This window comes from Pogona vitticeps, chromosome 3 (genome assembly GCF_051106095.1).
Source record: "Pogona vitticeps strain Pit_001003342236 chromosome 3, PviZW2.1, whole genome shotgun sequence".
NCBI classification, from domain to species: domain Eukaryota; kingdom Metazoa; phylum Chordata; class Lepidosauria; order Squamata; family Agamidae; genus Pogona; species Pogona vitticeps.
In genome coordinates this window covers 265,946,949-266,052,999 of record NC_135785.1, presented here as the reverse complement: position 1 = coordinate 266,052,999, position 106,051 = coordinate 265,946,949, and the positions used below count along the sequence as shown (strand labels likewise).

At 55.2% G+C, this 106,051-nt stretch overlaps 7 protein-coding genes across 13 annotated transcripts; 4 read left to right on the top strand and 3 right to left on the bottom strand.

Moving 5' to 3' along the window:
• Window positions 1–3,903: 3,903 nt before the first annotated feature.
• TAF10 (TATA-box binding protein associated factor 10) lies at window positions 3,904–5,833 on the top strand. Its single transcript, XM_072993301.2, has 5 exons — window positions 3,904–4,469; window positions 4,589–4,935; window positions 5,071–5,135; window positions 5,355–5,469; window positions 5,595–5,833. Exons 1-5 carry the CDS (start codon window positions 4,205–4,207, stop codon window positions 5,682–5,684), a joined length of 882 nt encoding a protein of 293 aa, XP_072849402.2. The 5' UTR covers window positions 3,904–4,204; the 3' UTR covers window positions 5,685–5,833.
• Window positions 5,834–7,477: 1,644 nt separating this feature from the next.
• On the bottom strand, window positions 7,478–15,152 carry ILK (integrin linked kinase). The gene is made up of 13 exons (XM_072993299.2): window positions 14,998–15,152; window positions 13,957–14,057; window positions 12,649–12,814; window positions 12,370–12,465; window positions 10,949–11,045; window positions 9,921–10,004; window positions 9,675–9,760; window positions 9,420–9,529; window positions 9,039–9,166; window positions 8,606–8,727; window positions 8,420–8,519; window positions 8,080–8,210; window positions 7,478–7,990 (listed from the first exon to the last, which is right to left on the bottom strand). The coding sequence occupies exons 2-13, from the start codon at window positions 14,043–14,045 to the stop codon at window positions 7,841–7,843; spliced, it is 1,359 nt and encodes a 452-aa protein (XP_072849400.1). The 5' UTR covers window positions 14,046–14,057; window positions 14,998–15,152; the 3' UTR covers window positions 7,478–7,840.
• A 168-nt stretch (window positions 15,153–15,320) lies between these two features.
• RRP8 (ribosomal RNA processing 8) lies at window positions 15,321–20,788 on the top strand. Its single transcript, XM_072993298.2, has 6 exons — window positions 15,321–16,113; window positions 17,665–18,151; window positions 18,381–18,510; window positions 18,658–18,764; window positions 20,368–20,464; window positions 20,586–20,788. The coding sequence occupies exons 1-6, from the start codon at window positions 15,444–15,446 to the stop codon at window positions 20,715–20,717; spliced, it is 1,623 nt and encodes a 540-aa protein (XP_072849399.2). The 5' UTR covers window positions 15,321–15,443; the 3' UTR covers window positions 20,718–20,788.
• Window positions 20,789–20,914: 126 nt separating this feature from the next.
• LOC110078117 (F-box/WD repeat-containing protein 7) lies at window positions 20,915–29,587 on the top strand. Its single transcript, XM_072993296.2, has 13 exons — window positions 20,915–21,064; window positions 21,445–21,597; window positions 21,793–22,131; window positions 23,631–23,713; window positions 23,925–24,063; window positions 25,387–25,521; window positions 26,548–26,671; window positions 26,774–26,910; window positions 27,437–27,550; window positions 27,650–27,831; window positions 27,946–28,171; window positions 28,288–28,498; window positions 29,129–29,587. The coding sequence occupies exons 1-13, from the start codon at window positions 20,915–20,917 to the stop codon at window positions 29,395–29,397; spliced, it is 2,262 nt and encodes a 753-aa protein (XP_072849397.2). The 3' UTR covers window positions 29,398–29,587.
• On the bottom strand, window positions 29,550–76,778 carry DNHD1 (dynein heavy chain domain 1). Its single transcript, XM_072993290.2, is given in 44 exon segments — window positions 29,550–30,072; window positions 30,169–30,902; window positions 31,014–31,166; window positions 31,288–31,379; window positions 35,676–35,877; window positions 36,209–36,295; window positions 36,438–36,612; window positions 36,709–37,707; window positions 38,087–38,265; window positions 39,835–40,029; window positions 40,185–40,325; window positions 40,414–40,855; window positions 40,951–41,382; window positions 42,275–42,457; window positions 42,583–42,732; window positions 44,019–44,121; window positions 47,637–47,847; window positions 48,234–48,430; window positions 48,566–49,225; window positions 49,227–50,328; window positions 50,476–50,779; window positions 50,911–51,103; window positions 51,311–51,443; window positions 51,643–54,679; window positions 54,853–54,950; window positions 55,178–55,303; window positions 55,800–56,016; window positions 56,185–56,276; window positions 56,594–56,792; window positions 57,068–57,195; window positions 57,327–57,603; window positions 58,839–58,964; window positions 65,657–65,814; window positions 65,903–66,146; window positions 69,736–70,007; window positions 70,624–70,747; window positions 70,886–71,029; window positions 71,257–71,508; window positions 73,787–73,943; window positions 74,049–74,159; window positions 74,332–74,535; window positions 74,835–75,038; window positions 75,126–75,798; window positions 76,525–76,778. Coding segments are annotated over 44 exon segments (14,292 nt in total). The 5' UTR covers window positions 76,562–76,778; the 3' UTR covers window positions 29,550–29,727.
• Window positions 76,779–83,347: 6,569 nt separating this feature from the next.
• TIMM10B (translocase of inner mitochondrial membrane 10B) lies at window positions 83,348–84,662 on the bottom strand. Its single transcript, XM_072993310.2, has 3 exons — window positions 84,621–84,662; window positions 84,362–84,457; window positions 83,348–84,157 (listed from the first exon to the last, which is right to left on the bottom strand). The coding sequence occupies exons 1-3, from the start codon at window positions 84,660–84,662 to the stop codon at window positions 83,897–83,899; spliced, it is 399 nt and encodes a 132-aa protein (XP_072849411.2). The 3' UTR covers window positions 83,348–83,896.
• A 30-nt stretch (window positions 84,663–84,692) lies between these two features.
• ARFIP2 (ARF interacting protein 2) lies at window positions 84,693–99,537 on the top strand. 7 transcript variants are annotated; one of them, XM_072993304.2, is made up of 9 exons: window positions 84,693–84,847; window positions 88,266–88,373; window positions 88,761–88,869; window positions 89,345–89,440; window positions 89,675–89,802; window positions 95,571–95,792; window positions 96,743–96,900; window positions 97,081–97,255; window positions 97,626–99,537. In XM_072993304.2, exons 2-9 carry the CDS (start codon window positions 88,275–88,277, stop codon window positions 97,779–97,781), a joined length of 1,143 nt encoding a protein of 380 aa, XP_072849405.2. In that variant the 5' UTR covers window positions 84,693–84,847; window positions 88,266–88,274; the 3' UTR covers window positions 97,782–99,537. The 7 variants fall into 7 exon arrangements, with proteins under 7 accessions (XP_072849405.2, XP_072849404.2, XP_072849407.2 ...); XM_072993303.2 differs by having other exon boundaries at window positions 84,712–84,851; XM_072993306.2 differs by having other exon boundaries at window positions 84,716–84,855.
• The last annotated feature ends 6,514 nt before the right edge of the window (window positions 99,538–106,051 follow it).

Below are 106,051 nucleotides of genomic sequence, written 5' to 3'. Positions count from 1 at the left end.
AAGATATGGAGGCAGTGACAGATTTTACTTTCTTGGGCTCCATGATCACTGCATATGGTGACAGCAGCCCTGAAATTAAAAGACACCTGCTTCTTGGGAGGAAAGTGGTGATAAACCTAGATAGCATCTTAAAAAACAGAGACCTCACCTTGCCGACAAAGGTCCACATAGTCAAAGCAATGCATGGAAGTGAGAGCTGGACCATAAAGAAGGCTGACCGCCAAAGAATTGATGCTTTTGAACTGTGGTGCTGGAGGAGACTCTTGAGAATCCCCTGGACTGCAAGGAGATCCAACCTATCCGTTCTGAAAGAAATCAACCCTGAGTGTTCACTGGAAGGACAGATCCTGAAGTTGAGGCTCCAATACTTTGACCATCTCATGAGAAGAGAAGACTCCCTGGATAAGACCCTGATGTTAGGAAAGTATGAAGGCAAGAGGAGAAGGGGATGATAGAGGACGAGATGGTTGAACAGGGTCATCGAAGCAACCAACATGAATTTGACCCAACTCCGGGAGGCAGTGGAAGACAGGAGGGCCTGGCGTGCTCTGGTCCATGGGGTCACGAAGAGTCGGACACGGCTTAATGACTAAACAACAACAAAGAAATTCAGTCCACCTGTCTTACCTTTGCAACAATTAGTGGAGGTTTAGAGTTTCCCCCAAATTCTAAAAATTAAAGAAGTATTAATTGAGAAAGGGTTAAATACAATAAGGAGATGGATGAAAAAGATTAAAGATGAAAATACTATAAAGGAAATTTTAGGGGAAGAAGGAGGAATATCATGGTTAAATATAGTGTAGCCATCCTTCAGTCTCAAGAAACTATGGTAACATGTTCTGAACAGAGGTCTTGGAACAGCATCTAGTGTGGCTGAGAAGGCCAATTTGAGAGTGACAATCCCTTCCACACTTAAGACAAACACAATCTGTCCCCTGTCCAGCTCCCTGATTTGGCTGGTTTCGGGAATGCCTCTTGGCCTTGGCCTGCTGGACAAGGGTCTCTTCAAATTGGGAGAGGCCATGATGTCTCCAGGCTGAACGCTCAGATATCAGGGTTACCCATCTACTGAGGTCCATTCCCAAGGACTTCACATCCTGCTTGTAGATCGCAGCTATGGTCTCCCTCTGGGGCGCTTTCCCTGCACTCATTCTCCATACAGGAGATCTTTTGGAATCTGACCATCAGCCATTCTCACAACATGCCCAAGCCAACATAGACGTCGCTGTTTCTGTAATTATATATGCAAAAAATTCTAGCTCGTTCTAGGACTACTGTGTTTGGAACTTTGTCCTGCCAGGTGATACCAACAATGCGTCTAAAACAACACATATGGAATATGTTCAGCTTCCTCTCCTGCCATGCTCAAAGGGTCCAGGACTCACTGCATTCCAGGAGTGTATTCAGGACACAGGTTCTAGAGACCTGGATCTTGGTCTATGCCATCAGCTTCTTCTTAAGCCGTACTCTCTTTGTGAGTCTAGAGAACACGGTAGCCGCTTTGCCAATGCATTTATGCAGCTCAACATCTAGAGAGCCAAGGTCAACGAAATCATGAACAACCTCAAATTCTTGTGTAGAGATGGTAATGGAGGTGAGTCCACGCCCTGGCCCATGACTTGTCTTTTCTTCAGGCTGATTGTTAGTCCAAAATCTTCGCAGGCCTTACTAAAATGATTCATAAGTTGTTGGATCTCTTCAGCAGAATGGGCAACAACAGCTATTTCATTGGCGAAGAGGAAGTCCCGCATGCATTTCTGCTGGACTTTGGTCTTCGCTATCCATTAAATCAGTGGTCCCCAACCTTGGGCCTCCAGATGTTCTTGGACTACAACTCCCAGAAGCCTTCACCACCACCTCTGCTGGCTAGGATTTCTGGGAGTTGAAGTCCAAGAACATCTGGAGGCCCAAGGTTGGGGGCCACTGCATTAAATAGCTTTTCATCTGATCTCGTCTTAGATAAGACACCTTTTGTTGCAGTTCCAAGTGTGACAGCGAAGAAGATTCCAAAAAGGGTCGGTGGGAGGACACAGCCCTATTTCACTCCGCTTTGGATGTCAAAGGGATCTGATGTTGAGCCATCAAAAACTACAGTGCCCTTCATTTCCTCATGAAAGGAGGATGTTAAGGATGTTAAGGATCTGAGTTGGACATCCAATCTTGGGAAGTACAGTGGTGCCCCGCATAGCGACGTTAATCCGTTCCAGGATTAACGTCGCTATACAGAAACATCGTAAAGTGAAATAAAAAAGCCCATTGAAACGCATTAAAACCCGGTTAATGCGTTCCAATGGACTGAAAACTCACCGTTCAGCGAAGATCCTCCATAGGGACGGCCATTTTCTGTGCCTCTTAAGCGAGGCAAAACAGCGGGTGGCCATTTTGAAACCGCCGATCAGCTGTTAAGCATTGCTTTGTCAGGATCGGTTCCCCAAGCAGGGAACCGATCATGGCAAAGCACTGCCAGCTAGCCAGCCCAGCTTCCCCCCTCCTTTAGCCCAGCTCGGGTGGATGGGGGGGGAATCCCTCCTCCCCCCATCCACCCAAAGCCGCCATTTTAGCCCGGCTGGGGTGGATGAAGGGAGAATCCCTCCTCCCCCCCCCCATCCACCCCAAGCCAGCATTTTCGCGTGGCTGGGGTGGATGAAGGGAGAATCCCTCCTCCCCTATCCACCCCAAGCCGGCATTTTCGCGTGGCTGGGGTGGATGAAGGGAGAATCCCTCCTCCCCCCCATCCACCCGAAGCCGGCATTTTAGCCCGGCTGGGGTGGATGAAGGGAGAATCCCTCCTCCCCCCCATCCACCCGAAGCCAGCATTTTCACGCGGCTGGGGTGGATGAAGGGGGAATCCCTCCTCCCCCCCCATCCACTCGAAGCCGACATTTTAGCCCTGCTCAGATGGATGGGGGGGAATTTTCCCCCAGCTGAGTGGCGGTGGCTTCTGAAGGACTGCGGGGGAGCCCTCCCCGTGGTCCTTCGGAAGCCGCTGCCAGCATTTCCCCCCAGCTGGGCGGCACTGGCTTCAGAGCGGCCGCGGGAGAGGTCTCCCCCGCGATCGCTCCGAAGTGCCCGCTGGTCAGCTGGGGGGAAATGGTGCCTATGGGGAAACATTGCAAAGCGATGTTTCCCCATAGGAAACATCGTAATGCGATCGCTTTTGCGATTGCAAAATCTGCATCGTTATGCGGATTCGTCGTTACACGGGGCGCTCGTTATACGAGGCACCACTGTATTTTAAAAAGTCTGTACCTGCTAACCATATCAAAGGCCTTTTAAAGCTCTATGAAGGCCACAAAGAGTGGCTGTTGTTGTTCCCTACATTTCTCCTGCAGCTGTCTGAGGGAAAATACCATGTCACTGGTGGATCTCTGAGCTTGAAATCCATGCTGTGGTTCTCGATAGACTCTGTCTGCAAGCACCTGGAGCCTCTTCAGCACGACACGGGCAAGCAGCTTCTCCACAATGCTGAGAGGAGAGTTCCTCTGGTTCTGTTGGTCTCCATCTTTGTGTGCGAACTCTCTCTCTCTGGTTCTTCACCTGATCCAGGCCAAACGTGCACACACCTGACAATGCCACGGTAGTTATTGCAGTTGCCCTGATCGCCTTTGGTTCAATATACTCCAAATGGAAAGCTGGACAAGAGAGTGGCACAGTGTCATTTCTTAGTACATTCTGGATTCCAACAAGCAGTGATGAGAAGCCAGTGGCGAGCAGGGTCAGCAGCCCCTGCCCTTACCCACGTCCGCAGAGGAGGCAGGAGAGCACCCCAGAGAGGAGGTGCCCAGCTGGGATCCACGGGGCCTCAAACAGCACCTGAGGGAGGGAGGGCAGGAAAAGGTGGGCGGGCGGGCGGCTGCCCTCGAGCCGGTTCCCCGGTCTGAACGAAGGGGTGGTGGTGGTGGGTGGTGGTGAGCGCCCATCTGCTGGTGCCGGCTGTCGGGGCTGGCACTGCCACTGCCAGGTGGAGCCTCGTGTCCCGCGAAGACGGACGCCGCCGCAAGGGGGCGACCGCTGCCACTCCGTCTGCCGGGGCCGCGCCTTCCGAGGGCGAGAGGGCGCGGCTGCCCCCTGCTGTCCAGACGGGGTGTTGCAGGGTGGCGGAGCTGGGCTCGGGGGCGGCGGGGCGGAGCCTTGTTTTCCCGCCCCTCCCCTTCTGGGGCCGAGCCGCGCGTGCGCAGAAGCCGCTGCCTCTCGCCAGGACCCCATGAGCGCCAGCGGGCCGGGAAGTGGCGCCGGCGGGAGCAGCGGCAGCGGCAGCAGCGGCACCGGAGGCGGAACCGGAGGCGGCGTCGTGGAGCCCGAGCCCGGCCCAGCGGCCCCCGCGCCGCCCCCCGCGCCCCCGCTCCCCGCCACGGAGGGGGCCAAGGGCAGCGGCAGCCCCGGGGTGGTCGTGGCGGCGGCGGCGGCGTCGGGGTCGTCGGGCGGCGTCGGTGGTGGTGGTGGAGGGGGGTCGGGCGGAGGAGGAGCCGGTGAGCGGGGGGGGCGAGTGGGGGGGGCGGCCCAGGGGGGGCGGTAGTTCATCGGGCAGGCGGGCGGGCCTCCTCTCAGCCCGGGGGGGGATCTCAGCCCTCGCTCTCTCCCTCCGCAGGTCCCGCCGCCGCCTCTTCCTCCTCCTCGGCGTCGCTCTTGACCGCGGCCCCGGCAGCGGTGGAAGGCCCGGCCCCCGCCGCTGCCTCCTCCTCCTCCGCCTCTTCCTCCTCCTCCTCGTCCTCCTCCTCCTCGTCGTCGTCGTCGGTGCCCAACGGGCTCTTCGGCGGCCCCGGAGGAGCCTCCAACGGGGAGGCCAAGCCCGCGGCCCTCGCCGCCGCCGCCGCCGCCGCTTCCTCCTCCTCCCCGGCCGCCCCGTCGTCGTCGTCGTCGTCGTCGGCCTCCCCGTCGGGCTCCAGCGCGCCGCTGGTGGACTTCCTGCTGCAGCTGGAGGACTACACGCCGACGGTGGGCGAGCGAGCGAGCGAGCGAGCCCGGGAGGGAGGGAGGGAGGGAGGGGGGTGCCGGGGGGGGGCAGGAAGGAAGGGTCCCGGGCGAGGGTCGGGCCGCCCCCTCACCGCTTCCCCCCCCTCTGCCTTCCAGATCCCGGACGCCGTCACCGGCTATTACCTGAACCGCGCCGGCTTCGAAGCTTCCGACCCGCGCATGTAAGTGGGCGGAGGGAGGGAGGGAGGGGGGGCCCACTCCCGGTCGGGGGGCGCCTGGCCTGCCTCCCTGCAGGGAGGAGGGCCCGCTGCGCCTGGCAGATTGGGGGCGCTGGAGACCCTGGCCAGCCCCTCCCCTCCGCCAGGTCTGGTCCGAAAGGGGGGAGAAGAGGCTTCTCCCGTGGCCCCACCTGATTCCCCCCACCCTCACCCCTTTTGCAGCATCCGCCTGATTTCTTTGGCCGCCCAGAAGTTCATCTCGGACATTGCCAACGACGCCCTCCAGCACTGCAAGATGAAAGGCTCGGCTTCGGGCAGCTCTCGCAACAAAAGCAAGGTGAGACACCTCCCCCCCCCCAAAGCAAGGCCTGCTCCTCCCCCCCTGCCACATCCCTGGATCTGAGGGGGGGGGAGAAAGGGGGTCCCCACCGCCCTCTCCTTCACGGGCTTCCTTTCTTGCAGGACAAGAAGTACACGCTCACCATGGAGGACCTGGCGCCGGCCTTGGCCGAGTATGGCATCAACGTCAAGAAGCCCCACTACTTCACCTGACTGGGCTCCTGCCCTTCCGCTTCCTGGGTCCCGGGGTGCGGGTGGGGGGCTGGCGTTGGACTGCTTTCCTCACGGACAGGGGGGCGCGCCCTCTGCTCCTCAAAGATATGTGGGCTGTTCCACCATTAAAATGCTCCACTTCCTCCCCCCCACCCCGTGTCCCCTGGACCATCTGTTCTGGGTTGGAACCCCACACGGGCCGGGCCGGGCTCGCGTCTGCTGATGGAGCAGGCCAACGCGAGGAGAGAAAGAGTTCTTTGGGGAAACTCGGTTCTTTGTTTCTGTTTATATCGCAAACCAAGGAATAGCTAGGGAACTGTGGGGCTTTCCCCACCCTGAGGCAACCGTTAAAAATAATGGAACGAGGAGCCTGCTCATTGCCCGCCCGCCAGTGCTTTTAAGGGAGCCTTTTATGTCCATACCTTTTGGACTCGGGGGGGGGGGATTGTAACATAGGGCTGCATCCTGCGTTTAGCTAGCAGTAGGTATTGTGGCAAAAGGAGTAAGTTTTCCTCATGCTCAGTTAAGCCAATTCCAGTTTATGGGAATCCTTTTCCAGGGATTTCTGCGTGTAGAAAGCTTGGATGTGATTTTTCGTTCCCTTGTCTTGGTGGCTATCTAGGGCTGTGCAGCTTGCCCGCAGTGGCTAACCAGGCTAGATCTTCTGGCTTCTGAGCTAGCTAGCGGAAGGAAGGAGAGTGAGCTGTGTATCCCACGCCAGCAACATGTAAAATTCAGGTGGTGTGTTAGATTTTGTACAGTGAGTACAGTTAGATTTTGCAAAGACAGTGATCTGTTAATTTGATAACTAAGTAATTATACTTTAAACAGAGCTTCCCAAGTTTTGGGACTTTGAAGAGTGGCCAAGTTGATTTCCATGTGACATTGGTCACTTTGAACTTGATTTCCATCACGGGGTCTCTTTAGGGAGGTGCGGAGATGGTTTCATCAAGAGGGAGCATGCTGTTGTGAAAGAGCAGCTGCTTTGTGTCAAGTCCCGGAAAGCCCTTCTGTGAAACCCTGCAGCAGTTCCAGCCATACTCGCTCTCCCCACTATGGAAGGCCCTTTTGACACATGCCTCCCCCTCTCCCCAGAAGGGGAACTGGGCAGGCGCTCTACAGGCCCATCCAGTTTATGCGAAGTTTCTCTAAGTGGAGCGATGGGGGCATTACAGCTGCTGCAGGAGTTGCTGCCCACAGTGGCTCGTCAACAAGGCAAGGACTTAGAACTGGCTGCTGGGGCAGAAAAGGAAAAGGGAGGCGAATGGTAAGGGAATGCCATATGCAGGCAACAACCGGGACCGCTTTTCACGCAACTCTAAGTCTGTTCTTCGGGATGAGAGGTTTTCTATCATGGGAACAACCCAGAAATTGGATTGTTGGACATGGTAGCAGGACGCCCATTTACAGGGCTATATATTTGTGAAGATTCTCAAGTCATCCAAATGAGGTTATCTGGAAGTTGAGTCATGGCAACTGGACTTCCTTCTTACTACCTTGAAACGTTTCACTACTCATCCAAGTAGCTTCTTCAGTCTGAAGCCCAGTTGCCGTGACTCAACTTCCAGAGTTACAGGGCTGTGGAGAAACTGTAACACTGCCCTAGCCATGAAAAGTGACAATCAAGGAAAAGGAAAACGAAGAAACATCTAGACAAGGATGGGTTGGCAGTACGTATCGGGTAGAAGGCTGCAGCTCTGTGGACCCTCTCCAGCTTCCTCTCAGCTTTGTGCCCGTTAAGAGTTGGTCCTGCCACCCACCCACCCGTCCCGCAAAGGCTGCGGCAATGGTACTGCCTGTAATAGCAAGTTTATTATTATTTCAACCCCCATGGCTTTGCTCAGGGATTGCACTGAAAAGATATGACCCAAGTGGCACAGAGGCTGGCACGTGCTGGAGTGTAAGGAGACTGTAAAATGAGGTTGGGGGGTGCAGACGGGCGAGGGTGGCATTGGTTACACAGAGCAGTTCTAAAGGCAGCAGAGGTGGCATGGAAGGAGCTGAATGGGCTAAGGCAGCTGGGCACCCCCTCCTCTGCCCGATGGGGTTGAGGTTGAGGCAGCGCTTCCACCTGTGTACCGTACGTCCCATGAATAGCGCCTCCCAAAGGCACTTGGGGCAGCTGGAGGGGGGGCTGCAGTCCTGCGCCAGCCCCTTTATTTCTCCTGCATCTTCTCGAGGATGGGGACAATCATGTCAAATTTAGGGCGCTTGGCTGGGTCCTCATTCATGCAGATCTTCATTAGTTTGCAGATGTGGGGAGAGATGCCTGGAGGGATGGTGGGTCGCAATCCCTCCAGGGCCACCTATGGAAAGACATAGTGAGCACATGTCGGGTGCATGTGTCCGAGCTGTGCATGTGCACGCCCACTGCTACCCCTTTCCAATGACTTGCCTTCATGCCGATTTCCATGTTTGAAAGGTCAGCAAAGGGCACCTCCCGGGTCACCAGTTCCCACAGCAGCACTGCAAAGCTCCACATGTCGGCCGAGCGCCGGTTGATCTCCTCTGCCTTCTTCTGCAGAGCTGCAAGGAGGAAGAAGAAGCAGCAGCAGAGAAAGGGGAAGTGCTGGCACAGGGAGGCAGGTCCAGGGAGGGCCCAAGAAGCCGCCTCTCCGGCAGTGGGCAGGCCAGGGAATGGCCTGGTGGGGGGTGGGGCTGCAGCCCTCCTGGGAAGAGGAGCACATGGGCCTACCCCCCTCCCCAGTCTCAGTAGCGGGGAAGGCCTTGCTCACCCTCGGGTGCCACCCATGCTGGTGCATACATCCTGCCTGGGCACTGGAAGGAGAACTTCACATCCGCCATGCTGATCCGGGCCGTCATATCCTCATCTATCTATTGCAGAACAAATAACTCCTCAGAGGTTATGAGCTGCGCAAGGTCCCGCTCCACCCGCCAAAAACATTTCCAGGCCTGCTCACCATGATGCTGCGGCTGTTGAGATAGTGGCGTGGGATGAGAGGCTCCAGGGTGTGCAGGAAGGCCATGCCACGGGCCACGTCCAGCGCAAACTTCACTGCCTGGGCCTGATCCACCACAAAGTCTGCAGAGGGAGGGAGGGAGGGAGGGAGGAAGTGACTCCGGGGAGGTCAGCAAGACCGGGACCCCAACCAGGTTGTTTCGGTTTAGCCTTTTCCCCAGAGACTGATTGGGGAGCAGGCAGGCCCTACCCCGAAGCATCTGTTTCTGGCCCAGAGGACTAGGTCTTCCACCAACAGTTGGCAACAGCTTTGCAAATCACGTATTTTCCCTCTGGAGCCAAAAAAGCTGCGCTGAAGGCTCTGCCTCCCCAGTGGCAGGGAGAGAGAGAGAGTCCGAGAGAGAGAGAGCAGCCCCCCCCCCGACCTGACTTACTGGTGCCTTCGTGGAGGACGTTGTAGAGGGAACCGTAAGGCATCCAGTGGGTGATGATGATGGGGTGGGGCGCTGGCGGCGACTGGCAGGCACCAAGCACTGGCAGGACGTTGGGGTGGGAGAATATCCTGCACAGACAAAAGGGCCTAATAAGGGACTGCCCTCCCCCACCCCCACCCCCCACCCAGCCAAGTCTTTTTTTCATGGCCAGGTGGAGGCTCAGGAGGGGGGCTGCCCATTTGGCAAGTGCCAGGGGCTGCCCAATTAATTAGGAGAACCGCTGCTGGCCGGGGGAGGCAAGCAATACCAAGGGCCGGGCCTGAGCCGAATCCAGGCCTCGGCCCTCCCTCTCCCCCCGACAGACAACCGGCCCTCCCTCACCTGAGCTTTGGATACTCCTCGTTGAAGTCTCGGCTCTTCCGGGTGGTCCAGTCACGGATTTTGAGCACCTTGATGACAATGTCGTTGCCCTGCCAACGCCCTTTCCAGAGCTGAGGGAAAGACACGGGTCAGCGGGAGATGCTGGAAGCCAGGAGTGGCAGAGACCAGGCCCCGGGGGGGGGGGAGGGGGGGAACAGTAGAAGGGAGAGAATCCCCTAATGCTCTGGGCTGAAAAAGAGAAAAGGGGGTCCCAACCTCTCCCGACTGGTTCTCGTTGAGTTTGTGGCCCAGACTCAGCTGCCTGAAGTCAATGCCAGCCAGCTTGTTCAAAGTCCCGTTGCCTGAAAAAGAAGACCATGGGTGTGTGTGTGTGTGTGTGTGTGTGTGTGTGCAATCGGTGCCTCCGAGCAGAACAGTCCCCACGGCCCAGACTTGCCCCCAGCCCCCGCCCCCAACCAGACCCCGATCTGTGCTCTTCCACACGGAGCAGAGAACACTTACGGGGTCGGGTTCGTGTGGTGCCCTTCCAGAAGGTGTCCTTGTAAGGAATGCGGGTGAGGCTTTGGCCCAACTTTTCCGCACGCTCTAGAGAAAGGGGAGACAGCGGGAAGGGCCGGGTTCAGGTTTTGGGAGCCAGAAGCCACGAAGCACTTCCAGGCCCATCGGTGCTTCCCCCTCTTCAGCTCCATCCACTACACCACACGGGATACACACGAACAAAGAGGCTCCTTAGGGAGGGGTGCGGCGCAAAGGCTCTTGAGCACATCTGGCAAACACTGGGCTGCAAAGCTGCTTATATACCGCCCCCCCATAGCGCTTCAAGCACTCTCTGGGCGGTTTACAAGTTAATCATGAAGGCTGCACATTGCCCGCCCACCCCAGCGAGCTGGGTGCTCATTTGACCGACCTCGGAAGGAGAGAAGGCTGAGTCAACCTTGAGCCGGCTCCCTGGGATTGAACCCCAGGTCGTGAGCACAGTTTTGGCTGCAGGACAGCGTTTTTAAGCACTGTGCCATGAGGCTCTTCACTCTGGGGGTGTTCCTTTTGCTCCTTCCCCCCCACCCCCAACCCCATTGATAAAAGACAGGAGGAAGCAAAGCCCCAACTTGGAGAAGCACAGGGCAGGGGAAGGGATCCCAGCGTCCAACCCTTGAGAGGAATCAAGGAATCCACCGCCAAAGCACCCCGAGAGGCGCCTCTCTCCCGCGCTCTGTTGAAAAACGTCCAACGATGGACACCCCACCCCACCCCACTCATGGTCTTGCCGAGCAGCTCTTGTTGTCATCAAGGGCTTGCACGCGTTTCATCACATGACTTGAATCCATAAGTTTGGGTCCCGCTCTCTGGCGCTGCAGAACACAAAGCTGCCCCCCGCGTTCCAACCTTCCACAGGCCAGGCCTTTTTGAGTACAGTACTGAACGCTGCCTTACAAGGAGGAATTTCTGCGGGGCAGGGCCAGGGGCAGAGGCCCTCTTGCCTCGCAGGCAGACCGAGGCCATCTTGACCACTGGGCGGAGGCCCAACTCACCTCTCAGCAGTTCCTGCAGCGGGGGCTTGGCCTTGTCCAGCGGAGTCTCCCCATACTTGTTGCAGATGCTGACAAGGGCTCCGGCCATCACCAGATCCTGGCCAGAGGCAGGAAAGGCATGCATGAGGGGGCTGACCGACACCCCCACCCAAACCCCTCTGCAGGGGATCAGAGCTCCCTCCTCCTCCTCAACGGCTACTTTGCCACATTTACTGTTGGCCATTTTGCACTGTGTTGTGTTTGCTTTCTTTTAGCTTTGTAAATTTCTGGAAAAGTTGGTATAACCATTAGAAACATACATATTCCAAATGGAAGGTTGACTAGAAAATTGGACAAGAAAAAAAAGCAGAGATGAGAAAATTGACAAAATTATCAAACAAAAACAAGGTCAAGAAGTAAAAGAACATTCAGGATACGATCAAACAACGATGAAAAATCAGTGGCAGGAGGATTTTGAAGAAGAGATTAAAGGAGAGGACTGGAATAAGATATGGTCACAAAGGATTAGGTGCCTATAAGGGTACAAGAAACATTTAATAAGGTAGCATGGAGATGATATTTAACTCCAGCAAGATTGAATATAATAGATAAAAATGTACCATCCCAATGTTGGAGATGCAAAAAGGAAAAGGGGACTTCTATGCACATGCGGTGGGAGACGCGTGAAATAAGGAAGAAAGAATGGGCACGGGTTTTTAAACCAATTAGAAACATTCTTGGATGCAATGTTCACGTATTGTTGAGTATTGCTCTCCTGAATATAATTAAAATGATCATTTGAAGAAAGATCAGAAAGAGTTAGCAGTTATAATGGTTACTGCACCAAGATTAATACTTGCAAAGAACTGGAAAAGTGATAAACAAATTAATCTTGAAGATTGGTATAAAATTGGTATAGAGAGCTTAGCAATTGATGATAAGTTAACACATAGAATGAAAATAAGGGGAATGGTAAAGGCTAATGGTTTCAAAGATATACAGAATTTATACTGTACTTGAAGTATGTCTTTTCCGTGGGGAAAAGTTATAGGCCAGGAAAAGAATCCATGTATTTTTTGAGAGGAATAGGGTGAAAAGTTGTAAAATTATATTATTGGTTACCTAGTCTGGACGGTGAAGGTGGAACAGGTGGGGAAAGTTTAATTTGTATTGCATATACTTTCTACTGATTTTAAGTTAGTGTTGTTATTTGTTATATTCCTTTAACAATAAAAAAAAAACGGACAAAAGATCATATGTGTGTGTGTGTGTGTGTGTGTGTGTCTGTGTGTATACACACACATATATATATATGCACACGCACAGAGAGAGAGGGAGAGAGAGAGAGAGAGAAAGAGCTCCCCCTCCCCGGGTTCTCCCCGACCCCCCGTTCCCTGGGCACCTGCCTCCTTCGGAGGTTCACAGAGGGGAGGTCTCCTTACCTCAGCCACCTGCTGGTGGGCCCAGAAGCAGGCGTAATGGAGGGGGCTGTTTCCATGCTCATTCACTGCGTTGATATCAGCCTTGAACTGGATTAACTGGGCAGGGTTGAGAAGGGAGGAGAGGGTCGGCCAAGGCAGGACACGTCCCCCTCCCCAAAGAGACGCACCCTCAGCCAGGCCCCAAGAAGGAGCAGGTGGCTAGTCTCCCTTTTCCTCTCCAGCATGCCAGATGGGCCACCGGTGGGTGGGGGGCATATCCCTCCCTCCCCCGCGCCATACCTTCTGGGCAATGTCACGGTGGCCGTGGCTGGCCGCCAGGTGCAGGGGCGTGTCGTCCCCCCGGTTCATGACATTGATGCGCGCACCTCTCATGACGAGCATGTCCACCACGCTGGAGCGGCCCTCCCGGCAGGCCCAGTGCAGAGGACTGAAGCCGTGGTCATCCCTGGGTTGTGGGGGGGGGGGAAGAGAGGAAGGGGAAAGCGCCGTCTCAGTAGGGCCCAGCGCCAAGGGAAGGGCCCGGCAGAGCTGCCAGGGAAGCTGACTCGCTCTGGGGCCGGCCAGACACGTGGCCACGGTAGGCCGGACACAGGAATCTCTCCCTCTCCCCCCCCCCCCCTTTTCCTCCCTCTATGCTCTCACTTCACAGCCAAATGTGGGAGGAGAGAGCGAGAGAAGGAGGCCAGGCCTTAAAAGGAGAGCTGAGCCAGGAAGCAGCTCCCCCCGCACCACCACATCCTCCAACTCTCTCCCCCAGAAGGAAGGAAGGAGCAGCAATGCCCAAGCCCCTTCCTGGTCTGGGAGCATGGCTATGGAGGGAGCCCAAGGGCCGGCTGGCCGGGCTGTCCAGCTGGCTGGCCGACCAGAGAGGGAGGGATGCTCCTCAGGTGGTGATGTCCTCCCAGCGGGTGGGGCTTGCCCAGCAGGGCTGTCCCTCCCAAAGCCCCAGGGCCGGCTCCCCACCTCCATGGTGGAGGGCAGGGGGTCCGGATGCCCAGCTCAGGGCCACCCCCACCCACCCCCCAGCCTGATGGCCCACTCCAGAGGGACCCTCTCCGCCTCCCTGGGATGGAGGTTCCCCCCCCCCCCCGAAATTTAGCCAAAGGCAGACTTGGCCTCAGCTCCTTGCTGAGGTCCTGCAGGGCCGCTCAACAGCCCCCCACTCCCAACCCCCCCCCGCTCTCCCCTTACCCCTCTTGGCCTCCAGGCCCTTCCAGAGGCCCGCTCCTCTCAGCAGGTGTGGTCCACCTGCCTGCCCCCCCCCTGCTCTTCTCGAGGCCGTAGGGCACAACCCAAAACTGGACCGGCAGAAGAGCAAAAGCGCCCACGGTGGTGGTGGGGAGGGGACAGGCACTTGTTGACCCCCCCCCCCCCGCAGACTTGCAGCTTCAACAGGACGGGCTCCTTCCTTTGGCGGCCCCTTGGGGAGGGATGGCCACGGGGGGGGGGGAGACGCTCGCCCGCCCCCCACGACCCGTCATTCCCCAGGTCTCCCGCCCGCCCGCCCGTCCGGGTTGCCTTCGGGGGCGCCGCTGTCACGGCTCAGGCACGCGCCCCCCCCCCCAACCAACCAACCAACCAACCTACCCCTGGTTGAGGTCGTTCTCCGTGTTGTCCAGCCAGAGACGGACGGCCACCGCGTTGCCGTCCCGGCACTGCGTGAAGATGTCGTCCATGCTGCTGGTCCTCTAGGGACGGGGCGGGGGGGGGAGAGAGCGAGAGCGAGCGGGAGCGCTTAGCGCCGGTGGGCGACCCCGCGGCCGTGCCCAGGCCAGGCCAGGCCAGCGACCGGAGCCTCCGGCAGCCCGGCGGCTGTCCCCGGCCTTATCTCGGCGCGCCAGCCAGCCAGCCGCCGGCCCTTCCGCCCGCCGCCGCCGCCGCCGAGCAAACCCACTTCCCCGCGGAAACCCGGGGCGACGCCCGCCTCGACCGCCCGCAGGATGGAGGGCAGCTGCGCGAGCCCCCTCGGCGCCAGGACGGCAGCCTCCGCCTGGCCCGGGGCAGGACGTGGGCGGGGGGGGGCTGGGGGGGCTGGGGGCGGGGGGGCGCGCTTAGGGGCGCCTCTTTGGTCCAAGGGAAGCCGCCGCCCCCCCCCACCGCCCGGCCCACTCTGAACCCTCCGCCTCCCCCCCGGCGCCCGGACCTGCTTAAGGCGCGGTGGTGGAAGCGCGGGAGGCGAGCAGCGGCGGCGGCGGCGGGGGGGGGGCGATGGCGCGCTCCGGAGGGCACCGCTGTTTCCCCCCCCCCCCAGGCGGCCACCCGAGGCCCGCCGCCCGCCGCCGCCCGGTGGAACGGAGGGCACCTCCCTGGGCCTCCCAGTCCACGCAGTCAGGGGGCGCCGCGCCCCCGACCACCTCCTGGGACTCCCCCCCACTCGACGGACGCCGGACTTTCCAGCGGGAGGGGGCTCGTGCGGGCAGCTCAGCCAGCGCCTCCCCGACGAGGGCCTCCGGGAGGGGCGCCGCGCGAGCCGCTGCCGGGGCGCCAGGAAAAGCCCGCCCGCCTCCGCCCCGAAGGGCGCCCCTTCTTGCTGCGGGCGCTGCGCCGAGCCGCCGGGGCGATGGGGCCTCGGACGCTGTGACTCCCGCCGCGGCCACCCCCCCGCGCCCCCCCCCCCGGGGCTCTCACCGTCCGGGCCCGGGTCTCGTCCTCGGCGTCGTCGGTGTCTCCCTCCTCTGGCTGAGCGCTCGGGCGGCTCCCCTCGGAGGGCACCCCCTCCCGCCTCCCGCCTCCCTCCGCCCGGCAGCGGCCACTGGCGCCCGGCCGCGGAGCTGCAAGGGGGCTGACGTCGAGCCTCTCGCCCGCCCCGACGCTCCCGGGGACAGGAGGCCGGCGCCGCGGGAGGGGCCCTTCCGTCCCCCGCGCAGATCCTGCCCCCCGGGCCCACGCGCACGGCGCCCCGGAATCGCCCCCGGGGTATCGCGTGGGGGGGGGAATGTGTGTGCGTGTGTGGGTGGGGGGAGCCCTGCTCCTGCCCGAGGGAGCGCCCCCGCCCCGGCGAGGACTGCCCGGCGCTGGCGGCCTCCGAGCGACAGGGGGCGCGCGCGCGAGCCGCTCTAGGCAAGGGGAACTCGATGGTGCGGGTAGGAAACGGGACTTCCGGCAGCGTGGGGGGCTCCCTTAGCGGCAGGATTGCAGCCGGAACCGTCGCCGCCGCCACCGTCCTCCCTCCGTCCCTCCTCTCGACCGTCTGGGCTCCGCGGTGCCTCCGGACGGGCCCTCCCTTGCGGGGCGGCGGTGGGCGGGCGATGTTCGAGGAGGGCGAGTGGGCGCCCGAGGCCGGCCCGGGAGGTCCCTTCGTGGCCCCGCGCCCTCCGTCGAGTCCCTCCCGTCTCTTCCCCGAGGGGGCGCCGCCGCCGCCCGGCTTCCCTCTCCCCTCCCGGCCGGGTCCCGCGGAAGGCAGTCGCGAGCAGCAGCAGCCGCAGCGCCGACGCCTCCTCCGGGCCACCCTGCGCCGCCTGCAGGAGGACTGGGCTCCCCGACGCCCGCCCGGACCCGGCCCGGACCCGGACCCGGAGGGGGGAGGCGGCGGCGGCGGCGGCGCTTCGGACTCGGGGCCCGAGGAGTGCGAGGGGAGCCGGCGGCATAAGCGGAGGCGGAAGCGGCGGCAGAAGAAGCGGGGCCTTCAGGAGCGAGGGCAGGCGGAGCCTTCGGGTCCTCCGGCCCCCGGGCAGAAGGCGGCGGCGGCGGCGGCAACGACGGGGACCCCCAGCGGAGGCGGCGGCGGAGGAGGAGGAGGCCAAGGTGCGGCGGGCTGGCTCCCCTTCGACCCACCTGCCCGCCCCCGGGAGGCAAGGGGGTCGGGGCCCCGAGGAAAAAGGGGGCTGGAAGGAAGGGCCAGCCGTTCCCTCGGGGGGGGGGAGAGAGAGGCTCTCCTTGAGAAGCCAAGGAGCCGAAGGGTTTTCCGTGGGGCGGGGAGGGCCCCTTTCCCTCCCACTTTCAACGTTGCCATGTGGGAAGGAGCCCGGTCCTGGAGAGAGGCCTGATCCTGCCTGGGCTGGGCGACTGGAACACCCTCTGCCTGGGGCTGCCGCTGGAAGGTGCCAGGGAATGCCAGGGGGTCCAAACGAAGGCAGGTGGGGTGGCGGGCTGGGGCTGCGGGTCGCAGGGATCGCACACCCCCCACCGCCCGCCCCTGAGGGCAGCTCCCCCCCCCGGTCCCCCCCCCCCCCCCGGTCCCCAGGTGCAAGTCAAAAAGTGCTGGTTTAACCTGCCCTGTTTCCCCGGAAATAAAGACCTAACCTGAAAGTAAGCCCTAGTGGGATTTTTCAGGATGCTCCTAATATGTAAGCCCCAAAATAAGCCCCAGTTCAGTGAAACCCCGCCCTCCACCCTTGTGCAGCCACCAGAAGAAGAGGACAGGACTGTATCTGAGTAAATGTAGATTGTTGTACATGAAAAAAAAAACATCCCCTGAAAATAAGCCCCAATGTGTTTTTTTGAAGCAAAAATTAATATAAGACCCTGTCTTATTTTGGGGGAAACACGGTATAAAACCCTAAATGGCTTGGACCAAAGCTACCTCGGGGAAGGTATACCCCCTTTATGAGCCTGCTTGGGTCTCAAGATCATTAGGACAAGCCCTTTCTGCTTTGGATCTTGCCCACTTTCACAGGTGTATCTTATGGGGCCATGGAGGCAGGCCTTCTCTGTCCCTGCAGGCAGACTCTGGAACTCCCTCCCACTGGAGGCCAGGCTGGGCCCATCTTTGCTCTCCTTCCCCAAACAAAGCCCTTTCTCTTCAAGAAAGCTTTTCCTTAAGGACTGGTGGTCTGAGAGGGGTTTTTAATGGATTGTTGTGCTCTCTTTGGTTTTACATGTGTTTTTAGTATTGATTTTAATTACTGCTTTGAATGCATTTTTGGAGGTGCTTTCATTTACAGATGTTTAGTGTAGTATTTGTTTGAGCCTTTTTAGCATTAGCACACTTACTGTTTTTAGCTTTAAATATTGTCTTTTAATGTTGTAAGGCACCTTGTGTGCTCTTTAAGGAGAAAAGGGTAAAAAATTTGTGTAGTTTCACAAAATTTGTAAAGCAGACAATGCAAAACAGATTTATTGATAAAGAACAAAAGGAGTTAGCTTAATTAATCCTAGAAATTGTTTGCAACAGCTTAATTCTTCTCTGGGCTCCCAGCCTTTGCACTGTGCGCTACTAGGATGATCCGTGGGGGTGAAGGAGCCAGGGGGCAGAAGCTCAGTCCGTGTTGCAACCCACAACAAGATTGTCACCTTGCTGTCTCCGGAGGGGATGCGGAGGTCTGTGCTCACTCCTCCTTTTGTGTTTGCACTCAGTTGAAGCAGCAGCCCAAAGCAGTGGTGGCCTCACAGCTGGAAGCCAGCTGAGGGCCCCAGAGACCCGTCTGACCAGGAAGCAGTGGAGGAACCGCCAAACCAACAAGCGCCGGCAGAAGAACAAGTTTCGGGCTGGAGCGGGGATTGGTCCAGAGGCCAAGGGAGTAGGTCTGGACCAGCCTTGTGTGGGAGCCCCAAGCGAGGAGCCTGCTGGTGATCAGGGAGAACAGGACCCCTCGGCATCCATGGCCACGGAGCTCCCCACCAGTCGGGCCGCCTCCCTACGGCAGCGCCTGGAGGAGCGCCTGGATTCTGCCCGCTTCCGGTACATCAACCAGCAGCTCTACACCTGCTCCAGTCAAGAGGCAGCCCAACTTTTTCAGGAGGACCCCGAGGCCTTGGCCGTGTATCACCGGGGCTTTGCCCGGCAAGTGGCCCGCTGGCCAGAGAAGCCGGTGCAGCACTTTGTGCGCTACCTGCGTAACAGGTAAGGTGGGAAGACTGGGCCCCGTCTCTCCTGTGGCGCTTCATGCACTGCACTGCAAAGACACACACTCATGGAATCTGTACATCAACAGGCATTGTGATTGTGTGTGTGTGTGTGTGTGTGTGTGTGTGTGTATCAAGGGGGGGCGGGGGGGAGAATGTAGACGGAGTGTGTGCCAATTCAGAGGACTGTCTTGGGCTTTTGCTTCTCCTTCTCCTGCCTTCCCCAGGCCAGCATCCCTGGTGGTAGCAGACTTTGGCTGTGGGGATTGCACTCTGGCACGCAGCCTACGGAACAAGGTGCATTGCTTTGACCTGGTTGCTCTGGACCCACAAGTCACCGTATGTGACATGGCTCAGGTATGTCCACCCTGTGTTTGGCCAGCCCCGCCTCTTGGACTTTGAGGTCAGGCACAGCCACTGTCCGAGATTCCCTGAGGGGGGGGGGCTTCATGCTGTGTGGCTCCCTGACCTTCCGGTTTTCCCTGCCTGCTTCTTTTGACCCAGGTCCCCTTGGAAGCAGAATCAGTGGACGTGGCTGTCTTCTGCCTGGCCCTCATGGGTACCAATCTGTGTGAGATCCTGGAGGAGGCCAACCGTGTGCTGCGTGTTGGGTAACTCACTGCTGGGGAGACGGGGGACATTGGAGAGGGTGCTTTGGCTGGACTTTTGGTCAGTGAGCTGTGGGTTCAGTTAAGTACAGTGGAGCCTCGCTTAACAACGATAATCCATTCCAGGAAAATTGCCGTTAAGCAAAAACATCATAAGACGAAATTAAAAACCCAATTGAAACACATTGAAACCCGTTCAATGTGTTCCAATGGGGTAAGAACTCACAGTCCAGCGAAGATCCTTCATACGGCGGCCATTTTTGCTGCCTGTATAGCGAGGAATCCGTCCCTAAACACAGCGGGGAGCCATTTTAAGCACCTGGGGGCCACTTTGAAAACCCGACGATCAGCTGTTTTGATCGTTGTAATGCAAAGAAGTGGTTCCCAAAGTCTAAAAACCCCATTTAGACCATCTTTGTGATCGCAATTGTGATAGCAAAAAGATCATCATACAGCGATTTCGTTGTAATGCGGGGCAATCGTTAAGCGAGGCAGCACTGTATTTGGCATCAGTTAATTGACATATTTAATTCGCAAACTCAGAAACAAATTTGGGTTAGTGGTTTAATGGAAAGTAGTGTACAATACATTAACAGAGAGACTTAAAGCCTTACCAGTAGTATTTTCTCTTATAAGTAACATACAGGGAGGGAAACACAGGCTCAGAGGTAGACAGATGAATGGTTTACGCTTAATAAGAACTGACCAAGCAGCTTAAAAATATTAATACAAAAAATAAATTACAAATAATAGGAATAAGACTAAAATAGAAACTCAGTAATAACTACACACAATACACAACAAACATTTCCCACTCATGTCACCTTCACCCTTGATACTAGGTAACCAATATCAGTTTGTACCCCTTTTCACCCCATTTCTCTCCAAAAATACACTGATTCTTCAGCTGGCATATAGCCAGCAAATCTTTGAACTCATTAGACTTTATCATTCTTCTTCTTATTTTCATTTCACATGTTAACTTACCATTAATTGCTAAACTTCACATTTTTTACACCAATCTTCAAGATTCATTTATCACTTTTCCAATTCTTTGCAAATATTACTCTTGCTACTGTAACCATTATAAAACTCTTTTTTCAAATGGTCCTTAATTATATTTAGGAGAGCAACAATTGGTGATATCTGGATATTGTATATTTTTTCTAATTTGTTTAAAAACCAGTGCCCATTCTTTCTTTCTTATGGAAGAATTTGAGGTGGTGGCGGTGGCGGCGCGGGGGTGGGGTGGGGGGTGGGGGTGGGGAGTCCAAGGAGCAGTTGCTTTGATGTGGGAGAGGGCAGAACCCACAAACCCACTGCAGGGATGGGGGCAGGAACAATCCAGGCCCTGCCTCTGCGGGGGACGGGCTTTGTCAGGGCGATGATGATGATGATGATGATGATGATGATGACGATCGGGTGCTTTCCGAAGGGGCGGGGGATGGGGCCACTGGCTACCAGCCATGTGATGGGGGGATGGAGTAGGACGCTGTTGCCCACCTTAAGGGGCGGGGTCCAGCCTGCTTGGTCTTTGGGGAGAGGGCTGGCTTCCCTGCTGCCCGCCGACGACCCAGGCTCTCCTTCCCTCCTTCCTTGCCCGCAGGGGGACCCTGCTGGTGGCCGAGGTGGCCAGTCGCTTCCCGGACGTGCGAGCCTTCGTGGGGGCGCTGGCCCAGCTGGGCTTCAGGCTCCTCTCCAAGGTAAGGGGCGGGGGGGGGGAGGCGGGGGAGCCCCTCCCCTCGCTCAGCCCTCAGCCCCCCCTCCCCCGCTCATTCTCTCTTTCTCTCTTCTCCCCCCCCCAAAAAAAAACCCTGCCCACAGGACGTCTCCTCCGGCGGCCGCTTCTTCTACACCTTCGAGTTCCGCAAGGCGGCTCCGGGTCCCGTCGGGGGCTCGGCCGGGAAGGCGCTGCGGGGCCTGGCGCTCCGGCCCTGCCTCTACAAGCGCCGCTGAACCGGGGCTCGGGCCCGACGGCGTTCCCCTTCCCCTCCTCTGTACCGGCAATAAACAAAGTTCCTCCCAAAGGCCTGAAGGGGCGTCTCTGGTTCCCGCGGTGCTTCCTGGGAAAAGGGGAGGGAGGGAGGGAAGGGCGGGCGGCGGCGGCGAGACCCGCCGGCGCAGGCGCATTCCGGCGGGCGGCGGCGGCGGCGATGATGAGGATGATGTCGGCAGCGGCGGCGGGGGGTGCGCCGGGCCCCGACGGAAAGCTCGACCTCAACCGGGCGGGGGCGGCGGAGCTGGAGCGGGCGCTGGTCGGCATCGGGCGCCGACGGGCGCGGGGCATCGTCCGCAAGAGGGAGGTGAGCGAGCGGGGGGGGGGGCAGGGCGGGGAGGGGGCCGCGCCGGGGACCCAGGCGTCCGGGACCGGGAGGGGGGGTCGCTCCTCCGCTGGCGGCGTGTGTGAATGCGTGTGCGCGGGGGGGGGCGCTTCCTCGGCGCTCTCGACGGACGCGCCGCCGCCCCGGCCGAGGCTGCTTCCTCCTGGCGGCCGGGAAGGGGAGACACCGTCCTCGGGGGGGGGGAGGTGGGTGGGAAGGGAGAAGGGGGAAGGGGCTCTTCCGGAGCGGCTCGTGGTGCGTGTCTGTGTGTGTGTGTGTGTGTGTGTTGGGGGGGTCGCCTCGCCGCCCCCTCCCTCACTTCGCATCCTTCCCGCGCGCCCCCCCCCCGTCGGTCCTGCCAGGAGCTGAAGGGTTTCGCCTCGCTGGAGGACCTGCTGCGCGTCAAGGGCGTCACGGCCCGGATCCTGGAGCTCAACCGCCCGCGGGTCACCGTCTCGCCTCCACCCGAGCAGCCGCCCCTCGTGCCTCCCGTCGCGGCGGCCGTCGCCACAGAGGTGGGCTATAGGGCGGCGGGGTCTGCCCATCTCCCTTCGGGGGTCCCTTCGCGGGAGGGCGGGCGGGGAGGGGTTGCTCTGGAGGCTCGGGGGGGGGTCCGGGAAAGGGCGCTCGGCGGGTCTCTTCGCCCCCCCCCGTCGCCGCCGTGGGAACCCGGCACGACCGCTGCGCAGTGACGGCTTTCCTCTCGGCAGGCTCCGGTCGAGGAGGCGGGACGGCTCCGGCCCGTCCAGGCAGCGCCCCGGACGAGAGCCCGGGAGCCGCCGACGCCCGTGGACGAGCGGGAGGCGGCGGCGGCGGAGGAAGAGGAAGAGGAGCGGGCGCCTCGAGGGTCCAGCCCCGGGTTCCCCTCGCGGGGCTCCGCGGACTCGGAGGAGGATGGCGAGAGCAGCGACGGGGACAGCGAGGAGGCGTCCGGCGGCGACGTCTACTTCTACTACACGGTGGACGAGCGCTGGATCGACTACCTGGAGCGCACCGAGGGCGGCGGCAGCGGCGGCGGGGGCTTCGTCCGCCACCACGCCCGGCCCAAGGTGAGCGCCTCGGCGGCGGAGGTGGGGGGAGGGAGGCGGCCCCTCCCCTCCTCTCCCCTCCAGGGATGATCCCGCTGCAAGGTGCCTGGGCCCGATCTGGGTTCCTTAGAGAGGTGGACCAAGACAGCTCCCTGGTCAGTGATGGAGAGCAGCCCGTTTCCACCTCGCTTGCGCCGCTTGGCCACAAACCCAATAGAGGAGGAGGAGGAGGAGAGGCCAAACCTGCCTTGTGAAAGGTGCCTAAAGCAGCCTGGGAAGGTGGTGGGCGAAGGGGGTTTCCAGCCTGTGACCCCTTCCGAGGTGCCAGGGCCCCGGGGGTGGGGGTATATGGTGCCCTTCGGGTGGGGAGAGGCTGCTGTCCCCTGGAGGAGGCGCTCAGCCCTACCTTGTCTGGGATGCAGCCCCCCCCCCAATTTGAGGGACCCTCCAGGAAAAGGTGCTCTTGACCCTCTTGTCCAGAAGTGATGGACCAGAGGCAGGACTTCCCCTCCCTGGACGGTTGCCCTGGGCCTTCGAGCCTCTGCCCGCCTTCAGCCACTCGGGGCCAGCAGGGCAACCGGCTGCTCCCTCTTCGGGTGGAGCATCCCTATGGAATGGGTTTTACAGGCGGCAATCTCTAGCAGGGCAACAGCGTCTTCCTCAGTGGCTCTCCATGTATGGCACGTGGACAAGAAATGTTTTCTGCATTAATTTGGCTCTTTGTAGTGATCATTTTTGTAGGATTGAGAGCAGCCTGTGGTGCAGATGAGTTGCCACAGATGCATGCACTTGAGGTCTGCGCATTACTGGGGTCTCTGTGTGTGGCAGCATAAACTGTTGAGTGGGGATGTGGGATTTGTGCCCCAGAGTTACATCCTGCGCCCTTCTTTGCCTCCCAGTGTTTGAAACTTCTGGGGAAGGTGGCAGAGGTTAGGAGAAATGTGCATATGAGAAATGCAATTTAATGTTAGTGGATATAGTTTCGTGTAATGTAGAAGTGTTTTTTCAATAAAAATGCAAAAAAAGAGTAAGTAGCTTAAGAGACTGGAAGTTCACCTTCTCCTCTCCCTCTCTCAGAGCAAATGGGGCGGGGGTACCAGGCTCTGCTGGTGGAGAGTGTCTCTGGTTACCCAGAGAATACCCAAGGGGGTGGCTGCTTCTGAAAGCCAGGTTTGCTTCGGGGGGGGGGGGAGGCTGAGACACACCCTGGCAAGTGCATTTGACTCTGTCAGGAGAGGGAAGCAGGACGGCAGCACCCCAATTCGAAACTCTGGGCTTTCCAGCTGGATCTTTTGGTGTAACCCCCCCTCCCCCGGCTGCTGGTCTCTCCTCCGTAGCTTGTTGTGGGCAAGAGCAGTATGGAAGACAGTAAGGTAGGGAAAGCCCCTCGCGCTAAAAGGGTCATTGTGATGGGGGTTGTTGTTGTTGTTGTTGGGGGATCCGGCCAGCCGCTTGGTTTGGCTGCTTGCCGTTATCAGGCGTCATGAGCCACCCACCATCACTACCCGTTTACCTTACAGATGAAGCGCAAATCGGAAAATGGCCTGGACAGCCGAGCCCAGTCCCCGGGGAAGAAGCTATGCAAGAGCGTGGAGAGAGGCAGGTATGGATGAGCGCCTCTGCGTGGGGTTGTGCACGCACCGGGCTCCTTACGAGGCGTCATACACAAGTCTTCCTCTGACCTGGCCCCTGGCCTCGTATTTTTCTTTGAGCAGCGGAAGGGGGGGGCCCATCTTTGAGCAGCGGAAGGGGGGGGGCATCCCTGCTCTCTCTCTTTGCCTTCGGCTCTCCTCATGTGCAGATTTCCTTCTCAGGGTGCTGGGTCCCTGTGTTGCTAGTCCTACCGCCACTTTTGGGGACCTGCGGAGTGCCAAGGCAGGGCAGGCCCGTTGCCGGCATGTTGCCACCATGAATCCACCCCCTGAACTACAGGACTGGCTTCGCATTTTTCAGGTGAGTCTAAGGGGGAGAAGCAAGCAAGGAGGCCCCTCATGGACGTTTTCCTGGGGTGACCGGGGTGGTGGAATTCAGTCCCATCTCATGCTTGTCAGTGCATTTCCCCCCAGAATTGTACTGCTGGTTTTATACTTGCTGGGGGTGGGCATTTGTAAGGATTTCTGCAGATTGGGGTTTTGTTTTTATGAGGGTTCGGGATTTTTTGGAGTTTTATTAAAAGAAATTAAAAATAACAAAACTAACTTAAAATAGAAATTCACCTTCCAGACTGGGTAACCAATAATATCATTTTACAAGTTTTCACCCCATATCTCTCAAAAGTACATGGATTCTTTCCCTGGCTTATGAACTTTCTGCTTTGAAAAAACATGTTCTAGATATAAATTCCATACGTCTTTGAAATCATTAGCCTTTACCATTCCCCTTATTTTCATTATGCGTGTTAACTTATCATCAATTGCTAAGCTCTATATCTCTTTATACCAATTTTCAAGACTAATTTGTTTGTCACTCTTCCAATTCTTTGCAAATATTAATCTTGCTGGGGTAACCATTATAACTACTAACTCTTTCTGATCTTTTTTCACATGGTCATTCTTAATTATATTCAGGAGGGCAATACTTGGCAATACCTACACATTGCATCCAATAATTTCTCTGATTTCTTTAAAAACCAGTGCCTGTTCTTTCTTATTTCACACGTCCACCGCGTGTGCATAGAGGTCCCCTTTTCCTTTTTGCGTCTCCAGCATTGAGATGGTAAATTTTTACTTAGTATATTTAATCTTGCTGGAGTTAAATACCCTCCATGCTACCTTATAATAATTTGCTTTTACATTGTTCTTTGTGACCCTGTCTTATTCTAATCTTCTCTTTCATTATTGTTATTAATTTTATTTATTTTACTTTATCTCTTATTTAAGATCCTCCTGCCACTGATTTTTCATCGTTGTTTGATCAGATTCTGAATGCACTATCGTTTTATAACTTATACTAACTGTTCTCTTTCTTTTACTTCCTTCTTCTTGACCTTGTTTTTGTTCAATACTTTTGTCAATTTTTCCGCCTCTCCATTTTCACTTGTCCATTCTCTAGTCCGATTTTCCATTTGGAATATGTATGTTTAGCTAGGATATTCTTTTTTTCTTCCCCCAGAGATTGGGGTTTTGGAAGGCTGTTGTGCTTTGGCCAGGCCAGTTCCTGAGTCTGTCCTAGTTGGTCAAAAGATGGAGTCTGTGTATATGACGAGCAGATAGGACACGCGGCGTGCCCTCGCTAGCTTTTCTAGTGTCTTCTTCTTCTTCTTCTTTTTTCTCTCAGCGGTGGAGCGGACCAGAGAAGCTGCTGGCTCTGGATGAGCTGATTGACCGGTGTGAGCCCCCGCAAATCAAGCACATGATGCAAGTGATTGAGCCACAGTTCCAGCGAGATTTTATTTCACTTTTGCCCAAAGAGGTGAATTTCTCTGAGGTTGGGCTGTTTGGTGGGGGCAGGATCTCCAGCAGGAAACACTGAGAGGGGAGGGACAGAAATCAGTTTTCTTAGGTTAAGCGGAGATCTGAGCAGGGATGAATTGGAGGCCAACATTTGGGTCCTGAGGAAAGGGAGAAGCATGTGAGCCAACGGAAAGAGCCAGGGCGGCCATGGCAGGGCCACAAGGCATTGTGGGAAAGCACTGTCTGAATAACGTTTGGTGCCATGGAGAAAGAGAGCTCATATTCTGGCCAGTGGAGTCCAGTCGGGCGAAGGAAGCCTGCCCCTTTTGGAGGGCAAGATTGGCAAAAGTCAGAGGCTAGGAAGGGAAAAGAGAGTTCTGGTTGCACCCCAGGCAGAACGCAGCGGGCAAGGGGGCGAGGGTGGTGGCTACAGGGCCGCAGAGGAGTCATGCGGGGGGGGGGCCGGGGGAGGCAGGCCTGTGCCTTCTGCTTGCCCGAAGGGAAAGTGGGAACGAAGAGGCAGCTGGTGCGGGAATCCAGGGCGCAGGCATTCACTCACCTGTGCCCTTTCCACGGTGCACAGCGTGTCCTGCTCTGATGGCCATGGCCAGCCTGGTCTTCCTGAGGGTGGGTGGGTTGGATGGGTGGAGCGAGCTCTTGGGTCCTGCTCAGATCGCCAGTCTCCGTCAGGAGGGGGCTGAAGCCGTTCTACATTTACTTTTGGAGAGGGTTCTTCCCCAGCCCCCCCACCACAGAAGGTTGCCCCAGCTGGCAAAAGCCGCAGGAATCCACAAGCAGAGCAGCCGCTCTTCCCGGTCTCATGGCCCCTGCTCCAGGTCTCGTGAGGGGCTGCCAGCCTGGAAGGGTCTCCTCCCGGCTGAAGCCCTCCTAGGGACGACCTGCCCTAGGCCGCGTCACACGCCCTTTCTGCCGTGGCCTCTGTGGCGCAGCAGGTTCCCCCGTGGCAGCTGGCTGGTAAGCAACGGCACACCATGCCTGTCCTATGCACAGTGCGGCCACGGTGTGCCTCCTGCTCTCTTTCCAGCTGGCGCTCTACGTGCTGTCCTTCCTGGAGCCTCGGGACCTGCTCCGTGCTGCTCAGACATGCCGCTATTGGCGCATCTTGGCCGAGGACAACCTGCTATGGCGAGAGAAGTGTCGTGATGTAGGTGAGGACTAGTTTCTGGAGGTGAGGTCTAGCCCAGTTTTGTTCCCGAGCCCCCACGCCTTCCTGGTGCATCTCCTCCATCCTGCTCCCTTTTGTCCGGCAGGCATTGAGGAGCCCCTGAGCCTGCGCAAGCGCCGCCTCTTGAGCCCCGGGTTCATGTACAGCCCTTGGAAACTGGCCTTCCTGCGGCAGCACCGCATTGATATGAACTGGCGTGGCGGGGACGCCCGGCCTCCCAAGGTAGGGGCGCGCCGGCTGCCAAAACTTTGGGGGGGGGTGTCTTTCGTTAACAGAAGGGGTGTTGGAAAGCCAGGTGAAGCTGGGAGGAGCTGCCGGCCTCTGGGCTTGCCCTGCCGGGGTGATTCCTGGGGGATGGCTTGGCAAAGCCTCGGGGGCCTGATTCAGTCCCAGAGGCAACCGCATGGAATCACTCTTGTAGCTGTCGGTCCCTTGCTCACAACGGAGGAAGTGAGGGTGCTCTGGGGAGGTCTTGGTAGTACTTCCCCCATGGTGGGGGGAGGTGGAGAGGGAGGCCTTGGTTGGGGGGGGGGGAACGGGCCGAGCCACATTCTGGCTGGTAACACAAAACGGGGCCTCGGTTCCCTATGGCAGTTACTGAGCTGGCGGTGAGCTGTCCTTTAGTGGGCTTTCTGCTCAGCTCCTGGAAAGCTCAGAGGCTCAGAGGTTGTTCTGCTCCCTTGAGGTTCAGTCTTCCAGTCTGGGTGGGACTGTGGTGTGTTTGTGACCTGCTCTTTGCCCGGCACAGGTCCTGAAAGGCCACGATGACCACGTCATCACTTGTCTCCAGTTCTGCGGCAACCGCATTGTCAGCGGCTCAGATGACAACACACTCAAAGTTTGGTCAGCCATCACAGGAGAGGTAACGCTAGGGTTAGCCCCTGCATGTGGCCCTGAGTGGCCTGGTTCCGGCCACAGGTGCTGGTCCCCAGCATCTGAGCATCTGGTCTTCTTTCCACAGTGTGTGCAGACGCTTGTGGGACATACTGGTGGGGTCTGGTCCTCCCAGATGAGGGATAACATTGTGATCAGTGGGTCCACAGACCGGACCTTGAAGGTTTGGAATGCTGACACGGGGGTCTGCGTGCACACACTCTATGGCCACACGTCCACGGTGCGCTGCATGCACCTCCACGGCACCAGGTAGGTTTGGTTCGGGCAGGTGGGCAGACCGTAGCCCGAGGGGGAGACGCCTCCGTTCCCTCACTTCTCCGTGCACGGGGGCTCTGAATCTGTGCCATGGTCTTCTCTTGCCAGAGTCGTGAGTGGGTCGCGGGATGCCACCCTGCGCCTCTGGGACATTGAGACCGGGCAGTGCCTCCACGTTCTCATGGGCCACGTGGCCGCCGTGCGCTGCGTCCAGTACGATGGGCGCAAGGTGGTGAGCGGCGCTTACGACTATACTGTGAAGGTCTGGGATCCAGAAACGGAGAGCTGCATCCACACCTTACAAGGCCACACCAACCGGGTCTACTCCTTGCAGGTGAGACCCTTCTGGCCGGCCTCCACGTGTCCCTCTCCCGCTCTGCGTTCCTTCTCGCACCTTCTAGGTGGAACCTGTCCCTGATAGTGCCCCCACCCACCCCGCTTGTTTTCCAGTTTGATGGGACCCACATTGTGAGCGGCTCTTTGGACACCTCAATCCGGGTGTGGGACGCCGAGAGCGGCAGCTGCCTCCACACCCTGATGGGCCACCAGTCCCTGACCAGCGGCATGGAGCTGCGGGACAACATCCTGGTCTCTGGCAATGCCGACTCCACCGTCAAGATCTGGGATATTAAGACAGGCCAGTGCCTGCAGACGCTGCAAGGTGAGGCGCCGGGGACTGGCCATCCCCTTTGGGCCGTGAGCGAGACCCGTGGCTCTTTTCCCCTTGGCCTGGGGTGGAGGTGGGCGGGAGGGAAGGGAGAGAGCCGTGGCGTGGCTTTCCTCTGCCAGGATGGGGCAGAACAGCAGCCGGCCGGTCAGAGCCATTAGCTTCTTGTTCCAGGCCTCCCACGTGCATGGATCGGGGCAGCTACAGCAACGGGGGAGCGGGGGGGGGCAGAGGCGGCGGGTTCTGGAGCAGATTTTCTCCAGGCTGCTGCAACCTGGAGGCAAAGCAGGCAATTCTGGAATTTTATGGCTGGAGAAGGGATGTGATTCAGTCACAGGGACGCTTCTTTTTTTGCTGCCACAGTAGCCAAAAGGGCCGACGGCTTAGCTGGTTTCCTGTCGCAGTGAAGAAGTGGGCCATCGGCACTTGATTGCCACGGCCATGACCGCGAGGGGGGAGGGGGTGGCCCACCTCTCCCCTCCCCTCCCCTCCTGGCTTTGGCGGGCAGCCCTTCCAAGGCCCATGGGCTCTCTCTGCACTGTGAGCAGCGTTTTGAGGGTGTGTGTGCCTCTCTCGGTCTCTCTCTCTTCCCCGGGCGGCCCCCATCCCCCCCCCCGCCTGCAGGTCCCAGTAAGCACCAGAGTGCCGTCACATGCCTTCAGTTCAGTTCCAAGTTTGTGGTGACCAGCTCGGATGACGGCACGGTCAAGTTGTGGGACTTGAAGACCGGAGAGTTTGTGCGCAACCTGGTGGCTCTGGAGAGCGGGGGCAGTGGAGGGGTGGTCTGGCGCATCCGCGCGTCCAACACTAAGCTGGTGTGCGCTGTGGGCAGCCGCAATGGGACTGAGGAGACAAAGCTGCTGGTTCTGGACTTTGATGTGGATCTGAAGTGAGGGAGGGGGGCAGTGCAAAGGGAGGCTGTTTGGGGACCCTGCAGGCAGGCGTCTCCGCAGTGGGATGGGGTGCGCCTGCTGGAGCACCTTATTGATTGCTGGACATGGGGGGCCCGGAGTGCCTGGCAGAGAAGCAAAGCACCGGGGGCTGCTTTTGTACACACTCATAATATATCACTTTATTTCTGTACTTGCTTTTGGCTCTGGTTGCACACGCGCGCGCGTGCACACACACTTGGCCCAACGCAGCCAGGGTGCGCACAGGCCATGGCCCAGTCTCCTCACCCGGCCCCAGGGCGACCGGGGCCCCGGCTTTACACCCTGGAGGCCTCACTGCAGAAGGCTGACGGCATAAACCCTCCGCTGGGCACACAGGTCTGGGGACAGCTTGGACGGGAGGGCCAAGGACATGATGGCCAGGCGGCTGCTGAGAGGCACCGACACTTCAGGCGCCCCCAAGTACACTGGACACTGGTAGCCAGGCTGGGCAGGCGTTGTGGCCCACGGCTGCCGGCTGGCTTGGGCCCAAATGGTGGGCAGTGGGCACGGCTGCGTGGAAGGCGTCTCCTGGAGCTGTCCGGTGCGGGGGTTCCACAGGCCATGGTGGAGCTCCAAGCCGCTCAGGTACACCCCCTTCTCCGGTGCACTGCTGGGGGGCAGCACGCTCGGCAGGACCTGGGGAAACCGAGGGGTCCATTGTGGGCAAAGGCCTGGCTGGGCCCGCCCGCCCGCCCGTCCCCATTCCAAAGGGCACTGCCTTTTCCCTCTCACCAGCTGATCCAGGTGGTAGGTGTCCACGTCTTGCTTCTCGGCCCGTGCCGTCTCTTGAAGCAGCGCGAGGAAGAGGCGACGGGGGTGGAGGAAGGCAGCCAGCTGGAAGTGGGCCACTGGCTGTCCCCCGAGGGAGCCCAGGTATGCGCACAGAAGCTGGCAGCGGCGCTGAAGGGTCTGGAGCCAGGCGGGCAGAGGCTGGGCCCCCGTGGGCGCATAGGGCAGCCAAGGCCGTGGCATTTGGCCTCGCTGCAGGTCCTGAAGGATGGCGTGGCAGCGGGGGGAGGAGCAGCCGCCCCCCCCTTGAAGGCGCTCCTGGGTGCAGCAGAGATCCCTGCCCACTTGCTCCAGCAAGGCAAGGAAGCTGCCCGCCTCCTCCAGGAGGAATCGCTGCAGGGGGCGGACCTTGCCCCGGGGATGCCCGCGGAGGGCCTGGCCCCGCACGCCCACCTCCTGGCCGCAGCGGACAAGGTTCTCCTGCAGCTCCCGGGTGAGCCCCAGCGCTTGCCGCACCAGCTGCGCCAGGGCTTCCTCCTGCTGGTGCTGGCAGGGGAGGCTCGGGGGTTTCCAGTGGCCTTGGGACACCTGCAGGGCCGAAAGCAGAGCCCGGCTCCGTTCGGCCATCAGCTCCTGCTGCAGACCGCTGCACAGACCCACCCACGCTGGATCTATAGGGCGGGGCAGCTGCTCGATCCGGCCCTGGGTGGCCGCCGCGGCCTCCTCTTCCGAGAGCCCTGAGCAGGAGGAAGACGAGGGAGGAGCCAAGAGGGGGTGCCTCCTTCAGCCGCTTTGCCGTGGCATCGGGGCCCACTGCCTCCCCCTCCCATGCCATCCTCCGTGCTCACCTGAGCTGGGACGGCCAAGGACTGCAGCCAGAAGGCTTTGGAGGCCGGAGCCAGGCTGCAAGTGGGCGGCCGAGGCCAGACATTGCCGGCAAAGGCTCTGCACGGCCTGAGCATCTCCACTGTCCAGGACGTGGCCTCCATAGAGGAGGGTCCCTGTAGAGGGTGGAAGCGCAGGCAGACATGGGTCCTCCCGCTTCTTCAGTGCCCAGTCGGGGTTGCTGGAGGGCGGGGCAGGCTCCCTCCTCCTCCTCCTCCATTCCCCTCTCTTGCCTACCGGCTAGCTCCTGCAAGGCTTCTTCGGGGCAGTCCGTCCATCGGCTCAGCTTCTCTTGGGCCCTGACTCCTGCTAAGACTTCCCCCTGGCTCCTGGTGGGGCGTGCACACAACATGAGGCCAGGCAGTATCAGTCTTGTGGGGTGGGTCGGTGGGTGGGTGGAGAAAGAGACGGCAAGAGGAAGGGGGGACAGAAGGGAGCAGCCCTGGCAGACCCCACCTGTCATCGTCCCCCCGCGGTCTGGCCCCAAAGAGCAGCCAGAGCCCATTCTTGTTGAATTTGGTCCTACCAAGAAGGCTGCCTCCTAATTCTTAGATCTGCGGCGCATGCCTGGATCAGCACCAATAACTCTGTGAGTTTTCTCCAAGGCTTTCATGGCCGGGATCAGAGGGTGGTTGTAGGTATTTTGGGCTGTTTGGCCATGTTCTGGAAGTTTTTCTTCCTACAATCTCTGTGGGCGGCCTCTTCAGAGGACAGAACTCCTTTCTGTGTTCTATGCCGGCCACAGAGACTGGCGAAAAGGACGCGGCCAAATAGCCCGAAAACCCCACCGCCACCACCCACCATCTGCAGAAAGGCTGTGTTCCAGGCCTTTGCTGGCAGGACAGGGAAAGGCTTGGCCTGCCTGAAGCAGAGAGCTGGGGTGCAAGGCAGCTGGTCGGGGAAGGCGCTTACTTGCCCTCTTTGCAGGCAGACAAACACGGCTGGGACGAGTCTCTGGAACAAAGGGTGCCCCGCCTCCCCTGCACATGGACCCTATCCTCCCCCAACCGGTCCGCGGTGTCAAAAACATTGGGGACCACTGCACTAATGGTGCTACTGTTCGGTGGATTGGTAACTGGTTGACTGACCGAACCCAAAGGGTGCTCACAAACGGCTCCCTTTCGTCCTGGAGAGAGGTGACTAGTGGGGTCCCTCAGGGTTCTGTTCTGGGCCCTGTGCTATTCAACATCTTTATCAATGACTTGGATGAAGGAATAGAGAGTATGTTGATTACATTTGCAGATGATACCAAATTGGGAGGGGTTGCTAATTCCCCAGAGGGCAGGATTAAAATTCAAAATGACCTTGACAGATTGGAGTCCTGGGCCAAAACTAACAAAATGAATTTCAACAGGGAGAAAGGTATGGTCCTACAGCGAGGCAGAAGAAATGAACTGCACAGATGTAGGATGGAAGACACCTGGATGGATAGACAACAGGACCTGTGATCTAGAGGTCTTGGTAGACCACAAAGAGAACATGAATCAGCAATGCGATGCGGCTGCCAAGAAAGCCAATGCGATTCTTGGTTGCATCAATAGGGGTATAGTGTCCAGGTCAAGGGAAGGGATAGTACCACTCTATTCTGCTTTGGTCAGACCTCACCTGGAGTATTCTGTCCACTTCTGGGCACCTCAATTCAAGAAGCATGTTGACGACCTGGAACGTGTCCAGAGGAGGGCGACCAAAATGGCCAAAGGTCTGGAAGCCATGTCCTACGAGGAGCGGCTGAGGGAGCTGGGAATGTTTAGCCTTACGAAAAGAAGGTCGAGAGGGGGCACGATAGCCATGTTTATTTGAAAGGATGTCATGTCGAGGAAGGAACAGGTTTGTATTCCACGGCTCCGGACACTAGGACACGGAGCAATGGCTTCATACTACAGGAAAAGAGATTCCACCTGGATCTCAGGAAGAACTTCCTGACAGTCAGAGCTGTCCGGCAGTGGAATACAAGGCTGCCTCGGAGGGTGGTGGAGTCTCCTTCTTTGGAGGTTTTTAAGCAGAGGCTGGATGGCCGTCTGTCGGGAGTGTTCTGATGGATGTTCCCACATGGCAGGGGGTTGGCCTCTATCGACGGCCCCTGAGGTGTCTTCCAACTCTGTGGTTCTATGATTCCACCGAGGAGGGAAAAGGCCACAAGGAAAGGAAGGGGCCTGGGACTCACTCACACATATACACACAAAAACACACATCCTGTTTTACAAGCTATTCCCTCAGACCTCAAGCAGTGTTTTCCTGTTTTCCTCTAGCAACTCAAAGGCTCCAAGTCTTAGACAAATATTTTTCTCGGTCCGTTCTCCTCCCTAACCATTCTCATAGTATCAGAGAGTTACTGAGTTGGAAGGGCCTTATAAAGCCGTCAAGTCCAACCCCCTGCTCAGACGCAAATCAAGATGAATCTGACCAAAGGTGGTGCAATTTTCTCTTGCCTCCCGCATTGCCAGCGCTCCCCACCTCCTGAGGTAACTGGCTCTATTGTTGTACTGCTTTAACAGTTATTCTCACCAGGTTTCAGTTATCCCTATCAAGTCGTTTCCTGGCATTGATGCCTTTGAACTGTGGTGCTGGAAGAGGCTCTTGAGAGTCCCCTGGACTGCAAGGAAATCAAACCTATCAATTCTGAAGGAAATCAACCCTGAGTGCTCACTGGAAGTACAGATCCTGAAGCTGAGGCTCCAGTACTTTGGCCATCTCATGAGAAGACTCCTTAGAAAAGACCTTGATGTTGGGAAAGTGTGAAGGCAAGAGGAGAAAGGGGACGACAGAGGACGAGATGGTTGGACAGTGTCATCGAAGCAACCAAGATGAATTTGACACAACTACGGGAGGCAGTGAAAAACAGGAGGGCCTGGCGTGCTCTGGTCCATGGGGTCACGAAGAGTCGGACACGACTAAACGACTAGACGGCGAGCAGAGATGGTGTGGAAATATCCTGCTCGGCCTCCTCTGTATAACCACCTTTCAAGTCTTTGATGAGTGCTACCCTGTCTCCTCTCAAGGCTAAACAGGCCCGGCGCCTCTGAACTCACGCCAGTTTGTCTGAATTCTTCTTAAAGTGTGGTGTCCAGAAGTGGACACAGCACTCAAGAGGAGGCCCCCCCCCTTGGGGGGGGCTCTTACCCCTTGGGATCTGGAGACTATACATCTAGAAAGCCGGTTGTGCATTTAACCTCCTGAACAAGGGTCTCCAGTTCTTCATGTTTGTTTCTCACATTCCTGGCACTCCTGTATAGATAGATACTGGAGATTTTGTGATTTGCGGCCTGCTTTCCTTCATTCTTATGAAGACTATTCCTGGGCCCCATAAGAGCTGCTGGGTCGGTTAGTCTTGTGGTGCATAAGCCTCCGTCTGAGCCTCCTCTGTTCAAGCCAAACAGAGGGGCCTCTTCCCTGATGAGCCGCAGGGCAACAAGGCAGCCTCCGGCAGCCACTGCCTCCCTTCCTATTCCACTGACCCAAGTGCTTCTCCGGCAGGACAAGGCATGCACACATATGAATGGCGTGGAGTACATGGCAGCCCTGCTGGTGCCTTCCGACGTTTCATCTTTCATCTAGGTCAGTGGGGATTGTGACGCGGCTTGCTCAGAAGGGCCAGCCTTCCAAGCGTGCCAAGGGCCCCTTGACAGACTGGCTGGCAGCCACCAGCCCCCCCCCCCCCGTCATGAGCCTGGAGGTGTGGGGAGAGAGTCCGAAGAAGTGGTCCCCGACCCATGGGAGCTCACCCTGGGGCATTTTAGTCTCTAAAATGCCTGGGGGAGGGCTTGGGCGGCTGGGGGGGAGACTGACCCTGACCCTGCCCTCCCACTGCCGGCAGCTGAAGATCTGCCTGCTTGGGGAGCCTGTTCAAGAATCTTTTCAAGTAATTGAGGTGGGCAGTTTAGTGGGTTTTATAAAACATATTTTATACTTCCAATACAGCGTGTTTCCCCGAAAATAAGACAGGGTCTTACATTAATTTTTGTTCCAAAAAACACGTTAGGGCTTATTTTCAGGGGATGTTTTTTTTCATGTACAAACATCTATATTCAAATACAGTCATCTTCTTCTGATTGTTGTACAAGGGTGGAGGTTGGGGTTTCACTTAACTGGGGCTTATTTTGGGGGGAGGATTTATATTACGAGCATCCTGAAAATACCATACTATGGATTATTTTCAGGTTAGGTCTTATTTTCGGGGAAACTAATGTTTTTAGAGATTTGTATGTCACTGTTTTAAAGCCTTAATTATTTATTCTGTTGTGAGTCACTTGCCCCCCCCCAGGAGAGGAAGAAGGCATAACAGAAAACATAGAAGTAATTTGCTACAGATTTTGCCCCCCCCCCCCAAGTATCTCCCCTTGATGCTGCATTTGTGGCTCACTTGGTCTCTTGGGTCCTTTCTTTCTCCCTATACCCCCACCAGGCATTTAGCCAGGGAAGAGGGCGTTCGTTCTGCAGGGCAAGACACCCAGCCCAGAATAATCCATGGAGGGAATGTCCTCTGAGAAGGTGGGTGCGTATGCGTGTCAATCGAAGGAGCATCAAGGGCCCCTGCTGCCCTGCACCCCACCCCTGTGCAGAGAACAAGGGTGGCCGGCCAGCCGGTCAGCCCTTCCACCCACCCACCCACCCACTCACTCACTCACCAGAGGTAGGAGCTGGCCTGGGTCCATCGGGCATAAGCCTGTCTGTACATCAGGACCGCATAGAGGACCAGCAGAGGGAGCTGCTGATAGGTGTCCAGGTTGGGGGCTTGACCCTGGAGGCGCCGGTGAGTGTGGGCAAGGATGGCCTTGGGCTCCAGGGGCATCTCGCAGAAAAGGGTGGTGGCATTGCGGTGGACAGGCCCTATGGACATGAGAGGGGTGAGCATTCATTCCTGCAGGCGCTGCTGATGGTTTATTTTGGGGGGGAGCAGCACGGTCTAGGAAGGAAGAAGGGCTTTGGGCCTAATAGGTGGGGGAAGCTTTGTTGGGTTCCCCAGGAAGAGCTGGCAGAACAGGCATCCAGAAGTGGGGCTCTTCCCCATTTGGTGCTGGAGAAGGGCCATCTCTGCTGGAAGGGGATGGTGAAGGAAGGCTGGGAGCCCCCCCCCCCCCCGCCGCCGGCCTAGGTGTGGGCAGGCGGCATCCCTGCTCCTGCCCTGAGAGACACCCTCCCTTCAAGGGCAGGGCTCTACCTGGCACGGAGTGCGGGGCATCAGCTGCCGTGATGAGCCAGAGGCGGAATTTGGGGTGGATCTCGAGGCCCCTGCCTTCAGCGTTGCCTGTGTGAGGAGGAGGAGGAGGAGAAGAGAGGATGTACTGTCGGAAGGAAGGAAGGAGGGAGGGAGGGAGATGGGGCAGGAAGGCTGTGCACGCAAGGGACAGCCACTATGCCTCACCTGGAGCCCTCCTCCTCCTCCTCACCTGTCACTGTATTCATCAGCGAATCCAGTTGCAAAAGGACATCTGGGTCCCAGCGCTCTTGGAGATGGCAGTTGCTGAGGACCAGCCACTTGCCTTTCTTGGCACAGAGGGGCAGCGTTCGCCACACGCGCCGCGCGGCATCAGGAGTGCCAAAGGAGATGACCACCACTTTCCCCTGCAGGGTACGGCCGGGGGGGGGAGGCGCAAGTCAGTCTCCAGGCAGAGCCACCTGATAGCACCAATATGCCCACCCCTCTCGTGCCCATCTCACCGCCCGGCCCCGCTGGGCCGCCATCTGCTGGATCCAGAAAAGTGGGTGCGTGAAGGAGCCGGAAGATTCCTCAAAGGCGGAAGTGAGGAAGATGATGGGTCTGTTGGTGCGGCTATAAAAGTATGGGTTGGTGGCCGCCATCTCCTCCGTGACGGACCAGCCCAGCAAGCAGGTGGTGAGGTCGGCCACCACCCTGCTCATGGTGCCGGGGCACAAGAGGCGCCACAGAATGGCACGCTGGAAGGGGCGGAGGTGGGCATGGCTGGGGCACAAGGCCGGGCCCACCACGGTGGAGGGCAGGCGGAAGTACTCCCGCCAGGCGGCGTCCCGCTCGCTCAGCGAGGCCAGCAGCCCCTGGAATCCCGGGAGGCCCTCCAGGAAGGCGCACTGCTCCCAGGCCTCCGCGCTCACCCAGCTGGGGCAAGGCGGCGGCGGCGGCAGCCCCACCCGACCCGCCGCTCCCGCCGCCTGCAGCAGGGCCCTGGCCCCGGGTTCCTGCAGGCCCCCGCAGAAGACCAGCCACTCCAAGGGGAGGACGGCGCGGTCCCCCTGCAGTGTGGCCAGGGCCCCCAGGAAGAAGAGGAGCAGCCGGTCTGCCTCCCGCAGAGAGGGCAGCGCCTGGACCAGCAGCTGCTGGAGGACGGCCTTGCTCAGCTCCAGCAGCCGGGCCTCCAGGGACTGCTGCTTGCTGGTGTCCTGCTGGCGCTTCGTGGAGACCAGGGCCTGCCGCACGCGTCCGAGGCAGGCGTCGGTGGGGAAGCGGTAGAGCGGGTGGAGGCGGCACACCTGCTGGAGCGCCCGGTGGACCGCCGCGCCTGTGTGGGCCACGGGCCGGTACTTGTCACACAGGGCCGCTTGGTCCAGGTGCTGAGAGGCCATGTGCTGGTGGGTGGCCTGCAGGGCCTGGATTTGGGCCTGCAGGAGCCGCACCATGGGCATGAAGTTCTCCTCCTCGAGCAGAGAGCGCTGGGGCTGCGAGATCAGGTCCATCAGCTCCTCCTGCAAGGGAAAGGAAAGGAAAGGCAGACCACGGGCAGGGGAGGAGAGAGGTCACAGGTTCCCCCCCCTCCTCCTCTGGGCAACGGAATGGACAGGGTATGCCCTGGCACTTCCTCAAAAGAGGGGACCTGGACTGGGTTAAGTTGCTCAATGAAGACGGGGAAAACCAGAGGGACCGTGTGTGTGCAGCACCTCTTATATGGGGATGGGGGTGGGAGGGGGTGAGTGAGATGGACCGATGCCTACAATCCCCCTTCTGCGGGGGGAGGATTTCCTTCCTTTGGGAGGGGCCTTGGGTGGGCCAGCTTCCAAGGGAGCCCATGTCTGGGAGCCGCCTAGGGAGAGGCCCAGGATGCTGGAGGATGCCGGTGCCTCTCACCTCCGTGGCCTCCAACTTGCCCTCGAGGTGCAGGACGGCCAGATGCAAGGCTTGCCGGTTCTTCAGGATCTCCCGGCGTTCGGCACGCAGCACCTCGCCCAGCAGCAGGTCCTCAATCGCCCTCTGGCTGAGGCTGAGGTCAATCACATTCAGGTTCTTCAGAATCTCATGGTCAACTTCTGCAAAGAGAAGGAAGGAAGGAGCTCATGATGAAGGGAGGGAGGGGGGAGGCAAGTGGAACCCCCTGCCCTTGGCTAGTCACCCCAATCTCCTTCCCTCCTGGTCTACTCAGGATGAGGCATGGCTGCCTGCCTTCCACCCATTGCAGACCTTTCCCCCCCCCCCCCGTCCACCCACCCCAGATCCCCAAGCAGCATCCCCCCCTCAAAATGCCTTTGCTGGAAGAACAAAGGGAAGAATGAACCTACACAGAGGGTCCTCTTCCCCCCCCCCCCCAAGAAGACCACGTGCAAGGCATGGGGGCAGAAAGGGATCGGGCTGCTGAGAGACCAGGGCTGCTCCGAAAACGGAAGTTTTTGGGCCGTTGCTCCCTCACACCCTCAACCCGACTCCTTCTCTCAACAGGAGAAGGCGCCTCTGGGGCTTTCCGGGATTCTGCCTGTGTGCCTTGAGGGCCAGAATCCTGCTGAGGCTCGACAGCGCCCAGAGTCCAACGGAGCTGGCCATGGGGGAACCTCTGGGCCAAGAGTGACCTCCGCGAAGCGTGCCTGCTCTCCCTGCCTGCACGGAGGCCTGGCCTGGGCCACCAGCAGAGGCCCGCAGGGCTCAACAGCTGAGCATTCCCCCTCGGCAGAAGCTCAATGGGGTCCAGGCTTTATCTTGAGTCTGGGGTCGCCCCACAAAACCCTAGCACCCCTTTGCTCAATTTACGCCTGCCATGGGGGCTGGCTTCCAAGTCTTGGCCCAGGATCCAGGATGGCACATGGACTCTGTCATTAACTTCTTCCCCCTCCCCCCGGCCATGCTTTCCTTCTCTCTTTTGCGTTTGGTCATCATGGCCATTCCAGGACCATCTCCCTGAACCTCCTCCCCACCCCACCCCACCCCCATTTTGGGGACAGCCTTTTGGAGACTATCACAGGCTGCTAGGGTTCCCTCTGCCTCGATTAATTTGGCTTCAATGGGTCCTCCTGGGAGGGGGGAACTCTGTGCTGCCCCGTTGCTTTTTACTGTCCCTTTATCCCTCTTGTCTAATGTCAGCGCTTGGTCGCACTGCCTACAGCCCCACCCCTCCTGAGCTCTTGGGAGGACCTTCCACTCTATCACAGCACAAATCTATTCTCCCAGTAATGCAGAAAATCTGCCAACAGGTCCCCTTCCTGCTGCTGAGGTGGCTTTCTCAGCTGCAACTTCTGCCTCCCCTGACGGACCCTGCAGAATCAATGCCGCCTTCAAGAAACCTAAGAGTCAGATCTGCAAGCTGCCCCAGCACACACGTGTTTGCCCACAAAGATGCCACCAGTGTCTCCTGAAAATCGAAACAAGAGGCAAAGAAATCAAGAGGATGAGCGAGGGAGCCAGGTAGTCCAGGACCCAGAGCCAGGAGCAGAGAGGTGGCCTGCAGGAAACCAATCCGTGTCTGGCTTCCCAGCAGGTGGGCAGCAAAAGTGGAGGCCAAGGCAAGGAGAGGGAGCTGCAGCTGGTCTCGGCCTCTGAACCCCGAGGCTCCCACTGGCAGCCGAGGGTGGCGTGCTTTGGGGACCAGGGCCTTGGGCACCCGACCTTACCTGCCACCAAAGCCTCGAGAGGCAGCTCCGTGGAAAGATACATCTGGAAAGAGGGCGGCACCGACACATCGCCCTCGGACTCGGAGCGAAGCACCGTCCCTTCGGGCTCCTCGAAGGATCCTTTTTGCATCAGCTGCTGGAGACTCGGGCACCACGGGACGTTTTTTTCAAAGTTGGTCAGCAGCACAGGGGAGTCTGCCAGGAGGCAATGCGCGGGGGGGGGCTTCTTGGGTTGGTGTCCTTGCCCAGCCCCCCAGCCCCCCGCCCCACCCCCTGGGAAGAACGACCATGGGTTTCCTGGGAGGCAGCCAGCCAGCCTCTCTCTGTGCCCGGAAAGGCGCTCTGCTCACTTTGACTGACGGCATTCCAGAGGTTCTTCTCCAGGTCAGGATCGGTCAGCGAGATGATCTCCAGGCGATCTTCGGGGATCTCATCACACACTCCTTGCTCCACCATGTCTGGCACCAGCTCAGAGAGGATACAGGATTCCTCTGCAGGGCAAAGGAACAATGGGGGGGCTGCCCGGGAGAGGGCGCGTGCGGGGCCCTCCCACGCCTCTGGCCCGCATCCCTCACTCACCCTCTTCCACGGCCGAAGCCAGGAGCAGCCAGACAAGGGCCTGCTTGTCCGGGTCCACCAGGAGAGGCCAGCGGTGAGCCCGAGCGTGAATGCCGGAACGCAGGATCATGGCCGCTAGCCTGCTTCCAGGGTCCTTGGGCTTGTGAACCCTGTCCCAGAGGCGCTGCTCGCGAGGAGAGCTGAGCAAAGAAGCGAGGCACAGGGGGCTCTGCACCGCCAGCAGCGGGGGCCCAAGAGAGGCCGAGCTGGGGCACGGCAGCACTGGCCGCAGGAGCCGGCCGATGTCGTCTGGACCCAGGGGGACCTGCGCCCCCGCACACAAGGCCTGCCACTTTTCCAAGAGCTCTTCTCGTCTCGTTGGGGGGAAGGGGCCCAAGTAGCAGAGGGCAGCTGCACAGAGCAGGGCATTGCCATACAAAGTGCTCTGCTGGTGCTCCAGATCCTGGGGAGAAAAGAGGACACGGCGGGCCATGCATCATCCTGCTGGAGAGGCACGCCCGGGTACCCTGGCCAGGGAAGCCCTCGGGTCATCCTTACCTTGGTGAGCACGGTCCAGTTGGCCAGGTGCTCAGCCACCGAGTTCTCCATGGTGGTGGCTTCCTCCTTGGCCTGAAGAGACTGTGTGAGCTGCTGAAGCAGCTTCTCCTGGCGTTCTTGCTTCACCTTCAGCTCCCGGATCCGGGCCTGGGTGGCATCTCTCAGGTGCTCAGCGTGCAGGCGCCGATCGCCCAGGTGCATTTTCTCCGTGTTGATCTGCTCGTCACAGCGCTGGAGCTGCAGCATGGTGGGCTGCCAGTCCCACAGGGCCAGGTGGTACCAGTAGATAGCCGAGATCCACTGGCTGAGGGCCGCTGCCGCATGGCTGGCGCTCCGGATGACGGCCGCGGAGAAGCCCTCGTCACGCACCGCTTCACCCAAGGCCCTGAAGACCTCCTTTGAAAGGGTGTCTTTGGGGTAGAAAACCAGGTCCTGGAGAAGAAAACAGGAGGAGGCGAGTATGGATGGGGCCTAACACTTTTATTATCAGTCCTCCTGTCCTGCTTTATATTGTTTTATATTAGTTTTTGTTGTTGTTGTTGTTGTTGTTGTTAAAATTGTGGTTGTTTATCTTGATTTTATATTATTATGTTTGTTGTTTTGAACTGTGTATCCTTAATATGTAAACTGCCCAGAGTGGTCTGGTAGCCAGATGGGCAGTATAGAAGCCAAGCCAAGCCAGGCTAAGCTTGCTTCTTTTTTTCTGATGGATTCATTAGAAAAGCTTGGTAGACAAAGGGGGATGCTGGAGCTGCAGGTGTCCCGTGAATTCAGCAAGGCTTCTAGCACTGTCCTTCATGAGCTGTAAAAGGGTGGCCTACGTGATACCACGTTCCGTGGACCTCTGATCTAAGATTCCACCTCCGACTGGAGAGGAGTGCCAAGTCCCGGGGTGTGACTCAGGTCTTATTGCTAGGGTCCAAAGGCACACTGGGGAAGAGGCTTTGTGGACATTTGGATTGGTCCTGGGGACCTTTTCAAAGAGCGAGGCTCTCATTTAAAATGTGCTGGAGGAGAGCTTTGCAGATACCTTGGACTGCCCGAAAGACAAACAAGTCATTGGTCAATCAAATCCAGAGTACATCGCGAGAAGGCAGAATTCTCTGGAAAAGACCATAATGCTGAGAAAGGTGGAAGGCAGCAGAAAAGGAGGAAGACCCAACAGGAGGTGAGTGGACTCCCTAAAGGCAGTCCCAGGCTTGAGTCTGCAAGAGCTGAGCAGGCAACAGGCCGCCCTCCGTAGCTGGCAGGCGGTGGGGGTGGTGCAGGATCACCAAGAGGCATGGATCACATCAGAACAGCAGGCAAGGAGAGCAAGCCTCACCTGGTAGAAATCTTCCCTGTGGAGCAGCACTTTGGCATTCTCCCAGCCTGGATCCTGGTGGAACATGACGCAGAGGACGTCGGTCACCCTGACCACGGGGGCCGGCGGCTGGCGGTAGCTGCGCAGCTCCTCTATGTCCTGCATGCGCAGGGACGCGAGGGCTGCCTTGTAGTCTTGGCTCACCTGAGAGGAGAGGGTCAGTTTGGCTGCAGAGCCTGCCTCTTTCTTCTCCCGCCCCCCCAGTCCGCCCCCCCCCCGTGCCCGTGGTGGTGACAGGGCAGCAGCCTCCTCGCTGCGCTCCTCTTTACCTTCTTCATGGCCTGCTCTTTCCCCTTCTCCAAGGCATCCCGTTCCTTGGTAAGGGCGTCAATGCGGGCCTCGTAGCTCTGGCACTCCTTCTCCTGTTGCTGCAGCACTTCTTGCTCCCGCTCCACCTCGCGCTGACTCTGTAACATTTGCTGCAAGGAAGGATGGAAGCCGGGTGGGTTGAGGGGAGAGAAAGAGAGAGAGAAAGAGAGAGAGACACCCATCCACAGCCACTCCCCTCCCTGATGTCCAGAGGCCAAAACTGTCTTCCCTATGGCATTCCAAGTTACTATTTATTTATTTATTTGTTTGTTTGTTTGTTTAAAATGTTTTTACCCCACCTTTCTCCTAAAAAAGGATCCAAGGCGGCTTACATCAATATTTAAGATTGAAAACAGTAAGTCTACAGATGTTTAAAAAGAATCAAATATCACACTAAAATAGTAAACAAAACCAACACCAAAAACAGATTCAAGGCTCCATTAACCCCTTAGTTAATGACCTTAGGCAGCCAGTCACTCTGGGAAAGCCTGCCAGAAGGTCTTTGCCCGCTTGTGGAAGGGCAGCAAAGATGGGGCCATCTCTGCTGTCGTTGTGGGAGAGAGTTCCAGAGTCTCTGGGAGAAGCCACAGAGAAGGCTCTCCTCTCCCATGTCCCCATTGGACCCACCTGTGAAGGTGGTGGGGACTGAGAGGGAAGCCTCCCCTGATGATCTTAACACTCGGCCAGGCTCATAAAGGGAGATGTGCTCTTTCAGATAGCTTGGACCCAGAGCATTTAGACCTTTATAGGTTAAAGGCAAAACTTTGAATTGTGCCTGGAAACAGATTGGTAGTCAGTGGAGTGGCGATAGGAGGGCTTTTTGTGATCCCAGCAACCAGCCCCAGTCATCAATCTAGCTGCTGCATTTTGGACCCACTGAATTCTCCTGGCATTTCCAGAGGCAGCCCCACATTGTGGTTTGGTAATCCAGCCGAAATGTAACTAAGGCATGTGTCACAGAGAGCAGATTAGACCTTTCCAGGAATGGGTGCAATGGGCGCACTAGTTTGAATTGTGCAAAGGCATTCCTGGCCAGTTCCTGCTGCAACCTGGGCATCCATGCTCAGAGACGAATCCAGAAGCACCCCCATACTGCGAACCTGAGTTTCCAGAGGATGTGCAACCCCCTGTTCTTTGCTCTGCCTTTCTCTGGATTAAGTGGTCAGCCCTTAAAATTACCATCACATTTTCTTTTTCTTTTAGTTGCACCTGCTCTTTAACAGGAAAGAGGATTCTGGCAAGTGAAAAGTTGTTAAAGTTGCACAGTTAGTCTTTGTTGTGTTTGTTATATTGATCTGCTAATGCAGCCGTCCCTCTGGAGAGAAAGAACTGGACGTTTCGCTAAGAAACACACAAACAGAAAGATGGCAGCCCTTGGCTTCTGGGAGACCCTCACCTCTTTAATCCGGACCAGCTTCTGCTGCAGGAGGCGCACGTCCCGCGTATGCTCTTGCTGTTTCTTGCTCACTTCCTCTATCTTGAGGACGGCCAGTTTCATCCTGCAGACCAGAAGAGGTCTTGACTGAGTCTGGCGGAACCCAGGAGTGAGATCTGTGGAGACCTGCTATCCAGGTGGCCCATGATGAGGATTCTACACCTAGCAAGGGGCCGCAGGAAGGGGGCATTTCTCACCTCTCAGACCACTGGCACCAAAAAAGGTCCACAGGCAAGAGGGAGCACATCTCACATATGGGACCAAGTTCTTGTGGTCATAACAGGCCGTCAGGGTGCCTCTGACCTACTGTGACCCTACGAATGAGCCATCTCCAGAAGGGTCCTGTGCTCCATCATCCTGTCCTGCTCAGCTCTTGCGAACTCAAAACCTGTGGCTTCCTTTTATAGGGCAAAATTACATGGTAGAATTCGCTTCTTTCCGGAAAATTTAAAAAATTTAAAGAATGCATTAAAAAGTAAAGAGATAAGTAGATTAAAAGACTGGATAGAGAAGATAAGAGGAAAGGGGGATATAAAAAAGGTACTAGGAGGAGAAGGGATTTCATGGTTAAATCTAATTCAGTTAGAAAAGTGGACAAGAGAATGGTATACTAAAGAAGGGAAAGGTAGAAAAATGACACAATTTGAAGAGATTATAGAGAAAAGATTGAAATCAGAGGAAAAGACAGAAAGAAAAGGAACTGTAAGCCAAATATATAAATTATTAATTCAAGTTGAACAGGGTATTCTAGGATTAAAAATGCAATGGCAAAATGATTTGGATAAAGAAGCAATAGGAGAAGAATGGGATAAAATATGGGATCAGAGAATTATGAAGAACATGTAAGTAAGGATAAAAGAAAATTCCTATAAAGTAATATGGAGGTGGTATTTAACGCCGGTCAAAATGAATATAATGGATAAAAGTGTGTCAGCATTATGTTGGAGCTGTAAAAAAGAGAAGGGGATGTATTTACATATGTGGTGGTTATGCAAAAAAAGAAAGAATAGAATTTAATATTTAAAGAAATATCTGAAATAACTGGATTGAATATTCAAATGTCTCCGTTAATAGCCTTATTGAATCTGATTAAGGAAGATCAATTGGTGAAAGAAAATAAGGATTTGATAATAATAATGATTACGGCAGCAAGGATAATTTTTGCAAGGAACTGGAGAAATGATAATCAATTTAACTTGGAGGAATGGTATAGAGAATTATGGGACATGGCAATTAACGATAAACTGACATGTGATATGAAAATAAGTAGAGGCCAAATGAAAAATAATGAATTTAAGAAAATATGGAATGTATTTTTGGAACATGTATTTCGGAGAGGGAGGGGGTTTACACCGAGGGAAGAAACAATGAAATTTTGGAGTGAAAATGGATGGAACGAAGTGTAATGCTAGTCCTGAAGGTGATGGATGCACATGGGTAATTGTATTTTATTGCATTGTATTGTTTTGTATTTTATATAGGTTTTTTTGTGTAGTAGTAGGTTTATTTTGTATTAATAAAAAAGTTATATATATATATAAAAAAAGAATTCGCTTCATGAAGAAGTGGTGAAAGCCATCATATTGGATGGCTTTTAAAGGTGACCGAAAAAATTCACACAGGCTATAGGAGACTTCAGGGTGTTGGGGTGCCCGGCTGCAGAAGTGGGGCTGGGGGGGGGGGTTCAACAATTTAAGAAGTGAGGATAGGAGAGGAATGTAATCTGAACAGATACGGGGCAGAAAAAGAAGTTCACAGTAGGAATACAGTATACTGAATAGTTTCTGGTGTACAGTACAAAGGTAAAGGTAAAGGTTGCCCTTGACATTTAGTCCAGTCATGTCCGACTCTAGGGGGCAGTGCTCATCCCCGTCTTCAAGCCATAGAGCAAACATTTTGTCCGAAGACAGTTTCCGTGGGCATGTGGCCAGCATGACTAGACACAGAACGCCGTGACCTTCCCACTGTGGTGGTACCTATTTATCTACTCGAATTTACATGCTTTTGACCTGCTAGGTTGGCAGGAGCTGGGACAAGTGATGGGAGCTCCCTCCCTCACATGGATTCAATCTTACGACGGCTGGTCTTCTGGCCCTGCAGCATAGAGGCTTCTGCAGTTTAACCTGCAGCGCCACCACGTTGCCTACAAAGAGGCGATTCCAAATTTAAGTTGGGATGACTGGGTGTAATACTGATAGAGAGAGACCCCTCTCACCGGAGTGCTGACCGCTGAGAAAGAATGTCAAACCCCACCTGTTCCCCCACCTAGGAAGACAAGACCTCCTGGACCTGCTCCAGGGCGCATAGAGAGAGATCTAAAAGAACTAACAGTCACAGAGACTGGGACTACCTTGGCGGGCGCGGGAGAACAAGGGCGGGAGGTGGTGGGGGTGGGATTAGGGAACATAAAAAGGGGAGAAGGAGAATTGCCAATAGTTTGGGAGTGAATTTGGGTGGAAGACCCATGGACTGGAAAGACAGATAAACTGAGAATCCCGAAGGAAGAGGCGGGTGCCCGGAGGAAAAGAGAACTTAACCCAAAGCCATCATATTGGGGTGAGAGGGAGGCCAAAGAGTGGCAAAGGAAATAGAGAGAAGAAAGAGAGAGGGTGGAAAGAGAACGCCGAGAGAGGCTAGAATGGAGGATATGGGAGATGCAACAGAGGGAATACCAGGAACTCCGTGGCAGACGCGGGAACCCACCTGGGAGTATGACTGGGTGGATGTTTGTGAGGAGGACACCCTCCCCTTGCTGGAAGGAGAGGAGGGACTATTACTGAACCCTGAAACCCCACTGGAGTGGCCGGGGCCCTGGAATGACCTGAGCGGAAACCCCTTTAAGTTATAAGAATGGAACCCCCCCCCCTTTCAGACCTGCTGTCAAAGGGGGAGAAGGTTTTGGACACATTTATAGATACTGGACTTTTGTTGAACAACCCAATAAATGTTACACCTGTTTCTAAATCAAAGAGATCTGTGGCATTATTTGAAAGGGAACAAGAGCCAACCAACGAACCCTCACTGTTGGCTGTTGGATTGGGAACCAGGGTGAGAACCCAGCCCACCCAAACCCCCCAAAAATGTGTTTGAGAGTAAACAGCACCTGAAATGATGAATTTTCAGGGGATTTGGGGGCGTATTGTGTGGGTTTAATGGTGTTGGGGAACTTCCATTGTTTTTTAAATTTGTTTGTTCATCTGGAGTTGAGGGCGAGGTGGGGGCGGGGAGGGATTTCACTAACTGGGACCAGAAGCAAGAATTCCCTTAACCTTCTACTTGATCTGTCCCGGGATCCAGCTACTATGTCAACTGAAACTTTTTCTGGCCTAGGGACTAGCATGCAGAGCTGTTCAGAGGCTTTTCTGCAACTCTCAGGCCAATGAACATGCTTTGAAAACCACCTAATGACCCCTAATGACCCAAACAGCTTTTCCAAACAGCACAGAGCCTGTGGGTCAGCCTCGGTGGGCTTTGGGGCAGCCACATCAACACAACCAGCTTTCTGAAATCCAAGGCAGGGCAGGGCGTGAGGGAGAAGGCCTGGGGGTCCCTGCCTGCCACCAAGACAGCCACACCTACCGATCCGTCAGCTTGTTATTCTGCTCCTGCAGGCTATCCAGCAGCATGACCGCCGTTTCCAGAAAATCCAGGAGACTCTTTGGGCTGACAAGAGGAACGTGGGCGCAAAGAACAGTAGCATAGGCGACCGCAGAGGAGTGGATCAGGGCCGCAGCCTTGGCAGTGCGAAGCATCAAGTCCTTGTGGGCGTGCAATGATGTTGATGTTGGCTCTAATAGACAACGGGGGGGGGCATGCTCAGGTCACAGCTGCTTGCAGCAGGGGGAGTGGGGCGGGCCTTTGCTCAGCCCCACAAAGCTCACTAAGCCCAGGCCAGGAGAGGGGGCGGAGAGAGAGGGGAGGGGTACACAGAGAAGCCTATCCACGGCATCCACGGCATGCTTCTGGGGAACCCACGCACCCCAAGATGTATGACTTGGTATGCACAGGATAAAACCTTCTCTGGATGTGGGTCAGAAGGCACTCCAGGGAGGAACGTGGAGAACCCCCCCACCCACCACCCACCACGTGTCAGTGTCTGGGAGCCCTACATGGATATCCATGAAGAGGAGGGACCCCACCACCGCCACCTGAGACCCCCATGGTGGCTTTACCTACCTCGAGTGAGCCTCACAGAGAACTTGAAGTGCTTCTGAGCCACCTCCCTCAGGGACTCCAGGCTCCAGGGCCGACAGATTTCCAGGTGGCACAGCAGCTGGGCCAGGGCTGTCGCTGTGAGAGGGGGCAGGGCTAAGGAGCCGGGTCCCCCCAGCATCAGCACCACATGCAGATTGGAGCGCACAAACTGGAAGAACCTGCAGGGAAGCCAGAAGAGAGACTGGGAGAGGAGGAGGAGGAGGAGAGGGAGGCCTATCTCAGCTCCCAGCTAAGGCCCCGGATCCTTCCCCCTCCCTCCCTCCCTCCCTCCCTCCCCTCGCTCAGCCCTCTACCTCTGCAGAATGAGGTCGTCCCGCATGGTGCGCTTGATGCCCGGGTTCTCCTGTAGCATAGCCTGGATGATGGACAGGTGGTCTTCTGCGCTGTAGAGCCCAGGGCACGTCCCATCGGCCATGAGGGCCAGCACCAGGTGCAAGCCGGCCAGGCACAACCCCGAGGGCACCACCAGCACCACCTGGCGGCCCGTCACGCCTGCCTGCCAGCTGGCCAGCCGCAACAGCGCCAGCGTCTGGGCCTCGTCCGCTTTTTCCGACAGCTCCATCAGTAAAGAAGCCGTGGCTCGTGCCACCATAGCCACCAGCGTCCGCCGCCCTGTCCAACGGTGGAAGGAGACCAGCGCGCCGTGCCGGTTGGGGCCGCAGAGCAAGCGGCTCAGGCGCACCAGATGCCGCAGACCCTCCGTGCTCAGCAGAACGTCGGGGGCCAGCGAGGCGGCCGCCTGGCGCGCCAACCCCTTCCACTGCTTCTCTTGGTAGGGGTTGTGAGCGTTGGGGCCGTAGGCCTCGGGGCCCAGCTCCTTGCCGAAGACCAGGTCGCGGGGCTCCTCGCCCGTCAGCAGCAGCAGGTGGGAGGGCAGCAGGGGGCCGCCGGAGGCCTCCCTCCTGGAGGAGGGCCGGCGCTTGAGCCGCAGGGAGGGAGGGTGGCGGGGGCTGGGTGGCGGGGGGGTCGGGCAAGGCCCCCTGGAAGGCCGGGGCGAGCTTTATCCCCATCTCGGGGTCCTCGGGTTCTGCCTCAGGGGGCTCGTGTTCTGGCTCCCCAAGGGCGGGCTCTTCGGAAGGGTCCTGGGCAGGAGGCTCCAGGGACAGAGCGGGGGCTTGCTCCACGGGGTCCCACGGACTCAGGTCATCCCTCTGGCTGCTGCAGCGGCTATGGCACCCCCACCGCCCATCGGGCTCAGCCTGCAGGGTGGGCAGGAGGTCCTCCTCTCGGGCGGACCCCTCCTCTTCCTCTGCACGGCTCCAGGAGCAGCTGCAGGGGCTGGCAAGAGGGACGGCCCCATGGAAGAGGCGGTCGGGAATAGGCGTCCTCTGGGCTCCCGGGGAGGGCACCACATGCAAGATCTTGGGCTTGGCACAGAAGGTGGCGGTGGCAATCTCCACCAGCATCTGCACACACCCCTCTCGCTGAGCCTCCCCCCTCAGCCGGTCGCAGAAGACCCGCAGGCACTCGTGGAGCCAGAGGCGCACGATCAGCCGCACGCTGAGGAGGGTGGTGGGGCCGGTCCCTACGGCCAGCCTGCCGGGGACCGACGCGCGCCGGGGGGCCACTCGGAAGCCCCCGTGCTCGTCCAGAGGGCTGGTGAGGTGGATGCCTGGGCGGGGCCGCAAGAGCAGCAAGCCCCGGATCACCTTCTGGATGTCGTGCAGGGAGAAGTGGAAAAGGCCGCAGGTGGGCGAGGGCTGGAACTGCCTCCTCACGGCCTCGTAGGCCTCCACGGTGGCCCGGATCAGGGCCGAGGCCAAGTCACTGTGGCGGGTCAGTAGCGGAAACTTCTCCAGCCAGGCCAGGATCGTCCCCGTGTACATGCTGACCAAGGAGTTCCTGGTCACGGCTGGCAACACGACTGGGCTGAACAGTCTGCCGAAGCGAGGGCAAAGGGGCCGGGCCCCGCTCACCGGCACAGAGAGCGTGCCCAAGCAGTTGAAGCCGGGGGCTGGGCAGGGTTGCAGCTCCAGGGTTTCTGGGTGGTAGAACTGCTGGTGGGTCAGAGCCTGGCGTAAGGCCTCGACCACAGGGCTGGCTTCTCGGACTGGGTCTGAAACAAGCGGGGAAGGAAAGGGGGCAGGGTGGTGAGAGCTGCCCCAGCAGCAGCACGCCCAGCCCTCTGCCCGGAGCACAGCCTGGCCGGCCCTCGAGGGCAGGACCCCGAGGGGCCACGGCATAGCTGGTGGCCTCCACTCACCCACAAAGGCCATGTGCAGATCCTCCACCAAGAACAGGCAGCGTCCTTTGCTGGCCGGGCCCCGGGCAGGCTTGCCCACAGGGAAAAGGCCCTTGTCCCGCACCCCTCCCAGGGACCGCCGGAGCAGGAGGTGCCGCAGGTGAGACGCACGGAAAGCTGGTGTGAGGAGCACCCGGTGGTAGAAGAAGTTGGGCTGCACCAGCGCCTCAGCAAAGGACGACTTTCCACAACCAGGCTCTCCAACCAGGAGAACAGGTTGATCCGAGGCCAGCAAGAGGTCCACCGTAAAAAGCACCCGCTCGTACTGCAAAGGGAAATGTCCCCGAGAGACTTGACAGGCACACAGGCAGGCATGATGCGGGGCTGGCCTGCCAGCTGCTCTCTTGCTTTGAGAGGGGAGCACACACATATCCCCGCCCCAGGGTTCAAACCTACCTGCGGCAGGACTGAGAAGCTGACAGGGATGCCCTTGACACGGCCAGGCAGATATTGCCCACGGAAGGGGACCAAAGCACCATCTTCCAATTGCGGGTAGAGGTTGAACACTGATGTCGCAGAAGGAAGCGGCACGGAGAGGGGACTGCCATGCAGGGCCCGCCGGGCAAAGCAGTCAAAGAGAGGCCAGTGCCTTCAGAGAAAAAGTGGGAGAAACAAGGGCCGGGACTGGAGGGATGGAAGGAAGGAAGGATGGACGGAAAAGAGGGAGGGAAGCCAGCCCAGGGCTTCTGAAACAGCCTGCTATATTTTGAGGTTGCCTGCCTGGTGTCTGCCTCCACGGAACGTGCTGGAGGCTGGAGGCCCACTGCCGGGCCCCCCACTGCGACTATAGCCTTACCTGGGGTGGAGATGGCTTCCAAAGCCCCCAACGTAAGCGAAGACAAAGATGCTCTGGACGAGGTGGTGGTGGTGGGCAGGGACACTGTCATCGAGGCTACGGGGGCCCGAGGCCGCGTGGGTGGCCTTGGCCTCTGGAGGAGAAAGGCCAGAGGTAGGAGCACGGAGGTGCCACCAGCACAGCAACCTCCCTGGCAGGGCCAAGGCCCGGGAAGGGAAGGAGCCCTCCATCCACAGGCACAGCCCCCACGGGAGGGTCAGCTGCAAGGCAAGGGGGGCTCTATGCCCCCAAAGGACCGGCCTTGCCCCTCCACTCCATCATCTCAGGCTCACCTGTCACCTCCTGTTGGGCAGGCAGGTGCCTGATCTTGTCCCGGCGCAGGTAGTGCTCCAGCAGCGCATGGAGTAATCGGCTGAAGGTCATGGTCTCCTGGACCCCCTGAGCCACGGGGCTCTGGGGGTGGGCGTGGGGGAGCAGCACGGAGCAGCAGCGCTCCTGCAGGAAGGCCAGCGTGGCGGGAAAGAGCGCCTCCGCCAGGTCGCGCAGCAGGGCCAGGCTCTCCTGGGTCAGGCTGTACCTGCGGTACACGGGGGCAAGGGCCGAAGACAGCAGGGCCTGCCAGAGGGCGGAGCCCCCGCAGTGCAGGATGGCACAGTGGGTGAAGACCGAGGGGGGCATCCCCGAGGGATCCGGCATCTCAAAGAGGAACTTCACGTGCTGCGGGATTGGCAGCCTCTGCCCGCTGGGCAAGCTGAGGGAGGGCCGGGGACCGAACAGGGAGGCGACGGGTTCCAGCCACTCGGCACAGGCGCTGCCATCCATCACCAGCCACTGCTGAGGGACCCCTTCGCCTGCCCCGCCTGCCAGGGCGGAGGCGGCGGCCCTCTGGAGGACCCGGGTGAGCACCCCGTCCTGCCAAACGCTGCCCTCCAGGCTGCCCATCAACTCAGTGGCACTCAAGCCGTTGGGCCACAAGCAGGTGGTGCTGATGGGCTGGAAGAGGGGGCTCCGCGGCCCACTGGGGGTCGGCGCCCCGGCGGCGGCGGCCTCGGAGGCTGCCAGCCTGCTCTGTGCCTTGGCCAGGGTGCGCCAGGTGGTGGTTTTGGCGCTGCCGGAAGGCCCCAGGAGGAGGACGCCGGGGGCACCCCTCTGCAGGAGGTGCGCCAGCAGAGCAGCCCCCCTCAGCAGCTCGAGGTCCGGGTGCAGCTTGTCTTCCTGCAGCTGGGCCACCAGGGCCCCGTGGAGCCGCGGGGGGGCCGGAGGCTCCGACGGCTGCAAGGAGGCGCTGGGGAAGACCTCTCGCAGCAGCTCCCGCACTTTCTGCAGCCGGGGGCACTCGGGGCCGCTCAGCAGGGGCGAGAACGACAGGGCCTTGGCCATGGAGGGCTCTTCCTCCAGGCCCAAGAAAAAGGCGGTCCGAGTCGACGGCTTGGCCTTGGCCGGGAGAAGGTCTCGACCCCCGGCGGCCGGGCGGGCCAGCAGAATGCCAACCGCTGTCCGGATCACCTCTCGGACCAGAGAGGGCCGGCTGAGCGGGGGGACGCGGTGGAGCTCCCCCTCCAAGCGCAGGAAGGCACACAGCTTCCCAGCCAGGCGCGTGGCCTCCCGGAAGCCCGCTGCCAGCAGGGCGACCTCGGCCAGCCTGGCGAGGTCAGGGGGCAGCAGCGCCAAGGGGCGGACAGCCAGGCGCAGGGGCTCCGGGAGGTGCCCCATGGTGACGACGCAGCCGTAGGTCTCACGCACTCGCAGCAGGCGCCCCCCAAAGAGGATGTTGCCCAGGACCCGTGGCTGGTACGGCTCGCTCTCATCCACGCCCAGCTCTGGCCAGGCCCCCACCAGCTCCCCCTCACCCCCTTCAGAGCTCTCCGAACCCACCGACTCTGGGCTGGCCGTGGAGGGCTGGGCTGAGAAGACGCCGGGGGGTGCCCCCCGGCCCCCCTGCAGGCCGAGGCACATCCGCTGCAGGTCAACCAGGCGCTGGCTGAAGGCTGAGAGCACGCCGGGCTCCAGGTGCTCGGCCGACTCCAGCAGCAGGAGGGCCCCAGCGTGCACAGCCCCGCAGAGGTGCCGGGCCAGGCAGCTCACGGGCATCTGCAGGGTGCAGTGCAGTGTCACCAGCTGGCGCCCCAGGGCGTAAGCCAGGCCCTGCACCGTGTGGGACTTGCCCGAGTCAGGGTGGCCAACCAGGCCCCCGCAGCGGAACTCGTCGAGGGCCAGCAGCAGCCCCAGGAAGGTCCGGTCCAAGGCGGGACTGCCGAGGAGGCGCAGGCCGGGCCCCAGGTACTCGTAGTCGTAGGGCAGGCGGCTGTCGAGGACCTCGGCCCAGCAGCCGGGAGGACTGCCCACCCAGGCAGAGCCCAGAGAGAGCCCCGCGGCCCGGGCCCGCTCCGGACTCAGGGCCACACGGTACTTGAGGAGCCGCGCCCACTCAAAGGCCTGCGGGGAGCTCACCTTGCACGCCAGCAGCTGGGAGAGGGTATCCCGCTGGTGGAGGGTCAGGATGATCAGCCCCCCCAGCAACAGGCCCAGCTGGTCACTCGCTGGGTCCCAGGCCTGGGTGCCACGGTAGCTGCGGAGGGAATGGGCCAGGGCCTCCAGCTTCAAGCTCAGTTTCAGCTGGAGCCGCGGCTGGCTGCCCGGGTCAGCGAGGGCCTCCTCGGCAGCCCCACGCCAGACGGCCTCCTCGGCCAGCAGGACGCACTGCGCGGGGAAGGTACTGCCCAGGGTCGCCCAGGACTCCGCGACGAGGTGAAGGGGCAGCTCCGTGGGGCCAGGGGGCCGCTCAAAGGCCTGGTCCAGCTGCGGCCGCAGGGCCAGGCGCTGGGCTACACACCCCTGCACCAGGTGGAAGAGGGACTCCTTCATGCGCTGTTCCAGGGTGAAGAGCCACTGAGTTGCCTTCCGGCTGAGGGAGACCGCCGAGCACAGCTTCAGGACCTCCCCGTGTTCTCCCACCAAGCTGGCCACTTGCGCCACTGGCAGCTGGGCTGAGAATGTGCCACGGTCCTCCGTGGCAGAGGGCACAATCATTTGGAGTTGGCGCACACCCGGGAAGCAGCGCTGGGACCAGGTGGACGCATCAGCTGGTTCTGAAGCCGTGGCCACCATGGCTACCAACTCCTCATTACTTAGGAAGAAGAGGCGGGGAAAGGCCATGCGGGTAGCCTCGAGCACGTAGTCCAGCGCACGGATGATGACCTGCAGGTCTCCAGACCCTTCCAGAAACGTAGCTTGCAAGGTGGCCCCGACAAAACGGCCATCCCGGCACGAGCCGGCCGCTGGCTTCACGCAGGAGAGCACCAGAGGGTCATTGCAAGTCACCTGCATGAATTCCCGGAAAAGGCTGTCCACTCCCTGAAAGCGTGAATCCTGCACGGAGGGGGAGATGGGACAAGAGCAGGTTGCAGGAGGGGGCTCCCCTTGGGACTCCACGTGGCCTTGACCGACCCCCCCCCCCGGAGGGGCAATCGCCCCCTCTAGGTACCTGGAGGGACACCTTCCCAGCTGCTGGGAAAGGGAAGCAGCGGTGGACGGGGACTTACCAGCTCCGCACTGGGGAGAGAAATGTCCATCTCATAGAGAACAATATTCAAGAAAACCCATTTTTTTTGGAAACTGACCCAGGCGTCCAGGAGGGAATCTGGGAAGCCATGGAAACAAAGAGGAAGGGACAAAGAGGGGAGAAGGAGCAGGGCTTGCAAAGGGACACGTTGGTTCTTTCATGGTTGCTGGTCCCCAAACCTTCTTCCTCCTCTTTGCCAAAGGAGCCCAGGTCGGTGGCCCACCCGTCCCCTCCACAGATGCGGGCGGGAGCCGCCACCCCCCATCCCTAGGCCACCGCTGCCATCGCTGCCACCGCCTTCTCACCAAAAGCACGCAGCGTGGAAGCCCAGCTCTCCGCCTCCTCCAGGATGTCAGACGAGAAAGGGGACAAGATCATGTTCTGGAGGGTTAAAATGCTGTGTTCCACAGCAGCCTTCAGTTCCGCCGTGTCTGAAGCAAGAGGAGAGAAAAGGGATGCTCAGATAAAAGGAGGACAGCATCCCAGTTCATCAGCACAGCTTGGCTACCCATCTGTCCATCAATCCGTGTGTGTGTGTGTGTAAATGCTCACTCCCCCCCCCCGAAGCCCTATGCCTGGGACTGCAAATGGCAGAGAGCGCTTACAGCATCCGCGAGTGTCTGGGGCTGAGCTGCTCTTGGACGGGCCCTGAGTGTCCAAGAGCAGCAGGCAAAACAATGCGTCGCCCTCCCACTGAATCGCTGCAGGCTGGAGCCCCAGGTCAGGAACTGCCAATCCCCAAATGAAACAGCTGCTTAAGCTTTCTGGAGGGGTGGCTGCCCCACCAAAGCAAAGCAAAGCAGAGCAGAGCAGAGCCGAGCAGAGCAGGCCCCGTGAAGCAGCCACAAGGGCTGCCTCTAGAGAGAGACTCCCCGAGGGGCTTCCCAAATAGCCCAGGCCTATTCCTGCCCTCCGTGGAGCTCTCACCGGACAAGACATAAGTGCCACTGTCTTTGGAGATGTACTCCAGCTTGGCAGGGCGCTGTCGCCCACTGCCCAGGCGCCGGAAACGCTCCGGCTGCGGTTCCTGGTAGGGCACGTTGAGGATGAAATTGACGAGGCGTAGCTGCTTCTTGGCCCAAGTCCTCTCCAGGTGGTGGAGGGTGTCCCTCGCGTAATGCCGGCTCTTCTCAGAAGCATAGACCTGTAGAGTAGCAAAAGGGATCACTGCCCTGCAGGAGGAACCAGGCCCCACACCGGGGCCCCCGACTTCCCTCTAGCCCGTCCGAGGCCCATCAGCACTGAAAGGCAGGGCATCTTTTGCCATCTCACAGCTACGAGGTTTTTACTAGTCCACCAACCACGCACTCACCCGAAAGATGGCATCGCTGTGCTCCAGCAGTGGGTAGGAAAGAAGCTGGCCCAGCGTGAACTGCATGTTCAGGGGGCACTTGACGCCCATCACTGGAAGAGAGCAGACCACCTCGGCCACCTTAGCCTCATCCAAGCCTGCCGCCTGCCAGTTCCCATTTCTTCTGTACCTGTTAGCATCCTCTTGGGGCCATTCCCCTCCTCCACCACCACTATCGTTCATACTGGGAGGCCTTGGTCCTCTGGTTTCTTCCAGCGATGATGGGAGGATCCCTGTCAGTCCCTCCCCAAGGCTTCAGGGCAAGAAATCTCTGGTCTGTGGGGGTCTCCAGCCCCCCACCCCCACCCTCGAGGGATGGGGAAAGGCCAAAGGACCACCTGAACTCCAGGATCGATCAGGGCCTCCTCACCAGCAAAGATCTCCTTCCAGCAGCTAGCCCTGAGGAATTGGCTGCCAAGTTTCAGTAGCAAGGGAAGGTACTTTTGGAAGTTGCCGATGGCACGCAAGCAAGCTTGCAGGATGGGGTGATTGCTAGGCACGGAGTGCTCAAGGCTGATCACTTCCTTCTGCCAGTCCTCTGTCTTCTCCAAGGCCAGGCTGGTGCTGAACTGCACAGAAGAGGAAGGGAGGCGAGCAGGGGGTGCCCCAGCATGAAAGGTGGAGGAGAGCCCGGGAGGGGAGCCCAGGCTTGGAAAAGCCCGGTGACGCCATGGAGGGACATGGCTGTCACCAGAGTGAAAGAGAGAGACACACGGGGCCAGGCACACTCTTGGTTGGGGACTCCCAACATGAAAGTGTGCTAGAAGGGCCTAAGAGGGGGCTCCCCTTAGGAGGAAGGGGGACGCTCAGCCCAGTCTCTCTGGGGGGGGGGGTGTCTCCTTACCTTGACAAAGGCTAGGCACTTCCACTCCGTGATCTGCTCCGAGATGACTCGGAAAAGCTGCCAGATGCGGGCCTGGATCTCAATGACCCCTTGCTGTCCAGTGATAAAGGAGATGTCCATGCACTCCCCTGAGAAGGCAGGAAAAGGGCCACGGGGTTCACGTGTGGCCTGGCGGCATGGGGAGGGCAGGTTTCCCTCATCGGTGTGGTGGCAGTGGGGACTCGGTCCCTGCTGCAGCCGGGCCGTCCCAGTTCCCCACCTGTCAGGATCCGCTGGGAGCGGCAGAAGTCGGCCGCACGCACCACTGTGGCCTGGAAGCGCTGGAAGACTGCACGCAGCTCCTCCTCTATGGCCCGGGGGTTCTGGGCCGGGTCTTGGAATCGGCCCATGGTGACCGCAGAGAGCATCTCCTGCAGGTCCCGGGCCGCCTTCTGAAGCGAGCTGCTCAGCTCCGCAATGATGCTGAGGCGCCGCGAAACGATGAAGTCTGAAACCTCCCGCTGCTGATACACGAAGGCATCCCAGGTGTCCAGGAGCTGCGGCCGGAGAGCCCGAGAGGATCAGGAGGGGAGGCCTCGTAGCCCCAGGCTCAGAGGGGCGGCGGCGGTGGCCGCACAACTGCCTGCAAGGCAGCCCTTCCTTAGCCGCTAGGATGGGGCCACCGGGGGGGGGGGCAGCCGCAGCCGCCAGGGTAGCAGAGCAAGGACCTTCTTTTGCGCTGCATGCAGAATGACATCCCCCATCCCCGCCCCCCCCCCAAGCACTGGGGCAACTTCTAATGTGTGGCAAACATGGAAAAGAGAGAAGCTGGAAGCCTGTCAAGGCCTTGCGTTGCGCTCCACTCGCCCTGAGGGGGGAAAGCGAGTAGCGCGCGCGCACACACACACACACAGAGTCAGAGTATTGATCTAAATACTAGAGAATATTGTCGCTTTAAGAAGAGTTATGACATGACTGACATGTGCAGTGGATCTCTGCTGAGTTAGCAAGACTGCATCAACCCTGTGGATATAAAAGGAGCAAAGAACTCTGCTCCTGTGGGTGGAGCTCAAGGTTCTGAACCTTATGCTGTCCATCTGCTGTCTGGAATGCTGTAAAGAAGCCACTGTAAATATATTCCTGGAACTACAACTAAAAGCCTTCGCTGCAGAAAGACAATGATTTGGCTGTGAGTGGTAGTGTTCTAATCCCTCAGAGCAAAAACTTTCACTGTGTCTTTTTCACTGCTGTCTGGAGAAGAGAAAGTGTAATTTTTCTTTCCGACTTAAAAATTATTTATTGCGCACACATCCTGACACACACACACATCCTGAGAAGAGGCAGCATCCCCTACCCAAACCCCAGCGAGCCTCAGAAAAGCCCCTGGGAGGCCGCTGTTTTCGGCCATGATGGTCCCTCCTGGCTGCAAGGTGTTCCCACTGGCCTCTGGGCACCACCACTCACCCTGGACAGGGAGAGATATTGGGGGGGGGGGTTTCCCTTCCCCAGTCCAGGGCAGAACAGCTGGAAGCAACCCCTTGCGTGCAATGGGAGCGGGTGGTGGTGGTGGTTTGTAGCTGAGATCTGTACCTGGGAAGCGACCCTTCTTCCCTTTCCTTGTCAAACGTTCCAGGGCAACCTCACGCAAAGGAGCGGGCCTGTTGCCTTGCCAGAAAGCATGCCCAGAAGAACCTTATCATTTTCTTTCTTTCCCCGAGAGGCCCCCCTCCCTCTTCCCCTCCTGACTCCAACAAGGTCCACCCGGCCCCAGAGGGCACCCTTCCCACCTCACCAGGTTCTCCAGGGCCTCTTCCTTAGGGCTCAGTGGGCGGAAGCACTGCTGGATGACCTCATTTAGGGCCCGCACATAGTCCACATACTCCTGCAGCTCCGTCATCTGCCCCTGGTACTGCTCCAGCTGTGGACAAACAAGCACACCCATCGGCTGTGCCCCGACGGCCGCTCCTCAGGGTACTGAGCCAGGGAAAACCGCTCGCGGCGTTCCCGGCAGCCGGCAGGACCTGCCCCCCCCCGCTTGCCTCCTTGCCAGTCTCTGGGGCTGGCCTGCCTTAGGGGGCCAGTGTCAGCCCTGCATAAAACCAGAATTTCCTGACACAATGTGGATGGCAGGATGATCAGGCGATTGGAAATCAGGCCCTACGAGGAAAGCCTGAGAAGAGTGGGCATGGTTAGTTTTGAGGAAAGGAGACCGAGGGGGGCGTGGGAAGAGGACAGGACTTTTCAAAGGCTTGAGAGATAGTCCTACAAAGGAGGGCCAGGAGGACCTCTTCTCAACCATCCCAGAGGGCAGGACATGTCGCCATGGATTCAAGTGACAGGAAGCCAGATTTCAGTGGAATATCAGGAAAACCTTCCTAACTGTTAGAGCAGGACGACAGTAAGGCCAGTGACCTCGAGAAATGCTGAGCACTCCAGCGCTGGAGTCATTCAAGAGAAAGGTGGACCACCATCTTTCAGATCTCCTTTGATTTGGATTCCTGCCTTGAGCAGTGGGTGGACTCAATTGCCTCAGAGGCCCCTCCCAACTCCATGATTCTAGGATTCTACTCACTAGGCTGTAGTGCCCTTCATGGCAGCACCAGGCCTGGGAGCCATGGCTACCGACACGTCAGCCTCTGCAATGGCCTGAAACGCCTGCAGCATCTCCCCCCTCCTGCTTGAGGAGGCCACTTGTGGCTCTTGCTGGAAGAGAAGGGGTGGCAGGTTGAGGCCCACCTGCCCTGGCCTCAGCTTGCACACAGGAAGACATGCCAGTCATTCTGGACAGCGCTGACCAGATCCTCCCAGAGGAGTCAGAGAGAGAGGAATGCCTCTGGGGAGGAAGACGACAATGAGGTTTTTCCCCATTACTCCTTCCTAGGAAGTGGTGGCCCAGGAAGAAAGGCAGTCCAACAAGAAGGGAGCAACTGGTTTAAGCAGAGGGTGCTTTTGGGAAGGGGCTGTTTTTTGCATAGGGGAGAGGACTTGCACCTTGCAGGGCTTGGCAAGGAGACCCTTCTTGCCAACCTGGTCCAGAAGGCTTTCAGTGGAATTCTACTGGGGGAGTGAGATGGTCTTCCAGAAGGCAGGCAGACACCAAGGACTTGGCACATAGCAGCCAGTGATACACCAGAAACTAGACTGGTGCAGGAGAACAGATCAGTGGAAGTGAAAATGATAAGGACGGAGCTGGAGGGAACGCTTCATTTTTTCATTTCATTCATTTCAAATGTCTCAAAAAAGTGGTCAAAGCACAAAAATCAAACTGAAATTAGAATACTTAAAGAAGAATACTTTGATTAAAAGCCTTCCATTTCAGAAAATGAAGTGAAGGCCACTCACCATGCAGGTGGAAGAAAGGCTGCTCACTGTGCAGGTGGAAGAAATAAATAACTTGAAACAGATGGGACATAACAGAACCATTTGAAGTTATAGCGGCTAAATCTATCAAAATCCTAACAAGAATGAATCAACACATAGACAAGGAAACAATGGCCCATAGGCTGGAAATGTTCCAGTCCCAAGGAAATGGAGAGGCAGAAGAGTGCAGTAAGCACCTTCTGGAAGTGACAGTGATCAACAAGGCAGGTAAACAGTCTGCTGGGCCATATATTCTCAGCAGAGTTCGCATTCCAACAACAACAACAACAACAACAACAACAACAACAACAACAACAACAACAACAACAACAACAACAGGGGAGCTGAAGTCTTCCCTTAGGATTGTAGCACATTCCTTCCATTGACACCTTCATTGACACCTTCCTGTCAATGTCAATGAATTGAAAGGTAAATGGATTCAAATTTATGAAAAATCATTTGGAACCTCTAAATCTCGAGGCGTGGCAATATTAATTTCAAAAAAGTGTGAATTTCAGATTGAAAAAATAGAAAAAGATACTCAAGGAAGATATTTGATAATACAAGGGAAAATGAGAGGGGAAGAGATTACGCTTGTAAATGTGTATGCACCTAATGAGCGACAAGAAGAATTTTTAGAAAATATATTGGGAAAGTTAGATAAATTGAGAAAAGGGTCAGTAATATTAGCAGGAGATTTCAATATGGTAATGGACTTGGCAAAAGATAAATCAAAGCTGCAGACTGGGGAAAGGAAATCTAAAACTACAGGTTTTAATAGATTAATAAGTAGAACTGATTTGAAAGATGTATGGAGAGAGTTAAAAGGGGATGAAAGAAGATTTTCTTTTAGCTCACAGGTGCACAACACATATTCAAGGATAGATTATATATTTGTGTCTAATGACTTGCTGCCTAGAGTAAATGAAACAGTTATTGATGTTATACAAATTTCAGACCACGCCAAAGTGAAAATGGAGTTGATGATTAAATGTGATTATAAAGCGGCAAATAGGTGGAAAATGGATACAAGTATATTTAGAAATCCAAACCTAATTGAAAAATTTCAAAAGGATCTATATGAAACATGGGAAATAAATGAGAAAGGGGGAAGTCAAACTAAGGTAATATGGGATGCAATGAAATCTGTGGCAAGAGGGTATGCATGTAAAATGTCATACATGTTAAAGAAAAATCAGGGGAAAAGAATACAGGAATTAGAAGATAATATAAAGGAATTAGAAAAGATAGTTATAAAAACTAGGGATAAAAAAGCAATAATAGAATTACAAGCAAAGAGAAAGGAACTGGAAGGAATTCATTTAGAAAAGGTACAAAGAAATTTAATATACTTAAAAAGAAATTATTTTGAATTTAGTAATAAGAATTCTAAATTATTAGCTAATGTGTCTTCTAAAAAAAGAATAAAAGTAATATAGGAGTAATACAAGATATGAAGGGGGAAAGATGTAATAAAACAAAGGAGAAGCTTGAAGCTTTTCAAATGTTTTATAAAACTTTATATAGCAGTAAAAATCCTTCCACTATAAAAATTGAAGAGTATATTAAAAACAACTTTAATAAAAAAATCTCAGATGATGATAAAAATGTCATGGAGCAGATGATTACGGAAAAGGAAATAGAGGAAATTATAAACAGTTTAAAAGTAGGAAAGACCCCTGGAACAGATGGGCTAGGCCCAGAGTATTATAAAGTATTTAAAAAGATCCTTATACCAAAATTAAAAGAGTTATTTAATAAGATATTAAAGGGAGAAGACATCCCACTTTCATGGAGAGAATCACTTATAGTTTTAATACTGAAACCAGATAAAAACCCTGCAAACATGGATGCATATAGGCCAATATCATTGATAAATCAGGATGCTAAGATATTTACGGCAATAATGGCAAAAAGATTGAATAGCTTTATGTGGAAATATATTGAAAAAGACCAAAATGGATTTATACTTGGTAGGCAAATGTCTGATTTAATGAGGAGGGTACTTAATGTAATGAACTTGGCGAAAGAAAGTAATTCTAAGGCGGGAGTAATATCACTAGATATATTTAAAGCTTTTGATTCAGTGGAATGGGAGTCATTGAAGACATTAATTAAGTATTTAGGGTTTGGATCTAATTTCAATCATATAATTCACCAACTTTATTCTCAGAATACAGCTAAGGTTATAGTGAACGATGGTATCACTGAAACAATATACTTAGGTTGGGGCACTAGACAAGGTTGCCCCCTATCTCCAGTACTTTTTACAATGATTATTGAAATTTTGGCACAGATAATTAGAGAAGATAAACAGATTAGAGGAGTAGATAATAAAGAGAATGGTAAGATAAATTTATTTGCCGATGACACATTATTAATATTTAATAATCCAGCTGAAACAATTGAAAGGTTGAAAATACATTTGAAGGAATTTGAGAGTATAACGGGATTAAGGATAAACTGGGGGAAGTCCGAATATTTATTGTTAAACCATTCAGAAGAAGAGGAAAATAAAGTGAAAATAATATTTGAAGGTAAAATAGGAAAGGTTATGAAATATTTGGGGATTAATATAACTTGGAATTTACAAGAAATAATCAAAATAAATCTGGATAGATTAAAAACAGAGATAACTGGAAGGATAAAGGAATATCAGAAATTAAAAATTTCATGGTTTGGTGGAGTCGCATTATGTAAAATGAAAATAATCCCTAAATTAAATTTTATATTTTGGATGCTCCCTATAAAGATTACAGAAAAACAATTAAAAGAATGGCAGACAATGATAAATTGTTATTGCAATGGAAACAAACAAGGGAGGATTAATAAAAAATTATGGTATGTCGCACAAAAAAAGGGGGGTCTTGGATTACCTAACATAAAATTATACTATGTAGTGAATCAGCTTAGACATATCCCAGATATAATTAAGGATAATAAAAATTTAATTTGGATGGATATTGAGACGGAAGGAATACAAGAAACTGTGGAAAGTATCTTGTTTAAAAAAAAATTGCAGAAGGGATAAAAAAGATCAAAAATCCGTTTTTAATAAATATGTTGGAAAATTGGAAGGAATTTAGAGAGGTATTGAGTCCACCGATATTTCCTTTATCTCAGGTAGATGATTTAAGGAATTTTCCAGAAAATTTAAAAAATTTAAAGAATGTATTAAAAAGCAAACAGATAAGCAGATTAAAAGAATGGACAGAGAAGATAAAAGAAAAAGGGGATATAAAAAAGATATTAGGGGGAGAAGGGTATTCATGGTTAAATCTAATTCAATTAGAAAAGTGGACAAGAGAATGGTATACTAAAGAAGGGAAAGGTAGAAAAATGACAAAATTTGAGGAAATTATAGAAAAAAGATTGAAATCAGAGGAAAAAACAGAAAGAAAAGGAACTGTAAGTCAAATATATAAATTATTAAATCAAGTAGAACAGGGTACTGTAGGGTTAAAAATGCAATGGCAAAATGATTTGGATGAAGAGGTAATAGGAGAAGAATGGGATAAAATACAGTGGTGCCTCGCACAACGGGTGCCTCACACAACGATGAATTCACACAACGATGACTTTTTCTGTTAAATTTGCCGCCTCACACAGCGATGTTTCCTATGGGGGATTTTCACACAACGATCTCCCTTTTCGCTCCTGTAAAAGTGTCTTACAATGTTTGGAAGCCGTTTTAAATGATTGCAATGGTTAGCCCACCTCCTGAAACCTACGCAAACTGATTTTGGTGTTGTTCTGACACTTCGTTAATTTATGATGATTTTTTGAATTTTCTCCATTGGAAACCATTGGATGGTCTGTCTAATGGTTTCCAATAGAGAAAACAAAAAATCATCATAAATTAACGAAGTGTCAGAACAACACCAAAATCAGTTTGCATAGGTTTCAGGAGGTGGACTAACCATTGCAATCATTTAAAACAGCTTCCAAACATTGTAAGACACTTTTACAGGAGCAAAAAAGGACTTCGCAAAGCCATTGAAATGTATTGAGTCGGCTTCAATACATTCCAATGAAGGAAACATTGTTTCACACAGCGATGTTTCCTATGGGGATTTTCACTCAGCGATGGCAATCCGTTCCAATTGGAACGGATTAACCGGTTTTCAATGCATTCCTATGGGAAATGGTGTTTCACAGAACGATGTTTCACACAACGTTGATTTTTTTGGAACCAATTAACATCGTTGTGTGAGGCACCACTGTATGGGATCAGAGAATTATGAAGTACATGTCAGTAAGGATAAAAGAAAACTGCTATAAAGTAATATGGAGGTGGTATTTAACGCCGGTCAAAATGAACATGATGGATAAAACTGTGTCATCATTATGTTGGAGTTGTAAAAAAGAGAAGGGGACGTATTTACATATGTGGTGGCTATGTGAAAAAAGAAAGAAAGAATGGAAAGTAATATTTAGGGAAATAACTGAAATTATGGGGTTGAACATTTCAATGTCCCCAATAACAGCCTTATTGAATTTGAGTAAAGATCAATTGGTGAATGAAAATAAGGATTTAATAATAATAATGATTACGGCTGCAAGGATAATTATGACAAGGAATTGGAGAAATGAAAATCAATTTAACCTTGAGGAATGGTATAGAGAATTGTGGGATATGGCTATTAATGATAAACTGACATGCGATATGAAAATAAGCAGGGGCCAAATGAAAAATAATGACTTTTTAAAAATATGGAACGTACTTTTAGAACATGTATTTCGGAGAGGGAGGGGGTATACACCGAGTGAAGAAACATTGAAATTTTGGAATGAAAATGGATGGAAAGAAGTGTAATGCTAGTCCTAAGGGTGATGGGTCCACTGTTATGTTTTGTAATTTATAGTCTCATAATTTATAGTTTGTTTTTTTTTTGTAGTAGTAGTAGGTATTTTGTATTTTTCGTATTTTTTTTGTATTTTTTGTACTTTTTAATTAAAATAAAATTTAAAAAAAAAAAGGATTGTAGCACATCTCCCCTTCAGACGTCTGACAGTCTGATCTCTAAGGGCAGCAGAAGAGTGTTCCCTTGCACAAGGAAGAGGGGAGCAAAGCTTAAGTGGTGGTCTTGTGCATGGCATGAGATTGGGCGAAACATTCCTGAAGGAGCATTTCATCCATTAAAAAGAGAAGAGTGATTCTGGCCAATGCAATTCAGCCGTGGCAAGCCGGGCCATGGCTCTCTGCCCTCCTCCGGAGAAGGTGGGGAGGGGGAGCGGACGGAGGCCTACCTTTTGGGAGCACTTGGCAATCGTGAGGATGTCCGTGCCGACGTTCAGGAAGAGCTGCAGGACTCCAGAGAGCTCAGCAATCAACAGTTCGCTGCGCTGGGTCGTTTCGCTCAGCAACAGGGACAGGATGTCCTCGCTGATGGAAGCCAGCAAGGGCACTGTGGGGAGAGGGGGAGGGAGGACTTAGCAGCAGCATGGGCTCTGTGGTGGGTGCCCTGCTCCCACCCGCCAGATCCCAGCACTTACGAATATCCTGGTGAATACCACTGCAGTCCACTAAAAGGAGATGGTTATACGTGGTAACAACCCGCGGCACATTCTGGACCTGGGTCACCCACGTGCGCAGCTTGAGGATTCGGTTCACATACTCCTCGGCCGGCCATCCCTTCATGCTCTCCAGCTGGTCTGTCCCCCAGCTATGCACAAAGTGGTAGATCTCCCCTAACCAGGAGTACTCTCGGCACAGCAGCCGGGTGTCCGTCAGTGCGGCCTGCGGGTAAGGAGGCGGTTACAGTCGGCCACAGCCTTTCTGAATGAGGTCTTGCCCTGTGACCTGAAAGCACCAAGCCTCTGCAGGCACATCCCACACCTCCCAGGGGGGTGGCCCCCGCTTCCTCTGGGAGTGCATGTCAAGGAGGATTCTCTGCCTCACAAGAGAAAGTGCCACAGCCACTGACACTTCCTCGGGACGGTCACAAAAAGGACCTTGTGCATTATCAGGATTTCAAATCAGGGAGGCTCTCTCTGTTAAACTTCCAGTTGTGCTTTTTTTAAAAAAAGTTTTTGTCTTTTTTCTTTTCCCTACTTCTCACCACAATGCTTCTGGCTTGGAGCTGCTCCTGAGATCACAGGCTCAAACAAGCGTTAAGGGGTTTCAGCAGTGACGGAGTCCAACCTCCTCTTGGTCAAGTGGGAAATCCCTACCTCAGGCCTGGTGTCTTCCATTGGAGGGCTCAGCTTCAGTCCCTGAGCACAGCTTAGCAGCTCGATATTGATTCTGAATACACTCCCCCTTCCCCTCCAACGGTGGTGCAAGCCGGAGAGAGAATGTGGGCATGCGTGTGTGTCAAAGACGGAAAAGAAACCACAAAGAAAGCAACCCATCTGGCTGTTCCCCAGAATCGAAGGAAAGGGTGTTGGAAGCACTTAGCCTAGATTCTCAGCAAAAGCCGCCTGACACCATGCACAGAGTCCTCATGTCATCCCAAAGGAACTGGCCCCAGATAAGTGAGGGGGGCCATCCCTCGAAGAAGTAGCAGACCATAGAGGGTTGGTCTTACTGGGTCAGGTCCTTGCCTACAGCAGGTGGAGGAATCTCCTCGATCCTCCTCTAACTCAAGGCAGGCAGGAAGGATGATGATGTGGAACAGACCTGGGCAGAACAAAGGTCTCTCCAAAATGCAACTCCTGGAAGAAGAGTGCTTTGGCCAGAGAAAAAAGCCTGCCTCTGGGAACTGCCCAACACACCTCCATCTAGAAAAACAGAAAAATGTGAACACCAACAGAAAAAGCAAGAAAAGGGAAAGTTGACCAACGAGATCTCTTTCCTCTAACTCCCGGGAAGACTTGCACGTCCTTCAGGAGACAGACAGGTTGCCCTACACCTAGTGCAGGGAAAAGGGACACGCTGGGGGAATATTCCAGCTTCTTCTCCTGCAGTACACATAATTATATGCTCATGAAATTGCATGGAATAGGTGGTGGTGGAAGGTGCTTTGGGTTGGGCTGGCGGGCTGGCTGGCTGGCTGGCGGTCACCGGCTGAGCTGCCCTTCAGAGAAAGCCAAGACATTCTGTGTTTAGTAGCATGCCACGGGTGGCAGGCAGCAAGGGTTCTGTCAATGCTGGGCAGCCGCTGGGTGCCGCCGAAACCCTCGGAGGACCCTCCTGGACCCAGCGGAGCCAGCTTCTTTAAGGCTGTTGGGAGATCTTCTCTAGGGGCAGCTACGTAAAAAGAAGGCCACATTGCCCACATACCATCCAGGGAGTGCCTGCTTCCTCCAAATCCAGGTTTCCCAATCTCCCACACAAATTTATTTGGCCATAAGACCCAAATAACATGTAGTAGCATTTATATCTGAGTAAGCCCGCCATGCCCCATAAAACGTAAATGTAGCACTGCTAAGTCATGTATCTTCAAGTTGGAACTGACTTAAGAGTGGCCTCAACAGGGCTTTCAAGGTAAATGGGGTATTTAAGGAGTGGTTTTACCACTTTTGCACATGTCCCGGTGAGATTGCATGGCCAGGTGGGGCCTCGAACCCAGTGCCTACTGAGTCCTAGTCCACCACTCTTTCTTCTACACCACACGAGGCATCTAAACGTAGAACTAATCCTTCTGAAAGAGCACCATCACGTTCTTGCTGTTACGCGAATGCCAAGAAGGTGATCAGACATTTCCAGAAAGCCTAAACTCCACCAGTTCCGCACTTTCCAATCCTCTTGCTCTTCCCACCCTCTCGGTTCCTCAGGCTGGCACCTGATGGATCTTGAGATTTTCTTTTCTTTCTGGAAGTCCTGTATCATCCACATCATCAGAGCCTGGGAAAACTCCTTTAGGACTGTAACTCTCAGAATCTGCCAGCCAGCACGGAACTTGCAGGCCCAGAAAGGAACTTTTGCCAGGCTCTGCATAAGATTGTCCAGCCACGCCTGCAGCAGCAAAACCCACAGGTTTCCTTGCAACTTCGACGCCAGTTCTTGTGCTGGTGTTTCTGTCTTGCTGCTTCCCCTCTTCCCCTTCACCCCTGGGGCTTCCTTGCTGTCTGTTCCGTTTGCAGGCTGCTTGGTGAAACAGGTCTCCTCTGTTGGCAAAAGAGGCAGCAGGAGCTTTTTCCCAAATTGGGAACTGGGGAAAGGAGGATTTTGCACCCTGCAAAAAGACATGCTCTTTTCTTGGATGGCAACTGAGCAAACCAGGGGCTTCCAATCTTGCCTTAAATACTGTAGTATCTCTGGTTCCAGGAGGGCTACTATAATGACAACAATGACAGTTTTTGTTTTAAATGAAAGGTAAGCATCTGGGCCAGGAGAATGGGAAGCTTGGCCAGAATCTAGACAACACCTGGCCAGCCAGGCATTACGGCAACGATTGCTATAACGGTTCACCCCTCCATGTTTCTGAGGGATGATGGATGTGTGTGTGAGGGTCTCCACAAAAGAGAAATGTGAAGCTCTGCGAGTTCCCTGCCTAGGAGTGCCCCCCTCCCCATCTCTGAGCAGGAAGAGGCCTGGCCTGGTGATCTGTTTGACTAACTGAGGTTCTTGACATACTTCACACTAGAGCAACACTTGAGGTGCTTCAGAGAAACTGACATATTTGGAAGGGATTTCCTCATAACTCCCACAGTACTCTTCCTGAGTGGATGAGCCCCATCCTTCAAAAAGCCTTGCTTGGCAGAAAAGCAGGAGAAATGGGACTTAGAGAGAGGTCACTGGGAACGTGACCGCTTCTGTTCAGCCTCACAGTGGTTTCTGTGCCGTGGCTGGGAGGGGACAACATGTCTGTGTGCTTCAGCTGACACATGTGAGTGGCAGATGGACTCAGCTGAGCCTGCCAGCGTGGGACATATGTGTGTGTATATGCCATATCTATACCAGTGCCCTGAGTGCCTAAACAGATGAATCCACTCACCCTGAGGGGGAACACACCTAGGTGAGTGGAGTGCCCACCCATCTACTCTGCATGGCAGGCACCTGCTTGCCCACTCTTCTTCCTTCAGTCGATTTGTCCTGCCAGACCCGGAAGAGGCAGATGTCCAGGTTGGCTCCTCCAATGGGAAGCAGGCAAGAAAGGCAGGCAGCATCACAGCAAAGCTACCCGACCGTCACTTCTTCCTCCGACAGGCACTGTGTTGTGGCCGGTTTGCACCAGGGCCAAGCAAAACGACGGGGTGGAGATTGTTCCACCACTCAGGAAGGCCCTTTAAGCCTAATTTGAATATTCCTGCCTCTTGGGTCAAGACAGAGGAGCAGAAAAGATCGTTCCAAATGCAGACACGGAGTAGGAAACTGTCCAGGCGGATAGCAAGAACTCTCGCAGGGGCAAAGGGGGATCAGGATATTTTGAGAAAACACTCACCGTGAGCTGAGCACGCTGCTGGGCCAGAGCCTCCTGAATGATATGGTCAGACTGCAGGTCCTTCTCCAGCTGCTGACGTGACAGCAAAGGGTACTCGCCCCTGAGCCGATGGCCAACCACCTCCAGGCCACCAAAAGCCTTCAAATCTAGCCGATGCACCAGCTGGGGCTCCTCACCACACACCATGGCTGTGGACATCTGCTGGAGCTGCTCAGTGGCCTCTGAGAAGAAGGTCTGCCTGCCACTTCTGCTTGCACCTGCCACAGCAACAGCTGCAACAAACACTCCTATTGACCCATTTATCACATACAACCCGCGATCCCCAAGACACCCCACTCACAAGTCCAACACATCATAAACATGTCCCATCCCCTTCGGACTAGGGTGCCGAATGTTCTACTCTCCCACTCAACATGGATGCCAAGGCAGCCACGGAAAATCTCCAGGGAGACCTCATCGCCTGTTCTCCAACCAGCACCTCAGAGGCAAGATTCCTCTACGGGCCCTTTTTTTCCTCAGGAGGTTCGGGACAGGTGTGTTCCACATATGCCCAAGTGAACTTCCATGGCTAAGTGGGGGATTGAACCCTGTTCTCTGGAGTCCCCGTCCATCACTCTGTCCACTATCTGGCACTATACTGGGTATTCATCAGTTTTCCATGTGCTGTGTAATTTCTAGTTTCTCTCAAGAAACACTGAAGTTTTGGTGCCGCTGTGCAAGATCCTCCCTCTCAGTTTCTGACTCACAACCTTCCAATCAATCCCCGGCACAGTTCTTGAAGTCTGTTAGGCACCGGGCCCAGTCTCAAGAAGAGATTGGACAGCTGCCCGAGGAGATGCCCATGGAGAAGGGCAGATGGGCTGGGGGGGGGGGAAGAGCCATCCTCACATTGACTTTTTCCCATGTCCCTCTTTGGCTCAACAGCAGGCTGAGCCAGACCCTGTTCAACTTCAGATGTGGACCTTGGTAGGTTCTCCTGGGTCTCTGGCTTTTCACTTCTGATTCGGGTGGTCTGAAAGGAATAGAAAGCCAGGAAATTTTCCCTGGAGCCCTGGCCCCTCAGCATACAGGGCATCAAAGCCCCTGCTCATGGGCTTGATGCTGGGGCAAGGCTCCAAAAAGGGGCCTCCTGCTGAGCAGACTGACTCACCTGCAGGACCGACTCCAGCACGGTCGTCATAGCCCCCAACAGGCAGTCCTCCAGCTCCTGGCTGGAAGGAAAGAGCATCAGTTGGCTGTCTTCACTGAACACCAGCTGTACTCGGAGGACAGCCTTCCGGACCGTCCCGTCAGCCTGCAGAGGAAAATTCCAAAAGTCCGGTGGAAATGGAAATGCTTCTGCAGGAGGTTCTGGGCCTCCTGCATGCTCTGCCAACACAGGGAAAGGCAGGCTCACCCAGCAGTAGCCTCCCTGTGTATCTGAGCTCTACCGCAGCACGCTCACTGTAAACTGAGCCTGCCAATGGCTCCCTCCTAGGGAGGTCTAGGAAGGAAAAAAAATTGCTCCCTAGGGGACCGGACCTTCATGGTACTACTGACAAAGGTGGTGAACTCCTCCTGCATCACAGAGACCAAGGTCTGGCAGATGAGGAAATTCACTAGCAGAGCCAAGAAGCCCAGCCTCTGCAGCCAAGATTCGGCCTCTTGCAAGCGGTGCTGCAGCTTCTCATACTGCCTTCGCTGGTTGTACAGGGACTCCTTGGTGATGTACAGTTTGTAGTTCTGCACCTGCATTTGCAAGCCATGGACCATCTTGTACGTGTCACCCCGCACCTGCCAGAAGAACCCACACAACCACAGTTATCATTGCTTCAACAGAGAGAGAAGCCAACCAAGCCAGTGTAGGTTAGAAAGCTTGCAATATAGGACATCCTTACACAAGCGGGCAATAGGACTCTGGCTCAGCCCGAACGAGGATAACAGGGTTCTGTATTCTCTCAAGCACCCCACAGAAAAGTACGAGAACATCTTTTATGTTAACAGTACACCATAGTCAACGTTTATGAAAGTGAACCACAAATTAGGTGGACCAGGCAGGGGCATCATTAGTTCAGATCTAGTGAAGTTCAGATCACCAAGGAATGGATATGTTTTGTGAGGCTTCTCCTTTCAACAGCCTCCCTAGGCAAAGTCAGCAATGTATAGAACTGACACAGAAAGCAAAGCGAACAGTTGACATAGGCATGTGTTTTTCAGAGGTTTTAGATCACATGAAACCAAACAGGGAAATGCAAGGATCCTCTGGACATCACGTCAGGAGGGGGGCCTCCATCCCAGGTGAGTCATCTGCCTCATCATCACTGGGCCTCCTGGAGGACCTTCCAGAGACCCTGGCTGCCTGGCTGCCCAAGAACCCAGAGAGTGGACCAAGTGAAGGGGGCAGAGAGGAGGAGGAGGAGAAGGAGCTGTTGCTGTTGCTGCTGGGATTGAGCACAGGTGGTGCAAGGTGACAAGGAAGGCCTGAGGCATGGGAAGAGCAGCCCCCAACCTTTGGACATGCTTCAAGGTCCCTGGGCTGGGAAGGAGGCCACCTTCCTCTTAGGCAGGGGCTACGGTGGCAGTGGGACCCTCTTCTTTCCTAGCAACAGTATCTGGGCCACCCTCAGAGACCTGGCCAGGGAACCCAGAAGAGGCTCTGGAGGCGACTGTAGCAGCCTCAGCACCTCACCCACCTGGCCAGGAAGCGCCAGGAACAGTTGCCCTGATGAGGGCCCTCCTGAAGGAGTGTCAGAGGGCCGGGGCTCCTGACTGGAACTCAGCCCCAGCCACAGACTTGGAACAGTGATGAGAGGTAAAGAAGAGCCAATGAACATGCCTGGCAGGAGCTCGTGGCGAGAACGAAGCCACGGCTAGGCCAAGCAGTCGGGGAAGGATGAGGGCTAGTGATTGGAATGGAACCTCTGCAGGGAGAAATGGGCTGAGGAGGACAGGGCTTGCCGGGCACATTGCTCGACCAGCAACTCCCACTTCGTGGTACGTTAAACTGGCTAAGTGGTGGGCGAACGGGGAGGGAAGGGATTCATTCTGTCTCTGTTTTAAAGGGACACAAAATTATACAGTATATATATTTCATACTGCAGTACCATCTAGTGACAATAATACAAACTGGTTGTTGTGGGTTTTTCGGGTTCTTTGGCCGTGTTCTGAAGGTTGTTCTTCCTAACGTTTTGCCAGTCTCTGTGGCCATAGGGCATCTTCAGAGGACAGCTGTTAGGAAGAACAACCTTCAGAACACGGCCAAAGAGCCTGAAAAAACCCACAACAACCATTAGATCCCAGCCATGAAAGCCTTTGTGAATACAATAATACAAACTGTTTTAATTTGGCACCCCTTGCTGATTGCATCTCTAGCCAGAGGCAGGGGCAGCTATCAGCTCCTATAATGGCCTGCTCTCATAGGGATCGGGTTTCCCTGTGAGGGAAGGAAAGTCTGAGTTTTGTGAGAACACAGAGGTATAAATAGGGGGCAGGAATGAACAGGGAAAGCAGAGTGAGACACAGACTGTGCGTGATGCTATACCCTTGTTAAAAGGAAAGCGGGGAGGTTCTGCCACTGGGGTGAGATTATTATTATGACTGATATCAAAATTGCTTCTATCATAATTAATATACAACATACATTTTTCTTATAATACTTTTCTTATATAATTTTTGTGAGTTATTTGACAGTTTGTAACTTTAAATTTAGATATTGAGATAATTATTTATAGCACATTAAATTATTGTATCCTATATTATAACGGCATACGTCAAAGTTACTTATAGTCAGGGTATCGGGTGTTTTTTTTTCAATACTAAGATTATTCAGTCATATCCAAATACAAACCTTTTATCAAAATGTTCTAGATATTGAAACATATACTCTTATAAACATTTATAGACCCATGTGGCTTTTTATATACCTGCTTGCTTGCTAAATAAATATTAGAAAAGGAGGAATTCCTTCTGGACATTCCATTTGTTGAAATACAAAGTACCAAGAGGATACTGAGATAAAAGAAAGACTTTGGTGAATGAGCCACCCTCTCTCTTTTCACTCTCCGCTGCTTACCAGCTCCAAGATAGAGGCACAGAGGGCCAGGAACCGGCTGAGCAGTCCTTGGGCGTTGCTGTTCTCCTGGTCCAGGGCTCGCTGCAGCTCCGGAAAGCTGAAGCACTTGGTGTGGTTGGTGGGCAGCCAGTGGACGGAGCGCAGCTCCTGCAGAAGCCTGCCAGGTAGAGAAAAGCAATGGCGACCCCCTGAAAGAGCGGTGGCATTGCCAAAAGGATGCAATGCCCCCCCCCCCGCCGCCCAGCAGGTCCCTCCACTCCACCTGGAAATGTGAAGAAGGGCCGCTCCAAAGTGAGGCACCGCCTGGAGTAGCTGCAGCTGCAACTTTTCACGACGCTTCAGATACTGCAGGTGTTTGACATTGAAGCACCAGCTGGGGGATAGGGAGAAAGGGAGGGAGGGAGGTTGCTGCAGTTCCTGGGGCTGAGCCACAGTGGCCAGCCCCCCCCCAGTCCCGGCACACCAAGGAGGGCACCGGGCCGTCCAGCCCTAGGCGGGCACTTCCAAGACCACTGGGCTCTCCCATTCCTCCTTCTCCTTCTCACCGGATGAAGGCTTTGCGGACCAGGAAAAGCCGAAAGGAAGGAATGGACTGCATCAGCTGCCACAGTACAGCCTCCCGGTGCCATTTGCCCAGGGAAAGCGCCTCCGTCCCCTCCTCCGGGTGCACATGCAGCACTCCATAGGGTGAAAACACATAATGCTGGGCATTGACCAGATGCTTGGGAACCGTCACCAGGTCATAAGGCCTGCAGGCACAGAAGAGGGAATCACAAGAGTAAAACCACTTCTCCCGAACCAGTGGGAAGAGGAAAGGTTCTGGGGGCCAGTTCTGGGCCAGAACCAGGAGATCCTCCTCTCCTCTTCGCTGCAGGCATTGGGCCTGGCCCCCTCTTGCCACCATCTTCCCATGCCCTCAGCACTGCCTTCCAATTTCTAGCAGGGGGACTTAGCAGACAGCTTCTCCACACGTTGCCACCCTGAGCAAGGAAAGGTTGTTAGTGGGGAGAAAGAGATGGTAGTGAAGACTAAAATGAAATCAGACTACCTGAAATGCTTGTTGGGGGCAACGTTGAGATACAGGAATTGCATTTTCCCTAATTGCCTGTTCCTTGCAAATGTTTCAGCAGCTTGGAGACCTGTCATTGGTGGTTCCTTGCTCGGTGCCACCTCCTTGCCCAGTGCTGCTGCTGTCATCTTCCTGGGCACCAGGGTTGGTCCTGGTGTCTCGCTGATTGTCTTTGAGGATAGTCTGCAGCAACACCCAAAAGAAAAAGGGCAGTGAGCAGCAGAAGATCCCAGCCAGAGGGGTGGCCCCAGTGGCTCCCTGAGGACTTACTGTGCAGCGCTGGGTGAGTCTGTGCAGAGGTATTCTGTTGGCACATCCGTGGCTAGTGTCAGAGCCATCAGGCCCAGACTGCTGGCCCAAGGCATCTCCTCTTGGGCTACCTTGCTGCCAACTGGCCCCACACACCTCTGCAGCTCCTGAAGAGACACAGGGTCTGGCTGCAGCATGCTGGAAGCTCCGGGTCCTTCCCAGCCGGTAGCAAAAGGGCAGGGCAAACCAGCAAAAACCGGCTCCTGGCTAGATGGCATCAGTTTGGCTGTGTCTGCAGAGTCTCGGGGATACATAGCTCTCGGAGGGGCCCAAGATTCTTTGGGGAACACCTGCCCGATGGCCCCCAAGACATCCAAGTCAGACACCAGAGCTTGGCCGCTTTGGAACTGATAGTAGAGGCCCTCCAGGTAGGGGGCCAGCTCTGTCCGCCCAGAGAGCAGCTGCCGAAAGGGCGCCGTCAAGTGCAGGGCCTCCACCAGACGCAGCCAGGCACGGCGGCTGCTCTTCTGCAGCACGGCATGGAAGAGGACTATCAGCTCAGCCACAAGGGCCTCCACGTGCTTGGAGTCAACGTGCCCACAGTCCTGGAGCTCGGCTGCCAGGCGCCGCCGGACGGAGCGGGCCCAGGAGTGGTCCTCTGAGGGTGAGCCGGCCAGGGCCGGTGGGTGGCCTGCTGAAAGATAGGCACATGGCACAGTGCAGCTGGAAGGGGCTGCCTCCAGTGGGCTCTGCCCCGTCCTAGGGCACCACCAAGGAGGGGTGGGGGTGGCCAGAAAGGAAGGGGTCCACCTGGCAGGGCTGGCGAGGGTGAGGAATCCCAAACAGGCCTGTCCAGAGAGAGGGCGGGAGGAAGGAGTCCCAGGACTGGGGAGGGGGGGTCCTTCCTCCTCCTCCTCCGCCTGAGATCAGGGCAGGGGGAGGTGCCTGAGGAGGGGAGAGGAAGCCCCGCCTGCACGCCCGCCTCTTGCTTTCGGCTTCTTTGGGGCGGAGCCTCCCTTCCCGCCGCGGGGGAGGCTTCTGACCAAGCAGCCTGTGCCGTGCCGTGCCGTGCCGGGAAGACCCCGGCCGCGGCGGGGGTGTCCCCTTCCTCACGGCCCCCGCCGGACCAAGAGGCCGGGGCCTGTCCGCTCGGGCGAGGAGGCCCCATCAAGGGCGAAAGGGGTCGGACCACCTCCACCCCGAAGGCCTCCTTCCCGGCGCGGGGGCGGCGGCGGCGTCTGGCGAGAGGACGTGCCAGGAGCGCCCCCCACTCCCCCCGCCCACGAGCGGCTTCGCTCCGCGGGAACTGGCGGAGCCCGGAGAGAGAGCGCGCGCGCTCTCCGCTCTCTGCACACGCTCAGAGTCCCCCTGAGCCGGGGACGCTGGAGGCATGAAGAGGGCTCTCCGTGTCGCCTCGTACCCGCCTGAGCTTCGGGAACCGCCGGGGGCGACTCCATGGCGCTCCAGGCGGGCAGAGGCCGTCGTCGCTGGGGACGCGCCAGGCGTTGCTAGGAGACGCTCCGTGGCCGTTGGAGTTCCTAGATGCGCCCCAGCAACTCACTTCCGGGGTCCTTTCCGCTTCCGTGGTTGGAGGGCTCCCTGGAGCGGAAGTGACGTCCTGCCGAGGGGCGCCCGCTGAGCGCATGCGCCGCAGTCGCCCCCTGGATCCTCCGTCGAAAGCCCCGCCCTCTCACCCAGCCGCGGGCAAAAAGGGGGGCGCCCTCTTCCCCCCTCCCGTCCCGAGAGGCAGGCTTGGGTGGGAGCCCCATTTGCCCGAAGGCAGGACAGGCCCGCTCCCCACCCACCTTACCCCCCCTCCGCTGTTCACCGGACTCTCGCGTGGGGAGGGCCTGCAAAGTCTCGCCCCTCCTAAACCTGCCATGCCCCCACCCGAAATGGGGGCGGGGGGGGGAAGAGAGAGAGAGAGAGAGAGAGAAGCCCAGGCCAGAAATGCCCAGCGGGACGGCTTGCCCGCGGGCTCCTCCTCAAACTCGGGTAGCCCAGGGCTCAGTCCTGGGGCCGGCGCTCTTCAACCTTTTTATGAATGACCTGAATGGGGGGGTGCAGGGAATGCTCATCAGATTTCCGGATCAGACAAAACTGTGTGCATTGGGACATGGTAGATTAGCTCTTGTCCCTTCCTGTGTTTTATTACTGAATGGAGCCCTTTAGCCCCCAACTCTATCCTGCTTGTAACTGCATCTCCTTAGAGTTATCACTCGTTAAATTCACATTTTCTGCCCATGTTAAGATTATAAGCACCTGAGGACCAGGACTTGCCTTTTCTAGGTTGTCACTGACACTGGAGAGCAATCTCTGGAAAGCTGCAGGAGACAAAAGGCAGCTCCTCCTATATCAGCAGCATGGGTGCTCCGCATGCAAGGATGGCTAAGAAACACTGACAAAATATAAAGCAAAAGGTCTTCGCAAGAACCTATTCTTTAAAAGCTATTGGGAACCAATGGAGGCAACACAACCAAACCCTAGGAGCCACCACATTGTGGTCTATTTCAGCCCATGTAGAATCATGACCAGGTGCCTTTAAGGCCATCTTGCTCTCCAATTCTGTTAATTTTTAACTTTTCATCCTCAGATTTCTTCAGGTAACATTCCAGCCAGTTCTATTGCCACTTTGATTATGTTTCTATGAAAATGAAATGGGTGGGGTTTGCTATTTGTTCACCACCCACAGTAATGCGAGTTCATTAACTGGGCCGTGAATTGTCTATAAATGAATAACCTAGCAGCCATTGTACTCAGTGACATATATACCTAGAAGTAACTTAATAGGTTACAGAGTGGAACTGGGAAAACCAAAGTAAACCTAGGAAAGGGTTTTTTTGCACCAATGCAGTTCTTTTTCTTCTGAAAGAGAACACAAGACTTCATACTTATGGCCAGTGTCATTTCTGCCCTCGGAATGGACTATAGAAGATTTAATGTCAGCTGCACTAAATGGTCGCAATGACAAGATAGGTGGGGTATAAATAAAATATAAATAAATAAATAAATGCTCTTACTAAAAGATAGGACACTGGAAGATGAGCCCCTCAGGTCGAAAGCCATCCAACATGCTACTGAGGAAGAGCAGAGAAAAAGTCGAAGTAGCTCCAGCGCTAATGAAGTGGTTGGGCCAAAGCTGAAAGGACGCTCAGCTGTGAACGCGCCTGGAAGTGAAAGGAAAGTCTGATGCTGCAAAGAAAAATACTGCATAGGAACCTGGAATGTAAGATCTATGAACCTTGGGAAGCTGGATGTGGTCAAACAGGAGATGGCAAGAATCAACATTGACATCCTGGGCGTCAGTGAACTAAAATGGACAGGAATGGGCAAATTCAATTCAGATGATTACCATATCTACTATTGTGGGCAAGAATCCCGTAGAAGAAATGGAGTAACCCTCACAGTCAACAAAAGAGTGGGAAAAGCTGTACTGGGATACAATCACAAAAATGATAGAATGATTTCAATATGAATCCAAGGCAGACCTTTCAACATCACAGAAATCCAAGTTTATGCACCAACCACCAATGCTGAAGAGGCAGAAACTGACCAATTCTATGAAGATTTACAACACTTTCTAGAACTGACACAAAAGAAAGATGTTCTTCTCATTATAGGGGATTGGAATGCTAAAGTAGGGAGTCAAGAGATAAAAGGAACAACAGGTAAGTTTAGCCTTGGAATTCAAAACGAAGCAGGACAAAGGCTAATAGAGTTTTGTCAAGAGAACAAGCTGGTCATCACAAACACTCTTTTCCAACAACACAAGAGGCGACTCTATACATGGAAATCACCAGATGGGCAATATGGAAATCAGATTCATTATACAATGGTGCCTCGCACAGCGGTCGCTCCATAGAGCGACGAATCCGCGCAACGATGCCGTTTTTGCGATGGCAAATGCGATCGCAAAACGTCACCTAGATAGGGGGAAAATCACAGAGCGAAGGTCGGTAAGCGGTTCGCTTACTGACCTTCGCTTTGCGACCCGCCCATCAGCTGTTCCGCGGCAACAAAATGGCCACCGCGCGCCCCAAAATGGCCGCGTGCAGCTTTTTCGCGTCCTCGTTCAGCGAGGGGAGGGCGCGAAAATGGCTGCCGGCCATCCAGGAACATCACACAACGGTGAGTATTCGGCCGAATTGGAACGCATTAAACACTGCCAATGGCTTTTTACTTTCCGTTGAGTGATGTTTCACACAGCGAGGGTTAATCCGGAACGGATTAACCTCGCTGTGCGAGGCACCACTGTATTCTCTGCAGCCAAAGATGGAGAAGCTCTATACAGTCAACAAAAACAAGGCCTGGAGCTGATTGTGGCTCTGATCATCAGCTTCTTGTAGCAAAACCCAAGCTTAAACCGAAGAAAGTAGGAAAAACCACTGAGCTAGTCAGGTACAGTGGTGCCCCGCATAGCGAGGGTTAATCCGTTCCGGATTAACCCTCGCTATGTGAAAACATCACGGAACGGAACGGGGAAAGCCACTGGAATGCATTAAACTTATTTTAATGCCAATAGGCTCCAAAACTCACTGTTCAGCGAAGTTTTCCTATGGCCGGCAGCCATTTTCGCACCCTCCCCTCGCTTACTGAGGGTGCGAAAATGCTGCGCGCGGCCATTTCATGGCTTCCGGCGGCCATTTTGGAGCCGCCGAACAGCTGATCTGCGGGTTGCAAAGCGAAGGTCGGTAAGCGAACCGCTTACCAATCATCGCAAAGCGATTTTCGGCCATAGGGGCCATCGGTATGCGATCGCATTTGCAATCGCTAAAACCCCTTCACTATGCGGATTCGTCGTTCTACGGTACACTTGTTAAGCGAGGCACCACTGTATAATCTAAACCAAATCCCTTATGACTGCACAGTGGAAGTTAAGAACAGATTTAAGGAACTAGATTTGGTGGACAGAGTGTCTGAAGAACTATGGCTGGAGGGCTGTAACATTGTACAGGAGGCAGCAACAAACACCATCCAAAAGAAAAGGAAATGCAAGAACGCAAAGTGTCCAACGAGGCCTTACAAATAGCAGAGAAGAGATGGGAAACAAAATGCAAGGGAGATAGGGAAAGTTACAGAAAATGGAATGCTCACTTCCAAAGAATAGCAAGGAGAGACAAGAGGGCCTTCTTAAATGAACAGTGCAAAGAAACAGAGGAAAATAGAAAGGGAATAACCAGAGATCTGTTCAAGAAAATTGGAGATACTAAAGGAACATTTTGTGCAAAGATGGACATGATAAAGGACAAAAATGGGAGGGACCAAGCAGAAGGCTTCAAGAAGAGGTGGCAAGAATACACAGAAGACAACCCAGATACTGTGGTTGCTGATATTGAGCCAGATATCCTGGAGAGTGATGTCAAGTGGGTCTTAGAAAGCATAGCTAACAACAAGGCCAGTGGAGGTAATGACATTCCAGTTGAACTATTTAAAATCTTAAATGATGATGCTGTTGCTACATTCAATATGCCAGTGAGTTTGGAAAACTCAGCAGTGGCCAGAGGACTGGAAAAGATCAGTCTACATCCCAATCCCAAAGAAGGGCAGTGCCAAAGCATGCTCCAACTACCGTACAATTGCATTTATTTCACACACTAGCAAGGTTATGCTCAAAATCCTCCAAGGTAGACTTCAGCAGTATGTGGACCGAGAACTCCCAGAAGTACAAGCTGGATTTCGAAGGGGCAGAGGAACTAGAGACCAAATTGCTAACATGTGCTGGACTATGGAGAAAGCCAGAGAATTCCAGAAAAACATCTACTGCTTCATTGACTACGCAAAAGCCTTTGACTGTGTGGACCAAAGCAAATTATGGCGAGTCCTTAAAGAAATGGGAGTTCCTGACCACTTTATCTCCTGAGAAATCTATAAGTGGGACAGGAAGCAACAGTTAGAACTGGATATGGAATAACTGATTGGTTCAAAATTCGGAAAGGAGTACGAAAAGGTTGTATATTGTCTCCCTGCTTATTTAACTTAGATGCAGAATACATTGTTCCAAAGGCTGGACTGGAGGAATCCCAAACTGGAATTAAGATTACCGGAAGAAATATCAACAACCTTAGATATGCAGACGATACCACCCTGGTGGCAGAAAGTGAGGAGGAATTAAAGAACCTCTTAATGAGGGTGAAAGAGGAGAGTGTAAAAAATGGTCTGAAGCTCAACATCAAAAAAACCATGATCATGGCCAGTGGTCCCATCACCTCCTGGAAAACAGAAGGGGAAGATACGGAGGCAGTGACAGATTTTACTTTCTTGGGCTCCATGATCACTGCAGATGGTGACAGCAGCCACGAAATTAAAAGACACCTGCTTCTTGGGAGGAAAGCGATGACAAACCTAGTCAGCATCTTAAAAAGCAGAGACTGTGTGGGACTCTGATAATAAAATCTTGCTTTCGGAGAAGAATAAGCTTTAGGAAGTAAGAAAACAGACTATGAACCATCACTGTGATGACATAATTGGCTAGATTGAAGAGCTGGGGAAACCAGGAGTGGAGTTTGACCAATGGGAGTTTGATAAGAGAATTCTGCTGCGTCTTAGAAGGAGGAATAAACCTTTGGAAGCAAGAAAATGGACAGTGAATCAACAGCGAGATGAACGAACGTAACTGAATAGACTGTGGAGCTAGGAAAACCAGGACTGGAGTTTTGACGGATTATAACAATATGTATTGGAGAGACTGACTTCCTGTGTCTGCTGTTTAGTCTGGACTTTTTCTTGGCTGGACTGTGTGGACTCTGATAATATTGTCACGGTTGTAATTCAAATTGTTGGGCTAACAGTTGAGCTATATATTATAATTGAGGGGAGGGCATACTCAGGGGAGGTGCATGATGATGGGTTTGGTTTGTTGATAAAATCGTGGAAACTAAAAAGTATTATTTATACAAACCATATGCACTGGAAAGATTGAAATGGCCTCTGAAAAATTTAAATATCTACTGTTGGGGATTTTGCCAGATAAAGAATGGCAGGTTACCATGCAAATGATAATAATAGGATTTCAGCAGGTAAATGAGCGTCTCAGCCAGGTGGAAGATCTGATGAAAGAGAAACCATCACATGTTAAACAACAGTTAAAGGAAACTGTACTAACTCCAGAACTGTTTTCATTGAGTGCGATGCCAGGTAACATATATGGGATTAAGAGTTACCCTGTGAGCTAGTCAGAAAATATGATGTTAAAAATCGGATTACTGTCCTGGATTCAATCCTATCTCCCCAAAACTGGAAGAAAGCAGGGTCATGGAAACAAGAGAAGTGTACTGAGAAAATATGGGAAGTGATAGAAATGGATAATTTCTTGGGCATGCTGAATGTATGTCCAAGACAGAAGGAAATTGAAAGAGGGGATGTATTTTACAATTGGTCTCGGTTCCCTGATAGTGTTGGAGTAACTTAGATTTAAACTAAAACATAAATGTAAGCTGATAGAGGATAATCAAACCGTTAAAAAAAAGTAGAATGTTGATTTTTTTAAAATTGAAAAATGAATAGATTGGATGCCTGCATACTTAATATGAATAGATTGGATGACTATATATTCTGTGCTGTCCTATCCTTAAAACCCCTTTCTCATCCCTTCCACTTCCTTTTACTTTTTGTATTCCCTACCCTATTCCTAATACAGTAGTTTAAAAATAAAATATTAAAACTGAAAAAAAAAAAGCAGAGACACCACCTTGCCGACAAAGGTCTGCATAGTCAAAGCTATGTTTTTTCCAGTAGGGATATATAGAAGTGAGAGCTGGACCACCAAGAAGGCTGCCTGCTTAAGAATTGACACTTTTGAACTGTGGTGCTGGAGGAGACTCTTGAGAGTCCCCTGGACTGCAAGGAGAACGAACCTATCCGTTCTGAAGGAAATCAACCCTGAATGCTCACTGGAAGGACAGATCCTGAAGCTGAGGCTCCAGTACTTTGGCCATCTCATGAGAAGAGAAGACTCCCTGGATAACTCTAGAAAATGATAGATTACTTAGCTTGGAGGGACATGATTTGCAATTAGGCTGGCATGCCTATTTATGGTATAAAAAGGACAAAGAACAAAAATTTTTTAATTCACATATGATAAGAAGAGCTTTACTGGGAATGTGGAGAAAAATTGTACAACAAATTTATTACAAAATACCTGTATGGGTGTCACCTTAGAGGCCTTTATCCAACCCAGTCTTATGACAAAAACAAACTTTTTAAAATATCAAGATCTATTAAAAAAGGATGGTGAACTAAAGCCAGGGAGGGCCTGGAGCAGGAGCAGGAGGGCTTCTTCCCGGGGATCCTGCTTGCCGGAAAGGCTCGTCGGAGAGGCGGCCCCACCTTCTGCGGTCAAGGCAGGGAAGGAGCGGGTGGCCGGCCGCCTCTTGGCACACACCGAAGACCTGGGCGCCCCGTTCGGCCCGTGGAGTCGACGGGAAACCCTGCGAAGAGCGGCGGGAGGAGAAGCCACGGGCCACCACCCGGAGGGCGAGCGGCTTCGGAGAGAACCGGGGCTAGGCCGGGCCGGGCCAGGCCGGGCGGGGCGGGGGGGAGCGCGGCATTTGGGGGCCAGCCGTCGGGGGCTCTTTGCTACCAAGCGGTCCCTCCCCGCCCATCAGCCTCCGAAACGAGTCCGAGCGGGAAAGGCGGCGAGGCCGGCCAGGAACAGCCGCTCCCCGCGCCCGCCGGGAGGCCCCGGCGCAGCCACTGCGTCCAGCCAGCCGGGAAGCCGCCTCCAAGGGGCCGCCGCTCCTCCGCTCCCCGGAGACCCGTCGGGCGGCGACGGTGGCGGCCCTTGCTGCTGCTCTCTAGCGTCCCGGCGAGGAGGCGCTGAGGGCGCCGGAGTCCGGGAGGGCCGCGGAAGCCGGGGCCAGCGGCGGAGGCTCCTCCGGGCCCGGTTGACCTCCTCCTCCTCCTCCTCCCGCCGCCGCCGCCGCCGCCGCCGTCGCTGCCGCCTCGTAGTCGGCGACCCTGCGCTGGACGATGGAGGGCATCAGCTGGACGTAGGCGGCCATCAGGCGGTGGTTGGAGCGCACCAGCTTCCCGGCGCAGCCGTCGAGGCACGACTCCTGCGGGAGGGGGGGTGGGAGGAGGGGGGGGAGAGAGAGAAGAGAATCAGACGGGAGGGGTGCGGGTGGGGGGTCTTCCCTCTCTGCCCCTCCCCCTCCCCGGCGCGGGCAGGCCTCGGGGCCGGTGTGTGTGTGTGTGCGTGTGTGTCGGGTGCCCTGTGTATGCCTGCCCGTCCCTCCGTCCCTCCTTCCCGCCCGGCTCACCTCCTCCCTGGCCAAGGCGCGGTAGTTGAGGTTGGAGACGCAGCGCTGGAAGCAGAGCTCCGTCATCCGGTTGTAGACCAGCAGGAAGTCGCGGAGCTGCAACGAGAGGCCGGCCTGAGGGCGCCGCCCCGCCCCGCCCCGCCCCGCAGGGCTCCGTTCCCACGCACACGTGTCGCGCCCCCCCTCCCTGCTCCCCCCTCCCCCTCCGCCCCCCTCCGCCGCCCCCCCACAGGGGGCGGGGCTACCGCCTGTCGCTCACGCTCCGCAGCTGCTCTTGGTGGGGGTCCGCCCGGCCCTCCATCGCGCGGCCGCCGCCGGTCGCTCCCGCCCGCCGAGTGACGCCACTTCCGCCCCGGCGCCCCCCCCCCCACGACCACGGCCGACGACGACGACGACCCTGGGCGCCAGGCCCGTGACGTCGCTTCCGGCCTGTCCCGGGGCCCAACGCGGATCCGTCGCCAGGCGCCTCCGGGACCGGCCCCGCAGGCAGGCAGGCAGGCGGGCGGGCGGGCGGGCGGGGAGCGCGGGGAGGGCCGGGTGGGTCGGTCCACCCTGGGGGGTGAGTGGGTCGGGGTCCGAGTGCGGCGGGGAAGGCTCTGGCGAAGGCCGCCCCCTCCTCCTCCTCCTCCTCCGGGGCCGAGGCGGGTGCAGACGTGGCCCCGGGCGCCCGGCCAGCGGGGGCTGCCTCCCTCCCTCCTTCCCTCCTTCCCTCCTTCCGGGGCTCCCTGGGCGCGACTCCCTCCCGGGGGAAGGCCGAGCGGCAGGAGCCGACGTGGCCTCCCTCCTGCCGGAGGCGGCCCCCGCCCCGCCCCGGTCGCCGCGCGGGAGCTTCGGGCGAGGTGGCCTCGGTGGTGGGGCCGAGCCGGCGGGAGACGAAGGGCGGGCAGGCGGGCGAGCGGGCCGGCGGGGCTCCGAGAGGGTCTCCGTCGGGGAACAGGTGGGCGCCAGCGGGGGGGTGGGGCGCCGAGCCGGGCGGGGGGTGGGTGGAGAGGGAGAAGCCCCCTCCGAGAAGCCCCCCCCTCCGCGAGCTTGGACGAGGAGGGCGAGGAGGAGGAGGGTCCGGGCGGCGGTCGCCCCTCCAAGAGACCCGCCGGGGGGGGGGGGGAGCGAGCGAGCCAGGGAGCGAGGCCGGGAGAACAAGGGGGCCGAGCGCCGGTTTAAGGCCACCACTGGCTCGCAGGCAGCCCAGAGGGCTCCGGTCCGAGGCCGAGGAAACCTGGGAGAGGAAAAGGCCGCGCGGCTGGGTTTCCGTGGGAGCTTTCCTGGACCGAAAGACCCGAGGAGAGGGCCGCCCTTGCTCGGCCTTTGCTTTTCATTTTGTCTTTGGCTCCCCCACGGAGTGCGGAGGGCGGAAACGTTGTGCTGCTGCTGCTGCTGCTGCTGGAGGGCATCTGCGAAGAGAAGCCCCTTCGCCCCCCCCCCACCGGCCTGCCTCTCTTCTGGATCTCCTGCTGCCAACCCTTTCCTCCACGGCAGTTCTTTGGAGATCTGTGAAAGGGTCTCCCGGGCAGGCGGGGGGGGGCAGGGTGTGTGGGGGGGCAGGGGGGGGCTTTTGGTCTGGGTTGGTATTTGACCCACTGGCCCTGCGGAGAAGGCAGAGGGAAAGGCAGCCCCCGGGGGGGGGGGGAGAGTTGGTTTCCAGCAGCCCAAGTCGTGGAGGCAAGTCGTGGAGAGCTTGAGAAAGGGCTCCCTTCTCCTGGTAGGAGCTGCTTGGCCGTGGAAGGGGCTGCCTCCTCCTCCTCCTCCTCCTCGGAGGACGGACCTCCTGGCCTTGGAGGTGTTTGGACCCAACGTGGAGGAGGAGGAGGAGGCAGTGGCGGCCATCTGTCAAGGGGGGCTTTAGGCAGGGATAGCCCTAACCCTCAGAGGGGGTGGGGGTGGGCAGGGGAGGTTTCCCCTGGGATGGCCTGGCACCAGGGGTGGGGGTGACGGCAGTGGGGCTACCTCTTCTTCTCTGCCTCTCAGACCCAACTCCTCCTCCTCTTCCTTGAACTGGTTGCCAGGTGGAGCCTCCTGGTCAGGCAGAAGTATTTCATCATCCTGGAGACACGTGTGTGTGGGGGGGGGGGGGCGGCAAGGGTAGTTAGCGGGTTTCTGGCCAACTCCAGGTTGGAGTGGCATTGGGATGCTGCCCGACTTCTGCCATTGCAGGGAAGGGCAGAGAAATCGGTGGCCCTTTCATCTGGCCGGATCACAGCAGGACCCGAAGTGTTCTGCTTGCTGGCCTACATGTTTCAGGATTTCCGGTGCCCTTGGTTGCTGTGTTTGGTCCACCAACGCTATTATCTCAGCCACTGCACTCCCCTCCTGTACTTCAGGTGCAGGCATGAGGACTGTGTGTCCCTAAGCCCACCCGTGAAGTGTAGTGTCCAGATCAAAGGAGGTAATAGCAGCACCCTGTCCTGATTTGATCCTACACCCTGTTCTGGGCATCACAGTTTTAAAAGGATTTCTAGAAGCTAAAAAGCTTCTCAAGGAGAGGTGACCAGAACGGTGAAGGCTCTGAAAATCAGACCCTTATGAAGCTTATGGAGCTGCTTATGTTTAGGCTGGAAACGAGATGTGATATTGAGAGACTCAAAGAATGGGTATCGTCTTCATCATCCGGGTGGAAGGATACATTTATTTATTACATTTGTACCCTGCCTGTCCATCAGGGTTCCCTCTAAGGTGTACGCGGGGGACTCTGTCCCCCTCCGCGCAGGCCTCCTCCTCCATGCACCCACAGCAATTGTTTTTCTCCCCTTATCGGGATTATATTTATTTATTTATTTATTTCATTTATACCCCGCCTATCTAGTCAATTGTGACCACTCTAGGCGGCTTAGATGATTACGATACTGTGCATCAGTTAGCAGGATAGCTATCATGTGTGATGCCAATTGAAGAGTCCAGACTCTCTTCAAGGGAAGCCCTTTGTAAAGCATATTGCAGTAATCAAGGAGTGATGTGTAAATAAAGGCATGGATAGCTGTTGCTCAGTTAGGTCAGCTCAGAACAAGTTATAGCTGACACACTCAGCAGACCTGTGCAAAGGCACCCCTCATCATTTCTGCCACCTAAGAATGTACTGGCAGTGCAGAGTCAAGGAACACTTCCAGACGATGAGCCGGAGCTGTCGGAGCGCTGGAGCGCAACCCTTTCTAGAAATAATGAGTGGCATGGCTCAGGGTTCTTGCCAGAGCAGGAGGACCTTGGGCAGAATGCAGAGAGGTTGCGCGTCAAGGTGGCAGGTGACCCCTTGTGGGTGGCTGCCCTCAGCTCTTTTCCCCGTTGTGTACTTTGTCGAGATAGTTGGTGGCTCGCCTTCCTCTCCAGTGGCCTGTGGACGCTCTGGAGTGGCCTTCCGCTCACTTGCACGTGTGGAAGCCCGTCAGAGGGGCTTCTCTGTTCAGGAGTAGAGTCCGTTCTTCTTTCTGTTGAGTGGATTTTCTGGAACAAGAAACAATCGGTTTTTTTCCCCATGGGTGTCACAAGTGAATCCTTGCCCTAAGTTTGTGCCCGGTGAGCGGAAGCGCAGCAGCTTCCTGCCCTTGCACCTCTGCAGCTGTCTGGTTTTGTGATTCTTCTGCAGCGCAAACAAGAGGGGCTTCCCTCTAGGGCTCGCCTTCTCCTGTCTGCCTTCTCTGGCAGCCCCAGTGAGCTTCTTTGTGGCATGGCTTTGCCACAGAGTAGGAGCCTCTGTGGGGACTCCTTGGGATGCAGGAGAGAGAGAGTGAGAGAGAGAGAGAGAGATCTGTCTGGTAAGGGAAGGAGCATCATCCTGCCTGCAACCTCTTGCCTCCTCTCTCAGTTTCCTCTCAATAGTCTAAGAGGTATAGTCAGGGCATGACCTTGGGAGTGATGAGGCCGAGGCCAGTCCTGGCTGCAGAGCAGCCTCCATTACTCTCTCCCTCTCCTGCAGATCCTGAGCATGACAGACGGGCTGATGAGCAAGGCAGCCACCATGGAGATACCCATCCATGGCAATGGAGACTCCCGGCGCCTCACAGAAGAGGATGATTTGGAGCAGGTAGGCAGGGCAGAGGGACCGGGGATCGGCTCCCCCAGGGCCAGGTCCTTCCTGTCTTGGCCTTGGCCTGTCGTGGGCAGTTGTCTTTGCAGGAGCTGCCGCATGTGCTGGACAGAAATGGACCGGCGCTGCTCTGAGGCGGGCTGGGGAGTGGCCCCATGTCCAAGAGACCTGCCGGCCATCCAGCTGCCAGAACATGTGGGGCTTTTCCCTGGCTTTGACAGGCTGGGGGGTGGGGTGGAGGCATGAGGTGGTGGGCCAGGATCCGTGGGAAATCTCAGGTCGGACCGGGGGGGGGGGGGGAAGAAGAGGCTTTGTTCCCTTCAGAAGCTCTGAGAGGGCAAGGGCTGTTCACCAATGCCGTTGCTCCCCCTTCTGCCTCTCCAGGACCTGCAGCAGGTGATGGTGTCGGGGCCCAACCTGAATGAGACCAGCATTGTGTCTGGAGGCTACGGGGGCACCGCCGAGGGCATCATACCCACCAGCGCCATCAAAGGTCAGCTTCCTAAGTGCTTCCAACGGCTTCTGTGGAGCAAAGCCTGGTCTCGATCAGCTGCCGGATTGATTCCCCAACTGCCTAGGCACAGTTCTGGCCCGGATCCCTCCTTCCCCGTGCCAGGTGGCCCTCAGCATGGCCTTGTGCTTTGGAAGCCCACTCTCTGCCTGCCTCTCCCCTGCAGGATGGGGAAGGCACAGCGTTGGAGTGCCTCTCGGCCTTGGCCCCGACATTCTCCCCCTCCCCACCGCCGAAGAGGGAGGGGAGGCCGTCTCCAGGCCCCTGGTGGGGCCACACTCTTGCTGGTTCCCACTTTGGGTCATTCGGCCACTTGCTGCTTTTGTGTCTGCTTGTCTGTGCCCATCATGGCTCATTGACTCCTCCCTCATGTTCTTCTGCATCCCTCTGTGCTCCCCACCCTCACCCCTACCCCCACCCCGGTCCATCCCATCCTGTCCTGCCTCCTCCATTTCAGGCTCTCTCACTCCATCTCACCCGCCCCAAAGACCACTCATTTCCCCCAGTCCATCAGCCGCCAGCAGGATAGCTAGCCAGGGGGATGCGGCCTCAGGTATGGCCATCGGATACCCGTCCTGACCAGGGGGTGAAAAGGAGTTCGCTGGGATCCCGGGGGGGGGGGAAGGAGAGGGGGTTGAGGATGACCAAGGGATCCCTCTCTGGTTCCATCTTCCTGTCTCCTCCTCTTCCATCAGCACTTCTCGCCACACAAGACACGTTTGTGTGTCGGGTGGTGGTGGTGGTTATTCTCCTTGGTGAGGGGCCCTCTTTGTCTTGCTACTTGCAGGTTCCAATTTGCACCAACCCCACCCCCCCATGACGGGGGAGGAGGCGGCAGCGGCAGCAGCCGCCACACGGGGGGTTGCGGTGGAGAAGTTGGACATTGTCAAGAAGTGGGGTATCAACACATACAAGGTGAGCCAGGAAGGATGGAAGGAGTGGGGACTTCCTTCCCAAAGCAGGAGGGGGGCGCGCGAGACTGCCTTTGGGGCGGGTGATGGGAGTGAATGGTCCTCTCACTTGGGTGTGTGTGCATGTGTGTGTTTCTCCAGAGGTGTTAATGGCTCTGTCTTTGCCGCTGCCAGAGAGCTCGATGTCTTTGGCATCCTTTCCCTCCCCTCCCATCAGCCCCAGCTCCCCCTCCAGCAGAATCAGCGGGCACCCTGCCTGGCAGGTGCAGGGCTGCCTTGGAAGCCTTCTTGGCCCCAAGGGAGGGCACCTGGCCTTCCTGAAGGGCTGCTCCTGCCTCTCTGGATGCAACAAAGAGCATTTTCAAGGGGAGGCGGTGATGACTTGTGTGGGAAACTTCTACTTCAAGGTTGTAGCTGCATTCACTAATGGCAGGAAGCAGCAGCTGCCACCAGGCTGGGCAACCCCTCCTTCTGTCCTTTCGCTTAGAGGTAGAGCATAAGATCAAAGGGTTATTTTAGCCAATTCTGGTTACAATTAGGCAACTAGCATCCTATCTGTCTCTCTCACCATATACTATGTAAATCATGCTAAGTCATTAAAAGAGCTCTCAGGGCGTTGCCAGTAGGCTCCGCTGGCTCGGACATCCACTGTCGACTCCTTTGTTCCCTCTCTAAAGCAATTAGCCTTCTTTTGGTCCATGATGAGCCACAGACTTGCCTTTCTGAGCCAGCCTGACAGCCATCTCCTTTTTGTGTGTCCAAAGACACCCTTGACCTTCTTCCAGATGGGATATTGTTTCAAAATGGTTCGTTGGCACTTCTGTTCCCTACCTTTCATGGAATCGTATTGGAATGCGCTCTGGTATAGAGCACGGCATAAGTAAATATATTAAGAAACTGCCAGGCTGGAAGGGATCACCAAAGGGAACTGAGTGAAAGCTATTGCAGAAGCAGGAAATCTATGAGTGAGACATTCCCAGACAAATATCCCTCTAACCTGTGTTTGAAAACATCTGATAAATGAAAGTCCACCTTTGAAAGAGAAAATTCTTCCTCCCACTAAGGCAACATCTCCTTTCTTCTGGAGGCAGGCACTGCATCACGGCCTCTCCCAATTTGAAGAGACCCTTGCCCAGCAAGCTGAGGCAAAGAGGAAGTCACAAAAGCAGCAAAACCAGGGAGCTGGACAGGGGACAGATTGGATTTGTCTTCAGTGTGGAAGGGATTGTCACTCTCGAATTGGCCGCCTCAGCCACACTAGACGCTGTTCTCCGTCCTCCATACAGAGCACGTTACCATAGTCTTTCGAGACTGAAGGATGCCTAACTAACCTTTCTTCTTTGTTTGAATCCCTGGCTTTCGGTCCTGCCCTCAGGATCTGCAGAAAACAAGCTAGCCTCCCCACCCCTTTTCTGCATGGCGACCTGTAATTATGTGAAGGTGGCCATCGCGCTGGCCTCTTGGTCTTTTCCTCTCCCGAGAGAAGGATACCCAGCTCTCTCTGTTGCTCCTCAGAGTGCGCATGTTTTCCCGATTTTCTGTAACCCTGGTCGTTCTCCTTTGAACTTTTCTTCCAGTCCGTTGGGACCTTTCCTGCACTCTGGTGCCCAGAACTGGGCCCAGCGTTATAAGTGACGTCTGACCAAAGCAGAGCAGAGGGAGGCTGCTGCTTCTTTCGGTCTGAACACAACATGGGTGTGAATTGAGCAGAGGGTGAGGAGGTGCCCTTGGCGACCACCCTTTTTTGGGCAGTGGGCGTAGGATAGTGGGCATACCCTGTTTCCCCTGAAAATAATCTGTAGTATGAATTTTCAGGATGCTCGTAATATATAAGCCCGAAAATAAGCCCTAGTTAAGTGAAACCCCGCCCTCCACCTTTTTGCAGCAACCAGAAGAAGAGGACAGGACTGTATCTGAATAAATGTCGATTGTTGTACATGGAAAAAAAACATCCCCTGAAAATAAGCCCTAAGCAAAAATTAATGTAAGACCTTGTCTTATTTTTGGGGAAACACGGTAGGACGGAACCTCGTGGAACCCTGCTTGTCCCTTCTTCCCAGGATGATGAGGAACTGCTGGTGGACTAAGAGTCTTGATCAGTACGGCCTGCCCGCCTCACACTATCCTTTCACCAGCTCAGCCACAAGAATATTGTGAGAGACTTTGCTTAAGAGCTCAATGAAATCAAGCTATACTCTACCCATAGTATTCAATTCATCTACCAGACTACTGCTTCTTAAAAGAAAAGAAAAGAAAAAGGTTAGCCTGCATGACTGGTTTTTGAGAAACCTACTGTATGCCGGGGCTCAGAAACCAGATTCTTCCCCCCCCACAAGTCCTCCCAGACGGAGTGTTTGATAAGTTCTAGAACCTTTCCTGCGGTCAGTGTCCAGCTGGCCAGTCGGTAGTTGCCAGAATCCTGTTCCTTCCCCTTTTTGAAATTTGGGGATTTAAGGTTGATGGGGCTGTGAGTGTCGTTGTCTGTGAAAGATCCTCCAGGAGGGCCATATTCTGCTACCGCTGCGGCCCAACAGATTCCCTCCGGAAGTTTCTCTGCCCCTCGTCGCTATTGGGACTATCTGTTTTCTTCTGCAGAGGTGTCCATTATTCCTGAGGAGGGCGGATGCCTCAGGGGCTTCACTTGTGACCTTGAGGGACCCTGCCGGGAAAAACCAGCCTCCTAACCAGAGCCTGGCCTCCTGATAAAGTTGGCATTAGCCTCTCTGCCACACATGATGAGATTATCTCACCACATGTTGAGTGTGCGTCCCAGAGGTGGCTGACAGTTGTACCCATCCTTTCTATATAATGCAATACTTCCTTTCCTTTTTAGCCTCTTCTTTTGAAAAAGTTATGGTTCTTATTCTCGATACTCTGGTCATGCGTATATCCCACCTGGCTTCAGTACTGTAGGGCCTCCATATCTGCTGGGAATTGATTCCAACCTTCCCTGTGGATACCGAAAACTATGGATAATAATCTCTCTCTCTCTCTCTCTCTCTGTGTAGCATGGTAAAAGGGGGGAAAAAACAGGGAAACATTATTTTTCACATGCAGTACCAGAACTGGCCACTGGAAGGGACAGAGATCATCCTAGGCCAGGGACAGCAGAGCCTTTTTGGGCCTGAGTGCCCAAACTGGGGGGGGGGGGGGGAAGCGGGCGGTGGGCCGCAGTGGCAGCAAAACTGGAAGTGGCGGCGGAAGGGGGAATCCCAGGCACGGAGGTGCCACAAGACCCCACTCTGGATCCGCTGCCAGTGCCAGCTGCTCTGGATCCTGGCCCACTGCCTGTTGAAGCTCTAGCACTGTGGCTGCAGCTGCCTCTGCAGGTTTGGCTGGGGGGGGGAGTAGCGATCTGCCGGCTTATGGCTCATGTGCCCGCAGAAAGAGCTCTGCGTGCCAGCTGTGGCATGCGTGCCATAGGTTCGGCATCGTGGTGCTAGGCATTCTTCACTAACAAATATTTATAGCATGGTCTCTGGTTCTCTCTAGTGGCTAGTTTTGGTAATACATGTGAAAATATGGTGGTTGTAGGTTTTTCGGGCTGTTTGGCCATGTTCTGGAGGTTTTTTCTTTTTTAATTATTATTAATACAACTTAAACCTACTACCACACAAAGTACTATAAAAAAACAATTAAAAATACAAAACAATAAGATACAGTTTCATAAGTGCCCCCATCACCTTCAGGACTAGCATTAACCTTCATTCAATCCATTTTCTCTCCAAAATTTCGTTGTTTCTTCCCTCAGTGTATACCCCTTCCCTCTCCGAAATACATATTCCAAAAATACATTCCATGTTTTCTTAAAATCATTATTTTTCAATTGGCCTCTTCTTATTTTCATCTCACATGTCAGTTTATCATTAATTGCCATTTCCCATAATTCTCTATACCATTCCTCTAAACTAAATTGATTATCGTTTCTCCAGTTTCTTGCGAAAATTAATCATGCAGCCATAAACATTATTACTATTAAATCCTTATTTTCTTTCAACAATTGATCCTTCTTAATCACGTTCAATAAAGCAGCTAACGGAGACATTTGAATATTCAATCCAGTTATTTCAGATTTCAGGTTTTTCTACCTAACATTTCGCCAGTCTCTGTGGCCGGCATTGCCAGAGGACAGGAGTTAGAACTCTGTGTTCTGGTGTAGTGTGTGGGATAGTTGAGTTTTTGTCGAGATCAGCGAACTCTGCTCAGCCACAAGGACTGGTGATCACTGCACACAAAAGACTAGCTAATGGCACCCATCAATTACAGTGACAGATCATCACCCTCTTATCACAACAATGCACCCATAACAAAAAACACCTGATCACCCAATCTCCTGAAAAGGACAAAAAGCTGATCCCACAGCTACAAATAGCTGCACCAGAACTCAGACACAGTTCTAACTCCTGTTCTCTGAAGATGCCGATCACAAAGACTGGTGAAACATTTGAAAGAAAAACCTCCAGAACATGGCCAAACAGCCCGGAAAACCTACAACAACCCTTGGATCCTGGCTGTGAAAGCCTTTGAGAATATATGTGAATATAGTTTTTTTTCCTGGATTTTTTTCGTTCAATATTTTTAACATTTTCAAACCACGGATACTTTTATTATTTATTTATTTTTATTTATTTTATTTATACTCTGCCTATCTGGTCATTTTGACCACTGATCCCAGTGATAAGGTGGTCATGCTGTAATTTCTGTTTTGTGGTCCTCACCCCCTCCTCGTGATAAGAGCTTAAGTTCATCTTTGTTTCCTATACTCTGTAGAGTGGTGTGGGGGGACCCTTCACTTGTCCATTCCCCTGTGTGGGTAGGTCCCTGTACCGCCCCCACCCCCACCCCCAAATGTCTGATGCATCCTTTCCACTCTGCCCCCAGTGTTGTCTCTCCTGTTCAGCAGCTTGGTGCCCCTGTTGGTGGGGAGGGACCGGGGCTCCTGTCCTCCTTCCACTGGCAGAGGATCCTTGCGCGCAGGGGACCAATCAGGATGGAATTCTGTTGCATCAGAGACACGGCCAGCTTTTTTGCTCATTGTGCCTCTCTCTGTGTCTTCTTGTTCTTCTACGTTCTTGTCTCCTACAGTTTTGAGAAGGACATTGAGAAGCTGGCACAGCTGCCAGCAGAGGGTAGCCGGGAGGGTTGAAAAGCCTGGCCTTCAGGAGAAGAGCTCGAGGGAGTTGGGCGTGTTCAGTCTTCATCTTCTCTTCATAGGCCTTTATGAAGGAGAGGCGATAGGATAGCCGTCTTTGCATCTGCAAATATTTGGAGGACTGTCACGTGGAAGATGGGACGAGCCTGTTTTCTGGAGCTCCAGAGGATAGGGCCCCAAATGAATGGAGTTAAGTTACAGGGAAGCCGATTTTGACTCCACATTAGGAACGCTTTCTGACCAGGGGAGCCGTTTTGACAGTGGTGGGGGTGGCGTCCCTCATAGGTTGGTGGATTCCTCCAAAGTCAAGTCAACGCTCTAGGTAGGGATTTTGGGCTTGGGTGGCCAGGGGCCAGATGCGTGACCCTCGAGGATCTTGCTAGCTCTGGCCACCTCTGAGTCTCTTCCACCTGCATTGCGCACACACCCTTTCCACAGGCTCCCAGGGACTCTCGTGCTGCTCTGCTCTGGCAACGGCTAGCAGCTTTCCTGGCTAGCCTGTTTTCCTGCCTGTTCAGACGAATCGCCCTGTCCTGTTCCCTGAAGATGCAAGATAAGCCTCTCTCTCTCTCTCTCTGTTTTCGGTATCGCTCCCCCCCTCCCCCCGCCCTGCTTCACAGTGCACAAAGCAGCTGCTCTCGGAGCGCTTCGGTCGGGGCTCACGGACGGTCGACCTGGAGTTGGAGACGCAGATCGAGCTCCTGCGGGAGACGAAGCGGAAGTACGAGAGCGTCCTGAGCCTGGCACGGGCCCTCACTAACCACTTCTACAGCCTGGTCCAGACGCAGCACGCCCTGGCCGACGCTTTCTCCGACCTCAGCCAGAAGTCCCCAGAGCTCCAGGTCGGTGACCCCCTCCCTCCCTCGCCCCCCCCCCGTGGGCAGACCTGGCCTGCAAACAAACCTCCAGGAGGGACCTTGGTGTGTGTCTGTGTGTGTGTGTCTGTAGGGGGGGGGACGAGAGGGAGGAAGTACAGGCTGAAGCAGCACCCCCTCCCCCCCCAAAATCACTTAGAGGCTCATTAGCTTGGTCCCTGCTGGGGAGGAGGGCTCTGCCAACCGGTGCCAAGCGCAGGGGAGGGCTTTTGAAGAGCCACCAGGCAGGGGTTCTAGACGGGGGGGGGGACAGCAGTGGGAGAAGGAGGGCACCCTACAAGGGTGGGAGTGGGAGAAGGCAGCTGCCTCTGGGCAGTGGGGGGGGGAGAGCAAAAGCCCCCTGTGGCTGAGAAGGGCAGGCTGGCCAGGATGCTTTGGAAAGGCAAGCCAACCCGCCCCTTGTGTGGGGGGGGGCTAGCCCTGCGGCCAGTCCAGCCAGTTGCCCGTGCCACCGTCCTTGTAGGGCACTTCTCCCAGGTGGTCACCCAGGACTGCAAGAAAAAAGAAAGAGAAAAGCCAGGCTGGAACGGGACAGGCGGGGCTCTGCCGTCCAGCCAGCGGTTGCAGAGGGAGCTTCACAGAATCTCAGAACCCCAAGGGTCGTTGAGTCCAGTCCCCTGCTAGTAGTGGAGGGAATCTGCCCTTTAAAACCATCCCTGGCCGTCCGTCCGGTGGCCATCAACCAAAAAACATCTAAAAAGGTGGCATAGGTTTTAATGGGTTTGGAGGAAGCTTTTCCTTTTCTTCCTGACTTCCTGGGACTTCCCAGGCTCAGAGGGAGGGTGAGGGCCATTCTTCAGAGGCCTGAGGGTTTCCCGGGTGCAGAAAAGCTGCGTATGGAGCTGGCTCGCGGGGGCGGGGGGGGGGCTTAGCTTCCTCTGAGCACGTCCCAATCCCCTCTCCCCCTCCGCCCCCAGGAAGAGTTTGGGTACAATGCCGAGACGCAGAAGCTGCTGTGCAAGAACGGGGAGACCCTCCTTGGGGCCGTCAACTTCTTCGTCTCCAGCATCAACACGCTGGTCAACAAAACCATGGAGGACACCCTCATGACGGTCAAGCAGTACGAGACGGCCAGGTGGGGGAAGCGCCGGGCCCCTCGTTGCCTCTTGGCCTGCCTGAGGGGAAGGGAGCCGGAAGGAAGGCTGCCGGCTGGGGCGGCCCGTCCCTCTCCGCGAGAAGGGTTGGGGAGGAAGCCCAGGCCCCAGGCTGCCCCCCCCCCGAAAAAAACACCACCCAACCCCTCTCCCTCCCACAGGCTGGAGTACGACGCCTACCGCACAGACCTGGAGGAGCTGAACCTGGGCCCCCGGGACGCCAGCACCCTCTGCCGCTTGGATGCCGCCCAGGCCCATTTCCAGGCCCATCGTGCCAAGTATGAGAAGCTGCGGGCAGACGTGGCGGTCAAGCTCAAGTTCCTGGAGGAAAACAAGGTCAGCTGCTCTCCCTCCTCCCCGTTGTGCAGGCGTGAGCTGGGGAGAGCAGGGTGGCTGCCTCTCTCTCTCTCTCTCTCTCTCTCTCTCTGAACAAGGCAGGGTCTGGCTCCCTCATCTTCACATCAAGGCTTGTTCTTTGAATGGGGGGGGGGGGGTGTCGAGGGCAGGAGGGGGGCATCCGCAGATCACACACCCAGCTGCCTTCCCGCTGGAAGAGAGGACGTCGTGGCGGGAGAAGGGGCTGCCGTGGGGCAGTGGTCAGTGCCTCCCCTGGGGAGGGCGGCGGGTGCCCTGCAATGGTGATGGGGGGCGCCAGCGGCTGACCCCCTTCCCTCTCGTTCCCTTCCCTTCCCTTCCCACCCTGCAGGTGAAGGTGATGCAGAAGCAGCTGCTGCTCTTCCACAACGCCATCTCGGCCTACTTTGCGGGCAACCAGCAGCAGCTGGAGCAGACGCTGAAGCAGTTCAACATCAAGCTGAAGAGCCCAGGAGCCGGGAAGCCCTCGTGGCTGGAGGAGCCGTGAATCCCCCCCCCCGCCAGGCTCCTTCCCTTCATGGACCAGGACTCTGACTGGGGTGGCGGGATGGGGGTGTGGGGTGGCCCACTCTTGGCCGGTGCCCCCCCTTCCATGCCCTGGCACTGCTGGAGAGGTTCATGGGCAGGCCACGGGGTTCTTGCTCCCTCCTGTTTGGAAGGCTGATTTAGGGCCCGCCCCTCCCGATCCCCGATACCTTCTTCCTCCTTCCCCCCCGCCCCCCCTGGGCTGGCTGGAGGCCACGTTGCCTGACCCTAATCCTCTTCCCTGCCCAAAGGCCAGTGTGGACACCCCCCTGTGCACTTTTGTACACTCCAGCGGGGCGGGGGGAGGGCAAGGCACATGCTTCCCCCGCCCCAGTGAAAGAGTTACTGACATTTCCTTTCTCGGTGGGGAGGGAGCTGCTTCGTTTCTCCAGTGACCAAAGCCTCTGGTCTGGGAACCGGCTTCTTCCTTCCTGCCTTCCTTTGGCTGAATGTCCCTGGGATGGGGATGGGGGGGGCGGCTCATCCTCCCGCCTCCCCCTTGCTGCTGACCTTTCCCCCCCCTGCTCCTCCCAGGGCTGTTGAAGGGTGGTGGCTATGGGGGGGGGGCTGGGGGAGGGGACACTTGATGTGCTGCTGTGGGGAGGGGGACAGGGTGAAGCGAGGGAGGCTGGCCTTGCCCCCTGGAGCTGCTGGGGCCAGGGACCAAACAGGAGGGGAGGGGAGGGGTGGAGTTGGGCGTGTGCGTGCGTGTGCGTCTGTATCACGGCCAGTGTCCCTGTGTTGTGTTCTGGAGTGGAGGCTGTGTGTGATGAGGGCTGCAGCCTGTCAGGCCCCCGGGCAAAGGACGAGGGCTCTCCCCTGTGTGTCAAGATTGCCAAATAAACGGTACAACCTGATGCCAGCCGTGGGCCTGCTGTGGGGACTGAAGGGGCCGGTGCCCCCATACCTCTGTGTGAGGCCCCTTGCCGCTGGTCCTGCTGCATGCCATGGGGGGCGCGGAGGGCGCCTGCCTTGCAGCTGCCTGGCTTCTCCCCCCAGGAGTGGGGAGTGGCCCGTTGCACGTTGCCCCTCCTGGGGATTCACAGGCATGCCTGTGGGCTTTGCAGAAAGCGAGGAGCCACAGCCGTGATGGCGAAGAACGGGGTGCAAGGGGTCTCGGCCTGGTGGCCAGAGGGGGAGGGGGGCTGCTGGAGCCGGGTGAGCGGGGGCCGAGAGAAGAAGGTGAGCCCAGGTCACGGGGTGCAGGAGGGGGGGCTGCCTCTCTGGCCAGGAGCTCCTTGCTTCCGTGCACAAAGCCACCTCCTGCTGCCCCCTTGGGCTGCAAGGAAGCAAGTGGGGGGGGTTGCTCAGTCGGTTGGGGGAGGTTGCTTTGGGGGCTGGGAGTGACTCAGGTGAGTTGTGCAGAAGCTTCTGCTCATCCTCTGCACGCACGCACACACACACACACACCAGCCTGGTCTCCTTTTCGGCTTCTGTGCCGGAAGCAGGGCAGGGACTCGGGTTCTTCTCCGCAGCTGTCGGTTTTCCGGGGCTCCCGCCTGCAGATAAGCCAAGGAGGTCCTCTCTTACCATCCCTCCCTCTCCTCATCCTCTGCCCCCCCCGACCTGACTCCCCTCCCCTCCCCTCCCCTGTGGAGTGCAGTTTCAATAAATGGAGCATGACTTTTAATAAGGAACTGGACAGTGGGATCTGGGATGTGGCGACCGTACAGACAATCAAAAGGATTGTGATGGAATAAACGTCCACTTGTTTCTAATCCTGAAGGAAGGCTGTTCTGTGGGGTCCCTCCAGTGCCCTTTTCCGGAAGGGTTGGGGCCCCAACCCTTGTGCTGAGACTCTGTTCCGTGGGCCCCAAAGGCAGCTGGGCCTGGGGAGGTAGGTTGGGGGGGGGCTGCGCCACACTTGGCCCAGGGAGCCTGGGGGGGGGCAGAGCAGGCAGGGAGTGAGTGGGCCACGGGGAAGGCAGGCTTCAGCAGAGCAGGATGGTGTCTCTCTCGGGGGGGGGGCAAAGGGAGAGCAGAGGAAACCGAGGACTGGGGCAGCTGCTTCCTAGCGGACAGCCCTGTGCCTTTTATGGCACCAAAAGATCACTGGGATGGAGGCGAGCGGGTGGTGAGACTCCAGGGCAGTTCTTGAGGGTCACCCTCCCCCCCCCGCCATGTCCAGATTTGACTTTGTGTGTCCAACCCGCTCAGACGCTTCCTGCCAAGAGGTGACAGGTATGTGTGGAATGGCCAGGTTTGCCCCGGGGGGGGGGGTTGGAGGAGGCAGGCTCAGGCTGGCTTCGATTTCTGCCTTCAAGTCATCCCGCACTGGGTGTCCTGGGGTACCCTCGTCTCTTTTGGTAGTTGGTGGCCACCCTGTCCTTAGGCAGAGTGAGGCAGCTCTGCCTAAGGACCCTGAGCATCCCATAGGTGTGCTTTCTCTTTTCAGGAGGAAGGGAGAGGCATTCTGGGGGATGTGTTGCTCAGGGGCCAGGACGACCTGGTGAACTTGCAGCATGCGGGTAGGATGAGCCAGAGCGAGTGCTGGGTGAAAAATCCCACTCCCCTGTTCTCTTGGCCGGCTCTGTGTGTATTCTTGGGCAAAGTGAGCACCCCTGACTGTGCCCTGCTGAGGTTGAGGGCAACGTCCGGGGTGTCTGTCAGACCATCTCTGTGTTGGGGGGAGGTACGGTTGAGGGTATCTCAAAGCTTGTTGTGAGGTGCAGAGTGCCGCTCCTTTGTTACTGCCGTGAGATGCATTCCCCCCCCCCCAATACCTGTACTTAACTGGGAAGTAACTCTGGATCTGGGAGGGCTTCCCAGTCGCAACCCCATCCGCCTTGTGCCTCTTCTGCTGGCCTTCTCCACATCTTGCTGGGGAAGGATTCCTTCCTGGAGGCCTGGCTTCACATGCAACCCACGTGTGCCTTTCCTCGTGGCATCTGCCACAGAAAACTACCTTCCACTGCAAAACCTACTTCTGTTCATCCTCTGCTGGAGTTCTTTCTCTGGTGGGCCTGGAGATCTCTTTCTGACAAGGAAGAGGCAGCCTGCTCTGCCTCTAAGAAACACCCCCCCCCCTTAAAGCCTTCCCTGTTCCTGACTTCCTTGCAACAAACTCTTGTGACCCGGCTGTGTGGCCTGGGCTGACCACATAGTTCCTGCCTGGCCCATCGTGGTTGCTGCAAAGACAAAAGGGGTCCCCTTCGCGTGCCTGGGTCAGAGCGCTTGGCAATTGCTCTAGAGACTTGAGGGCTCCATTAGGAACCCCTAAGCCAGCCCTTTTCTCCCTTCCCAAGGATACCTTCTCATTCGTTCATTTAGTCGTGTCCGACTCTTCATGATCCCATGAACCAGAGCACACCAGGCCCTCCTATCTTCCACTGCCTTCTACAACCAGGCTAAGTGTCACCTAAGGGGGGGGGGGGGACAGAATAAACTAGACTGAATGAACACCAGTACTTTGAACAATAACTTGAACTTCCAACTAGCAGCATACACAAATCAGTAACATTATTACATCATAGCTTATTATGTCCCAATAATAATTTGGGATTTAGCATTTTCTTCTACAATATAATACCATTTCCTTCGCTTAAGAAATGTTAAAATTAGAGATGGGCACAAATTACAAAACGTATCAACAAACTTCTTCAAAATACCACTAATTCATTCATTTGTATTCATACGAATCAATGCCCCCAACAAATACAAATCAAGGAATTTATAGTGATTGTTTTGGTTAGGCTATAAAATGCCTCCCCCAACACCTAGAGACCCCAAAGTTTCAGGGATGCTTCCTGTAATTCGTCGTTGTTTAGTCATTTCGAACTCTTCATGGACCAGAGCACCCCAGGCCCTCCTATCTTCCACTGCCTCCTGGAGTTGTGTCAAATTCATTCTGGTAGCGTCGATGACCCTGTCCAACCATCTCATCCTCTGTCGTCCCCTTCTCTTGCCTTCACACTTTCCCAACATCAGGGTCTTTTCCAGGGAGTCTTCTCTTCTCATGAGATGGCCAAAGTACTGGAGCCTCAGCTTCAGGATCTGTCCTTCCAGTTAGCACTCAAGCTTGATTTCCTTCAGAATGGATAGGTTTGTTCTCCTTGCAGTCCAGGGGATTCTCAAGAGTCTCCTCCAGCACCACAATTCAAAGGCATCAATTCTTCGGCGGTCTGCTTTCTTTATGGTCCAGCTCTCACTTCCATACATCACGACAGGAAAGACCATAGCTTTGACTATTCGGACTTTTGTTGGCAAGGTGATGTCTCTGCTTTTTAAGATGCTGTCAAGATTTGCCATCGCTTTCCTCCCAAGAAGCAGGCATCTTTTAATTTCCATCTGTAATGATCATGGAGCCCAAGAAAGTAAAATCTGTCACTGCCTCCATATCTTCCCCTTCTATTTGCCAGGAGGTGATGGGACCAGTGGCCACGATCTTAGTTTTTTTGATGTTCAGCTTCAGACCGTTTTTTGCACTCTCCTCTTTCACCCTCATTACAAGGTTCCTTAATTCCTCCTCACTTTCTGCCATCAGAGTGGTATCATCTGCATATCGGAGGTTGTTGATATTTCTTCTGGCAGTCTTAATTCCAGTTTGGGATTCCTCCAGTCCAGCCTTTCGTATGATGTATTCTGCATAGAAGTTGAATAAGCAGGGGGACAATATACAGCCTTGTCGTACTCCTTTCCCAATTTTGAACCAATCAGTTGTTCCATATCCAGTTCTAACTGTTGCTTCCTGTCCCACATATAGGTTTCTCAGGAGATGGATAAGGTGGTGAGGCACGCCCATTTCTTTAAGGACTTGCCATAGTTTGCTGTGGTCCACACAGTCAAAGGCTTTTGCATAGTCAATGAAGCAGAAGTAGATATTTTTCTGGAACTCTCTGGCTTTCTCCATAATCCAGCAAATGTTTGCAATTTGGTCTCTAGTTCCTCTGCCCCTTTGGAATCCAGCTTGTACTTCTGGGAGTTCTCGGTCCACATACGGCTGAAGCCTACCTTGTAGGATTTTAACCATAACCTTGCCAGTGTGTGAAATGAGTACAATTGTACGGTAGCTGGAGCATTCTTTGGCACTGCCTTTCTTTGGGATTGGGATGTAGACTGATCTTTTCCAATCCTCTGGCCACTGTTGGGTTTTCCAAACTTGCTGGCATATTGAATGTAGCACCTTAACAGCATCATCTTTCAAGATTTTAAATAGTTCAACTGGAATGCCATCACCTCCACTGGCCTTGTTGTTAGCCAGGCTTTCTGAGGCCCACTTGACTTCACTCTCCAGGATGTCTGGTTCAAGGTCAGCAACTTCATTGTCTGGGTTGTCTGGGATATCCAAATCTTTCTGGTATAATTCCTCTGTGTATTCTTGCCACCTCTTCTTGATGTCTTCTGCTTCTGTTAGGTCCCTCCCATTTTTGTCCTTTTTCATATTCATCTTTGCACAAAATGTTCCTCTAATATCTCCAATTTTCCTGAACAGATCTCTGGTTTTTCCTTTTCTGTTATTTTCCTCTATTTCTTTACATTGTTCATTTAAGAAGGCCCTCTTGTCTCTCCTTGCTATTCTTGGGAAGTCTGCATTCAATTTTCTGTAACTTTCCCTATCTCCCTTGCATTTTGTTTCCCTTCTCTTCTCTGCTATTGGACAGCCACTTTGCTTTCTTGCATTTCCTTTTCTTTGGGATGGATTTTGTTGCTGCCTCCTGTACAATGTTACGAACCTCTATCCAAAGTTCTTCAGGCACTCTGTCCACCAAATCTAGTTCCTTAAATCTGTTCTTCACTTCCACTGTGTATTCATAAGGGATGTGGTTTAGATTATACCTGACTAGCCCAGTGCTTTTTCTTACTTTCTTCAGTTTAAGCTTCAATTTTGCTATGAGAAGCTGATGATCAGAGCCACAATCAGCTCTAGGTCTTGTTTTTGCTGACTGTATTGAGCTTCTCCATCTTTGACTGCAGAGAACATAATCAATCTGATTTCAGTATTGCCCATCTGGTGATTTCCATGTGTAGAGTCGCCTTTTGTGTTGCTGGAAGAGAGTGTTTGTGATGACCAGCTTGTTCTCTTGCCAAAACTCTATTAGCCTTTGCCCTGCTTCGTTTTGAACTCCAAGGCCAAACTTCCCTGTTGTTCCTTTTATCTCTTCACTCCCTACCTTAGCATTCCAATCCCCTATAATGAGAAGAACATCTTTTTTTGGTGTCAGTTCTAGAAGGTGTTCCTGAAATTATACACCCACAAATAGCCCCCCCCCCCGGAAAGTTCCCCCTAGACACCTAGAGACACTAAAGAAGAACAGAGAAGCTTCTGCTGACTCTACAATCCCTCCACGTTCGGTGAAGCTTGGGTTTCAGAGAACCATGTTATGCACCCACAAAGCGGGTCCCCCAGGAAAGTGCTCTTTAGCAACTAGGTTGGGGAAACCCAATCTTCACCAGACTTGCAAGGTTTGTAGAGAAGAGTCACAGGAAGCTTCCCTGCAAATTTGATGTCTGTAGGTGCTATGGGTGTTTTTTAAAATAGGGTTTTAAATTTAAAACAATAAAATTGATTCATCAGAAGAAGATCGTAAATTTGTGATTTGTCCTTGATGAATCAGGAATCAAAACAAATCATGTTTTTTCTGAATTGTGCCCATCTCTAGTTAAAATGCTCAGCATGTGTGGCACGGTCAGGGCAGGAACTAGGGCAGAGCCCTCCTTGCTGCACCTCCCCCCCCCTCGTGTGGCAGGGAAGGATGATTGCCATGTAGCTGATGGCCCAGAGCCCAGTGGCTCCTGGGTTGCAAGGGCATCTCTGCCCCTGCTCCCTCTCCCAAGAAAAAGACCCTCTGCTGGAAGAGTGGCCCTCAGTCTAAAAGAGGACATCGTGTCCCCCCCCAGGCTAGAGTGGGTACCTCTTGGTGGGACAGGAGTGACCCTTGGGGGCCAGAGGTCAAGAACGCCATTGCCCGTGGGGTCTCCTGGAGAGGAGGGCAATCCTGGGCAAGCTGCCCAGTGATCCTAGAGCACTTCCAGAAGGAGGGATTGGAAAACCACTGCTAGGTGGCCCTTGAGAATCAATTGGTCACCACAAACCCATCCTTGTTCTTCTCTCCAAACTGCCGCTTCTTCCTCAGCTTCTTCCCTTGTTCTTTTTTTTTTAACTTCAGAAGGATCATTTCCTCCAAACTAGGGCTGCCCTCAGCCATGTAACCAAACCTGTACACTATGTTGTGCACCAAGGGGAGCTGGTCCCACCAGCTGTGGGTACCTGTGAAAGGTGGGAAGGTCATGGCACTCCGTGTCTAGTCACGCTGGCCACATGACCACGGAAGATTGTCTTCGGGCACATGCTGGCTCTACAGGTTGGAAACAGGAATGAGCACCGCCCCCTAGAGTCGAACACGACTGGACAAAAATTGTCAAGGGGAACCTTTATCTTTACCTAGGCAAAGAGGCAGGGCAAGGGCACATAGCTGCTTGGGAGCCATGGACACGAGCGAGGCTTCCCGGCCAGATGAGTGGCATCCACGGGAACGAAAACAGCCGCCTAGAGTGCTCTTACAGGCCAGATAGGCTCGGTATAAATCAAATAAATAAATAAATAAATAAATTTGCAGATTTTGTCTCAGAGCATTCTGCCTTTAAAACACGCACGCACGCACGCACACATATATATATTCTTGGAAGCAAGGTTCCTGAAGAGTGGAGGTTTTTAAAAGGGGGAAGAAAGGGGATCAGCATGATGGCAATCTGGGGGAGGTCTGAGAAAGCAGGACTTTGTTAAGCTGTGAGCCACGGTTAGAAAAGAGTGCCGTCATGACCAAGACCCAGCACATGATTTTCAAAAACAAACGAGGCAATCTTGACCTGCCCTCTCTTTTAGCAGAGTCCAAAGTTGGAGAGACGAGGGCAACTAGAACGCCGTGACCTTCCCACCGAGGTGGTCCCTATTTATCTACTTGCATTCTTACATGCTTTCAAAAAGCTAGGCTGGCAGGAGCTGGGACAAGCGAGGGAAGCTCCCTCCATGGCGTGGATTCCATCTTATGACGGCGGGTCTTCTGACCTTGCAGCACAGAGGCTTCTGCGGCTTAACTTGCAGCGCCGCCACCACGTCCCTTTTGTTAAAGGTTAAGAGTGGGAAAGAGAACAAGGCCCTGAGCTGGGGGGCTAGGAAGGAGTAGCTACTGTATCTTTAAATATTGGAAGATGCATCACACGGAAGAGGGTCCACATACAGTATTCTGCCGCTGCAAAGGGCAGAACGGGAAGAAAGAATGGATTTGCATCCTG

Coding starts and splice junctions, on each gene's coding strand:
- TAF10 (XM_072993301.2), top strand. CDS start 4,205: ATGAGCGCCAGCGGGCCGGGAAGTGGCGCCGGCGGGAGCAGCGGCAGC. Junction 4,470..4,588: donor GTCGGGCGGAGGAGGAGCCG/GTGAGCGGGGGG, acceptor CTCCCTCCGCAG/GTCCCGCCGCCGCCTCTTCC. Junction 5,136..5,354: donor GAAGCTTCCGACCCGCGCAT/GTAAGTGGGCGG, acceptor CCCCTTTTGCAG/CATCCGCCTGATTTCTTTGG.
- ILK (XM_072993299.2), bottom strand. CDS start 14,045: ATGGACGACATCTTCACGCAGTGCCGGGACGGCAACGCGGTGGCCGTC. Junction 12,815..13,956: donor GAGAACGACCTCAACCAGGG/GTAGGTTGGTTG, acceptor CCCACAACCCAG/GGATGACCACGGCTTCAGTC. Junction 8,728..9,038: donor CGTCCTCCACGAAGGCACCA/GTAAGTCAGGTC, acceptor CTCCCTCTGCAG/ACTTTGTGGTGGATCAGGCC.
- RRP8 (XM_072993298.2), top strand. CDS start 15,444: ATGGTGCGGGTAGGAAACGGGACTTCCGGCAGCGTGGGGGGCTCCCTT. Junction 16,114..17,664: donor CGGAGGAGGAGGAGGCCAAG/GTGCGGCGGGCT, acceptor GTTTGCACTCAG/TTGAAGCAGCAGCCCAAAGC. Junction 18,152..18,380: donor GTGCGCTACCTGCGTAACAG/GTAAGGTGGGAA, acceptor TGCCTTCCCCAG/GCCAGCATCCCTGGTGGTAG.
- LOC110078117 (XM_072993296.2), top strand. CDS start 20,915: ATGATGAGGATGATGTCGGCAGCGGCGGCGGGGGGTGCGCCGGGCCCC. Junction 25,522..26,547: donor TTTCACTTTTGCCCAAAGAG/GTGAATTTCTCT, acceptor CTCTCTTTCCAG/CTGGCGCTCTACGTGCTGTC. Junction 27,551..27,649: donor GGTCAGCCATCACAGGAGAG/GTAACGCTAGGG, acceptor TTCTTTCCACAG/TGTGTGCAGACGCTTGTGGG.
- TIMM10B (XM_072993310.2), bottom strand. CDS start 84,662: ATGGAGGGCCGGGCGGACCCCCACCAAGAGCAGCTGCGGAGC. Junction 84,458..84,620: donor ACCAAGAGCAGCTGCGGAGC/GTGAGCGACAGG, acceptor CTCTCGTTGCAG/CTCCGCGACTTCCTGCTGGT. Junction 84,158..84,361: donor GCGCCTTGGCCAGGGAGGAG/GTGAGCCGGGCG, acceptor CCCCTCCCGCAG/GAGTCGTGCCTCGACGGCTG.
- ARFIP2 (XM_072993304.2), top strand. CDS start 88,275: ATGACAGACGGGCTGATGAGCAAGGCAGCCACCATGGAGATACCCATC. Junction 88,374..88,760: donor AAGAGGATGATTTGGAGCAG/GTAGGCAGGGCA, acceptor CTGCCTCTCCAG/GACCTGCAGCAGGTGATGGT. Junction 96,901..97,080: donor AAGCAGTACGAGACGGCCAG/GTGGGGGAAGCG, acceptor TCCCTCCCACAG/GCTGGAGTACGACGCCTACC.